This window comes from Oncorhynchus mykiss, chromosome 20 (assembly GCF_013265735.2).
Source record: "Oncorhynchus mykiss isolate Arlee chromosome 20, USDA_OmykA_1.1, whole genome shotgun sequence".
In the NCBI taxonomy this organism is placed as follows: Eukaryota; Metazoa; Chordata; class Actinopteri; order Salmoniformes; family Salmonidae; genus Oncorhynchus; species Oncorhynchus mykiss.
Window position 1 is genome coordinate 21,702,292 of NC_048584.1, and position 103,308 is coordinate 21,805,599.

At 42.7% G+C, this 103,308-nt stretch overlaps 4 protein-coding genes and 1 non-coding gene across 9 annotated transcripts; 3 read left to right on the plus strand and 2 right to left on the minus strand.

Annotated features, from left to right (window-relative positions):
• Window positions 1–7,828: 7,828 nt before the first annotated feature.
• On the minus strand, window positions 7,829–7,901 carry trnar-ccu. The gene has a single exon. It is a non-coding gene; the product is annotated as a tRNA-Arg (tRNA).
• A 318-nt stretch (window positions 7,902–8,219) lies between these two features.
• cby1 (chibby homolog 1 (Drosophila)) lies at window positions 8,220–19,265 on the plus strand. 5 transcript variants are annotated; one of them, XM_021575984.2, is made up of 5 exons: window positions 8,220–8,488; window positions 9,177–9,283; window positions 9,978–10,083; window positions 10,221–10,333; window positions 18,814–19,265. In XM_021575984.2, exons 2-5 carry the CDS (start codon window positions 9,206–9,208, stop codon window positions 18,892–18,894), a joined length of 378 nt encoding a protein of 125 aa, XP_021431659.1. In that variant the 5' UTR covers window positions 8,220–8,488; window positions 9,177–9,205; the 3' UTR covers window positions 18,895–19,265. The 5 variants fall into 5 exon arrangements, with proteins under 5 accessions (XP_021431659.1, XP_036811867.1, XP_021431660.1 ...); XM_036955974.1 differs by lacking the exon at window positions 8,220–8,488 and adding an exon at window positions 9,035–9,053; XM_036955973.1 differs by lacking the exon at window positions 8,220–8,488 and adding an exon at window positions 9,054–9,072.
• A 3,991-nt stretch (window positions 19,266–23,256) lies between these two features.
• Window positions 23,257–27,069, plus strand: LOC110499089 (28 kDa heat- and acid-stable phosphoprotein). Its single transcript, XM_021575983.2, has 6 exons — window positions 23,257–23,460; window positions 23,970–24,052; window positions 24,799–24,876; window positions 25,071–25,195; window positions 25,390–25,541; window positions 25,714–27,069. Exons 1-6 carry the CDS (start codon window positions 23,448–23,450, stop codon window positions 25,746–25,748), a joined length of 486 nt encoding a protein of 161 aa, XP_021431658.1. The 5' UTR covers window positions 23,257–23,447; the 3' UTR covers window positions 25,749–27,069.
• A 10,599-nt stretch (window positions 27,070–37,668) lies between these two features.
• sh3bp1 (SH3-domain binding protein 1) lies at window positions 37,669–53,285 on the plus strand. The gene is made up of 18 exons (XM_021575982.2): window positions 37,669–37,963; window positions 41,095–41,137; window positions 41,276–41,380; window positions 41,471–41,547; window positions 41,640–41,751; window positions 43,127–43,203; window positions 43,378–43,465; window positions 43,577–43,645; window positions 43,762–43,846; window positions 44,029–44,165; window positions 44,312–44,420; window positions 44,547–44,628; window positions 44,746–44,826; window positions 48,727–48,840; window positions 49,192–49,289; window positions 49,558–49,720; window positions 49,806–50,161; window positions 52,401–53,285. Exons 1-18 carry the CDS (start codon window positions 37,917–37,919, stop codon window positions 52,655–52,657), a joined length of 2,100 nt encoding a protein of 699 aa, XP_021431657.2. The 5' UTR covers window positions 37,669–37,916; the 3' UTR covers window positions 52,658–53,285.
• A 1,010-nt stretch (window positions 53,286–54,295) lies between these two features.
• On the minus strand, window positions 54,296–83,913 carry LOC110499087 (cdc42 effector protein 1). Its single transcript, XM_021575979.2, has 3 exons — window positions 83,706–83,913; window positions 74,637–77,440; window positions 54,296–56,460 (listed from the first exon to the last, which is right to left on the minus strand). The coding sequence occupies exons 2-3, from the start codon at window positions 75,085–75,087 to the stop codon at window positions 55,700–55,702; spliced, it is 1,212 nt and encodes a 403-aa protein (XP_021431654.2). The 5' UTR covers window positions 75,088–77,440; window positions 83,706–83,913; the 3' UTR covers window positions 54,296–55,699.
• Window positions 83,914–103,308: the final 19,395 nt, after the last annotated feature.

Below are 103,308 nucleotides of genomic sequence, written 5' to 3' on the forward strand. Positions count from 1 at the left end.
CACAGATCAGAAAACCAGTCAGTATCTGGTGCGAGCACCACTTGCCTCATGCAGTGCAACACATCTCCTTCACATAGAGTTGACCAGGCTGTTGATTTTGGCCTGTGGAATATTGTCCCACTCCTCTTCAATGGCTGTGTGAAGTTGGTGGATATTGGCAGGAGCTTGAACATGCTGTCGTACACGTCAATCCAGAACATCCCAAACATGCTCAATGGGTGACATGTCTGGTGAGTATGCAGGCCATGGAACAACTGGGATATTTTCAGCTTCCAGAAATGTTCCTTAGGTCCTTGCGATATGGGGTAATCTATTATCATGCTGAAACATGAGCTGATGGCGGTAGATGAATGGCACGACAATGGGGCCTCAGGATCTCGTCTCGGTATCTCTGTGCATTCAAATTGCCATTGATAAAAAGCAATTGTGTTTGCTGTCTGTAGCTTATACCTGCCCATACCAAAACCCCACCGCCACCATGGGGCACTGTGTTCACAACATGGGCATCAGCAAACCACTCGACCACACATCTGCCATCTGCCTTGTACAGTTGAAACCGGGATTCTTCCCGTGAAGAGCACACTTCTACAGTGTGCCAGTGGCCATCAAAGTGAGCATTTGCCAAATGAAGTCAGTTACGACGCTGAACTGCAGTCCGGTCAAGACCATGGTGAGGACAATGAGCACGCAGATGAGCTTCCCTGAGATGGTTACTGACAGTTCGTGCAGAAATTCTTCGGTTGTGCAAACCCACAGTTTCATTTATTGTCCTGGTGGCTGGTCTTAGGTTAAGAAGCCAGATGTGAAGGTCCTGGGCTGGCGTGGCTACACGGTGGTATGCGGATGTGAGGCCGGTTGGACATACTGCCAAGTTCTCTAAAACAGCGTTGGAGGTGGCTTATTGTAGAGAAATGATCATTCAATTATCTGGCAATAGCTCTGGTGGACATTCCTGCAATCAGCATGCCAATTGCACGCTGCCTCAAAACTTAATTTACAAGCTTGGCACACCTGATTTTGGGGAGTTTCTCCCATTCTTTTCTGTAGATCCTCTGAAGCTCTGTCAGGTTGAATGGGAGTGTTGGATGCACAACTATTTTCAGGTCTCTCCAGAGATTTTCAATTGGGTTCAAGTCTGGGCTCTGGCTGGGCCACTCAAGGACATTCAGAGACTAGTTCAATCTTGGTTTCATCAGACCAGAGAATCTTGTTTCTCATGGTCTGAGAGTCCTGTTACAGCTAGATGTTCCGTTAGTGGGACGTTTCGACAACATCCGGTGAAATTGCAGAGCGCGATATTCAAATTTAATTATTAGAAATATTTAACTTTCATAAACTCACAAGTGCAATACACCAAATTAAAGCTTAACTTCTTGTTAATCCAGCCACCGTGTCAGATTTCAAAAAGGCTTTACGGCGAAAGCAAACCATGCGATTATCTGAGGACAGCACGCCATCATACAAACACATGACAATCATATTTCAACCGCCCAGGCGCGACACAAAACTCAGAAATAACGATATAATGCATGCCTTACCTTTGAAGATCTTCTTCTATTGGCACTCCAAAATGTCCCATAAACATCACAAATGATCCTTTTGTTCGATAAATTCCATCATTATATCCCCAAAATGTCAATTTATTTGGCGCATTTGATTCAGAAAAACACCGGTTCCAACTCGCCCAACACGACAACAATTTATCTAAAAAGTTACTTGTAAACTTGGTCCAAACATTTCAAACAACTTTCATAACACAACTTTAGGTATTTTAAAACGTAAATAATCGATACAATTTAAGACGGAATATACTGTGTTCAATAGTGGATAAAATGAAAGTGGAGCGAGCCCCAGATCGCACGCCCCAAACAAAACAGTTCACTTGGCTCGACACCCAGAAAGGAAAGGGCTACTTCTTCATTACTCAAAAAGAAAAACATCAACCAATTTCTAAAGACTGTTGACATCTAGTGGAAGCCATAGGAACTGCAACCAGATGCCTCAGAAATCTAGATTCCCATAGAAAACCAATTGAAAACACAGTCACCTCAAAAAAAAAAATCCTGAATGGTTTGTTCTCGGGGTTTCGCCTGCCAAATAAGTTCTCTTACACTCACAGACATAATTTTAACAGTTTTAGAGTGTTTTCTATCCATATCTACCAATTATATGCATACCCTAGCTTCTGGGCCTGAGTAGCGGGCAGTTTACTTTGGGCCTGCTTTTCATCCGGACGTGAAAATAGTGCCCCCTAGCGCGAAGAGGTTTTAAGTGACTTTTGGCAAACTCCAAGTGAGCTATCATGGGCCTTTTCCTGAGGAGGGGCTTCCGTCTGGCCACTCTACCATATTGATTGGTGGGGTGCAGAGATGGTTGTCCTTCTGAATGGTTCTCCCATTTCCACAGAGGAACTCCAGAGCTCTGTCAGAGTGACCATTGGGTTCTTGGTCTCCTCCCTGAACAAAGGCCCTTTCCCTCGATTGCTCAGTTTGGCCAGGCGGCCAGCTCTAGGAAGAGTTTTGGTGGTTCCAAACTACTTCCATTTAAGAATGATGGAGGTCACTGTGATCTTGGGGACCTTCAATACTGCAAAAATGTTTTGTGACTCTTCCCCAGATCTGTGCCTCGACACAGTCCTGTCTGCTCTTGGACAATTCCTTCGATCTCATGGTTTGGTTTTTGCTCTGACATGCACTGTCAACTGTGGGACCTTATATAGACAGGTGTGTGCCTTTCCAAATCATGTCCAATCAATTGAATTTACCACAGGTGGATTCCAATCAAGTTGTTGAAATATCTCAAGGATGATCAATGGAAACAGGATGCACCTGAGCTCAATTTCGAGTCTTCATAGCAAAGGGTCTGAATACTTATGTAAATAAGGTATTTTATTTGTATTTTATTTTATTTGTGGCAAAAAAATCTAAAAACCTGTTTATGTTTTGTCATTATGGGGTATTGTGTATAGACTGATGAGGGAAATAATCTATTTTAAATAAAGCCTGTAACAAAACAAAATGTGGAAAAAAATCAAGGGGCCTGAATACTTTCCTAATGCACTGTATATGATTGCGGCAGACCCTGGGGGGCTGTGCTGTTGAAGTGGCTCCAGGAGAACGGAAGCAGGCCCCCAGGAGTGGTGAACGGAAGCAGGCTCCGCTGTTAACTGGGGGCCAGGTGGAAGTCAGTTTACCTAGGAGAGGGAAGGCGAGAGAGAGAATTAAAAGTGCCCATTTGTTTTACTTGAATGTTACTCTTGTATTGTGATGCACTGTACGACTATAAATTGTGCCATCATCTTCCCTTTGATATTCTTATTTTATGAGTGAGTGAATGAATGAATGTCTGGACTGGGCATGGTGATATTTGAACCTCAACCTTTTCAGACTCAGGTTGTTGCAACAGCAGATGGTTTTACAGGAATGGCCCTTTTCCTGTAGTCTGGAGACACAGTTCAAAAGCACTGAGTTCAGAAGTTAGAACAGCAGACATGACAATACAGTACATCCACTCAGCTAAATGATCTATCTTCCTCGTGAGGTTGAATAATTGAATCTCTATCTGAATTCTCATTCTAATTATAGGGATAGTTTGAGCAGACCGGAATGAAAGGCTAGTTTTTTCCAGAGAGATTACAGCTGCAGCAAAAGCCTACAGACACTACAGGCCTGGTGTTGCTTGCATCTGCCTAAGTCTAAATGGACTAGCGTCACCAACCCAGTCTGATAAAAAAATAATATACTGTAGCAGCACTCACTGTTGTATCTCATGATGTGCTTGAGGGAGGCAAGGTCTTTAACCCTGGCCTGGTCCCTGGGGAAGATCTTGGCTCATGGACAGAGATCGTAGGAGAGGTCCTCCCCCATGCTTCCTCCACATCACCCCAGGTTGTAGATGTCTTCATGGAAGGGCACATTGTAGGATGGTTAGTAGTCTGGTGGAGGGACCAGGGGAAAGGCAATAATAATGTAGAAATGGTGACGTAGGGACATATCAGATGCTGAAAGACAGATTGATTAATTGACAGATTTATTCATTTATAAGTGTCATACAACTATTGGTACCCAGCTGACATGGGCTTATAGGACACTATTATTTCTTGAAGTAATATGCACACAAAACAAAATGTTATTTTACAATATAAATGCATAGATAGAATCATGGCAAGTACAGCTGCCATTTAATCACATTATACAAACAATACATTTCTCCTACTCCCCAGGCTTAGAAATTAAATTGAGCAAGATATCAGTTTGCCATTCATATAATTACATTTGGGGGAAGCATATGAAGTTCATTCCAATAAGATTTTATTAATCCCAGAGGGTCAATTAGCATGGCATAAAACCCATCAGATACCACCAGTTTAGCTTTGTATGATTCAAAGGACTGACATGACTGTCTTTTACTCTGTCGCAGGGCCTGTGTCTGGTCAGAGTGTAACGTCAGCTCTGGTATCTACTCCAACACTGTCCGAGCCCCGGACCGTGTATTCCCTACCAACCACACCCTGCTCAGGTCAAACACTGGTTGTTATAGGTTCCTGAGGAGGGAGGGAGTGGGGGAGGGCAGGAGGGGAAATGTAATTGTGTTATTAGTTGTGGTAACTTGGTTTGTTGTTTATTATCTACTGGTTATTATAAGTCCTTGAAAGACAGGAGTAACTAGTCACCTCCTTAAATACAGCATGTATTGGCATGGGACTGTGGGGAACACATGCACTACACTGGAGCATGTGGATACCCATAAAAAGTCAAAAGAGGGTATTTTGAATTAGGTACTGATGAGCAGAGTTCGCACATATATGATCATGTGCACATCTCAGGTGTCTGTCAGAGTGTACTTTCTGGTTATTTTAGGTTCCAGAGACAGAGAGGCTATGGCCAGTCAGTCCCCTCAGTGAGAACCGGCTGTACTGTTCCTCCTAAGCAACACGTTATGTTGTCTCCTGCTGCAGTGGCTCTATTAACAGAGACCGATTACAGTACAGCACAGAGAACATGACAGCTCTGTCATCTGTGGTCAGGGCCTTAGGCGATACATCACAAATCTGGCCATTTATCATACTATGCAGCAATCAATTCAAGACAAACTATTTAGAGTTATTACACATAAATCATGTAATCATTAACATGTACAGTAGCACACAAATCACAAGATCTATCCCCACACCTCACCACACCACACCTAAATACAAGCTCATAGGTTATTCATGCATGTACAGGTTGTACATGAGGGGAGAAGAGGGCATGGAGGGGTAGGGGAGGGGAGAGGACATGTGGTCGTAATATAGCCTACCATCCCTTGCACCATAGTGTAGGGAGAAGAGAAGGTGGGCTAATGGCAAGGACATATGTGGGGTGTGTAACATTCCTAGCACCACATTGGAATTAAACATGTCATTACAATGTAGAAGGTTTCAGTCCCAAAGAGACTGTGGTAAGCCTGTGCACAGGCTTAGGAAAAGAGGGATTTTATTCCTAGCACCCGGAGTGTATTTTAGTCCTTTTTAATGTAGCGGGTTTCTGCACTGAGAGTGAGATAACATTCCCTGCTTAGCTCTAAAAATAGCACTTTTAAGCCACTTCAGTTTTAATGGTGGTGGGGCCTGAAATAGAATTTGTATGACAAGGAACATGGACGATGGCAAATCTTCGATAAAGTCATCACTTAACCTCCTTGACTTGAAAATGAGAAACCAGGCTACCAGTTTATGCACCTTCCGGTGCAGTTGCATATACACTTAACAAAAATATAAATGCAACATGTAAAGTGTTGGCCCCATGTTTCATGTGCTGAAATAAAAGAGCCTAGAAATGCTCCATACGCACAAAAAGCTTATTTCTCTCAAATTTTGTGCACAAATTTGTTCCCTGTTACTGAAAATGTCTCCTTTGCCAAAATAATCCATCCACCTGACAGGTGGGACATATCAAGATGCTGATTAAACAGCATGATCATTACATAGGTCCACCTTGTGCTGAGGACAATAAAAGGACACTAAAATGTGCAGTTTTGTTTCACAACACAATGCCACAGATGTCTCTAGTTTTGAGGGAGTGTGCAATTGGCATGCTGACTGCAGGAATGTCCACCAGAGCTGTTCCCAGACCATGTGTATGGTGTTGTGTGAGTGAGCGGTTTGCTGAGGTCAACGTTGTGAACAGAGTGCCCCATGATAGCGTGGGGTTATCGTATGGGTAGGCATAAGCTATGGAAAACAAACACAATTGCATTTTATCAATGGCAATTTGAATGCATCGTGACGAGATCCTGTCTGGCATTGTCGTGCCATTCATCTGCCGCCATCACCTAATGTTTCAGCATGATAATGCATCCTATCTTCAAGGATCTGTACACAATTCCTGGAAGCTGAATATGTCCCAGTTGTTCCATGGTCAGAATAGTTACCAGAAGTCACCCATTGAGCACGTTTGGGATGCTCTGGATCAACGGGTACGACAGCGTGTTCTAGTTTCTGCCAATATCTAGCAACTTCGCACTTCGTCATGCTGAAAGACCCAGCCACGTTTCATCTTCAATGCCCTTGCTGATGGTAGGCTTTGTTACGTTGGTCACAGCTCTCTGCAGGTCATTCTCTAGGTCCCCCCGTGTGGTTCTGGGATTTTTGCTCACCGTTCTTGTGATCATTTTGACCCCACGGGGTGAGATCTTGCGTGGAGCCCCAGATCGAGGGAGATTATCAGTGGTCTTGTATGTCTTCCATTTCCTAATAATTGCTCCCACAGTTGATTTGACAGCTCTTTGGTCTTGGCCATAGTGGAGTTTGGAGTGTGACTGTTTGACGTTGTGGACAGGTGTCTTTTATACTGATAACAAGTTCAAACAGGTGCCATTAATACAGGTAACGAGTGGAGGTCAGAGGAGCCTCTTAAAGAAGAAGTTACAGGTATGTGAGAGACAAATCTTGCTTGTTTGTAGGTGACCAAATACTTATTTTCCACCATAATTGGCAAATAAATTCATAAAAAATCCTACAATGTGATTTTCTGAATTTTTTTTTCTCATTTTGTCTGTCATAGTTGAAGTGTACCTATGATGAAAATTACCTCTCTCACCTTTTTAAGTGGGAGAACTTGCACAATTGGTGGCTGACTAAATACTTTTTTGCCCCACTGTAGGTGAGGTCTCTGCATGTGTGTGAGATAGGACGAAATAGCTATCTAAGGCAATTTGAGGGGGACTGAGGGCTCTACAGTGAAATAAAGCAATTAAAACTAGCCAAGACAGCAGTAGACAAGGCATATTGACATTAGAGAGAGGCATAAAGCAATAAATGGCGAATAAAGGGCAGAGTGGGTCGGTTAGATACATACAGGACCTGAGTTGGTTCAGAGTTTGTTTTGATATTTCAACCTGCATGTCCTGATCCCGTCTGGTGTGTGTGGACAAAATCAACGTGTACACGTGGATTCATGCGTGCATGTGGTCTGTTCAGCATGTTACACCGTACCCAAACCGGCTGTGCGAGATGGGAGAGGCAGGATTTACACCTCAAACTGACTTCTATTTTATCGCTTGCAAAGCAGACGCTCCTTTGCGCGCGCGAGCAGTGATTGAATAAATTGTGTACATTTATTTTGCCACGAGCGGCATGGTCAGCACTGAGGCTACATGAGATTGATCCTTTGTAGGATGACTTTGGCTACACATTTCCAACTATAATCCTTGTCAATTTGATAAGATTCATAATGTGTGTATATATATATATATATGTGTACGCTTTTAAGCTATTTGCTATGTTGATAATAAACATTGTATTTAGTTGTTGACACAGCTTTGAACAATTCAATGGACAAAAATGTTTCACCCCAGATGGGACTCGAACCCACAATCCCTGGCTTAGGAGGCCAGTGCCTTATCCATTAGGCCACTGGGGCTAGTTGTGAAATGGGCGGGGTTAGGCCTATTCGTGATAACCACGGGAAATGTAGTAGTAGTAATGTAGTAGTAATGTAGTAACGTAGTAGTAATGTAGTAATGTAATGTAGTAACAGTGATGGGAACGACTTTTTGTATCGGCTGATAAATCTGTTAAATCGAGTAATGAATGACACACAGAAAACTATCGGGGAAAACAATTAGATCGAAGCTTTCTGTAAACAACCACAAAGTGACGCTATCACCATGGTGATACATTCACATTGACAGACTATTCCACTTAAACTCAACAGCAGGGGTATTGATCAAATTTTTACATTATTACAAGGATCAAACCTAGACTTTGTCATATTATATAGAATCGAATTGTATGTAGTTAAAGTAAACAATCATTACATTGTAACATTATTTGATATCATCCAACTCAAATGCTGTGCTGCCATTTGCAGATTCTTCCATTATTACCCGGTTGGGGCAAAATGGATCTTGCGCAGTAACCTGCATGTGTGTAAAAAAACAGGTAAAAATAACCTAGCTGGGCGAAAAAGAGAAGGGAAGCCTCTGCTAACCAATGATAAGGAATAAGGTAAATATTAGCGCTGTACAGTAGCAGATTAAGCTAGCTACTTCATCAAAACAGCAAAGATAGTGGTGTAACGTTAGCTGTTGGTAGCCTTGGCTAGCTGGCAATGCTATTAGTCCTAGCTATCGCGTTGCGTAGCTAGTTAACGCTATTTGATTATTTCTAAAGCTGCAAAGTAAAAAGTTATGAATCCAACATGTTAGTGTTCAAATACTGGAGAGTTGAGACCAAATCACGGACGCTGGACAGAGTGGATTTCAGTTGTAACAAAAGACAGTTTTAATGAGTCAGAGATATCTTGTCCCGCAGTTTTACGTGCACGGACCTAGTTCACATAACTCGGCAAGGAGCCAGGTGAAAAAGAGACATACAATGGTTACATACATTTTTATACATAGAATAAAGTAGGTGGAGTCTTGTCGTTTCGGTCTTCTTGACTGGTCGGAGGGTTGGAGGCGGGCCTTGCTCTAGCCAGAGCGGGCCCCATTGGTGCACAGCAAAAGTGCTTTGCTCTTGGGACCGGCCAGTTAGAGGGAGATGAGATGTGTGTTTATATAAGGAAGAGGGGGTCAGTCTTATGGCTGGGTGTATGTGTTCTTACGACGGAATGTCTTTGTTTATATGAGCTATGTGTATAAATATTTATATAACAAACATTAAACTTCCACAAACTCTGTTTGTCTCACTTCAGAGCTATCTATAACGCCGCTGATTAAGAAGATGCCGTTTTTTGGAAACACCTTCAGTCCAAAGAAAACCCCTCCTCGCAAGTCTGTTTCTCTCTCCAATCTGCACACGGTGAGTTGATCAAATTCCCCTGTAATCAGCAAACACATTCTTGTGTACCAGAGCAGGGTTTCCCACACTTGGTCCTGGGCTGGGGCCACCCCTGGGTGCACGTTTTAGTTTTTTTGCCATAGCTTTATACAGCTGATTCAAATAATCAAAGCTGGATGATAAATTGGTTATTTGAATCAACTATTGGGGGAGGGTCTGAGTTTAGGAAACCCTGCTATAGAGTATTACACCACAGTATGTGTCATAATCCCCATAACCTAGCGATCAAATACGGAAATGGTTCCAATCGTTTTTCCACCATTCAGTTTTCCCATAGGACATTTTTAGAAAAATTTAAAATAAGAAAAAAGTGACTTAACAATATATTCGGCTGTATTTACCCCCTCAAATCTGAGAGTAAATGGACTTGAATATATTGATAAAAGTAACTTTGTCCGAGAAAGATTTACAAGGTTATCAAAACCTCATGCCAGGGTAAGCCTACATGAGAAACAGCCCTTATTTTAAGTGTTTCTAAAATCCCCTATGGGAAAAATGAAAGGTGCAAAAACGATTGGATCCATTTCCCTGTTTGATCGATAGATTGTATAAGTATTATGACACCTCCACTGTGGAGCTCTATGTGCATCTGTTGTTGGTTATCTGAAGTTAGTCTGTGTAATCACCCCTTTGTTGGGTCATTTCTTGGGTCTAGTTGGATCGGTCTACGAGGGAAATAGAGTTGGGTCTTGAATATGGAGCCCCTGTAATGAACATCGGGGGGCAGAGCTTGAAATTTGAAGAGGGACAATGGATTGCAGGTAACTGATCTTCACTTAAATGCAGTAGAAAACTGCACTAACTGCACTGTCTGCACTGCTATTGTAAGAAGTCTGATCTATCTGATCCCCACTGATCCTTTTTGTTTTTCTTCATGTGTTTTGTTTCTTGCCCCCAGAGTCTGGAGGGAATGCATCAGGGAAGGAGGTGCAGAGACTAAAAAAGAGGAACTTACAGCTTGAAGAGGAGAACAACCTACTGAGGCTGAAGATTGACCTCCTGTTGGACATGGTGAGTTATCATCAGCCATACAGTTGCAGGTTGAAAAAGGGACTCATTTGTTATCCTCAGTCACTATTCACGTCATAAACAAGTACAACAGACACGTTGGGGGTTAACAACTGCCCTTTACTGTCTGCGCCCATACACCATAGCCCAGATTTACTTAGTTATTACTTTTTTAAAACCTAATTGGTAGTAGTTACAGTCTTGTCTCATCGCTGCAACTCCCGTACGGACTTAGGAGAGGCAAAGTCGAGAGCCATGTGTCCTCCGAAACACAACCCAACCTATCCGCACTGCTTCTTGACACAATGCACATCCAACCCGGAAGCCAGCCGCACAAATGTGTCAGAGGAAACACCGTACACCTGGCGACCTGGTCAGCGTGCACTGCGCTCGGCCCACCACAGGAGTTGCTAGTGCGCGATAAGACAAGGATATTCCTGCCGGCCAAACCCTCCCTAACCCGTACGACGCTGGGCCAATTGTGCGTCGCCTCCCGGTCGCGACCGACAGAGCCAGAGCCTGGAACCAAGAATCTGGTGGCGCAGAGGCCACTTAGTTATTACTTAAACATAGTTGGCTTACATTGTTGTTTTGATTAATGCTTGAACAGTCGCTAAGATTATATTTGTTTGTGATTGTTGCGAAATACCTATTTGGATGCAACATTCTATGTTAGAATGCGAACACTCATTGAAATAGGCTGTAGCAAAGCTAGCCAAAGAGCCATTTTACTGGTTGAAGTGTTTTTTTAAGTACACTGAACAAAAATCTAAATGCAACATGTAAAGTGTTGGTCCAATGCAGGGCCTAACATTTTGGCATTGGCGGGTAAGATGTCTATTTCACCAGCCACGATTGGAGGGTGGTCAAATCAAATCACCCTGAGCCCGTCTACTTTGTTGTCCAGGGACCGAACATTGGCGAGTAATATAATCGGAAACGGTGGATGGTGTGCATGCCTCTTGAGTCGGACTAGAAGTCCAGTCCGAATACCTTTTCACCGCCGGCGACGTCTTGGAGCAGCTAAAGGGATAAGTTCAATTGGGGGGTATGAACAAAGAATCCAATTTGGGAAAGTCGTATTTCTGGTCGGAATGCTGGTGAGTTACCGCCTCTCTAATATCCAAAAGTTCTTTCCAGCTGTATTTAATAACGCAAAAAAACATTCTGGGCTAATTATGTAGGAATATATATATAATTAAAGTCTACTGAAGTGAGACTTTGTTGGCTTTTTTGGCTATTTACATTGTTTTGTTCACAAGCTAGGTTGTTTTTCCATGTTAGAGTTGGGAAGAGAAGACCATGCTTCTCCTAGGTAGATTCAATCTCACCGGCACAAAAATGAAGTCAAGTTAGCACGGTAACACCGCACCCTTAAAGGGACTGATGAACATTTTTGTCTCATCTGTGATATTTTGGTTAAAACTCACAAAACATGAAATTAAACAAAATACCACACTACTTCTTACTAGTAATACATTTGTTTTAGAAACATTACAAAGCATGCTCATCTGTTTTTTTTGTGTTGGTGTAATTTTAGCAGAACAAAAATATTTGGGCTGGTAAAAAACCTGAGTGGCAGATAGATTTGTTTTTTAATCTACTTGCCACAGTGGCTGGTGGACCAAAAATGACATTTTATGCCCTGGTCCCAAGTTTCATGTGCTGAAATAAAAGATCCCATAAATGGTCCATACACACACAAATCTTATTTCTCTCAAATTTGGTGCACAAATGTGTTTATTTGTGTTTGTGAGCATTTCTCCTTTGTCAAGATAATCATTCCACCTGACAGGTGTGATCATTGGTGTGCGAGTGTGTAGAGTCACCCACTCACATGCAAGCTTCTGCTACTCTGTTTATCTTATATCCTGATGCCTAGTCATCTTACCCCTATACATATCTACCTCCATCACACCAGCATCCCTGCACATTGTAAATATGGTATTGAAACTGACCCTGTATTTAGTATGCTTGCTTACTTGTTGTGTGTTTCATATTTTTTATTTTATTTCTAGTAATACATTGTTATTGATTATTGCATTGTTGGGTTTTGAGTTTGTAAGGAAGGCATTTCACTGTACTTGTGCATGTGATATTGAAACTTAAGACATCTGTGGCATTGTGCTGTGTGACAAAACTGCACATTTTAGAGTGGCCTTTTATTGTTCCAAGCACAAGGTGCATCTGTGTAATGATCACGTTGTTTAATTGGCTTCTTTGACAGTCTATCTACCTGACAGGTGTGGCATATCTTGGCAAAGATTCAGCGCCTCAGTACAAGTAGGCATAGTGGAGCTCCGTGGCCTGGTATGAATGGACGGCTCCTCTGACGAGTAACCAGCTATATCCTTATTTAGTTTGTGGGCAGTTAGACATTGATGGGGGCACAGTTAAGTAGCTTACAATGCGTAGACCTATATTTAAATCATACCTGGCTCGCAAATCTTTAGAAATGGTAGGAGCAATTGTAAATTGGCACTCCACGTGAAAAAGGTTACTGACCCCCTGCTATAAACTACTGTATATGAAGCCACCCTTGTGGCTTCCGGTTTGCATTATTCACCAGGGAAGAGAAACATTTAGTGAATATTGAAGCGTTGTATCAACAAGCCAGCTCAGACAATATTCATTGTAACAGTATCCAACGAGGGGGCGGCTCGCTCAGATTTTTCCACCTGCCAGCTAGTCTGATAGTGCAAATACTGCGTAGGCAACACCATATTTGGGTGCTGATTTATATATATTTTTAAACTGCCATAAATCCACACTACAGCTAAATAACTTTAGCAATGTTTAATGATTTTGCCAGCCGGATTGATCTGTAAGAATATGACATTTTCATTTAGAAAGATGGACGACCAAGATTGATGGAGTGAGCGGTGGGTAGGGATTAGGGATGTAGGATGAGGATGAAGTGGGTCAACGGCAAGAAGTAAAAAAAAAAAAGTTAGCCCAAATAAGAAATCATTAATGATTTTCATTATCACAATTAGGCCTATCATTCTGTCACTGCATGACAATGCACATTTATTATAGCAAAGCAAACTGGTTTGAAATTGGTTTCTGCTTTCTAAAAGTGAGACGAAAGGCACACAGGCAGCTGCTTTCAAATCAAATGTTATTTGTCACATACACATTAGTTAGCAGATGTTAATGCGAGTGTAGCGCAATGCTTTTCCTTCTAGTTCCGACAGTGCAGTAATACAGTGCCTTGCGAAAGTATTCGGCCCCCTTGAACTTTGCGACCTTTTGCTACATTTCAGGCTTCAAACATAAAGATATAAAACTGTATTTTTTTGTGAAGAATCAACAACAAGTTGATTGCCCAATTTTTCAGTTTTTGATTTGTTAAAAAAGTTTGAAATATCCAATAAATGTCGTTCCACTTCATGATTGTGTCCCACTTGTTGTTGATTCTTCACAAAAAAATACAGTTTTATATCTTTATGTTTGAAGCCTGAAATGTGGCAAAAGGTTGCAAAGTTCAAGGGGGCCGAATACTTTCGCAAGGCACTGTATTTATGTAGTTGGTGCTGTATATGAGCTAATATTAAGGGGTCTAAATTCGGAAAGTATTTAGACCCCTTGACTTTTTCCACATTTTGTTACATTACAGCCTTACTCTAAAATGGATGAAATAATGTTTTCCCTAATTAGTCTACACACAATACCCCATATTGACAAAGCGAAAACAAGTTTTTAGAATGTTTTGCAAATGTATACATTTTTTTTAAAACATTTAAAGTATTCAGACCCTTTGCTATGAGACTCAATTGAGCTCCGGTGCATCCTGTTTCCATAGATCATCCTTGATGTATCTACAACTTGATTGGAGTCCACCTGTGGTAAATTCAATTGATTGGACATGATTTGGAAAGGCACGCACCTGTGTATATACAGTGGGGCAAAAAAGTATTTAGTCAGCCACCAATTGTGCATGTTCTCCCACTTAAAAAGATGAGAGACCTGTAATTTTCATCATAGGTACACTTCAACTATGACAAGCAAAATGAGAAAAAAAAGTCCATAAAATCACATTGTAGGATTTTTAATGAATTTATTTGCAAATTATGGTGGAAAATAAGTATTTGGTCACCTACAAACAAGCAAGATTTCTGGCTCTCACAGACCTGTAACTTTTTATTTAAGAGGCTCCTCTGTCCTCCACTCGTTGCCTGTATTAATGGCACCTGTTTGAACTTGTTATCAGTATAAAAGACACCTGTCCACAACCTCAAACAGTCACACTCCAAACTCCACTATGGCCAATACCAAAGAGCTGTCAAAGGACACCAGAAACAAAATTGTAGACCTGCACCAAGCTGGGAAGACTGAATCTGCAATAGGTAAGCAGCTTGGTTTGAAGAAATCAACTGTGGGAGCAATTATTAGGAAATGGAAGACGTACAAGACCACTGATAATCTCCCTCGATCTGGGGCTCCACGCAAGATCTCACCCCATGGGGTCAAAATGATCACAAGAACGGTGAGCAAAAATCCCAGAACCACACGGGGGGACCTAGTGAATGAACTGCAGAGAGCTGGGACCAAAGTAACAAAGCCTACCATCAGTAACACACTACACCGCCAGGGACTCAAATCCTGCAGTGCTAGACGTGTCCCCCTGCTTAAGCCAGTACATGTCCAGGCCCGTCTGAAGTTTGCTAGAGAGCATTTGGATGATCCAGAAGAAGATTGGGAGAATGTCATATGGTCAGATGAAACCAAAATATAACTTTTTGGTAAAAACTCAACCCAAACTCTTGTTTGGAGGACAAAGAATGCTGAGTTGCATCCAAAGAACACCATACCTACTGTGACGCTTGGGGGTGGAAACATCATGCTTTGGGGCTGTTTTTCTGCAAAGGGACCAGGACGACTGATCCGTGTAAAGGAAAGAATGAATGGGGCCATGTATCGTGAGATTTTGAGTGAAAACCTCCTTCCATCAGCATGGGCATTGAAGATGAAACGTGGCTGGGTCTTTCAGCATGACAATGATCCCAAACACACCGCCCGGGCAACGAAGGAGTGGCTTCGTAAGAAGCATTTCAAGGTCCAGGTCCAGATCTCAACCCCATAGAAAATCTTTGGAGGGAGTTGAAAGTCTGTGTTGCCCAGCAACAGCCCCAAAACATCACTGCTCTAGAGGAGATCTGCTTGGAGGAATGGGCCAAAATACCAGCAACAGTGTGTGAAAACCTTGTGAAGACTTACAGAAAACGTTTGACCTCTGTCATTGCCAACAAAGGGTATATAACAAAGTATTGAGATAAACTTTTGTTATTGACCAAATACTTATTTTCCACCATAATTTGCAAATAAATTCATTAAAAATCTTACAATGTGATTTTCTGGATTTTTTTCTTCTCATTTTGTCTGTCATAGTTGAAGTGTACCTAATGATGAAAATTACAGGTCTCTCATCTTTTTAAGTGGGAGAACTTGCACAATTGGTGGCTGACTAAATACTTTTTTGCCCCACTGTATAAGGTACCACAGTTGACAGTGCATGTCAGTGCAAAAACCAAGCCATGATGTTGAAGGAATAGTCCGTAGTGCTCAGAGACAGGATTGTGTCTAGGCACAGATCTGGGGAAGGGTACCAAAACATGTCTGCCGCATTGAAGGTCCCCAAGAACACAGAAGCCTCCATTCTAAAATGGAAGAAGTTTGGAACCACCAAGACTCTTCCTAGAGCTGTCTGCCCGGCCAAACTGAGCCATCGGGGAGAAGGGCCTTGGTCAGAGAGGTGACCAAGAACCTTCCAGAGGGACAACCATGTTTGCAGCACTCCACCAATGAAGCCTTTGGTAGCCTGGCCAGACTGAAGCCACTCTTTATTAAAAGGCACATGACAGCCCACTGGCACCTAAAGGACTCTCAGAACATGAGAAACAAGTTTCTCTGGTCAGATGAAACCAAGATTGAACTCTTTTGCCTGAATGCCAAGCGTCATCTTGAGGAAACCTGTCACCATCCCTACAGTGAAGCATGGTGGTGGCAGCATCATGCTGTGGGGTTTTTCAGTTGCAGGGACTGGGAGAGTAGTCAGGATCGAGGAAAGATGTACAGCGATTCTTGATGAAATCCTGCTCCAGAGCGCTCAAGACCTCCGACGGGGACGAAGGTTCACCTTCCAACAGGACAACAACCCTAAGCACACAGCCAAGACAATGCAGGAGTGGCTTCGGGACAAGTCTCTGAATGTCCTTGAGTGGCCCAGCCAGAGCCCGGACTTGAAGCCGATCGAGCATCTCTGGAGAGACCTGAAAATAGCTGTATAGCAACGCTCCCCATCCAACCTGACAGAGCTTGAGAGGATCTGCAGAGAAGAATGGGAGAAACTCCCCAAATACAGGTGTGCCAAGCTTCTAGCGTCATACCCAAGAAGACTGGAGGCTGTAATCGCTGCCAAAGGTGCTTCAACAAAGTACTGAATAAAGGGTCTGAATACTTATGTAAATGGGATTCTTCCATTTTTATTTGTAATACACGTGCAAACATTTCTATTAACCTGTTTTCGCGTTCTCATTATGGGGTATTGTGTATAGAGTGAGGGGAAAATATTTTTCATAATTTTTTTGAATTGAAAAGTCAAGGGGTCTGAATACTTTTTGAATGCACTGTACATGGTAAGCTGTAAGTGGCACTTCACTTTTTAGTATGGAAAACTTTTCGACAATATTCACAACATATTGACTAAATTACAATCTTTATGGAATAAAAATCTAATTTCATAAATTACATGTGGAAATATGTATTTGAGCAAGCCAGCAGCAGATGAAACAGAAAATGAATTCTCTCCTCGCTCTCCCCGGTTTTAGCTTCACATCTAGCTGGCTAGGTTTAGGATATTTACTAGCCCATACCAGTGTCAAACTTAGCTGTGTTATCGACATATTGCAGTACACTAACAATCTAGCTCACTTATTTTGCTATTGGAAAACAAATGGCCACAAATTCATTCAGAAATGGAGGAAGAGGATAGCTAGCTATAGCAAACTAATGTTAGCAGCTGCCTCTCCAGCAAGAAGTAACCGTGACAACATTAATCCTAAAATAAACAAATTAAAAACTTTCACAATGAGCACAATCCACCCCTCCAGTAAAGGCATGGCTCTGGGGAATCTCCAAAATGTCATTTCGGATGAACCCACAATCGGCAGGCTTTATAGACAACTCTCCTAGAGCCACAAAATGGCCAAATTATCGCAACGTGCAGCCTCCACAATCACCAACACTACTCTTTCCCATAGTACAAGGCAATCTATAGTATGACAGCATCAGCAGTTAGCGACCAACAGCTGGCAGACGTCTACATTTGTTTCGTTTTTATCTTGGCTAAGATGGCACCGACAGAGGGCGCCTCGCCTCGAGCTCCGATAAAACATTGCAGGAGCTCGAAGCCTAAGATTTTCACTGTACCCTGCAATCACATTTACATTTTAGTCATTTAGCAGACACACTTGTCCAGAGCGACTTACAGGAGCAATGATTGTTATGTGCATTGCTCAAAGGCACGTCGACAGATTGTTCACCTAGTCGGCTTTGGGATTCAAACCAATGACCTTTCAGTTACTGGCTCAACGTTCTTAACCGCTAGGCTACTTGCAACCCTGTACATGTGACTATTAAACAATCTGAATCATTGTTATTTAGATGAAAGCTGTGAGCTAAGTGCAATATAGCAAGCAAACATTAGCATAGAGGTAGCAAGCTAACTCTTTCACTTACCAGGTTGATTTACATGCTCACTGAAGCCCATGATAATGCTTGGGTGCTGCTGGTGGTGCTGGCTGTTTGAGATGCTTTAGAAGCCACATTGATGGTAGGGACAGCATCCACTTTGAGAAGCAACTTCTTGCTGAAGCACTCCTTCCATTGTTTATAGCGGTGGAAGTTTTCAGGGATGAAATGTGCCCTGCAGAGGGACGAGTAGACGCCCAATTTGCCCGCCACATTATTATAATTGATTAAAGAGTTTAATTTGGTCATGTTTTCTTGGCGTTCTCTAAGTTAAAATTATATGTGTTTTTGGCAGTGAGAAATAAGTGCTACACTCCCTTTTAAAATCCTTAAGACTCTATTGATGTACCCGTGCGTCAATCTAATGAACATAATACAAAAATCCCCATCAAAATCTGTCAGTTTGCATTGGCTGAGTCTCAATCCACCGCATCCGCCAATGTCGCCCTTCCACAGCTGCGGTGAAAAGTGGCAGAGCTACGGCGGTGTTTGTCTTTTTTGCCATTTCTGAATGTGTTTTTTCAGTGTGTTTCTTTGGGCCAAATTCAATATTTTATCAAATTATAAAAATAAAACAAATTACCTTAAAGGGTCTTAAAATTCTAAATCCAATAGCTAAAGGATCCATGGTATGACCATTTTTAAAACAACTCCATGTGTTAACTTAGTTAAAAATATAAACAACGGCTTAGAATATTAGAGGTTAAGTAACCGATTTCCTTTCCCTTAAGTTGTCAGAAACCACTGCAGAGTCTCACCTGATGGAGAAGGAACTGGAGGAGGTGAAAAATCACAGCCGAAGGAAGAAGTGATGAATAGAAAACTGAAGACGGGTTTCCCAGTGACACTTGAAAAGGAATTAAGGGGATAGATGAGGGATGGTGATGGATGGCAGTGTTAGTGACCAACTGTGCTGTAAAATTAGACTTTTATACATTATATACGTTATAGGATTTTAAATCGTTGAAGGTATGAGAGTTTAAATGTGCTCTATCCTTTTATAAAAATGAATTTCTTTGATTCATTAATTTTGTAAGCATTATCGTATCAGTGCTGAACTATTTTAGAATACAATGATTTATATTCAACGTCCTGTGTGTGTGTGTGTATGGGTTTGGCAGCTGTGTGTATTAGAATATTTGTTTTCATATCCTTTCTACTTTATTAAAAGGTTTTAACTACATTTCATAAAGTTATGTTTTGTTTGCATACATGTCTGTATTAGTATGCAAGTGCCCATACTAATGCAAGCTTAGACCAACGTCTGATGTAAACTGGCAAGAATGTGTGGGGTGGGGGGGGGGGGCAGAAGGATGCTCTGGATTGTGGAGTTTACAAATTCAACAGGTCTCCATCTTCAGAACTGTATCACTGGATATTTCTACCATCTCTTGGATCCCTGTGGTTTTCTGTCACAGGTCAGGTGAGATTGTTATTACAATGTAACTACTAGAATGTTGTTACACCAGATGTTGAATGTGAGGAATGTCATTAGAGGTACAGTGCCTTGCGAAAGTATTCGGCCCCCTTGAATTTTGCGACCTTTTGCCACATTTCAGGCTTCAAACATAAAGATATTAAACTGTATTTCTTTGTGAAGAATCAACAACAAGTGGGACACAATCATGAAGTGGAACGACATTTATTGGATATTTCAAACTTTTTTAACAAATCAAAAACTGAAAAATTGGGTGTGCAAAATTATTCAGCCCCCTTAAGTTAATACTTTGTAGCGCCACCTTTTGCTGCGATTACAGCTGTAAGTCGCTTGGGGTATGTCTCTATCAGTTTTGCACATCGAGAGACTGACATTTTTTCCCATTCCTCCTTGCAAAACAGCTCGAGCTCAGTGAGGTTGGATGGAGAGCATTTGTGAACAGCAGTTTTCAGTTCTTTCCACAGATTCTCGATTGGATTCAGATCTGGACTTTGACTTGGCCATTCTAACACCTGGATATGTTTATTTTTGAACCATTCCATTGTAGATTTTGCTTTATGTTTTGGATCATTGTCTTGTTGGAAGACAAATCTCCGTCCCAGTCTCAGGTCTTTTGCAGACTCCATCAGGTTTTCTTCCAGAATGGTCCTGTATTTGGCTCCATCCATCTTCCCATCAATTTTAACCATCTTCCCTGTCCCTGCTGAAGAAAAGCAGGCCCAAACCATGATGCTGCCACCACCATGTTTGACAGTGGGGATGGTGTGTTCAGGGTGAGGCGCTGTGTTGCTTTTACGCCAAACATAACGTTTTGCATTGTTGCCAAAAAGTTACATTTTGGTTTCATCTGACCAGAGCACCTTCTTCCACATGTTTGGTGTGTCTCCCAGGTGGCTTGTGGCAAACTTTAAACAACACTTTTTATGGATATCTTTAAGAAATGGCTTTCTTCTTGCCACTCTTCCATTAAGGCCAGATTTGTGCAATATACGACTGACTGTTGTCCTATGGACAGAGTCTCCCACCTCAGCTGTAGATCTCTGCAGTTCATCCAGAGTGATCATGGGCCTCTTGGCTGCATCTCTGATCAGTCTTCTCCTTGTATGAGCTGAAAGTTTAGAGGGACGGCCAGGTCTTGGTAGATTTGCAGTGGTCTGATACTCCTTCCATTTCAATATTATCGCTTGCACAGTGCTCCTTGGGATGTTTAATGCTTGGGAAATCTTTTTGTATCCAAATCCGGCTTTAAACTTCTTCACAACAGTATCTCGGACCTGCCTGATGTGTTCCTTGTTCTTCATGATGCTCTCTGCACTTTTAACGGACTTCTGAGACTATCACAGTGCAGGTGCATTTATACGGAGACTTGATTACACACAGGTGGATTGTATTTATCATCATTAGTCATTTAGGTCAACATTGGATCATTCAGAGATCCTCACTGAACTTCTGGAGAGAGTTTGCTGCACTGAAAGTAAAGGGGCTGAATAATTTTGCACGCCCAATTTTTCAGTTTTTGATTTGTTAAAGTTTGAAATATCCAATAAATGTCGTTCCACTTCATGATTGTGTCCCACTTGTTGTTGATTCTTCACAAAAAAATACAGTTTTATATCTTTGTGTTTGAAGCCTGAAATGTGGCAAAAGGTTGCAAAGTTCAAGGGGGCCGAATACTTTCGCAAGGCACTGTAGGCTATTTAATTCTGTAGCTGAAAAACAAGCTGGTTTCAGTGATCTCAGCAGATTTCTCCAGCAGTTTACTTCATTATACATACTGCATCCTATTATTCAGCTAAAATTCTTTACTGTAACATTCCTGTAATGTTTTTGCCATGTGTTTAACAATGTCAAATCCAATGTTATTTGTCACGTGCTGAATACAACAGGGTTAGACCTTAGAGTGAAATGCTTACTTACAAGCCCTTAACCAAAAATGCCGTTTTAAGAAAAATACCCCCAAAAATAAAACAAATAATTTAAGCGCAGCAGTAAAATAACAATAGCGAGGCTATATTACAGGGAGTACCGATACAAAGTCAATGTGTTGGGGCACCGGTTAGTCGAGGTAATTGATGTCATTTGTACATGTAGGTAGAGTTATTAAAGTGACTATGCATAGATAATAAACAGAGAGCAGTAGCGTAAAAGAGGGTACGGGCGGCAATGCAAATAGTCTGGGTAGCCATTTGATTAGATGTTCAGGAGTCTTATGGCTTGGGGGTAGAAGCTGTTTAGGTTCAAGAGGCTTCTAGACTTGGTGCTCCGGTACCGCTTGCTGTGCGGTAGCAGAGAGAACAGTCTATGACTAGGGTGGGTGGAGTCTTTGACAATTTCGAGGGCCTTCCTCTGACACCGCCTGGTATAGAGGTCCTGGATGGCAGGAAGCTTGGCCCCAGTGATGTACTGGGCCGTACACACTACCCTCTAGTCGGAGGCCGAGCAGTTGCCATACCAGGCAGGGATGCAACCAGTCAGGATGCTCTCGATGGTGCAGCTATAGAACCTTTTGAGGATCTGAGGACCCATGCAAGAGAAGGTTTTTATACATTTTCTTAAAGAGGGATAACTGTAGACTCCATTAACTCAAAATGTACTTTTATTGGTGGGGATGCTTGAGATTGTGGTGAAATGGGTCAGTGAATGTGTCAAGATCAGACACCAGCAACTAAGCAGATATTTAATTCAAGGCCTAAACAAACAAGCCCATCCATCAAGTAAATAGAGTTACATCATACTTCTGTGTGGCAAGAGACAATTCTATAGTAACAAGCTGTTATTAACAGCAATCTCAGACACCATATCAGACAAATTCAATCTGATTAGCTTTCTCAAACAGGCCAAGTCACTGTAAACAAATGCAGTAAATACAATCATAATCCAAAGGCTTAGTCAGTCGTTCATTGAGTAAGCATTGCACCAGTGTGTGGGGGAAAACAAAAAGAAAGTGACATTTTCACTGTTTGGTTATGAATTGACCAATTATTACTCAGTGTGAGCCACAGTACCTCCTTCCACAATATACATTCCACATTTGAGACATGGATTGTGTAACACCCCACTCCTGCCTCCTAGCGAGGAACACCCTCTTGATGGACAATGGGAGTCAGTACAACCAAGAGGATGGAGGCTTCATCCCCTGATGATGGCTGGGGGCAGCATAATGCTGCTCAGCTGTTTCGTTGTTACTGGGTTCTCCTACACCTTCCCCAAAGCCATCAGTGTCTACTTCAAAGAGCTGATGAAGGATTTTTTCGTGGGTCACGGCGACACAGCCTGGATATCCTCCATCATACTGGCCATGCTCTATGGCTCAGGTCTGAAGACGATCAAAGAGATGCTTTAGGGGCCTCTGAGGTTGAATCCTATACGAAAAACAAAGCTGTCCGATGTCAACAAAAAGGACTGCAATTTTGAATGGGAGGATTCAAATAGAAAATGTGACCATCTTGGACATGTATTTTGTCTGGAGATGCAAGTTCTCTCGTAGTTCTGAATCATTTCAATAACAAATACACATGCCTTGTCTGTGAACTGTACTGAACAAAAATATAAACGCAACATTTGCTAGTGAAAAAATGACCGCCACAAAAGTTATTATGGCGGTGCTTAGTTAAAGCAACGCACCTATAGATCTGTGTTTATCATTGGCTATTTTTACCTTTCGTACATTGTGCATGTGTTTTCCTGGTGTGAATGGTCTGTTGACAAGTCTGTCAAAATCCCTGTGTAGCGATTGGCTGAATATTGCGTCATTGTACTTTTAACGCCTTCCACTCTTGTTGCTCTCAGGAAGCGGGTAAAAGATAGTCTAGCTGGAAGAGGACTGTGTCGCGAAGGCCTTTTCTTTAGAAAATAAACTCTATGTTTAACTGGAAACAGTGAACTTATTTATTTGCGGTCTTAGTCGTTCAAGTTCCTATACCAAATATGCCAAGAGGCGGTGAGTATCCAGCGCCGTTATTTTCGCTAACGTTCCAAGTGTAACTGTTAGCTAAGTTAGCCAGCCAACGTAATATCAACTCAAGAAATATAGCTTGCTAGCTAACTAATTGGTGGATCTGGTCAAATGTATCTTCTACTTGAGTATCAACGTTTCGTGAGAACTGGCGTAACGTTAGTTAACTAGCAAGCTAACTAGTTACAGCTGTTAGCTAACTAATTAGCTAGCTAGTTAGCTTGCAAGCTAGGCTACTGTCACTACAGTAGTTGATCGCTAAACTTGGTCTGGCGAACACCGTTTGTACCCAGTTGATTTCAACCAGTTAATTTCATCCCCAGTAGTAATGATATGTAACTAAGTTACATTATGCCACAATATAGTAAGGCATCGAAGAAGCTCAATCACTTTCTGACATCTGTAACCATCCTGCAGAGTGGACGTCATGTCTGACTCGTCTCTGATCTCCTACAACATGCCTTGCTCTCATTTGTCGTTTGTTTGTTTTTTAGGTAAAAAAGGTCACAAGGGCCGGGGAAAGCAGTTCAGCAACCCTGAAGAGATTGATAGACAGATGAAAGCACAGAGAGAGCTGGTGAGTAAAGGACCCATGGCTCTGAGGGGATATCTAGTTTTTGCCCCTTGTGGTTAACAGTTCTAAACAGATCCCTGTATTATAGACCACATGCAAGGTTCCAGCTTTGCAAGTGCAATGCGTGGGAAATATATTTTCAACCTGCATTTACTTGCTGATATTTCATAAATTCTTGATTTGGAACTCACCAGTGACTTAAAATCCCATTTCAAATTGCAGGTGTAACTCCAATGAATAAATATACCGAAATATTTTTAATCCAGATTGAGAAATACCTTTAGAATATACTGTGTGATAAATGCCTTTCGAATATGTGTAGGTCTTTTTTTGGGTGAAGCTGTGTAAAGTGCTCATGTTCTTCCACGTGTGGCTGCGTCACTTAGAAAGCTAAGGAACGCTACATGAAGCTTCACCTAGAGGGGAAGACAGACATCTTCTAGTTCCAGCAATGATGTTGGGAAGATAGCGATGTCCTTCAACTAAATTACGAGGGAGCTCCTTACTCTGCAAAAAGTGGATTTAATATTTTTCTCTATTCTGCTTTTTGGTGTTCCACCTGCCCTCGATTGGAGTTATTGTCAAGGATGGTTAAAAATGTGTTTACCTTGCAGTCTATAGCCTGGCTGCTCGACCTCCTGCACCAGTTAATTTAGCTAGTAACATATATCTATATATTCAGAGGTGTGAAATACATTTCAAACAGACATGACGTCTTGAACATGATCTAACCTGTGAATGTGTGATAGGAGGCGAACGGTGGAGTAGAGAAGGAGGAGGAGAAGTCATCAGGATCTGATGACAGCAGCAGTGAAGAGGAGGACGTTGTGAGTGCGGGATCTCCTTTTAATGTCTAGTCTGTCCGCTAAGGAATTAGAAGTGTTGTGGTTTTACTGAAAGGCTTGTCAAGATGCACCTACTCACTTTCAAAGTGTCACCTACCATTTACTTGCCAGCACTACCTCAGTCAGAGCTGCAGTGTTGGCTCTCTGTTCAATGTCTTGATGTTCTGTTACTGCAGAATAAGAAGAAGAGTGGAGTGGAAGGATTGATTGAGATTGAGAATCCCAACCGTATATCCCAGAAAAGTAAGAAGGTGACCGAGCTTGATGTCAACGCACCCAAAGAGCTGTCACGCCGAGAGAGGTGAGGATCTCTCTTTTCCTTCAAGTCTCAGGCCTAATGCCAATGTCTAAAATGAAAGGATTGAAGTCAGTGGATTTAGGAAGAGCCCGTTTTGACTTGTTGGTGAAAGTCTTGGAAGTAGGTGTAGGCAAGGATATGTTATTCTAAAGTCTTGAAAGCAGGACCCTGTTTGACCATCTTGCTTTTTGTCTCAGGGAGGAGATAGAGAAGCAGAAAGCTAAGGAACGCTACATGAAGCTTCACCTAGAGGGGAAGACAGACCAGGCACGGGCCGACCTCGCCAGGCTGGCCATCATCAAGAAGCAGAGAGAGGACGCACAAAAGAAGAGGGACGGCCTCAAAAAAGGTGAGGGATAAGGAATCTCTCATACTGTGCTTGTCCTTTGTGCTATACTGTCTGACAGGAACACAGGGCTTAAATGGTTAGTCAAAGTCATACGGGCACTGTTTATTCAGACAGACTGTGGTTGCTCCTTTTGAATTCAGTGGCTGACTGTCTTTATCTGATGATTTCCTAGAAAAAGAAGCTGAAGACTCCAAGTCCAAGCGTTAGGCCTGTCTCCCGAGGACTTGGCCTGGAAAACGATCTGGGGAGGATGGAGAGACAAGAAGACTGTAGGAGGGGATCGATATGAGGGTTGTCAGCTCAGGGGTAACATGTGCTTGGGCTCCTGCCCTTCATCTCCGATGAGGGAAGGGTGTGAGCCGGGCGTTATGGAGGAGACGGAAAAGGAGCACTTCAGGTTTGCCTGTTTAGTTCCTCCGTATTCTGTGAGGTCACAGCGGCAGGCGTTCTAGTGTCTTCACTCCTCCCCTGTGTTCTAATTCTAAAGCTGCTGGAGATCATTCTTTGATTATATTTTTTGCATTTTAACACTGTTTACTTATGAATGGGAAGTGTTGTGGGAGGATGAGTAGGGGTTTGTATACTTTCATCTGACCTGTTATTAAGGTGAATCAGGTGGTGGTGGTTGGGACAGAGGAACATGTTATACAGGAAATCTTTATGTATTCTTTATTATGTTCTGTTTCATCTCTACCAGTTGTCTTCATTCACAACCTGACAGTTCAAAGTCATTTGCCTCCAAAGGAAAGAAGAGGTCCCATAGGCAGAAGTGTCTCAGACAGAACATGTATAAAGGAATGTCAGCCTTTATGCAACTTCTATTTAGGTGTTGGAGTTTTTACCCTTTATTCTGTTGGTGTTTCTGCCCAGACATGTTTAGCTCGTTTCAGCTGCCAGCTGGCTCTAATTTCTGATTGAACCACCTTGCAGCGTAAAGTCTTGTAGTCAAAAAGGAGCTCTGTTGGCATAAAAATTCATTGTTAATATTTCATAATTACCTTGAAAAAAGCGTTGCTGGGGCCTCATACTGTAAGTCTCTTTTTCAGTGCTATGGTTTTCTCTTCTATAATTTTTTTGCCTTTTGACAGTTCACACAGGGCAATGTCAATGGTCGCGTTCCCCTGCTCAGAAGTTGGATGCATCAACAATGGTTGCGTGCATCCTCATCGACTGGTCAGGCACCAGATTGCTATAACATAATGTGGTTAGCTGATGGGTAAAATACCTTTCTGGGCATTGTAAGATTTGGCATGCATAAGCAACGGCTGGGCAGAGGAACGCGCCCACTCTATTAGTCATAAGGATGCTATGCTATAGTGTGATGGTTGGAACCTGAGATGCCTTTTAACAGGAAAGCAATATTCTATGAATGGAGGTGGCTGAAACTCATTTCTCTCTTGAAAACATACAGTATATACAAAGTGTTTTAATGTTTATAATAATGACTCTCCAGGATTGGTCAACTGTTTGATTTTTGTCTTTGAGTTCATTTGTTGTATAGAAATAAATACATTAATAGATAAATTAATAACTATTGTTTTGGGTATCATTTATCTTTTATTGAATGGACTCGTAATACATTCTTAGCCTACGCTGCACCATACACATCACACAGTGCATTTTGAAAGTATTTAGACCCCTTCCCCTTTTACACATTTTGTTTTGCTCCAGCCTTGTTCTAAATGTATTAAATTAAAAACATTTTCCTCATCAATCTACACACAATACCCAATAATAAAGCAAAAACAGGTTTTTAGAAATGTTTGCAAATGTATTTTTAAACAAGTTATTTACGTAACTATTCAGACCTTTGCTATGACACTCGGCAATGAGCTCAGGTGCATCGTGTTTCCTTTGAACATTGTTTCTACAACTTGATTGGAGTGCAATTGTCATAAATTCAATTGATTGGTCATGATTTGAAAAGGCACACAGCTGTCTATATAAGGTCCCACAGTTGACAGTGCATGTTAGCGCAAAAAGCAAGCCATGTGGTCGACGGAATTGTCCGTAGAGCTCAGACAGGATTGTGTCGGCACAGATCTGAAGGGTACCAAAACATTTCTGCAGTATTGAAGGTCCCTAAGAACACTGTGGCCTTCCATCATTATTAAATGGAAGAAGTTTGGAACCACCAAGACTCATCCTAGAGTCTGCCAAACTGAGCAATCGGGGGAGAAGAGCCTTGGTCAGGGAGGTGACCAAGAACCCGATGGCCACTCTGACAGAGCTCCAGAGTTCCTCTATGGAGATCGTAGAACCTTCCAGAAGGACAAACATCTCTGCAGCACTCCACCAATCAGGCCTTTAGGGCAGAGGGGCAGACAGAAGCCACTCCTCAGTAAAAGGCACATGACAGCCCGCTTGAAGTTTGACAATAGGCAACTTAAGGAATCTCAGACCATGACAAGCAAGATTCTCTGGTCTGATGAAACCAAGATTTAACTCTTTGGCCTAAATGCCAAGTGTCACGTCTGGAAGAAACCTGGCACCATCCTTACAGTGAAGCATGGTGGTGGTAGCATCATGCTGTGGGGATGTTTTTCAGCATTAAGGGACTGAATGGAGCTCAGAGAGATCCTTAATAAAAACCCGCTCCAGAGCACTCAGGACCTCAGACTGGGGTGAAGGTTCACCTTCCAACAGGACAACAACCCTAAGCATACAGCCAAGACAATGCAGGAGTGGCTTCGGGACAAGTCTTTGAATGTCCTTGAGTGGCCCAGCAAGAGCCCAGACTTCAACTTGATCGAACATCTCTGGAGAAAGCTGAAAATTTGCTGTGCAGCGATGCTCCGCAGCTATTCTGACAGCATGAGAGAAACTCCCCAAATACAGGTGTGCTAAGCTTGTAGCGTCATACCCAAGAAGGCTCGAGGCTGTAATCGCTGCTAAAGGTGCTTGAACAAAGTACAGAGTAAAAGGTTTGAATACTTACATAAATGTGAGATGTCTTTTTTAAAATTTATTTTATCTCAATTTTGTGATATCCAATTGGTAGTTAGTCTTGTCCCATGCAGTAAATCCTGTACGGACTAGGGAAAGGAAACACTGTACAACTGGTGACCGTGTCAGCGTGCATGCGCCCGGCATAGGAGTGGCTAGACCGCGATGGGACAAGGACATCCCAGCCGGCCAAACCCTCCCCTAACCCGGACAACACTGGGCCAATTGTGTGCCGCCTCATGGGTCTCAAGGTCACAGCCGGCTGCGAGTCAGCCTGGGATGGAACCCAGATCTATAGTGATGCCTCAAGCGCTGTGATGCAGTACCTTAGACCTCTGCGCCACTCAGGAGGTCAGGTTTTTTTTACATACTTTTGCAAACATTAAAAACCTGTTTTTGTGTTGCCATTAAGGGTTATTGTGTGTAGATTGATAAGGGGGGAAACAATTTAATCAATTTTAGAATAAGGCTCTGACGTAACAATGTGGAAAAAGTGAAGGGGTCTGAATACTTTCTGAATGCTCTGTATGACATTGCAGAAGCTGTAGGCCTAATTATACGGACTCTTTAATGCCTCATATAGAACATTTTGTTCTTGCACACCCCAAGCTTTTCAGAGCTGGACAAAAGATCTGCTTTGGCTTCAGTAGCTGATGTGAATGCTCTGACAGACGGTGTGTAATACGTTGAGTCACTGCTTGGCTTCCAGGGTGTCGTTGAACAGAGTGATAACACACAAGATTATGATACTGTAGTGGATTTGGGGGACCGCACTGATGGTCGCTACAATGCATATAGGTGAAACCATTTTTTCCCCCCGAGATGGTAGCTGAAGACTATAAGCTTTGGCTATTGCTTATTGCTCATTTTCCACACCGTTCACCAATCTACCCATCACCCCATACCTAGTGACTATCTCTTTGCAATTTCACTGTGACCACCAGGCTGCAGTATTTGATAAGGCCACAGCAGCCAATCTGCCCATGGGCCTACATGCAACTGTATTGATGTTGTAGATAAACTGGACATTTTCAGAAATGTCAACTATAGTATAAGCCTATCAGAAAGCATAGCTAGGATAGATTGCTATTGTGTCACCACTCACATACCATAGTTATTAGACTCAATATGAGAAGTGACGCCCAGACTTCAATAGATTGTGTTTCCCCTTTTCTCTCTCTCTCACATCCTGCTCCTATGAGTGCTGTGGACAGACCGCTTCCATTTACAGAAGCAGAGACTGAACAGAAGCCATGAATGTCAGATCGTCCAGTATTATTCGCCCATAATAGCACCATAGACGTTGTATTTAGATTCTCATGTAAAGTAAAAGTATTGTGCATATCCTCAAGTCATCGGGGGACTGATGTAGACACAGACAGGCCTGTATTCAGTGATGTGTTTTGAAAATAAATGGATAGGTGTGTGTGTGTGTCTTGGTAAATCCTTGTTAGTAGCTACTACAAGATTTACCAAGGTCCCTTGCACAATCTACTATGCATGGTCCATCCTCAACCAGCACACCCGAAATTAAAGTTGCAGAATACTACATCTAGGCAGACATACAGTATACAGCAGGGATCATCAACTAGATTCAGCCATGGGTAGATATTTTCTGGACCAAGGCCCTTCTCCTCCGATTGCTCAGTTTGGGGGGCGGGAACATAATTACAAATAATTTATAGATTTCAAATTAACCACAAGAAGCCAAAACAGATATAATATTTGACTAAAACATAATAATTTCAAACCTTGCTTACATTTGTATACAATCACGTCTCTCTATTATGTTTTGGAATACTTGGGAATATAACTTGGGGCTGATTTCCTGGAGTTTTTACAGTCTATTATGTCCAACAATTAAAATATTTTATTTATGCTCCTAAAACACATAAAACCACCCGTGGGTCACCAGTTAGGGAAACCTGGTATACAGTATACTATGAGTGTACAAAACAGTAGAAACAACCTTCTAATATTGAGTTGCACACACTTTTGCTCTCAGAACAGCCTCAATTCATCAGGGCGTGGACTCTACAAGGTGTTAAAAGCGTTCCACAGGGATGCTGGCCCATGTTGACTCCAATGCTTCCCACAGTTGTGTCAAGTTGGCCGGATGTCCTTTGGGTGGTGGACCATTCTTGATACACACGGAAAACTGTCGAGCAGGAAAAACACAGCAGGGTTGCAGTTCTTGACACAAACCGGTCTGCCTGGCACCTACTACAATACCCCTGGGGCGGCAGGGTAGCCTAGTGGTTAGAGCGTTGGACTAGTAACCGGAAGGTTGTGAGTTCAAACCCCCGAGCTGACAAGGTACAAATCTGTCGTTCTGCCCCTGAACAGGCAGTTAACCCACTGTTCCCAGGCCGTCATTGAAAATAAGAATTTGTTCTTAACTGACTTGCCTGGTTAAATAAAGGTAAAAAAAAAAAAAAAAAAAAAAAAAAAAGGCACTTAAACATTTTGTCTTGCCCACTCACCCTCTGAATGGGACACATACATAATCCATGTCTCAGTTGTCTCAAGGCTTAAAAATCGTTCTCTAACCTGTCTCTTCCCCTTCATCTCTACACTGCTTGAAGTGGATTTATTAGGTTACATCAATAAGAGATCATAGCTTTCACCTGGATTCACCTGGTCAGTCTATGTCATGGAAAGAGCAGGTGTTGCTAATGTTTTGTATAATCAGTGTATATGACTCAGACCATTCATTAGTTTATATCATCAATCATACATATGGAAGTTTACATCCTATAACTGTATAGTACAGTAATATATTCTATCAAACTGATCATCCTCAATTAAAGGTGAAGATTACGACATCTAGGCAGGTATACAAAGAATTTGGAAAGTATTCAGACCCCTTAACTTTTTCTACATTTTATGATGTTACAGCCTTATTCTAAAATGGATTAAATAAATGTTTTTCCTCATTAATCTACACACAATGAGACATAATGACAAAGAGACAATAGGTTTTTAGACATTTTTGCAAATGCATTAAAAAAATACCCAGAAATACTTTATTGACATAAGTATTCAGACCCTTTGATATGCGACTCAGAACACTTTCCGAATGCACTGTAAGGTTATCTATGACTCAGATACTGTATGTACAGTGCATTCAGAAAGTATTCAGACCCCTTGACTTTTTCCACGTTTTGTTACGTTACAGCCTTATTCTAAAGTGGATGAAATAGTTTCCCCCCCTATTAATCTACACACAATACCCCATAATGACAAAACAAAAACAGTTTTTTGTTTTTTATTTTGCAAATTAAAAACTGAAATTTCACATTTATATAAGTACTCAGACCCTTTATTCAGTACTTTGTTGAAGCACCTTTGGCAGCAATTATAACCTCAAGTCTTCGTGGGTATGACGCTACAAGCTTGGTACACCTGTATTTGGGGATTTTCTCCCATTCTTCTCTGCAGATCCTCTCAAACTCTGTGAGGTTGTATGGGGAGCGTTGCTGCACAGCTATTTGCCGGACTCTCCATAGATGTTTTATCGGGTTCAAGTCTGGGCTCTGGCTGGGCCACTCAATGACATTCAAAGAATTGTCCCGAAGCCACTCCTGCGTTGTCTTGGCTGTGTGCTTAGGGTCGTTGTCCTTTTGGAAGGTGAACCTTCGCCCCAGTCTAAGGTCCTGAGCGCTCTGGAGCAGGTTTTCATCAAGGATCTCTCTGTACTTTGCTCCGTTCATCTTTCCCTCAAACCTGACTAGTCTCCCAGTCCCTGGTCTGAAAAACATCCCCACAGCATGATGCTTCCATCACCGTGCTTCACCGTAGGGATGGTGCCAGGTTTCCTCCAGACGTGACGCTTGGCATTCAGGCCAAAGAGTTCAATCTTGGTTTCATTAGATCAGAGAATCTTGTTCTTTAGGTGCCTTTTGGCAAACTCCAAGCAGGCTATCGTGCCTTTTACTGAGGAGTGGCTTCCGTTTGGCAACTCTACCCTAAAGGCCTGATTGGTGAAGTGCTGCAGAGATTATTGGGTTTCTGGAAGGTTCTTCCATCTCCACAGAGGAACTCTGGAGCTCTGTCAGAGTGACCATCAGGTTCTTGGTCACATCCCTGACCAAGGCCCTTCTCCTCCGATTGTTCAGTTTGGCCAGGTGGCCAGCTCTTGGAAGAGTCTTGGTAGTTCTAAACTTCTTCCATTTAAGAATGTCCGAGGCTACTGTGTTCTTGGGGACCTTCAATGCTATATACAGGTGTGTCTCTTTTCAAATCATGTCCAATAACTTGAATTTACCACAGGTGAACTCCAATCATGTTTTAGAAACATCTCAAGGATGATCAGTGTAAACAAGGATGCACCTGAGCTTAAATTCGAGTCCCATAGCAAAGGGTCTGAATACTTACAGTACCAGTCAAAAGTCTGGACACACCGTCTCATTCAAGGGTTTTTCTACATTGTAGAATAATAGCTAATACATCAAAACTATGAAATAACACATGGAATCAGGTAGTAAGCAGTGTTAGACAAATCAAAATACATTTTATTTTTGAGATTCTTTAAAGTAGTCACCCTTTGCCTTGATGACAGCTTTGCACACTCTTGGCATTCTCTCAACCAGCTTCATGAGGAATGCTTTTCCAACAGTCTTGAAGGAGTTCCCACATATGCTGAGCACTTGTTTGCTGCTTTTCCTCCACTCTGCGGTCCAACTTGTCCCAAACCATCTTAATTGGGCTGAGGTCGGGTGATTGTGGAGGCCAGGTCATCTGATGCAGCACTCCATCACTCTCCTTCTTGGTCAAATAGCCCTTACACAGCCTGGAGATGTGTTTTGGGTCATTGTCCTGTTGAAAAACAAACGATAGTCCCACTTTCATTTGGTACTGTCCATACGTAGCTCGTTTTGGTCACAGGTCAAGGAATGGCTGAAGAATTTAATAATTTACCTGGAGCTAACACTGTAGATAGCAATACTGGGTGATTTGAAAAGTCATAGTCATACGAACAATAATATAAAACTACTTTTAGCAAAAATGTTTATCTTTAATTTACAATCTGTAGAAGCTATGAGAATACGAAGGTTCAGAACGTTTGTGAAGCATCACAGCACAGTTGAAAAATATATGGCAAATGGAAATTCACTTTGGATGGTGTTAAGAGATAGTGGGAGGGGTTGAATGGAGCTAAAGGGTGGGACTAATAACAACAAGAAAATAAATGTAAAATATACTGTGTCTGTAAAATGTATATATAGGTTCAGAACTTTTGTGAAATAGCACAGTTAAAAATATATAGCAAATAGAAATCCAAATGAATGGACATCAGAAATAGAGGAAGGCCAGGACTAAAAACAAACTAAATATAACTATTGTAAAATAGATTGTGTCTGTGTCTGTAAAATATATATAGTATGTATAAGCTGGAAGTAGAAGCCTAAGTGTTGTTATCTAGTAGGTTTACTCCAATTAGGGGAGTAAGGTTTCAGGGAAATAATAGTAAAATGCATTTTAAAAAGATATGTATGTGTATTTGTATGTATATTTATATATATGTGGGTATGTGTATGTATGTATATAAATATATATACAGTATTTACCCTCAAATGTATGGGGGATGGGAAATTATGCAGACAATTACATTGATGTGGGTTGAGTCACTGACGTGATATTCCTGTCCAGGTTGGCGCCCCCTTGGAGTGATGCCGTGGCAGAGATCTTTGTGGGCTATACTCGGCCTTGTCTCAGGATGGTAAGTCGGTGGTTGAAGATATCCCTGTAATGGTGTGGGGGCTGTGCTTTGGCAAAGTGGGTGGGGTTATTCTTGCCTGTTTGGCCCTGTCCGGGGTTATCGTCGGACGGGGCCACAGTGTCTCCCGACCCCTCCTGTTTCAGCCTCCAGTATTTATGCAGTTTATGTGTCGGGGGGCTAGGGTCAGTCTGTTATATCTAGAGTATTTCTTCTGTCTTATCTGGTGTCCTATGTGAATTTAAGTATGCTCTCTCTAATTCTCTTTCTTTCTTTTTCTCTCTCTTTCTCTCTTTCTTTCTTTCTTTCTTTCTTTCTTTCTTTCTTTCTTTCTTTCTTTCTTTCTTTCTTTCTTTCTTTCTTTCTTTCTCTCTCTGAGGACCTGAGCCCTAGGACCATGCCTCAGGAATACCTGGCCTGATGACTCCTTGCTGTCCCCAGTCCACCTGGCAGTGCTGCTGCTGCTCCAGTTTCAGCTGTTCTGCCTGCGGCTATGGAACCCTGATCTTTTCACCGGATGTGCTACCTGTCCCAGACCTGCTGTTTTCAACTCTCTAGAGACAGCAGGAGCGGTAGAGATACTCTGAATGATCGGCTATAAAAAGTCAACTAACATTTACTCCTGAGGTGCTGACCTGTTGCACCCTCGACAACCACTGTGATTATTATTATTTGACCCTGCTGGTCATCTATGAACATTTGAAAATCTTGGCCATGTTCTGTTATAATCTCCACCTGGCACAGCCAGAAGAGGACTGGCCACCCCTCATAGCCTGGTTCCTCTCTAGGTTTCTTCCTAGGTTCTGGCCTTTCTAGGGAGTTTTTCCTAGCCACTGTGCTTCTACAACTGCATTGCTTGCTGTTTGGGGTTTTAGGCTGGGTTTCTGTACAGCTCTTTGTGACATCAGCTGATGTAAGAAGGGCTTTATCAATAAATTTGACAAATTTATTGATTGATTGATGAAAGCTACAAGCAGACCACCATAGTCCCTGTGCCCAGGAACAATAAGGTAACCTGCCTAATTGACTACAGACCCGTAGCACTCACGTCCGTAGCCATGAAGTGCTTTGAAAGGCTGGTAGTGGCTCACATTAACAGCATGATCCCAGAAACCCAAGACCCACTCCAATTTGCATACCGCTCAAACAGATCCACAGATGATTCAATCTCTATTGTACTCCACACTGCCCTTTCACACCTGGACAAAAGGAACACCTACGTGAGAATGATATTCATGGACTACAGCTCAGCGTTCAACACAATAGGGAGGAGGTCAGAGACCTGGCCGGGTGGTGCCAGAATAATAACCTATCCCTCAACGTAATCAAGATAGAGGAGAGGATTGTGACTACAGGAAAAGGAGGACCGAGCACGCCCCCATTCTCATCGACAGGGCTGTAGTCGAGCAGGTTGAGAGCTTCAAGTTCCTTGGTCTCCACATCACCAACAAACTAGAAGGGTCCAAAAATACCAAGACAGTCGTGAAGAGAGAACGACATAACCTATTCCCCCTCAGGAGACTGAAAAGATTTGGCATGGGTCCTCAGATCCTCAAAAGGTTCTACAGCTGCAAAATCGAGAGTCTGGTTGCATCACTGCCTGGTGCGGCAACTGCTCGGCCTCCGACCGCAAGGAACTGCAGAGTGTAGTGTGTATGGCCCAGTACATCACTGGGGCCAAGCTGCCTGTCATCCAGGACCTCTACACCAGGCGAAGTCAGAGAAAGGCCCTAAAAATTGTCAAAGACCCCAGCCACCCCAGTCATAGACTGTTCTCTCTGCTACTGCACGGCAAGCAGTACCGGAGCGCCAAGTCTAAGACAAAAAGGCTTCTCAACAGCTTTTACACTCAAGCCATAAGACATTTATTTTACGCTGCTGCTACTCTCTGTTTATCATCTATGCTAAGTCCCTTTAACTCTACCTACATGTACATATTACCTCAATTAGCCCAACTAAGCGGGTGCCCCATTGAGTCTGTACTGGTACCACATGTATATAGCCTCGCTACTGTTATTTTCACTGTCATTTTACAGTTTTTTTAATTTCTTTACTTATCTATTGTTTACCTAATACCTACTTTTTACTTAAAAAGTGCACTGTGGGTTAGGGCTTGTAAGTAAGTATTTCACTGTAAGGTCTACACTTGTACTCAGCGCAAGAGACAAATAAACTTTAATTTGGTTTGATATGCCCTCTTACAAAAAAAAGCAAAGCAGATGGGATGGCGTATCACCGTAGAATGCTGTGGTAGCCATGCTGGTTAAGTGTGCCTTGAATTCTAAATAAATCACTGACAGTGTCACCAGCAAAGCACCGTCCCACCTGCTCCTCCGTACTTCACAGTGGGAACCACACATGCGAAGATTATCAGTTCACCCACTCTGTGTCTCACAAAGGCGCGGTTGGAACAAAAAATCTCAAATTTTGACTCCTCAGACCAAAGGACAGATTTTCACCGGTCTAATGTCCATTGATTGTGTTTTATGGCCCAAGCAAGTCTCTTCTTCTTATTGGTGTCCTTTAGTCGTATTTTATTTGCAGCAATTCGACCATGAAGGCCTGATTCACGCAGTCTCCTCTGAACAGTTGATGTTGAGATATGTCTGTTACTTGAACTCTGTGAAGCGTTTCTTTGGGCTGCAAACTCTAATGAACTTATCCTCTACAGCAGAGGTAACTCTGGGTTTTCCTTTCCTGTGGCGGTCCTCATGAGAGCCAGTTTCATCATAGCGCTTGATGATTTTTGCGACTGCACTTGAAGAAACTTTCAAAGTTCTTGAAATTTTCCGTATTGACTGACCTTCATGTAATGATGGACTGTCATTTCTCTTTACTTACTTATGCTGTTCTTGCCATAATATTGACTTGGTCTTTTTACCAAATAGGCTGTCTTCTGTATACCGCCCTGACCTTGTCACAACAGAACTGATTGGCTCAAACCCATTAAGAAGGAAAGTAATTCAACAAATTAACTTTTAGGAAGGCACACCTGTTAATGTAAATGCATTCCAGGTGACTACCTCATGAAGCTGGTTGAGAGAATACCAAGAGTGGGCAAAGCTGTCATCAAGGCAAAGCGTGGGTACTTTGAAGAATTTCAAATATAAAATATAATTTGATTTGTTTAACACTTTTTTGGTTACTACATGATTCCATATGTGTTATTTCATAGTTTTGATGTCTTCACTATTATTCTACAATGTAGGAAATAGTAAAAATAAAGAAAACATTCACAAAAATGTCTACAAACCTGCTTTCGCTTTGTTATTATGAGTATTGTGTGTAGATTTATGAGGAAATGTTTTTTATTTAATCCACTTTAGAATAAGGCTGTAACATAACAAAATGTGGAAAAAGTCAAGGGTCTGAATGCTTTCCGAATTCACTGTATATATTATTTCACATTGATATTGAAAAACCCCTCTTCCTCTGCTGCTGTTTCATTTGAGGCAACTTCCTCTTCTCTTCGAGCTCTGTGTGACTGAGTGGCGGTTGAACACAGTCACAGAGCACATTTTCAAAACAAGAACGAATACTGCTGGATGACAGAACATCACACCAACAACACACACTGAAGAAAACCACTTGCAGTGGTGTCTGCTCAACGAAATAATACAGACACTGACTTGGCAACACATGACTGAGGACCTGGCTGGAGTCAAGACAGAGGGATAATTTGTAAGAGGCGGGCTGACTCCTATGCAACCATGCTGAAATCTTTCAACCTCTTGAAGCAGCTTGGCTCTGTGGGGAAGTAAGTACTTTCATGTGCCATTTTGGACTTTTTGTTTTTTTGGAGGGGGATATATTTGTAAAAATACAATAGCTTATTTATTTTCAGTTCTAATACAATAGTTATTTTCAAAGAACTTGGAACTAACTGCATAGAATGGAGAATAAATGGTGAGATACTGTACTTCTAACCAATGCTATCAAGTTTTGTGACAATCTAAACTCTAAAGTCTGATTCTACGTTCTAATCTTAGTCATTTTCATCATGAGCATCTGTGGGTGAAAGAAGAACCTTTAGACAAGGTTTTGGTGAGTGGGGAGCCTGTTTGGTAGAGTCCACAGGAGGTTGGTGGCACCTTAATTGGGGAGGATGAGCTCATGGTAATGGCTGGAGCAGAATCAGGGGAATGCTGTCAAATACATCAAACACATGGATGCCATTCCATTTGCTCCGTTCCGGCCATTATTATGAGCCGTCCTCCCCTCAGCAGCTTCCTGTGGTAAAGTCATCTGACTTCTGCAAAGGACAGAGTATCTTTGGTGTCTGAGGACAACCGCAGAGTTCATGATCATCATGCCACCGTTGGTATGAAAGTAGGAGGAAGAGTGAAGCAGACAGGGTTCCATGGTGTAGTGCGAATAGTGGATGACTGTAATGTTTCATCATCTTCAGTGAGAGAACAGTCATAACAATGAATAATTATTTTGAATGGCGTCACGGCAAGATTACGCGCATCATGTCTTACTTTGAGTGTGGCCTGTGACACAATGACACAGCAGAGCCATATATTTAAGAGAGTTAGGCCAACTTTTAGAATTTAGAATATTCGTCTAATTCTAGACATTTAGTTACATAGCATTGTTTAAATATTTGCCATGTCATGTTAATGGTGAGCTAACATGGCTACCATAGAATGTTGAAATGTCATGTACAATAAATACATTAGCCAGAAAACGACTGGCCACACCTCAGAGCCGGGTCCTCTAGGTTTCTTCCTAGGTTCCTGCCTTTCTAAGGAGTTGTTCCTAGCCAACGTGCCTCTAGATCTGCACTGCTTGCTCTCTGGAGTTTTAGGCTCGGTTTCTGTATATGCACTTTGTGACAACTGCTGTTGTAAAAAGGGCTCTATAAATACATTTGATTGATAATGCAGTAACTACATTGGCAAAACTCTCTAAATATATGACTCTGGGGGGGTTCAATTGTTAACTTGAGGGCACATCCCCGCCCACAAGATTCATATCTACCTCAATTACATCGTACCCCTGCACATGGACTCGGTACTGGTACCCTGTGTATATAGCCAAGTTATCGTTAATCATTGTGTATTTATTCCTCATGTTATTCTTTTTCTCTCTTGTTGGGAAGGGCCTGTAAGTAAGCATTTCACTGTTACTCTACACCTGTTGTTTATGAAACTTGTGACAAATACAATTTTATTTGAGATTCCCCTGTACCTTAAAGAGTAAACTGTGCCCCTGAATGTCCTTTGCTCCAGTAATGTCCCATGTACAAAAGCCAATCTGTACATGTGTATGTACGTGTATTATGCTTCAGATCAGAGAAAATATGTAATTGGATGCCCACGTCGGGTTGTTGATACCCACGTCGGGTTGTTGATGCCCACGCTACCCTGGCTGATAGCTGAGCGTTTCTGCAGCAGGTTGCAACAGACCATGGAAGTGGTGTGTTTGCAGGCCTCCATGCCACTGACGTGTTTCAGGCTATTAATAATCCCTGGTAATTAACAGTGCGGCTGCACCAGAACAGAGCTCTAACCACAGTAAAGGAGCCCCTACCTACACTATTCTCACTTTGTTCAGAATAACTGAATGTGACCTTAACTATAAAAAAAACACACACAGATAGAAAGACGCCTATGGGCTTTTGTTTAGTTGAAGAAGAAAAAAACTGTTAGAAAATGCTTGGGCTTCACGGCTACACTGCAGCTGTTTCACTGATGTAACACTGCTCTCTATCAGATGCTGCTGAAACTTCATTGCCATTCTTTCATTCTCTCTGTCTCTCTTTCACTTTCTCGCTGTCTCTTTCTCTCTCTCCCTCTGTTTCTCTCACTCTTTCTCTCTCTCTCTCTGCCTGTCACTCACTCACTCTCTCTCTCTCTCTCTCTCTCTCTCTCTCTCTCTCTCTCTCTCTCATCCCACTTGTAAGTCCCCTAAAACAGCCCCTTCCCCATCTCTGGCCTGGTTTCAGCCCACAGCAGTAGCCTCCACTCTCTAACTTTAAAGGATAACTCTCAACCCCAATGTCAGCATTTGCCCAACCGCTATCCAATTTTTATAAAACGCATTCAAGTGAGAAGTTGTGGGTTGGAGGGAATTACTCATAAATATTGATTTGGGGGACGGGTAAACATAGTTGCAATTGATCCCAACATTTTCTCACTAAAGCATACTTACCAGTCCACTGGCACGCTTTTATCATAAAATGATGTGCATTGTGAACAAATACAGCTCTGGACAGAAAATATAATCTTTCTAATGTAGTATTGTGTTGGTAGGAACAGTGTAATCATCACCTTGAAAATGAATCCAACCTGCTTTGCAGTATTTACGCAGTAGCTCTTTTTCCAATGGTCAAATTAACTCACAGATTGCTCTTGGATACTGTATAAAAACATAGTTACTACCAGGGCAACCTCTCTCACAGGTATACTTTCACTTATCAGAATTAGAAGTATGTGGGCAAGATATGAATATTGTGAATAAAGGATTTGAAAACAAAAAATACCTGCCCCGTGTGGGATTAGAACTCACAACCTTAGCAGACTGCACCACCATAGGAGTTGGGGGAAAAATACACGGAGTCGACATTGACCACTATTGTCATCTACTTGTTTTTACGATGGATGTGGCTATGAATATAAATGTCCTCGTAGCCTAAATGTTTTCTTTCTTCGTAAAAGCACATAGATGTATGAATGAAACGTTAAGCAAAAGTGTTGCATTTGATCATATGCGGAAATGTGCCTTACTGTTTATTTTATTTTGTGTAATGTCAGTATTCTAGTCAAAGAAGCATAGTGCAAAATATACTGTATTGGCACACTCCACTTACCAAGAACATTGCCAAGTAAGACTGCAACTGTAACACAAATATTGCCTGAAAGCCTTTTTTAACATTATTAATAGGTCACAGGATGCCACAGATCTTCTCACAGAAGATCTGGTTATGGTGAGTTAAGGCTGATGATAAAGGGTGACAGTGGTGGCTCATTTCACTACGTGAAAATATTTCTCAGTGAATACATTTGTACCTAGCTCAGTGTGAACATAAGATACGCTCTATATCTGTCATTTTCATTGGTCTAAGGTGGAGCAGCGGGTGGAGCCAGCCAAGAAGGCAGCACAGGTTATTCACAAGAAGCTGCTGGGTTGTCTGCAGAGTCAACTAGGGCTGGACACAGAGAGAAGAATGGTAAAGTCTACTCTTTCACCTTTCACCCCTGACCCTTGACTTGAAATGATTCTATTATGATTATCAATATAAAATTATCTCTCTCTCCAGAAAAAACTCCCTCTCATGCTGCTCTCTGTTAGCATGGCTGAGAGCTTTAAAGACTTTGATCCAGACTCTTCTATCAGGTACTTTAAGTAACCAAACCATGTATTCAATCATCCAAATGATCAGTTGAAAATTCATCAATGAATCAATTAGTCTATTTCCTCTCTGATAGGAAAGTATTGGAGATGTGTTGCTTCATGGAGAGTCATCTGGCCGCAACACTGTCTGACTTTGAGCTGAAGCTGGAGAAGGAGGTTTTGGAGCCTCTCAATAAACTCAGTGAGGTAAGGGCTGCATTAGCAAGAGTTATTCAGACACTTTTGGATAACAATTTAAGTTTGTGATTATGTAGTATTACATATGAAAACTTTAAAAATATATATATATATATTATTATTTAAAAAATGTTATTGCCCCCCCCTCTTCTGAGGACAACAGTAACTTTGTTTTATATTTTAGTTTTTTACACTTTTTTGTTACATATACATTTTACACACATTTGACATACATGGTACTTTTACACACAGTAATTACACAACAAAGATATTGTTTTTTGATTATACACATTACATTTTGGGCTACTCTCAGCCCGTCCCACCTATCTCTGTAGACATCCTCTTTTGATATCCACGTGCCATGTATTTCTCAACTGTGATGTGATGTTTTACATTCATTTTGAACCTTTCTAATCGCACAGTATCCACAGATTGTGAGTTAAAGAGGAACATTTTTCCTAAGATTATTATTATATTGTTGACTGATTGACTATGGCTTTCCAAATTGCCCAACACTGCTATTTGTAGGGATCATTTTAAAAGAATGTTGTGATTTTTCAGCCAGAAACAAGCTAGATGGGGACAATACCAGAATAAATGATCTAAGGATTATGTTTCTTCACAGCAAAATATGCAGAGCTGAGATTGTTGTATGTCCCATATATATAACATTCTGTTGGTGGCAAGAATTTTGTTTAATATTTCAATTGAAAACTCAATGTTGAATGAAGCGCTGTTTTGTATATCAATTCATACACCATGTGCATGGAATCGGTACATCGAAAATCTCTTCCCAGATATTTTTGCAACGTGTATGGCGCAGCTGTCAATGTTTTTGTCCTCAAATGAAACTGGCATATTTTTCGATATATATGCCAACCTTTTTCAGCCACTTTTGGTCTTTAATATACAGTATGGCAGACAGACAATTCCTTACCTTCTCCACCTTCCACTTAACTCATCCATTTTTGAGGTAATGCTGCAATCAGTAAAACTTTGGATTGAGAAAACATTTCCATATATTTTCGATATCTGCATATGTGACATTACTACACCATTCCTATTCATAACATTTGTAATAAATATAATACAATTTTACAAAATCCATAATGTTTTTTTTTATCAATCAGTATATTTGAGTTAAACCATAATATTGGCTATAATATTTTTTCTGTATTTTCTGGTAGATAATATTGGAATTGTAACCAGCTTTGCAGGACTTTTTTAAGGAAGAGTGATATTTTGAACAAGGTTTCATTTTCAATTGAGAAGTTGTAATCTGTATAAAGGCCAAAAGGCCATTTTTAAACAAAGGATGATCCTTTCTTAGTAATCTACTGGAGCTTTAGTGAGAGATGTAATGACATATGTACACTATCTGTAGGAAGACCTTCCAGAGATTCTCAAAAACAAGAAGCAGTTTGCCAAACTCACAATGGACTGGCACAATGCACGCAACAAGTGGGTCACACATTCTGTGTGTTTGTATTTGACAGATCCTATATGCTCCAGACAGTACACAGTTCATTTATACACATATATATATATATAATAACTACCTTTAGTCAGTATCTCCATTGAGTTCTTTCTTTTACTTTTTATGGCTTCTGATCATGAATGACTTTGCCCCTTCAGGTCCCAGGCTAGTACGGGACCTCAGGCAAAGCAGGATGGGCTGAAAGAGGAGGTGGAGGAGGCCTGGAGGAAACTGGAGAGCATCAAGGTGTTGTATGGTGTTGGATGTTACTGTTTCAGACACTTTGTTGTTTAATGCAGTAGTTTCAGCCTCTAACATACAGTATTAACTTTTTGTGTGGCTGTACATTCCCCGCAGGACCAATACTCTGCAGATCTGTATCACTTTGCCACTAAAGAAGATGACTATGCCAACTACTTCATTCGTGTGAGTGTGGCCTACTAATTGTCCTCCCTTTCAAGCTGTACTTCCGTTAATTATCATGTGCTATTAGCTATTAGGAATTATAATTGATAAGTGTCTGGGTTGTGCTCTCTCCTTAGCTGCTGGAACTACAAGCAGAACATCATAAGAATTCCCATGACTTCCTCGAACGAAACATCAGTGAGCTGAAAGACAGTCAAACAGGTGAATAGGGTGTGTGTATGTATGTACTGTGTGTATGTATGTACTGTGTGTGTGTGTATTTGCAATTACAATACCCAGGCCATACTTAGTGTACATGGGTACCCCCCCCCCCCCTATCCAATGTGTAGCACCCACTTGCTTAGGATTTGTCCAGTGTGTCACCAGTATGTGTGTTAACACAGACTCCCAGGAGAATAACTATAAGGGGAAGGTTTACGGGGAGCCCCTGCTGACTCATCTGTACAACAGCGGTAGGGAGATCGCTGTTCCCATCCAGGAGTGTGTTCACATGCTGCTGCACACCGGCATGAGAGAGGAGGTGAGGACTGGGATTATTAATCTACTACATGGTATACATGTGAATGGGATATTATTAATTAACTGAGCAGGTGAAAGGACTGTAGCCAGTCTACGATAATGTTTGCCCTCTTGGATAAAATCTATCTCCCTTCATCTCTCTCCCAGGGTCTGTTTCGTCTGGCAGCAGCAGCCTCGGTAGTGAAGAGACTGAAGAGCAGTCTGGATGGAGGGGTCGTGAACCACAGTGAATTCACTGACCCTCATGCAGTTGCAGGTCAGAGAGACCGTCCCTGTTGACAGTACCCCTTTTCAAGTTTCAGGTTTTCAAGTTTCAAATATCTTTACTTGACAGTTAACAACACATAGGCACTAAGCAGCATTTTCTCTTTTATCCATGTAGGGGCTTTGAAAAGCTACCTGAGAGAGCTGCCTGAACCACTCATGACCTTTGAACTCTACAATGATTGGTTTCAAGCAGCAGGGTAAGGTCCTTGATTGGTCTACATCTTAAAAGCATACAGTACATAGTGTCTTTACATGATTTCGCTCCCCTCTAATTTCTGCTCTTCAAATGTCTGTCTGTTCCCCTCTTTATTTAGGGAGAAAGAATTGACAGACAAACTTGAGCAGTTTAAAATTGTGCTGAAGAAGTTACCATCAGAAAACTACAACAACCTCCGGTATGTCCATATCTCTGTAACCCATAGCTCTCTCGGATCTTGACTGATTCCTGTGTGAAGTTGTAAAAACTCAAGAATGATGCAGGGTGTATGATTGTGAATATCTCCCTAGCCATATTACAACTATGTGTTGTGATAATTGCGTTGCTATGACCTGCTAGTTCATATGCCTTGGCACCGTGATATATAGGCCTAAGGTCAAGACAATAAGAAGACAGAACTAATTCAACCACACATTTGTTTCATTACAAAACCCGGAGAGCAACATCTGTCCGGTGAAGTCCACAAAACATCAGTTACATGACCTAGAGCATGGTCAAGCAAGGTAATGTTTCTGACATTTTCGAACTACTAAACAACTATTGATTTAGAACCACTGAGAGTTGTCGCAAAGAAAACAGGAGCTGTTTTCACTATTCCAGCGTCATTTCAACTTCAACATTTCAGCATCATCTAATAATCTATTCCAAAAATGCCAAAAACTATTTAGTCCAATCAATGTAAGCTAAATATGATGTGGCTGTCCTTAGTACTGATTTCTGTGCTTGCTTGTGTGTGTGCAAGTAGAAAATATGTTGACTCACCCTACTTGTAGAGAAACGCCAATGCAGTCCTCCTCATGTTGTCTAAACGGTCTATGACTCTGTCAATGTCAAGAGAATTTTCAATCCCAATGATAATAACTATCAATCAATAAGCTTTGACCAATCCCCAAGGTTTGTAAGACCCTGGATTTAATAATAATTAGGCAAAGACTCAGCTTATGCAAAAGGTTCGTACAGTTTATTCACGACAGCGCTCTGAAGTCCATAATACAAAGACATCCATTTTATAACTCACTCCCTATTTACGCATATACATACACACGAACAGTAGGTGAGTTGTGTCCACTGTTTATCACTACCAAGCCGACAATTTCATTCCCCCGAGATTAGAGGAACCTTGAAAGGATTCCCTGTCCTATCATACGTTTCTCAGAGTTCTAGCCAGGTCGGGTCAAACACAGTTGAATTGTTCTTGGTATTTTCTTGGACACACACACACACACATTTCTCTCCCTCACATGTCTCTACCAAACCTTATTGGACTTACATTTAGTACTTTAATCATTCATTATACATGCTACATAAACAAATAATCACTAATAGTTACGTTTCAGGGTGGAAATCTTTAATCATTACCTTTAAGCATACTTCCCTTATCAGTCAATTAGTACACACTTTTAGTTTTTGTTGTCCTAGGCTACCTGGCAAAAAAATTTGCTCGCTAGCCTAACTTCCTTTCATGGGCAATGATGCGCCAGGCCAGCTAGTTAACATTAGCCTACTACATCTAGCTACATGTTGAACTTCCATCCTCTCAGGCCAGGGGCACAATGTATGAATTTATGGTTGGATCCGAATCGCCGTTATAATCATTGACCAGTACGGAGAATTAAGTAAAACCACAAGTCCAAAACCCTATCTCCATCCATGGCTAATTTAGGAAAGGGACCATTTTAGCTTGCTAGCCACCAGAGGGCAATGACACAGAGAGATGCAACAATTAACGTTTTTCTTTGTCAATGACGTTTGCCTTCTGATGCAATGTGGTTGGTCTGAAGCCAAATCCAAACGGGCTTCCCGTGACACTTTTTTTGGTGTGCCAGGACCATTCACAACTGAGTTCACTCAGTTTAGCTCAACGCTGGTTGGCCATTATCATATATTTTTTTATCAAGGTATGCCAAATGCTCTTTGGCTTCCCTTGCATTCAATGCTCTGGGCAGCAACTATGTCATACTATTTTTGACCAGACAGAATCAGAATTGAAGGAAATGTATTTAACACAGAGAGACAAACGATACATTTTCTTTTTTTCTTTTTTTCTTAGTACATCTTTTTGGGAAGCCTGGCTTGGCATCCATGATAATAATGGCGCCGGAGCGGCTGGCTGCCGTTTTACGGGCTGCTAACCAACTGTGCTATTTTGTTTGTTTTTTCATATTGTTTGTAAATTATTTTCTACATAATGTTGCTACTACCGTCTCTTATGACTTAAAAGAGCTTCTGGACATCAGAACAGCGATTTCTTTCTGTAATGAGTAGGTAAACCACCACTACCCTCCATATTATTGGCCAACGTGCAATCATTGGAAAACATACGATCTACGATTAAGACTATCCGGCCAACGGGATATTAAAAACTGTAATATCTTATGTTTCACCAAGACGTGGCTGAACAATGACAAGGATAACATAGAGCTGGCTGGCTTTTCCGTGCATCGGCAGGACAGAGCAACTACGTCTGGTAAGACGAGGGGTGGGGGTGTGTGTCCTTTTGTCAATAACTGCTGGTGCGCGATGTCTAATATTTAAAAAGTTTTGAGATATTGCTCGCCTGAGGTAGAATACCTCATGATAAGCTGTAGACCACACTATCTACCAAGAGAGTTCTCATTTATATTATTCATAGCCATCTATTTACCACCACAAACCTTTGCTGGCATTAAGACCGCACTCAACCAGCTGTATAAGGCCATATGCAAACAAGAAAATGCTCATCCAGAAGTGGCGCTCCTAGTGGCCGGGGATTTTAATGCAGGCAAAATCCATTTTACCTAATTTCTACATGCATGAGAGCACCAGCTGTTCCGGATGCTTGTGTGATCACGCTCTCGTAGCCAATGTGAGCAAGACCTTCAGACAGGTCAACATTCACAAAGCCGCAGGGTCAGACGGATTACCAGGACGTGTTCTCATAGCATGCGCTAACCAATTGGCAAGTGTCTTTACTGACATTTTCAACTCTCTGACTGAGTCTGTAATACCTACATGTTTCAAACAGACCACCATAGTCCCTGTGCCCAAGAAAGCGAAGGTAACCTGTCTAAATGATTACGTCAGTAGCCGTAAAGTGCTTTGAAAAGATTTTGAAAGGCTGGTCATGGCTCAAATCAACACCATCATGCCAGAAGTGGAGCGGGTCGAGAGTTTCAAGTTCCTTGGTGTCCACATCACCAACAAACTATCATGGTCCAAACACGCCAAGGCAGTTGTGAAGAGGGCACGACAACACATTTTCCCCCTCAGGAGACTGAAAAGACTTGGCATGGGTCCCCAGAGCCTCAAAAAGTAATACAGCTGCACCATCGAGAGCATCCTGACCGGTTGCATCAACGTCTGGTATGGCAACTGCTCGGCATCTGACCGTAAGTCGCAACAGAGGGTAGTGCATACGGCCCAGTACATCAATGGGGCCAAGCTTCCTGACATCCAGGACCTATATACTATGCAGTGTCAGAGGAAGGCCCAAAAAATGGTCAAAGACTCCAGTCACCCAAGTCATAGACTGTTCTCTCTGCTACCACGCGGCAAGCGGTACTGGAGCACCAAGTCTAGGACCTAAAGGCTCCTTAACAGCTTCTACCCCCAAGCCATAACACTGCTGAACAATTAATCAACTGGCCACCCCGGACTATTTACATTGACACCCCCCCTCTGTTTTTACACTGCTGCTACTCACTGTTTATTATCTATGCATAGTCACTTTACAAATGACCTCAATTTACCTGTACCCCCACACACCGACTCGGTACCGGTGCCTCCTGTATATGACCATATTATTGTTATGTCATTTTGTGTTACTTTTTCATTTTGATAAAATGTTTTTACTTTAGTTTATTTAGTCAATAGTTTCTTAACTCTATTTCTTGAACTGCATTGTTGGTTAAGGGATTGTAAGTAAGCACTTCACGGTAAGGTCTACATGTTGTGTTCGGCGCATGTGACAAATAAAATTTTATTTTATTTGATGAATACACGCCACTGTATGTGCTTCTCCCTCCCTCCCTCCCTCCCTCTCTCTCTCTCTCTCTCTCGCTCTCTGTCTCCCCCCCCCCCCCCCCCCCCCCCCTATTAGGTACCTGGTACAGTTCCTGTCGTGCCTGTCAGAGCAGCAGTCGGTTAACAGGATGAGTCCCAGTAACATTGCCATAGTACTGGGTCCCAACCTGCTGTGGCCTCGCATTGAGGGGTGGGTACTACTGACATACTGACAGAGAGATGAAACTGAACCACTCTATTAGTCTGTCATAATCGCCCTGTCTCAATGTTGTTCCTGGTGTCACTTTCTATTGTTACATGATTGTTATTAATCTGATTATGTCTGTTTAGCTATGTCTCTGTGCTTTTTAGTACTTGACTTGAACCTATGTGTGTTTCTTTCTTTCTCTCTCTCCCTCTCTTTCTGTCTCACTTTCTCATCTCTCACCCCTCATCCCGCTTCTCTTTCTTCCTTTCAATCTCCCTCTCCCCCGTCCAATTCTGTACCATCATACATTTTTCTCTTCACATCTCTCCATCAACCTCTCTCCCTCTCTTTCAGGGAGGCAGCGCTGTTGGACATGGCATCTGCCTCCTCCGTCCAGGTGGTGGCGGTGGTTGAGCCTCTCATACAACACTCCAGCAGCCTGTTTCATGAAGGTACAGTACCACATTCAATGTGATGTTTGTGTGTTCGAGGGAGGAGCAGTGGGAGTTTTTTTAGGGATGAGTTGATTTGCATGAAATGTGTGGAAGTTAGCTACTAGATAACTGAGAGGGCTGCTTGAACCCCTTATGACCTTTGGATAGTATTTTTATTCATTCACTTATTTTTGTCTCACTATGTTGAACTGTATGTTAGGTAGGTCTATGTATTTTGTATGGAACACGGTTTCTCAAAGTAGGCCTGTGTTGTGTTCCTTTCCAGAGGTGGACTTTGAGATTCCTGAGTTTCCTGGGGTCCCAGATTTGAAAATGTTAGAACCTCAAACTTCAGAGTCGGGGAAAGAGAACCTTGCCAGAATGACCTCCTCCTCTTCATCATGCGCTTCCTCTTCCTCTTCTCATGCTTCTCTCTGTAAAACAATCAGGTACCACAGGCACAGACTGAACAGGATGTATGTTCACTTTCTATTATAACAGTGTGTTATCTAACACCGACCGTCTCCTCCACAGCTCAGCATCTCAGGACAGTGGAGGTTTTTTCATCATTAAGTCAGGCTCCATTGGTCGTAGAACCACCACCTGGGGGAACCCTGCCTCAGACCCACCATGCTCAACCCCACTTAACCGTACCCCAGTCCATACCCAGAGCCCGTCCCCTGTCCCAAGCCCGACACTGGTCCACAACCCATCCCCACTACCCAGCCCCAAACTGGCACCTGGCCCAACCCTGGTTCCCTCCCCACCACCAGTGTCTGTCTGCAGTCCGACCCAGAAGCAGAGCCCTGAATCGGGCTCACTAGAACCCATCCTAGAGGCCCCACCGGACTCCCCCAGAGCTACACTGAAGATCACCTCACCATACAAACGTAGGTGGCTGTCCACGACGGAGTTGTGTTTTCTATTCCCACGGAGGACTAGTATGAAAAAGTATTCAAATGTATGCACTCACTACTGTAAGTCCCTCTGAATAAGAGCATCTGCTAAATTACTCAAATGTAAAGCACATAACTCGGGCTAGCTAGCTAACGACATCTAATGCTTAGACAGTAGTGAAGACAATACTTACTCAGACAGTACTAAAGTCCTTCAGAGCACTCACGTTGTGTTATAGACCACCCAGCAGAAGTGACAAACCACTGCCCCATTTTAGTACAAGGAAGCCACGATCCCCGGCAGCAGTGGCTAAAATAACCAACATCTTCTAATGACAAAACTGTCCTGATAAAAAACTGTTGCACTACCACAACTCACACTTCTAGTTTCAAGTAGATATACAGTGCCTTTGGAAAGTAATCAGACCCCTTGACCTTTTCCACATTTTGTTTGGGTACAGTCCCATTATAAAATTGACAATAACCCATAATGACAAAGCAAAAACAGGTTTTTAGACATTTTGCAAATGTATAAAAAAAATAATGACCTGAAATATCACATTTACATAAGTATTCAGACGCATTAATCAGTACTTTGTTGAAGCACCTTTGGCAGCGATTACAGCCTCAAGTCTTGTTGGGTATGATGCTACAAGCTTGGCACACCTGTATTTGGGGAGTTAATCCCATTCTTCTCTGCAGATCCTCTCAAGCTCTGTCTTTTGGATGGGGAGAGTTACTGCACAGCTATTTTCTGGTCTCTCCAGAGATGTTAGATCGGGTTCAAGCCCAGACTCTGGCTGGGCCACTCAAGGACATTGAGAGACTTGTCCCGAAGCCAATCCTGCATTTCTTGGCTGTGTGCTTAGAGTCGTTGTCCTGTTGGAAGGTGAACCTATGCCCCAGTCTGAAATCCTGAGCACTCTGGAACAGGTTCTTATCAAGGATCTCTCTGTACTTCGCTCTGTTCATCTTTGCCTCGATCCTGACTAGTCTCCCAGTCCTGCTGCTAATAAACATCCCCACAGCATGATGCCACCACCATGCTTCACCATAGGGATGGTGCCAGCTTTCCTATAGACGTAACGCTTGGCATTCAGGCCAAAGAGTTCAATCTTGGTTTCCAGAGAATCTTGTTTCTCATGGTCTGAGAACCCTTTAGGTGCCAGCAGGTTGTCATGTGCCTGGAGGGGCTCCCGAGTGGCACAGCGGTCTAAGGTACTTCATCTCAGTGTAAGCGGTGTCACTGCAGTCTCTGGTTCAAATCCAGCCTGCATCACATCTGGCCGTGACTGGGAGTCCAATAGGGCGGTGCACAATTGGCCCAGCGTTGGCTGGGGTAGGCCGTCATTGTAAATAAGAATTTGTTCTTAACTGACTTGCCTAGTAAAATAAAGGTTAACAAAAAATTTTTTTGCATTTTACTGAGGAGTGGCTTCTGTCTGCCCACTCTACCATAAAGCCCTGATTGGGGGAGTGCTGCAGAGATGGTTGTCCTTTTGGAAGGTTCTCCCATCTCCACAGAGGAACTCTGGAGCTCTGTCAGAGTGACCATCAGGTTCTTGGTCACCTCCCTGACCAAGTCCCTTCTCCTCCGATTCCTCAGTTTGGACAAGCGGCCAGCTCTAAAAAGAGTCTTGGTGTATCCAAACTTCTTCTTCCATTTAAGAATGATGGAATGTTTTGGTACCATTCACCAGATCTGTGCCTCGACACAATCTTGTCTCTGAGCTCTATGGACAATTCCTTTGACCTCATGGCTTGGTTTTTGCTCTGACATGCACTGTCAAGTGTGAGACCTTATATAGACAGGTGTGTGCCTTTCCAAATCATGTCCAATCAATTGAATTTACCACAGGTGGACTCCAATCAAGTTGAACAAAAATCACCCGAGCTCAATTTCGAGTCTCATAACAAAGAGTCTGAATACTTATGCAAATAAGGTATTTGAGTTTTTTGTTTGTAATACATTTGCAAAAATGTCTACAAACCTGTTTTGTTATTATGTGGTATTGTGTGTAGATTTATGAGGAAATGTTTTTATTTAATCCATTTTAGAATAAGGCTGTAACATAACAAAATGTGCAAAATGTCAAGGGGTCTAAATACTTTCCAAAGGCACTGTAAATACATACCCCAAATACTCTAATATAATAATACACATCTATAGTCCCAAAAATACGTATTCTAAATGTATCCTCAACACCACTTTCTCCTTTTTCTCTTTTCACAGCGAGAAAATCCTTCCTTCAACACATGCCGCCCATCCAGAGTAAAGAGCAGGTGGCCGTTACATACTCCAAACCCAGGGCCCCAGCACCTCTAGCACCAGCAGAGACACCCAAAACCCAGCTACAACCTGCACCCAAGCCCCTTGCTCCAGTCCTGAAGAAGACCCTAAGCAAAAAGGGTGCAATTAGGCCACCCCAAATCCCACCTCCCAAGCCCCCAGTACTGGAAAGCAAACAGGTGACCTCTATAGCGCAGTGAGGGGGTAGAGATACACTATATACTGTATACAAAAGTATGTGAACCCCTTCAAATTAGTGGATTTGGATATTTCAGCCACACCCATTTGTTTATGTGTAACTCTGTGTTGTTTTTGTTGCACTGCTTTGCTTTATCTTGGCCAGGTCGCAGTTGTAAATGAGAACTTGTTCTCAACTGGCCTACCTGGTTAAATAAAGGTGAAATCAAATAAAAATACTGACAGGGTGTATACAATCAGGCACACAGCCATGCAATCTCCATTGTCAAACATTGTCAGTAAAATGGCCTTACTGAAGAGCTCAGTGACTTTCAACATGGCCTCGGATTCCACCTTTTCAACAAGCCAGTTCATCAAATTTCTGCCCTGCTAGAGCTGCCCGGTCAACTGTAAGTGATGTTATTGCGAAGTGGAAACGTCTAGGAGCAACAACGGCTCAGCCACGAATTGGTAGGCCACACAAGCTCACAGAATGTGACCGCTGAGTGCGGAAGCACGTAAGGCGTCAAAATCGTCTGTCCTTGGTTGCAACACTCACTACAGAGTTACAAACTGCCTCTGGAAGCAACGTCAGCACAATAACTGATTGTCGGGAGCTTCATGAAATGGGTTTCAATGGCCGAGCAGCCACACACAAGTCTAAGACTACCATGTGCAATGCCAAGTGTCGACTAGAGTGATGTAAGGCTCGCCGCCATTGGACTCTGGAGCAGTGGAAACGCTTTCTCTGGAGTGATGAATCACTCTTCACCATTTGTTAGTCCAACAGACAAATCTGGGTTTGGCGGATGCCAGGAGAATGCTACCTGCCCCAATGCATAGTGCCAACTGTAAAGTTTGGTGGAGGAGGAATAATAGTCTTGGGCTGTTTTTCATGGTTCGGGCTATGCCCCTTAGTTCCAGTGAAGGGAATTCTTAATGCTGCTGCATACAATGACATTCTAGACGATTCTGTGCTTCCAACTTTGTGGCAACAGTTTGGGGAATGTTCTTTCCTGTTTCAGCATGACAATTTCCCCGTGCACAAAGCGAGGACCATACAGAAATGGTATGTCGAGATCGGTGTGGAAGACCTTGACTGGCCGACACAGAGTCCTGACCTCATCCCCATCGAACACCTTTGGGATGAATTGGAACGCCGACTGCAAGCCAGGCCTAATCACCCAACATCGGTGCCTGACCTCACTAACGCTCTTGTGGCTGAGTGGAAGCAAGTCCCTGCAGCAATGTTCCAACATCTAGTGGAAAGCCTTCCCAGAAGAGTGGAGGTTGTTATAGCAGCAAAGGGGGACCAACTCCATATTAATGCCCTTGATTTTGGAATGAGATGTTTGACGAGCAGGTGTCCACATACTTTTGGTCATGTAGTGTATAGTGTATTATCTAAAGAAGTGTTCTTACGTTTTATGTACAAATGTTGACTGTAACCTGACATTTGGAGTAACCTGCTTTGGGTTGCATATCAAGGCCAGAGATGTATTGTGCTTTTGCAGCCAGTTCAACTCTTAGAGAAAAAGTGCTTTGTAGTTTGAGAGCTACCATACATGCATTATATGTTGTGATTTCTTTAGTGCATGTTTTGTATCACAGTTGTATGAATGTTTTCAGACATGTAAATAAAATATTAATGCCCATGCTTATTAAAAACATTTTATTTCATTTATCATTATAGAAATATCATTGGTATCAATAGCAGCACATTGATGCGGATGGGGGACACTGTTTTTCTTAATATAGTCTAAAAATAGGATTCAACCATTGGTTGACAGAATAGCAGACAAGCAGGTGACTATCCTATCGAAAAGCAAGATGAGAGTTAGCTAGACCCATAATGAATTTGGGAAACATGTCTAAATGGTGTATGATGTAAATATGTGAATTAACAAACATACTGTAACAACATTATACTTGTGATTATTACATTGTACAAAATTATCTTCAATTTCATTTCTGAGTGAATTTCTCATGGTTTGTGCTTCATACTGTATCGGTAGAATAAGCAAAAATGAAGTGTTTGTCTTGGGTGTAATCTTCAGGCAAAAGAGTATTGTTTTCCTGAAGTTAACATCACGTGCTAAGAGTTAAGATCTCTCTCGGCATAGTTAATTTCCATGGGACTGGTTGGTGGTGAGGGAAAGATGAAGTTGGGTTGAAACCGCTACTACTTTGTCTTCGTGTCCTGCCTTTTGCCTTGAATAGTTATATGAAGTCACACTGAGCATTTTTCTCAGGAAGTCCACATATATTTAACCAGCTGTTAACAGACTTACACACTGTTGAGCAATGTCTTTAGTGTTTACATCACAGGAGGCTGCTGAGGGGAGAACAGCTAATAATAATGGCCGGGAACGGCACAAATGGATGGCATGGATGGCAAATAAATGTGTTTAATGTATTTGATACTATTCCACTTCAGTCATTACCACGAGCCCGTTCTCCCCAATTAATGTGCCACCAACCTCCTATGGTTTCCATGGTAACTCCTCTGTGTCCAACCACTTTCTCTGGTACATTCTCACACTTTCTACCCCATCTCTTTATTTCTTTGTTCTCCACTGGTTCCAGTGACCTCTTTTAAAAGGACATGTAGTTTGCTATTATTAGCCTGTTCTAGCGCCTTCCATACAGCATGTTTGCTTGGGGAACTTTCAGCATCCATAATCTTTCAATGAGTCTTTCAACAAACATACTTTCCATTACATTTGGGTGAATTTGGGAACAATTTGGGAACAATCCAAGTCTTTAAGTGAGTCTCCTGACCACATAACATTACATTTCTGAAAGGAATATTTGAAAATTATGAAGAAGGGTTCAAAGCTGAGTCAGGTCAATAGAGCCAGTTTCTTAAAACAAGACTTTACAAGGAATTAACCAAGAATCACAACCCACTGGGCACAGACGTCAATTCAACGTCTATTTCATGTTGGTTCAACGTAATTTAATTGAAATGACATGGAAACAACGTTGATTCAACCAGTGTGTGCCCAGTGGGACATCTGTTGTAGGTAATTCTAGTTAAACACAATTGAGGCTGTCATTGTAGTTCAGACTTTGATTTCCTCCTCCTCCTCCTCATCAGGTGTAATGCAGATGTAAGGGGTTTTCTTCATGGTCTGGCACATGGTCACCTTTCCCTCCAGATCCATCCTCTGCTGCCCCTTCAGGAGCCCTCCAACCCCATAGAGCACCCCCAGCACATCAGTGGAACCCTGGAACCTCTCACTCTCCATAGCAGGCCTCTGTCTAGAGGGGGAGCCCATAACTAAATCAGGCACTGCCCCTTTAAGATGCTGCTCACCTCCATTCACCTCCATTCTCCTAGCCTCCTCTTCCTCCTCTTCCCACTCCATCCCATATGGACTCTTCCTGCTGCTACTACAGTCCTCTCGAAGCAGAGAATCCACCAATGAGGCAGTGGTGGCATCCATCTCAGAGTCCATCTCCGAGCCTTCATTGGTCGCAAACCCAATCGCAGAGCCGCTTGGCTCTTCTGCCTCTTCTGCCTCCCAGGCGTGGCTGGGCTCTGGGTGGGCATTAGGGCTGTCAATCAAACCGAACACCTCGCTCATGAGGGAGGGACCCAGGTCGAATGTGAAGGATGCCATGGAGGACAAGGAGTCGAACCGGGTCATGTGACTGGGGCCAGAGGTCAGGGTCGGGTCAGCGGAGGAGGGCAGGAGGGCAGAGACGTCGGTGAGCGAGCCACAGTGGGTGTTGGGGGTACAGGAGTTAGAGCCTCCCTGCTGCGACTGACGCTCCGCTGAGCGGGAGAGGCGGGGCAGAGTGACGAAACCTGACTCCAGACCTGAGGTGGAGTAGAGAGAGGGAGATTAGGCATAACATTCTGTATTGTGATTTACATTTCGACAGAAACTTAAAAATGTAAAATAATAAATGGAATTTCAGTTGGCACCATAGTTTTAACATTAAATAAACATGTGTCATATAATAATTTCCATGGACTCACTGTGTTCAATAATAGTTAACATGATTTTTTTATCTTTGTACCCCACTCATCTGTAAGGTCCCTCAGTCGAGCAGTGAATTTCAAACAAAGATTCAACCACAAAGTTTTCAATGCTTTGCAAAGAAGGCCACCTATTGGTAGATTTAATTACACATTGGATTGTGTATCAATACAACCAGTCACTACAAAGTTACAGGTGTCCTTCTTAACTCAGTTCCCGGAGAGGAAGGAAACCGCTCAGGTATTTCACCATAAGGCCAATGGTGACTTTAAAACTGTTACAGAGTTGAATGGCTACGATAGGAGAAAAATGAGGATGGATCAACAACCTTGTAGTTACTCCACAATACTAACCTAATTGATAGAGTGAAAAGTAGGAAGCCTGTACAGAACACAAATATTCCAAAACCTGTTTGCAACAAGGCACTAAATACAGCAGAAAATGTATCAAAGCAATTAACTATTTATCCTGAATACAAAGTGTTATGTTTGGGGCAACTCCAATAAAACACATTACTGAGTACCACACTCCATATGTTCAAGCACATCATTTTATGGGTGTGCTTGTAATTGTTAAGGACTGGGGAGTTTTTCAGGATAAAAAAGAAATGGAATGTAGCTAAGCACAGGATCCTATAGAAAGAAAAGTTATAGAAAGAGAGTTGGCGAGTTACATTTTTGACTTAAATCTGCTTGAAAATCTATGGCAAGACCTGAAAATGGTTGTCTGACAATGATCAACAACCAATTTGACAGAGTGTGAAAAAATACATTGAGAATAATGGGAAAATGTTGCACAATCCAGGTTTGGAAAGCTCTTAGAGGCTTACCCAGAAAGACTCACAGCTGTAATCACTGCCAAAGGTGATTGTAACATGTATTGACTCAGGAGGTTGAATACTTATTATAATCAAGATATTAGTGTTTGTTTAAAAAAAAAAGTTTTTTTTAAATGTTAGCACTTTTTTCCACTTTGACATTGCAGAGTATTTTGTGTAGACCGTTGACCAAAAATTACAATTACATCAATTTTAATCCCACTTTGTTACACAACAAAATGTGGGGAAAGTCAAAGGGTGTGAATACTTTCTGAATGCACTGTAGATGCTCTCCCATCACCAACAGAGGGCAGTGAAAACTATGTCATAAAATAGTGAGTCCTGCCAGTTTCAAAATGCTGAAAAATTCCAACTCTTTCTCTATCTCTGAGTTAGACATCACCTCTCAGGCACGTTGTTCCCAGGACAGATGACTCACAATACATGTCACACACCAGTGCCCTCATGACTTACTGCTTCCATAGCTGAAACAAGACCTGGGATAACTATAGTTTTAACTATGCTTTGTGGAAAGTAAAATATTATTCCGGGGGAACAAATAGTTACTTTGGAGGTGACAACAACTATTTGAATCCCCTAAAAAAACTAGTAGAATACAGATTTCAGAAAGTGACTACTTTTAAAAACTACACTGAAAAAATATAAATGTAACATGCAACAATTTCAAAGATTTTACTGAGTCACAGTTCAAATAAGGAAATCAGTCAATTGAAATAAATAAATTAGGTCCTAATCTATGGATTTCACATGACTGAGAATATAGATATGCATCTGTTGGTCACAGATACCTTAAAAAAGGGATAGGGACATGGATCAGAAAACCAGTCAGTATCTGGTGTGACCACAATTTTCCTCATGCAGTGCTGAGGAATAGAATGCTCCTTTGCATAGAGTTGATCAGGCTGTTGATTGTGGACTGTGGAATGTTGTCTCACTCCTCTTTAATGGCTGTGCGAAGTTGCTGGATATTGACAGGAACTGGAACAGGTGGTCGTACACGTCGATCCAGAGCATCCCTAACATGCTCAATGGTTGACCTGTCTGGTGGGTATGCAGGCCATGGGAGAACTGGGACATTTTCAGCTTCCAGGAATTGTGTACAGATCCTTGTGACATGGGGCAATGCATTATCGTGCTGAAACATGAGGGGAGGGCGCCGGGATGAATGGCAAGACAATGGGCCTCAGGATCTCGGATGTGGAGGTCCTGGGCTGATGTAGTTACCCGTGGTCTGCGGTTGTGAGGCCGGTTGGACGTACTGCCAAATTCTCTGAAAAAACATTGGAGACGGCTTAGGGTAAAGAAATTTACATTAAATTCTCTGGCAACAGCTCTGGTGGACATTCTTGCAGTTAGCATGCCAATTGCACACTCCCTCAAAACTAGAGACATCTGTGGCATTGACAAAACTGCACATTTTAGAGTGGCCTTTTATTGTCTCCAGCACAAGGTGCACGTGTGCAATGGTCATGCTGTTTAATCAGCTTCTTGATATGCCACACCTGTCAGGTGGATGGATTTTCTTGGCAAAGAGAAATGCTCACTAACAGGGATGTAAACTAAATTCTGCACAACATTTGAAAGAAATAAGCTTTTTGTGTGTATGGGAAATTTCTGGGATCTTTTATTTCAGATCATGAAACATGGGACCAACACATTATATGTTGCATTTATATTTTTTTCAGTATATTTGAATAAAGTTCACAGAAAGTAACTACTTTTGTAAAATACTTGAATACAGATCTCAGGAAGTGACTACTTTTCTGAAACTATCAGATTGGCTGCGTTCAACTAATAGCAGGGCTGCATCTGGAACTGCATGTTGAAGATCGAATGAATAGAGCAATCACAATCTCCTATACTATTGCAATCAATCTGACAGTCATATTTTAACCGTTTTGTTCCAAAACACTATATACATTATCCATTTAAAATGATATGTTTATAAAAACATGTATCCATAGGCTGCCACAAGTACATACAGAGTTTAAGTGATGAATTCAATACAAGCAGAAAAAAAAGAAAAAAATAAGTGTGCCTCCAGCCCCAACCTCCCCCACTCCTGGAAACCATGTTTCCCACCCCTTCCCACTCCACCTAGCAACTAGGGTTGCTAATCAGTCTCCCGTCTCCTGTGCATTTCACGCACAACAGTTTCTAGGGTTTATCAAGAATGGTGTGACAAGCACAAAACATCTTGTCAGCGGCAGTCCTGTGGGCGAAAACAGCTCGTGGATGAGAGGTCGAGGGAGAATGGCAATAATCGTGCAAGATAACCATCATGCCACTAACAGCCAAATAACGACGCAGTACAACGGCATCTGTGAATGAACCACTCGTCGGTGCTTGTCATGGATGTGCTATTGCAGCAGATGACCACTCCAATCAACCAAACGCAAGAAGAAGCAGCTTCTGTGGGTACGCGATCACCAACACTGGACAATTAAGGAGTGGATAATAATAGGAGTGCACAATTGTGAGCAATAATAGTACCAAAGCCTAGTTACATTGTTTAATGGATAAATCAGTTCACCAGGGTGCACTATAGCTTACCTTGCCATATGCAGTAGGCCTACCAGTCAAAAGTTTGGACAAACCTGCTCATTCAAGGGTTTATCTTTATTTGTAATATTTTCTACATTGTAGAATAATAGTGAAGACATCAAAACTATGAAATAACACATATGGAATCATGTAGTAACCAAGGGTGTTATACAAAATAGATTTTATATTTGAGATTCTTCAAAGTAGCCACCCTTTGCCTTGATGACAGCTTTGCACGATCTTGGCATTCTCTCAACCAGCTTCATGAGGTAGTCAACTGGAATGCATTTCAATTAACAGGTGTCCCTTGTTAAAAGTTAGTTTGTGGAATTCCTTTCCTTCTTAATGCGTTTGAGCCAATCAGTTGTGTTGTGACAAAGTAGGGATGGTATACAGAATATAGCCCTATTTTGTGAAAGACCAAGTCCGTATTATGGCAATAGCAGCAAAAATAAGCCAAGAGAAACGGCAGTCCATCATTACTTTAAAACATGAAGGTCAGTCAATCTGTAAAATTTCAAGAACTTTGAAAGTTTCTTCAAGTGCAGTTGCAAAAACCATCAAGAGCTATGATTAAACTGGCTCTCAGGAGGACCGCCACAGGAAAGGAAGACCCAGAGTTACTTCTGCTGCAGAGGATAAGTTCATTAGAGTTACCAGCCTCAGAAATTGCAGCCCAAATAAATGCAGTAGGTGAACCGATGATCTGTGATTTATTTCAAATTCAAGGCACACTTAACCAGCATGGCTACCACAGCATTCTGCAGCGATACACCATCTCATTTGCTTTGCACTTAGTGGAACTATAATTTGTTTTTCAACAGGACAATAACCCAACACACCTCCAGACTGTGTAAGGGCTATATGACCAAGAAGGATGGAGTGCTGCATCAGATGACCTGGCCTCCACAATCACCCGACCTCAACCAAATTGAGATGGTTTGGGATGAGTTGGACCGCAGCGTGAAGAAAAAGCAGCCAAGAGTGAAGCTGGTTGAGGTGAAGCTGGTTGAGAGAATGCCAAGAGTGTGCAAAGCTGTCATCAAATCAAATCAAATCAAATTTATTTATATAGCCCTTCGTACATCAGCTGATATCTCAAAGTGCTGTACAGAAACCCTGCCTAAAACCCCAAACAGCAAGCAATGCAGGTGTAGAAGCACGGTGGCTAGGAAAAACTCCCTAGAAAGGCCAAAACCTAGGAAGAAACCTAGAGAGGAACCAGGCTATGTGAGGTGGCCAGTCCTCTTCTGGCTGTGCCGGGTGGAGATTATAACAAAACATGGTCAAGATGTTCAAATATTCATAAATGACCAGCATGGTCGAATAATAATAAGGCAGAATAGTTGAAACTGGAGCAGCAGCACAGTCAGGTGGACTGGGGACAGCAAGGAGTCATCAAGGCAAAGGGTGGCTACTTTGAAGAATCTCAAATATAAAATATATTTTGATTTGATTAACACTTTTTTGGTTACAACATGATTCCATGTGTTATTTCATAGTTTTGATGTCTTCACTATTATTCTACAATGTAGAAAATAGTGAAAATAAAGAAAAACCCTTGAATGAGTAGGTGTGTACAAACTTTTGACTGGTACTGTATGTTTTGAAACCACACTATGGATTTTATCCCAAAAGCCAGAAGAGGAAGACAAGAGAAGCATTGAACTACACACATTAATTAAGCTGTGGAAATATATTCATTTTGACAATAGATATTCTGCAGGTTAAAGCAACTGGGATATTAGTCCATCTACTGAGGTTGGATTGAATTGATTTGAGCGTTCTGTTAAAGTTTTTGGCAATGGTTTTATCTAAGGATGGAAATATATCTATTCCCAAATATTCAAACAGGTTCGGGATCTTGATAGGCAGTAGAGCAGATTTTGTTCAATTTATTTTATAACTTGAATTTTATAACTTTATTTTATGGACCTGAATTTGTCTATGAAGCTTTTAGGAGGGATTGTCTCAATAAACGTAATATATCGTTGTCATATAATGAGATCACATGATCTGTAGGATTGAGAGATATTTGTGTAATTGTTGAATTGCCTGAGCCAGGGGCTCCATAGACAATAAAAATAGCAGAGGTGAGATGGGATCACCTTGCCTGCCACTTCTAGTTATTCTGAACAGAACAGAGCAGTTATTGTCTGTTATTAATATGGCTGAAGGATTGGCATATAGTATCTTAAACATATTAATGAAATTGGAGCCAAGTCCCATATGTTCCAAAACCGACCAAAGATATAACCATTCTAGTCAATCAAAAGCGTTTTCTGCATCGAGGGATAGAACTGCGCAAGGAGCTTTGGTTCTGATGAAGCATGTAAGATATGTAATAGGCAACGGAGGATAATAGTTTTTTAACAAACCCGCTTTGCTCCAGATACCAATTTGGGTAAGTAAGTTTAGAGATTGGGCGACAGAAGTTTTGAATATAGTTTAATATCTGTGTTTATCAAAGCTAGAGGGCGATAATGAGAGCACTAGATGGCGTCCTTAACTTTTTTATAAAAGCTAAATTAGTGCTGTATTTACATCTCTTCCAAATGAACCTTCGTGAAGAGCTGTATTAATCATTCTAAGCAACACCAGACCTAACTGGTTCCAACATTTTAAATATCCCTCAGGAGGAATACTATCACAACCACATGATTTGCCTTTAATCATGTTATCCAATGCCCTTTTGTAGGTCATGGAGAGAGATTTGGGCTCCCAGCAAGCCCTCTTCCTCAGTTGAGAGAAGAGGAGTTTTTATATATTTTAAAAAGGACTCAATCTGGCTTGGTGTGGATTTACAATCAGAGGTGTACAATTCTTTATAGAAACGGGATAATCTTTGGTCGATTAATATGGGTTATGATAGTAATTCACCTGATTCAGATTCAGATTCGATTCTTCATGCAAAAGGCGTGGATCTGGGCCTGTTCCAGCGAAAGCAGGATTTCCTTCTCGTCAGACTCGTTAAAGGAAAAAGTTTCTTCCAGTCCGTGGTAAGTAATTGCTTTTCTGATGTCCAGAAGTAATTTTTGGTCATAAGAGACGGTAGCAGCAACATTATGTACGCAATAAGTTAAAAAATAAGTTACACAAAACTTTAAAAAATTAATAAAAATTGCACAATTGTTTGGGAGATTGTAAAACGTCAGCCATTTTCTTCTGCGCCATCTTAATCATCTTATCCTACCAACGGGATATTAAAAACTGTAACATCCTATGTTTCACCGAGACGTGGCTGAACAAAGAAACTGACAATATAGAGCTGGCTGGATTTTCCATGCACCGGCAGAACAGAGAAGCTACCTCTGGTAAGACGAGGGGCGTGGGTGTGTGTCTTTTTGTCAATAACAGCTGGTGTGCAATGTCTAATGATAAAGAAGTCTCGAGGTATTGCTCGCCTGAGGTAGAGTACCTTATGATAAGTTGTCGACGACACTATCTACCAAGAGAGTTCTCATCTGTATTATTCGTAGCCGTCTATTTACCACCAGAAAGCGAAGCTGGCACTAAGACCACTCTCAACCAACTCTATAAGGCCATAAGCAAAGAAGAAAATGCTCACCCAGAAGCGGTGCTCCTAGTGGCCGGGGACTTTAATGCAGGCAACGGTTTTACCAAATTTTTACCAGCATGTCACATGTGCAACCAGGGGGAAAAAATCCTACACCACCTTTACTCCACACAGAGATGCATGCAAAGCTCTCCCCATTTGGCAAATATGACCACAATTCTATCCTCCTGATTCCTGTTTACAAGCAAAAACTAAAGCAGGAAGTACCAGTGACTCTCTCAATCCGGAACTGGTCAGATGACTCGAATGCTACACTATAGGACTGTTTTGCTAGCACAGACTGGAATATGTTCTGGGATTCATACAACAGCATTGAGGAACACACCACCTCAGTCATTGGCTTCATCAATAAGTGCAACGATGACGTCGTCCCCACAGTGACTGTACGTACATATCCCAACCAGAAGCCATGGATTACAGGCAACATACGCATCAAGCTAAAGGCTAGAGCTTCCACTTTCAAGGAGCGGGAGACTAATCCGGAACCTAGTAAGAAATTCCCCTATGCCCTCAGACGAACCATCAAACAAGTAAAGCGTCAATATGGGATTAAGTTTGAATCCTACTACACCGACTCTGATGCTCGTCGGATGTGGCAGGGCTTGAAAACTATTACGGACTACAAAGGAAAACCCAGACGCGAGCTGCCCAGTGACACGAGCCTACCAGACAAGCTAATTGCCTTTTATGCTCGCTTCGAGGCAAGCAACACTGAAGCATGCACGAGAGCAGCAGCTATTCTGGATGATTATGTGATAAAGCTCTCGGTAGCCAATGTGAACAAAACCTTTAACATGTTGAGTGTAGGAGGCAGTATTTTGATGTTTGGATGAAAAACGTACCCAAATGAAACTGCCTATTTCTAAGGCACAGAATCTAGAATATGCATATAATTGTCAGATTAGGATAGAAAACACTCTAAAGTTTCCAAAACGGTCAAAATATTGTCTGTGAGTAGAACAGAACTGATATTGCAGGCAAAAACCTGAGGAAAATCCAACCCGGAAGTGCTGTTTTTCCCGAAAGCTCTCTGTTCCATTGCCTGCCTTCGCTCCATTTAAAGGGATATCAACCAGATTCATTTTCCTATGGCTTCCACATGTTGTGAACAGTCTTTAGACATAGTTTCAGGCTTTTATTTTGAAAAATGAGCGAGAAAGATTTGGAATTTTCATCTGCCCGGTTGTGACCGCTCGAGCCTGTGGAATTCTGAACATAACGCACCAACCAAACTGAGGTATTTTGGATATAAAAATAATCTTTATGGAACAAAAGGAACATTTATTGTATAACTGGGAGTCTTGTGAGTGCAATCATCCGAAGATTATCAAAGTTAAGCGATTCATTTTATTGCGTTTCTGACTTTCGTGACCAATCTACTTGGCTGCTAGCTGTTTGTAATGTTTTGTCTGCTGAGAGAGATGTCCTTACATAAACGCTTGGTATGCTTTCTCCTAAAAGCTTTTTGAAATCTGACACGCCAGGTGGATTAACAACAAGCTAAGCTGTGTTTTGCTATATTGCACTTATATTTTTAGTAATTTAATTTAAATTTGGTGCTCTGCAATTCAGCGGATGTTGACGAAAATGATCCCGCTAACGGGATGGGTGCATCAAGAAGTTAAACAGGTCCACATTCACAAAGCAGCTGGACCAGACGGATTATCAGGACGTGTACTCAAAGCATGTGTGGACCAACTGTCAAGTGTCTTCACTGACATTTTCAACCTATCCCTAGCCGGGTCTGTAATACCTACATGTTTCAAGAAGACCACCATAATCCCTGTGCCCAAGGAAGCAAAGGTAACCTGCCTAAATGATTACCGCCCCATGTCACTCACGTCGGTAGCCATGAAGTGCTTTGAAAGGCTGGTCATGGATCACATCTACAGCATCCTCCCGGACACCCTAGACCCACTCCAATTCGCAAAACGCCCCAACAGATCCACAGATGACACAATCGCAATCGCACTCCACACTCGCCCTTTCTAACCTGGACAGAAGGAACACCTATGTGAGAATGCTGTTCATCAACTACAGCTCAGAAATCAACACCATAGTCCCCACGTATCTAATCAGTAAGCTAAGGATTCTGGAACTAAACACCTCTCTCTGCAACTGGATCCTGGACATCCTGACTGGCCGCCCCCAGGTGATAAGAGAAGACAACAATACGTCTGCCACGCTGATCCTTAACTTCATATGGCTGCAGGGGCAGTATTGAGGAGCTTGGATGAAAAGGTGCCCATTGTAAACGGCCAGCTCCTCAGTCTCAGTTGCTAATATATGCATATTATTATTAGTATTGGATAGAAAACACTCTAAAGTTTCCAAAACTGTCAAAATATTGTCTGTGAGTATAACAGAACTGATATTGCAGGCGAAACCCTGAGGAAAATCAAAACAGGAAGTGGCTTCTATTTTGAAAACTCCATGTTCCATAGCCTCCCTTTGCTGGATTTAAAGGGATATGAACCAGATTCCTTTTCCTATCGCTTCCTCAAGGTGTCAACAGTCTTCAGACATAGTTTCAGGCTTTTATTTTGAAAAATGAGCCAGAACGATAACATCGCGTCAGGTGGTCACATGAGATTTGCTTGCGCAACAGAATTTGGACAGCCATTGTTTTCCCCTCTCCTACTGTGAAAGACATTTGCGGTTGATATATTATCGATTATATATCGATTTAAAAACAACCTGAGGATTGATTATAAAAAACGTTTGACATGTTTCTGTGGACATTATGGAAACTATTTGGAATTTTCGTCTGCGTTGTCGTGACCGCTCTTTCCTGTGGATTTCTGAACATAACGCGACAAACAAACTGAGGTATTTTGGATATAAAAATCTTATGGAACAAACGGAACATTTGTTGTGTAACTGGGAGTCTCGTGAGTGAAAACAGCCGAAGATCATCAAAGGTAAATTATTAATTTGATTGCTTTTCTGATTTTTGTGACCGAGCTACCTGATGCTAAGTGTACTTAATGTTTTATCGTATAAATATTTATAGTAATATTTATTGTATGTAGCGCTATGCTATTCAGCGGTTGTTGATGACACTTATCCCGATAAGGGGACTGCAGCCATAACAAGTTAACACTGGGGTCCCTCAGGGGTGTGTACTTAGTCCCCTCCTGTATCCCCTGTTCACCCACGACTGCGTGGCCAAACACGACTCCAACACCATCATTAAGTTTGATGACGACACAACAGTGGTAGACCTGATCACCGACAACAATGAGACGGCCTACAAGGAGGAGGTCAGAGAACTGGCAGTGTGGTGTCAGGACAACAACCTCTCCCTCAATGTGAGCAAGACAAAGGAGCTGATCGTGGACTTCATGAAAAGGTGAGCCGAACAGGCACCCATTAACATCGACGGGGCTGTAGTGGAGCGGGTCGAGAGATTCAAGTTCCTTGGTGTCCACAACACCAACGAACTATCATGGTCCAAACATACCAAAACAGTCTTGAAGAGGGCACGACAAAACCTTTTCCCCCTCAGGAGACTGAAAAGATTTGGCATGGGCCCCCAGATCCTCAAAAAGTTCTACAGCTGCACCATCGAGAGCATCCTTACCGGTTGCATCACCGGTATGGCAACTGCTCTGCATCTGACCTTAAGATGCTACAGAGGGTAGTGCGAATGGCCCAGTACAAGCTTTCTGCCATCCAGGACCTGTAAATAGACAGTGTAGGAAAGCCCTTAAAATTGTAAAAGACTCCAGTCACCCTTTTGTCTGTTTTCTCTGCTACCACATGGAAGCGGTACCGGAGCTCCAAGACTAGGGCCAAAAGGCTCCTCAACAGCTTCTACCCCCAAGCCATTAGACTGCCACCGGACAAATTACATTGACACCCCCCCCCCCCCCCCCCTACCCCTCCCGACAGTTGAAGTCGGAAGTTTACATACACTTATGTTGGAGTCATTAAAACTTGTTTTTCAACCACTCCACAAATGTCTTCTTAACAAACTATAGTTTTGGCAAGTCGGTTAGGACATCTACCTTGTGCATGACACAAGTCAGTTTTCCAACAATTGTTTACAGCCAGATAATTTCACTTATAATTCACTGTATCACAATTCTAGTGGGTCAGAAGTTTACATACACTAAGTTGACTGTGCCTTTAAACAACTTGGAAAATGCCAGAAAATTGTCATGGCTTTAGAAGCTTCTGATAGGCTAATTGACATAATTTGAGTCAATTGGAGGTGTACCTATGGGTGTATTTCAAGGCCTACCTTCAAACTCACTGCCTCTTTGCTTGACATCATGGGAAAATCAAAAGAAATCAGCCAAGACCTCAGAAAAAAAATTGTAGACCCCCACATGTCTGGTTCATCCTTGGGAGCAATTTCCAAATGCCTGAAGGTACCACGTTCATCTGTACAAACAATAGTATGCAAGTATAAACACCATGGGACCACGCAGCCGTCATACCTCCCAGGAAGGAGACACATTATGTCTCCTAGAGATGAACGTACTTTGGTGCGAAAAGTGCAAATCAATCCCAGAACAACAGCAAAAGGACCTTGTGAAGATAATGGAGGAAATAGGTACAAAGATACCTATATCCACAGTAAGACGAATCCTATATCGACATAACCTGAAAGGCCGCTCAGCAAGGAAGAAGCAATTGCTCCAAAACCACCATAAAAAAGCCAGACTACGGTTTGCAACTGCACTTGGGGACAAAGATTGTACTTTTTGGAGAAATGTCCTCTGATGAAACAAAAATAGAACTGTTTGGCCATAATGACCATTGTTATGTTTGGAGGAAAAAGGGGGATGCTTGCAAGCCGAAGAACACCATCCCAACAGCAGCATGGGGGTGCTTTGCTGCAGGATGGACTGGTGCACTTCACAAAATAGATGGCATGATGAGGTAGGAAAAGTATGTGGATATATTGAAGCATCATCTCAAGACATCAGTCAGGAAGTTAATGCTTGGTCTTCCAAATGGACAATGACCCCAAGCATACTCCCAACGTTGTGGCAAAATGGCTTAAGGACAACAAAGTCAAGGTTTTGGAGTGTCCATCACAAAGCCCTGACCTTAATCCTATAGAAACATTTAACCCAAGTTAAACAATTTAAAGGCAGTGCTACAAAATACTAATTGAGTGTATGTAAACTTCTGACCCACTGGGAATGTGATGAAAGAAATCAAATCTGAAATAAATCATTCTCTACCATTATTCTGACATTTTACATTCTTAAAATAAAATGGTGATCCTAACTGACCTAAAACAGGGATTTTTACTTGGATTAATTGTTGGAATTGTGAAGTTGAAATGTATTTGCTATGGTGTATGTAAACTTCCGACTTCAACTGTAGCCTCATTATTGTTATTCTGTTACATTTTTTTTGCCTACTTGGTAAATGTTTTCCTCTTATTGAACTGCACTGTTCGTTAAGTAAGTAAGTAAGCATTACATGGTAAGGGTCTACACTTGTATTCGGCGCATGTGGCAAATAAAGTTTGATTTGATATAGGGCAGGTAATCAAGGAGGTGATGAGTCCAGGTGAGTCTGATGACGGGCAGGTGCGCGTAACGAGGGTGACAGGTGTGCACTATAATGAGCAGCCTAGGTACCCCCTCCCGACAAGCGGTTCCAGCCGCAGGACTCCGACCAAAATGACGATCCCGGGGTTCAGGAGTGGACCGGTCACCTCCACTGAGGCGCAGAAACCTGATGAACCTGCTGAGGCGTGAGAGTCTGATGAGCCAGCTGAGACCTCCCCAGTTGCCTTGTCGAGGCACGGGAACCTGTTGAGGCATTGGATCCTGTCGAGCCAGCTGAGGTTTGGGAGTCTATCGATCCCGCTGAGGTATGGAAACCCGTCGATCCAGCTGAGGCAGGGGAACCCGACAAACCGGCTGAGGCCTCCCAGGTAGCTCCGGTTCGGACACCCGGACCAGACATCACCTCCAACACAAAACAAATATTACCCCCTGGTGCTTCCCTTTGGTGAGGCGTCGTTCTGTAACGTGTGCGCTGAGAGTCGGGAAGCAAGTTCAGGGAGTGAGTGTTTTAATAAATAAAACGCAACTAAATACAAAACAAGAAACACAAACATGACACTGGAACAGAAACAATGATGCCTGGGGAACGAACCAAAGGGAGTTATATATATATATATATATATATATATATATATATATATATATGGCAGGTAATCAAGGAGGTGATTGAGTCCGGATGAGTCTGATGACGCGCAGATGCGCTTAACGATGGTGACAGGTGTGTGCCATAACGAGCAACCTGGTGACCTAGAGGCCAGAGAGAGAGCAAACATGACAAGTATTGATAATCCCATAGATCTAAAATAAAAAGCAGGACCCACAGGAAAACCCACCCACTGGTCACTACCCACCCAGAAGACACTCTATAAATCGTTCCCACTTCCCTGCCCCCTTTTCCCCAGCCCTCCCTCCCCGGTTCCCAGACCTGCACTATAATTACAGAGTTTTGGCATAATGGCAGCCTTACATATTAAATAAATTAAGCCGCATATTTCTGGTCTAATGATAATTAAATAATAACAATGTCAAACAAAATAAGTAACCAATTCAGACCTTTACAATTAGGTTAGCAGATTTTACGAGTAAGGGTGGGTATTGAAGAAGCAAGAACGAGAATGAAAACAAAAAGATGATAACAGATATGCAACCCTTAATGCATAAACAGTAAAAAAAATGGGATAGCTATGTCGTGTCTTTGGCTATGCCGGATTAAGTGATATGACATGCTATTCTATAAAATAATTTATCCGTAATTAATATTACCTGATTGAGCTAATCATGTAAATGTAATTAACTAGAGAGTCGGGCACCACAAAATAATATTTATAGAGCTGTTATCTTCCGAATAAACTCTTAAAGACCTAGTAATATTTTACATCCAATAGCAGTCAATATTAATGGTCATCTTACTTCAGTCTCATCTGAAAGTTGTAAATTCTTGGTTATCTGCATGAACCCTGGCTAACAATTTGAATCAGCAATACAAAATTGGGTTTAATCATTTATTTACTAAATACCTAACTAATCACACAGAATTACACATACACATAATTAAATCATAACTTGATTACAAATTACGTCATAAAGGAAAACGTCCCTAGCGGGCGGAACAGATATGACAGTTGGTTACACAAAAGAAAAGGGGCTGGGTTTGAGTGAAGGAGCGGGAAGACTGAGGAAGAAAGGCCGAAGCTGTGCTATCGTAAATACAGTATCTTATGCATTCTAATTACCACCCATTTGGAAAAGGAAAATGCAATAAATATTTACTCTGAGCTGCGCTTCGGTAGGTTGGTGGTAGATAGAAGGCCGTGTTGCCCAACCGAGTCCTTTGAAGAATGTCTCTGGTTGTCAATTGGATACGTTGTAGTAACGTCGTAGTGTGATAGACGGGCTACTCTGTCTGTTCCTTCCCAACCCTCGTTTGCATCTGCTGTTGCTAACTAAACGGCTAGGAGGTATCACTTCTGTAGTGAATAAGAGTTCAAAGTTCATACCATTCGCAACCAAAGCTCACGCTGATGTTGGCTTCGTTCTGTAGTTATTATCTGAACCATTCTGACATCGGACCGTCGTCCTACATCCTCGGAACAGGAGGTTATATTGTCGTCAAGGGCTTATATAGGAAGGGAGAGGAGGGCGTGTTTGAAAAGTTTTATAGCCCATGTCCCTTCACAGGGGCGGGCCACTGATTGAGCGCAGCCCTATCTTATGAAAACCCAAATCTCACATTTTAGAAGCTAAAATCACATTTCATCACATCACGAATAATTTCATATTCAAACATTTAAATTGAACAACAATTCCATGTGAATCCGATAACTCTGATGTATAGACTTTCCACTGTAGAGTTTATGTCATTTTATCATTGATGAGAATGTCTCAGATGACAACCGAACTGACATCATATTCATTAAGTACCACCGCATATGTTCAATGGGTCAGATTAACAGAATATAGTTAATTTCCCCCCACCTTCTGATGTTCCCAGAATCTCTATGTTAACCAAGGGGTTTGCAAATGTAACCTCAGTAGGGTAGAGAGAGGAAAAAGGGGGGAAGAGGTATTTATGACTGTCATAAACCTATCCCCCAGGCCAATGTCATGACAGCTGTATGATCCATATATTGTCCATTGTTCATTAATTGACATGGTGTCATCACTATGTAAATGTCCTGGATGAAAGGCAATATAAAAATTATAACAAGTTCAATGCTTAGCAATACTAGTAATATCGTTCCTTGAACCCAAACATGAGGGGTATCCTCATAATTTTCTTATGCTGAAATAACCGGATGTTCGTGCCTGACATGGTCCGCTCCACGGTCCTGGACTGGCCTGCCACCCGGGTTCCCGCCGGACCCTGGCTTTTTGCGACAATGCTTTTGGTGGCCTACCATGGTCCCTGACGTCTCCGCATTTGTCGTCGCTTGCACAGTGTGTGCACAAAACAAGACTCCTCAACAAGCTCCAGCTGGTCTCCTCCAACTTCTGCCTGTCACTCACCATCCTGGTCCCACATCTCCCTGGACTTTGTCACCGGTCTTCCCCCATCTGATGGCAACACCGCCATCCTGACTGTGGTGGATTGGGTTTCCAAAGCCGCCCACATCATTCCTCTCCCCAAACTACCCTCAGCCAAGGAGACGGCCAGCTCATGGTGCAGCACGTCTTCCGGATCCATGGACTGCCGGTCGACATGGTCTCTGACCGGGGCCCTTAGTTCTCATCTCGGTTCTGGAAGGCGTTCTGCACCCTCATTAGGTCATCGACCAGCCTGTCCTACGGATTCCACCCCCAGTCCAACGGCCAGTCGGAGCAAGCCAACCAGGATCTGGTGACTACTCTGCACTGCATGGTCTCCGCCAACCCCACCTCCTGGAGCCAGCAGCTAGTGTGGGTTGAATATGCCCGCAACACCCTTCCCTGCTCTGCCACGGGCCTATCTCCTTTTGAGTGTTACCTGGGGTATCAGCCCCCGCTCTTCCCCAAGCAGGAGGAAGAGTGCGTCATGCCTTCTGCCCAGATGTTTGTCTGCCGCTGTCATCATACCTGAAGGAGAGCCCGGTCGGCTCCATCGGACCCCGGCTCCCCGGCATCATCTTGGGCAGAAGGTATGGCTATCCACCAGGGAACTGCCCTTCCGGGTAGAATCCCACAAGGTTTATTGGCCCATTTCCCATCGCCAAAATGATTAGCCCCTCAGCTTTTTGTCTTCTGTTGCCACATACCCTTCGTATACATCCCACCTTTCATGTGTCCAGAGATAAACCCATGTCTTTGCGATTGTCTCCACCTCCTCCAGATGTCACCCATCTTCCCCATTATCCCCTGTGTATTTATACCTGTGTTCTCTGTTTGTCTGTTGCCAGTTCGTCTTGTTTGTCAAGTCAACCAGCGTTTTTCATCTCAGCTCCTGCTTCTCCCCAGTCTCTCTTTTTCTCACCCTCCTGGTTTTGACCCTTGACAGTCTTGTCCAATTGCTGAAATTCCCGTACGGACTCGGGAGAGGCAAAGGTCGAGAGCCATGCGTCCTCCGAAACACGACCCCGCCAAGCCGCTCTGCTTCTTGACACACTGCTCGTTTAACCCGGAAGCCGGCCGCACCAATGTGTCAGAGGAAACACCGTACAGCTAGTGACCAAAGTCAGCGTGCATGTGACCGGCCCGCCACAAGGAGTCGCTAGAGTGCAATGGGACAAGGACATCCCAGCCGGCCTAACCCTCCCCTAACCCAGACGACGCTGGGACAATTGTGCACCGCGGTTGACTGCGACACAGCCCGGGATCGAACCCGGATCTGTAGTGACGCCTCTAGTGCTGCGATGCAGTGCCGCTGTGCCACTGTGGAGGCAATTTGGGGTTTTAACCCTATCCCGAACCTTAACCCTTACCTTACCATTCAGAAAGAGTGCCTAAACTTACACCTTAACTTCAAAATTTGACATTTGGAGAAATGGAACGATAAAGAGCAGCAGGAGTCAGCCCAGGGTGTGAAAAACACTTTGAAATTTTACATTTTGAGCAATATTGAAATTTAATGTTTGGAGAATGTGGATGAAGTTAGACTGTGAGAGTTTGTTGGTATTACCTTATGACTCAGACATTATGAAAAGATATTTGTTAGTAATTTTGAAGCTGCAAAAGTGGTCTAATCTAATGTTGAGGTGATTCCATGTCCCTTGTGTATTTAATTATAGGCTATAGGCTACATTAAGATTCATATCTAAGAGCCCTCAAAACCATGTGCTTATGATCATATATTTCAAATAATTTGCATGTATTCAAATACATTCAAATATTGTTTAGTTTTCTGGTACTGTATTTAAATATCAAAGAAAATAGTTGCCTTTTAGTTTAAACTCTATATAAACTACAGTATATTCGACTACCATAAGTATTTGAAAAGTTGGTATTTTCAAATAAACTACAAAATGCTAAGAAAATGTGCCCAGGTCTGCTGGAAACAAACACGATGCAAGGTAAATTAGTACCACTACATAGTTTGAATGGGAAGTGCCCTCTGCCAGGTCTCTTACACCAATAACATGCTTGCACGCACATAGACAAAAACATGCTTCCAAACACACACACCAAAATAGAGCTGAGAGGTCAGACAGTGAAACATGAGGGTATTAATGTGGGGCAGTCAGTCACATAGGGCCTCAGACCAGACACACAGCAGCACAGTAATTTCTGATGCGCCTCTCTCTTATCATCACATAACAAGCTAAAGAGAGTGTGAGGGTTGTTGTGTGTCAGCCAAGGTGATTCATCATGACAGCTGTGGAAAATTTGTCTGAATTACTGTGGAAATGAGAGTATGTTTTCACAGCATGTCCAACAGCAGCTATTGCGTCTATGCATGCCACAGACAGTGTTAGCTTTCTGAGCTTAAGCTTAGACTTTAGGTCCAGGATATACCGCAAGTTTTCACAGGTATGGTTGCATGTTCATTTATTGTGTGGATGCGTGCATATGTTTGTTTTTGTGTGTGTGTGGGTGTACAGTAAGACTCACCATAACCATAAGTGGTCTCATCCAGGGAGGTAGGAGAGGTGTGGAAGAGGTTTTTAATAGGGCAGCCGTCCACATCCAGCCGGGGGAGGGACACTGCATTCTTGATGATGGGGGAGATGGGAGGGGGTGGCGGGGACAGGTCCTTCGACCCCCCCCTGGGATGCTCTGGTGTCTTCCGAACATGCCGGAGGGTCCGGGAGAAGAAAGCCCCGATCTTGTTATCAGGACTTGTGACGGAATCATCATCTTCATTTCCGTTGGCGGCCCCGCCGTGATTGCTAAGGAACGAAGTGTCACCGAACACGTCCCCTCCGCGGCCCACATGCATGGTGTGACGGAAGTCTCCCAGCGGAGGGCTGATCATGTCCAAGGTGAGGTCACCCTTGAAATGACGTTTACCCTGAGAGCCGGCCACCAGGCCCTTCAGCCCAGGGATCTTCCCCAGGTTCATGGTGATGGCCAAGGGTAAGGTTCTCTAACAAAAGTACAAAAATCCCTTTAAATCCACTGAAAGTAGGGATGGAAAAGGAATTTAAATATCTTTGGTGAAAGATTTGCTTCAAAATTCTCCCAGGGGGAAAGTGTGGCTCAAAAGTAATGATCATGTAAGTTTAGGTTTTGAATAGAATTCCACCACCAGGTCTTGTAGGGTCAAACTCGGTAATGGAGACGTCTATTGTATTCTCTTGTTATCATGTGCTGTTTGCAATTTCAGTCCCATTTTCTGCTGTTTGTTGTCATCCATAAGTCGAGAGAAATGGAGGGAAAAAGTATGCAGCTCAGTTCCTGGAATTCACTGCCAGTTTCAGTGTGGTCAGAGACGCTATGCTCTACAGTTGTTTTAGGCTTTGGGTTTTTAAAACATCAGCTCAGGAATAACCCCAGTTCTAGCTGCAAATATCCCTCCTGTGGTTGTACACTGGAACCATTTATTAAAAGAAAGCACAAAAAATGTATTCAATTCTCCGCCTAGAAGAGGCTCAAATGCAGCTATAACAGTCCAGTAATCCTGAGGGGAATTTTTTTGCTAGAGACTGATTTAGTGTATAGATGTAGAACCAGGTAGGATATCTGGCAGAACACATCACAATCTGGAACATTCAGTCATAAAGTAACTGGATCAGGTTTTTCTACAGACCCTTGCCTGCTGTTAGTCGTCAAAGTTCCGGGTTTCAAAGTCCACTGTTCTAGAACCTTCTAAATGTAGACCACAGTGACTCTCCTGTCACTGCCCTCGAGAACAAATTAAATGTAAGAGTGAGAGTTTCAGGGTATTTTGTCTCTCTCTCGTCCTGTGTTTTGTTACAACATGAGTGCGTGCTACTTAATCAGATCACATATTTCCCCAAAATACTTTTGCAAAATATCTATAAAAGCAGAGCAGAGACCCTCATTCAACACTTACAACTGATCTGACCAGAAGCCCCAAATCTTGTTTTCAAACATGCAAAGTATGTTCCACTAGAAAAAAAACATACGGTTCTATTTGTAGCCCAAAATTCATAAAATACTGACAAATGTACTGATAAGAAAATCACTTAGCTGACTTTTATTGCACAAAATACCCCAGTAAGTCAACACTGGCAGGAGGTATGCAAATAATGGACTTTTCCTTTGTTATCTTTAGCCAGCAAAGTAATGGATATTGCTTTCTGTAATAATTTGATAGTGTAACGTACACTGACAAGGTGTTCTTGTTCTTTTAAGAGCTTTCCATTGCCGAGGCCCTCCCACGAGCGATAGCCTGTCTTTATTAATGACTTGGAGCAGACGTCTGAATGGGATTGCGTCAGGGTTAAAGCAGCCTTTTAATTTGCTCCTGACCACAGTCCCAGGCCCTCTCCTTTAGGTCTCCACTGGCTGGCGTTTTAAGAGGGGCAGCTGGGAGCAGCACAGAGGGAGGAAGCACACCTCATACCACAGACTGGAAAGAGAGAGAGCGAGGGAGAGGAGTCGAGAGAGAGAGAGAGAGCAGTACCAGGGGTCTACTTACCAGACCAACAGACTTATATTAGGTGTGATGTTGAATTTGAGATAGTCTTAACCTCTCGAGAGCATGAACCAGACACTCATAACCAGACTTCATATACTTACAGTTCAAGTCACCACCTCAACATCTCTGACTAACTCTCCTATGTGACTGTGAGCTGCAGAGGCAAAAGCAATCATGCACTGCTCAGCTTGTGTGTGAATGTGAAGCAAAGCAGATTCTCTCTCATGGTTGAAAGAAAGAGAAAGAGAGAGAGAGAGACTTGTTGACCTCTCGTCTGACTCCCGCAGACACAGCTGGAGCCCGAAGGTTTATCCCCACACGTCTTTAAGGAACGCTCCTAGATGTCTCCTACACGTTCCAGCATCCCCCCATGCCCTGCTCTGTCCTCCTCCTCTCCTTCTGATCCTTTGTTTTCAGAGTTACACAAATCCAGCCGCCCACAGTCCAGGCATCTGATAGAGCAGGGCTGAAACTGAGCACCAGTTGGTTTCAGAAAAAATAACAAAAACAGAAGTCTCTAATAAAAGGTAATAAGTTTAATACAGTAATCCGGGCGGCTGTCTGAGTTTTCAGAAGGAAAAAGGGGGGTCTCCTCAGGGGATTGGTCGTAGCCTGGATGAGCCCCTAATCCCTGGATCTCTTCTTCCCCTCAATACTTTTTGGGGGCTCTCTCCTCCCTCTTTCTGGGCTCTGTCCTGGCACTGTCGTTCCTCTCTCTGGGTCTGTGCTGGTTCTCTCCACCAGGCCTGCTGGTTATCTGCTGGTTATCTGGGTCTGAGAAGCTACCTTGGCCTCACTCTGAACATGCTGTCTGTTGTGGGAGATAGAGAGGGGGGAGACAGGGAGTTAGAAATGGTGGGTCATGGTTCCGGTACATACAGTTGAAAGTCGGAAGTTTACATACACTTATGGTGGAGTCATTAAAACTTGTTTTTTAAACACTCCACAAATTTCTTGTTAACAAGCTATAGTTTTGGCAAGTCGGTTAGGACATCTACTTTGTGCATGACACAAGTCATTTTTCCAACAATTGTTTACAGACAGAATATTTCACTTATAATTCACTGTGTCACAATTCCAGTGGGTCAGAGGTTTACATACACTAAGTTGACTGTGCCTTTTAACAGATTGTGGAATTGCTTTAGAAGCAACTGATAGGCTAATTGACATAATTTGAGTCAATTGGAGGTGTACCTGTATTTCAAGGCCTACCTTCAAACTCAGTGCCTCTTTGCTTGACATCATGGGAAAATCAAAAGAAATCAGTCAAGACCTCAGAAAAAAAATTGTAGACCCCCACAAGTCTGGTTCATCCTTGGGAGCAATTTCCAAATGCCTGAAGGTACCATGTTCATCTGTACAAACAATAGTACGCAAGTATAAACACCATGGGACCATGCAGCCATCATACTGCTCAGGAAGGAGACGCGTTCTGTCTCCTAGAGATGAATGTACTTTGGTGCGAAAAGTGCAAATCAATCCCAGAACAACAGCAAAGGACCCTGTGAAGATGCTGGAGGAAACAGGTACAAAAGTATCTATATCTTCAGTAAAAACGAGTCCTATATCAACATAACCTGAAAGGCCCTCAGCAAGGAAGAAGCCAGTGCTCCAAAACCACCATAAAAAAAAGCCAGACTACGGTTTGCAACTGCACATGGGGACAAAGATCGTACTTTTTGGAGAAATGCCCTTTGAACTGTTTGGCCATAATGGGCATCGTTATGTTTGGAGGAAAAAGGGGGAGGCTTGCAAGCCGAAGAACACCATCCCAACCATGAAGCACGGGGGTGGCAGCATCATCTTGTGGGGGTGCTTTGCTTCAGGAGGGACTGGTGCACTTCACAAAATAGATGGCATCATGAGGGAAGAAAATTATGTGGATATATTGAAGAAACATCTCAAGACATCAGTCAGGAAGTTAAAGCTTGGTCGCAAATGGGTCTTCCAAATGAACAATGACCCCAAGCACACTTCCAAAGTGGTGGCAAAATGGCTTAAGGACTCAAAGTCAAGGTATTGGAGTGGCCATCACAAAGCCCTGACCTCAATCCTATAGAAAGTTTGTGGGCAGAACTGAAAAAGCGTGTGCGAGCAAAGAGGCCTACAAACCTGACTCAGTTACACCAGCTCTGTCAGGAGGAATGGGCCAAAATTCACCCAACCTATTGTGAGAAGTTTGTGGAAGGCTAACCAGAAACATTTAACCCAAGTTAAACAATTTAAAGGCAATGCTACAAAATACTAATTGAGTGTATGTAAACTTCTGACCCACTGGAAATGTGATGAAAGAAATAAAAGCTTAAATAAATTATTCTCTCTACTATTATTCTTACATTTCACATTCTTAAAATAAAGTGGTGATCCTAACTGAACTAAGACAGGGAATGTTTACTAGGATTAAATGACAGGAATTGTGAAAAACTGAGTTTAAATGTATTTGGCTATGGTGTATGTAAACATCCGACTTCAACTGTAGGTAAGACACACAGAAATATAATGAAAGGTAAATCATCTGGCATTCGGAGTGCAGCTAGTACTGACAGTTGTTTTCATAGTGCAGCTGGTACTGACAGTTGTTTTCAAAGTGCAGCTGGTACTGACAGTTGTTTTCATAGTGCAGCTGGTACTGACAGTTGTTTTCAATGTGCAGCTGGTACTGACAGTTGTTTTCATAGTGCAGCTGGTACTGACAGTTGTTTTCAATGTGCAGCTAGTACTGACAGTTGTTTTCATAGTGCAGCTGGTACTGACAGTTGTTTTCAATGTGCAGCTGGTACTGACAGTTGTTTTCAAAGTGCAGCTGGTACTGACAGTTGTTTTCAAAGTGCAGCTAGTACTGACAGTTGTTTTCATAGTGCAGCTGGTACTGACAGTTGTTTTCAAAGTGCAGCTGGTACTGACAGTTGTTTTCATTGTGCAGCTGGTACTGACAGTTGTTTTCATTGTGCAGCTGGTACTGACAGTTATTTTCAAAGTACAGCTGGTACTGACAGTTGTTTTCATTGTGCAGCTGGTACTGACAGTTGTTTTCAAAGTGCAGCTGGTACTGACAGTTGTTTTCATTGTGCAGCTGGTACTGACAGTTGTTTTCAAAGTGCAGCTGGTACTGACAGTTGTTTTCAATGTGCAGCTGGTACTGACAGTTGTTTTCATAGTGCAGCTGGTACTGACAGTTGTTTTCATAGTGCAGCTGGTACTGACAGTTGTTTTCAATGTGCAGCTGGTACTGACAGTTGTTTTCATAGTGCAGCTGGTACTGACAGTTGTTTTCAAAGTGCAGCTGGTACTGACAGTTGTTTTCATAGTGCAGCTGGTACTGACAGTTGTTTTCAATGTGCAGCTGGTACTGACAGTTGTTTTCATAGTGCAGCTTGTACTGACAGTTGTTTTCATAGTGCAGCTGGTACTGACAGTTGTTTTCATAGTGCAGCTGGTACTGACAGTTGTTTTCAATGTGCAGCTGGTACTGACAGTTGTTTTCAATGTGCAGCTGGTACTGACAGTTGTTTTCATAGTGCAGCTGGTACTGACAGTTGTTTTCAAAGTGCAGCTGGTACTGACAGTTGTTTTCATTGTGCAGCTGGTACTGACAGTTGTTTTCATAGTGCAGCTGGTACTGACAGTTGTTTTCATAGTGCAGCTGGTACTGCCAGTTGTTTTCAAAGTGCAGCTGGTACTGACAGTTGTTTTCATTGTGCAGCTGGTACTGACAGTTGTTTTCATAGTGCAGCTGGTACTGACAGTTGTTTTCATAGTGCAGCTGGTACTGACAGTTGTTTTCAAAGTGCAGCTGGTACTGACAGTTGTTTTCATTGTGCAGCTGGTACTGACAGTTGTTTTCATAGTGCAGCTGGTACTGACAGTTGTTTTCATAGTGCAGCTGGTACTGACAGTTGTTTTCAATGTGCAGCTGGTACTGACAGTTGTTTTCAATGTGCAGCTGGTACTGACAGTTGTTTTCAACGTGCAGCTGGTACTGACCGTTGTTTTCATTGTGCAGCTGGTACTGACAGTTGTTTTCATAGTGCAGCTGGTACTGACAGTTGTTTTCAAAGTGCAGCTGGTACTGACAGTTGTTTTCATAGTGCAGCTGGTACTGACAGTTGTTTTCAAAGTGCAGCTGGTACTGACAGTTGTTTTCATTGTGCAGCTGGTACTGACAGTTGTTTTCAATGTGCAGCTGGTACTGACAGTTGTTTTCAATGTGCAGCTGGTACTGACAGTTGTTTTCAACGTGCAGCTGGTACTGACAGTTGTTTTCAAAGTGCAGCTGGTACTGACAGTTGTTTTCATTGTGCAGCTGGTACTGACAGTTGTTTTCAATGTGCAGCTGGTACTGACAGTTGTTTTCATAGTGCAGCTTGTACTGACAGTTGTTTTCAAAGTGCAGCTGGTACTGACAGTTGTTTTCATTGTGCAGCTGGTACTGACAGTTGTTTTTGTTTGTATTCCACATTTTTTCCACTCCTTTTCCTGCCACTACCCAAGTAGTAACTATATAATAGTTTCTGTTTGACTGTAATTCAACTGGCTAAACATAACACAAAACTCCAAAATTACACAAGCTGAGTATTAAAGGGGTTTCCCGAATATCCCTCTGGTAGGCTACATCCCAGAACCATCCATCCAATCCACCCCCTCCACCATGTAGCTGCCATACCTGTGAGCCAAGGTGAGGGATGGTGGATGTTCACTGACTGGTCTGTGAGGTATGGTATGGTAACATTCCAAATGGCACCATATTACTTATATAGGTCATTACTTTTGACAGGGTCAAAAGTAGTGCACTATGTAGTGAATAGGGTTCCATTTGGGACGCACTGTAGATGGAGAAGCCATCTACACTGTAAACCGGAGAAGCCAGGCTCTAATAGGAGCCGTGTGTGTGTGAACACATTCCTGGGAGCAATATCACTGGACTCTCTCTCTGCATTACAACCATCACATCAGAGAGCGAAGAAAAGAACCCAACCACATCCCTGATTAGAAACACCTTAAGGTCTGATCCCGCTTTCCTTCTCTGAGTCTGGCTGTGTTACAGTACTGTATGAAGATCTCATGGTTTGGAGAGATACAGCTGGCACACACACACATGCAAAAAAAACACATGGCTAGATCAATGGACTGGAGAGATCCTGTACTGTACTCTCAATCATATTTTATTGAATCGAATGAGTCAGGAGTTTATACAGAATTATGTTTTGTTGGGTATACCAACCAGCATTTGACCCCTCTCCTCCTTTCCAAACTCCGGTCCTATTGTAAGTCCCTTACTCACTAACTAAGTTAACCAGGTGAACAAACATACAAGATAAGGCTGCGTTTTTTCACTCCCCCGCCACATCCAAATAATTTATCTTCCCCTTAGCTGTGCTCTATTTGAATCCAAGGAAAATAGAGCAACACTTCCCCTAAGCCAATCATTTGTTTATGCTTTTTCAACAAACATCCATAGGCTCTTGAAGCATCTATCCTTCCTTCATCCTTTGTCTTCCTTTTCCCTCCTTTCAGCGTTCTCTCCAGTCCCCCTCATTCTCTCTCTACCCCTCTTTCTCTCCATTTGTCATTTGCCATGCTGTTGTCGACAGACTTTGAGGGGGTCAGGAAAGGAATGAGTCAGGCCCATTTGGTGACGTGACAGGTCATGTATCCTCTACTCTTTATGTGTGGCAACCAAGACACCAACAACAAGTAGCCTCAGGTGTTAAAACAGACAGTTCCTCCATACTGGGAGTTCACACCTTCTAAACTAAACTCTTTCCTGGTTGCGTCAATCAAAGATGGTGGATAAATGAAGATAGTTCACTCAGGCCGTTTACCATTGAATTATTTTCTGCCCACTTAACGGGATGGCTCTCCCATAGACACCAATGCGATAGCATCTGGGTCTGGTCTGATTAGGTCATTGACTTCAATGTAACCAGAACAAAACCTGAGAGTGGGGTGTCTCGCTTCCTCTTCAGACTCTGGCGTCAATGGCACGGGTCACATGGAGGAATGTGGGGCACAGGTACAAATGTCTAGAGTTCAAATGAAGGAATCTCATTGGATGAGGCCAACAGGGAAGGAATGCCCCAACTCTACATTCCAATACCTCATCATCAGGTTCTGATTCTAGGTGTTTGCTTGGTTATTCTGGTACAATATGCATGAGTAAGGCCGGTGGCAGGCCAAAATTGAAAAATAAAAATCAATAGAGGCATGCGATGGTCAAACAGGTCTACTGCAGCCATGCGTGAACAAGAGTAGATCCATCAGACCTGCCTGGTGTTGCAGGCAGAGCGCCAGGAAAACATTGCTATTATCACAGAGCCTGCTCTCTCCATTGATCTGCCTTGTGTGTGAAGCTAACAAGCTCTCCAATCAATTGTATTGGCTGATCTCCCTAATGAGGTCAGAGTAATGAGAGCTCTGTTATGTGGTGTTGCTACCCTTGACATGTGGAGCAGGGGCTGCGTCATTAACTTGTCAATATGTGAGTCAGGGGTTCCCCTACGGTGTTCTGTTAAACAAGTCATTTTATTGAATAGTTGAATCCTCAATGGTAAATGTTCTGATTCCCCCCATAAAACATCCGATGAGCGTAAGCAAGAACGAAGAATACAGGAGAGGATAGATTCATATAATTTGTGGACAATATTTTTGATCTGCTAAGACCTAAGCATAGACCAGTGATATATTGCAACACAAGCAACCCTAAATATAATGCAGGACAGATTATGTTTCATGCCAAATGATCTATGGACAGTCACCCTCAAAACTTTTACCACAATAACAAATGTGCATGTTAGGATACAGCTAGGCTACAGAGCCATAGAACCGTATACATCGGCAGCCTATGGCTCATAATTTCAGTTATCAAATATGATGACTTGATTGTGAATAGACAGCAAGACAACATTAAACAAAAAAGTTTTCCTCCATACTTTACTTTCAGTTGACAGAGTCTATTGATATTTGAGAGATTGCATTTATAGAAGAATAATTAATAGCCTTAATATTTATTCAAATAGCCTAATGAAAGGAGAGGCTAGGAGAGGAAAATAAAAAGTTGAGTGTAAAGAAAAATTTACCTGGGCAAGTAGATTTAGAGCCGTTCACGCGATTAAAAGAGCGTACTTTTTATGATAATCCCAAAAATCCGTAATTATAATGAAGTATCATGATGTATTGTGAGTTCTAGTAGCCGGTCTTGTAACCGGACAGTACGTTTAGCGCGTTCTGCTTCAGCAGAATGAGTTTGAGTAGGCGGTGAAGAATGGTGCGGGCTACTCATAAACTGATGACGAGGCCATCATCGAATCAGCAGAGGCGAAGCTGGCAAGGGGAATTTACTGTATGAAGTAGCTAGTGATACGCGGGTTGACTCATAACCTGCAGTCCCGCAGTTATATGCAGGTTATAGGGTCAAACCGTCTATAATTTCGTTAATTTGGGGTATAATTTATGTTTTCTTTTATGTATTCACAAAAAATCCATTATGTTATTACTTTTCACTTTGTTTTGCTTTAGGCTTATTTAATCATGCTTTAAATTAATTTAATCTAGAAAATGCTCCAATGTGTACACAAATTGAAAACTTAAGTAGTATTTTTCTTTGCTTTTAAAAGATGCCACATAAAAACATACAGACAGAAACAACATTTAAATAATATCCTATACCATACCTGGAACATCTGCAAATAGACAGGGAGAGATACTGGAAGAAAAAAGAGATGGGAGAAGTTAAATCTATCTCTGAGCTTACAAAGCAAGAACGGAGAAGCAAGAGATGACAATGGAAATGTAACCAATGGAATAGAAGACAGACTTTAAAGAGAACAGTTGCAATGGAAACCTACCTCTCAGGCGACACACCACCTCAGTCACCAGATGACTTGCAGCCAGAACATGAGGCCAACATACCTGCCCCTAACTTACCTGCCCTTGATGCACGCCCTGATACCCCTTCCTCATCATCTGCAACAGGAATGAGAAGTCAAATACTTGCTGGAAGGAAAAAGGTTGGAAGAGGTCACTTAAAACATACAGATTTCATTGCATGACAAATGTCAAACTTGATCAAACTTACAGAAAGCTGAGAAAAAAAGGTATGATCAACTGATGAAGAAAATGGAGAGACAAGATTCTCCCAAGACAAAGTCAAAACAGCAAATGAAGGGAACGCCAAAGAACTTGAGAAGGATTTTAATTGTTTCAAAATGCCACCATTGCAGAGCTAAAGCAAAAGTATCAAAAAATGCAGAGTGCAAACAAGTGGCTTCAAAAATGCTCACAGGCAACATCCTGAGAAAGTATGGCATGATCAAAGAGCAAATGAAAATAGGCCAACAAGTCTTCAATACTCCAGGGAAAATCAGTGTAACATAATTAGCATAGCCACATAAGAGAAAATCACTAGATTCTATGAACATGATGTCAACAGTAGAGCAACAACAGGGAAAAAGCACATACTAACGAGCAACAAGAAGAATAAGTAGAAGCGCTTCTTGAATGGCACAATCGGAGTGCCAAGTCTGGGACCAAAAGGCAACTTCTACCCTCAAGCCATAAGACTGCTGAACAGTTAATCAAAGGGCTACCCAGACAATTTACATTGATCCCTTTAATTATTTATTTACTTATCTTTATCACTCATCACTGTCAATTTATCACTCATCACTGTCAAACGCTCCCTAAAACACTTCAACGAGCAGGCCTTTCTAATCGACCTGGCCCGGCTATCCTGGAAGAATATTGACCTCATCCCGTCAGTAGAGGATTCCTGGTTATTCTTTTAAAGTGCTTTCCTCACCATCTTAAATAAGCATGACCCATTCAAAAAATGTAGAACTAAGAACAGATATAACCCTTGGTTCACTCCAGACTCGACTGCCCTTGACCAGCACAAAAACATCCTGTGGCATACTGCATTAGCATTGAATAGTCCCCGCGATATGCAACTTTTCAGGGAAGTTAGGAACCAATATACACAGGCAGTTAAGAAAGCAAAGGCTAGCTTTTTCAAACAGAAATTTGCATCCTGTAGCACAAACTCCAAAAAGTTCTGGGACACCGTAAAGTCCATGGAGACAAAGAGCACCTCCTCCCAGCTGCCCACTGCACTGAGGCTAGAAAACACTGTCACCAAGATACATCTACGATAATCAAGAATTTCAATAAGCATTTTTCCACGGCTGGCTATGCTTTCCACCTGGCTACCCCTACACCGGTCAACAGCTCTGCACCCCCCACAGCAACTTGCCCCAGCCTCCCCTATTTCTCATTCACCCAAATCCAGATAGCTGATGTTTTGAAAGAGCTACAAAAAATCTGGACTTACAAATCAGCTGGGCTAGACAATCTGGAACCTCTCTATCTAAAATTATCAGCTGCAATTGTTGCAACCCCTATCACTAGCCTGTTCAACCTCACTTTCGTATTGTCTGAGATCCCTAAAGATTGGAAAGCTGCCGTGGTCATCCCCCTCTTCAAAGGGGGTGACACTCTAGACCCAAACTGTTACAGACATACAGTGGGGCAAAAAAGTATTTGGTCAGCCACCAATTGTGCAAGTTCCCCCACTTAAAAAGACTAGAGAGTCCTGTAATTTTCATCATAGGTACACTTCAACTATGAGAGACAAAATTAGAAGAAAAAAATCCAGAAAATCACATTGTAGGATTTGTTTTGAATTTATTTGCAAATTATGGTGGAAAATAAGTATTTGGTCAATAACAAAAGTTTATCTCAATACTTTGTTATATACCCTTTGTTGGCAATGACATAGGTCAAACGTTTTCTGTAAGTCTTCACAAGGTTTTCACACACTGTTGCTGGTATTTTGGCCCATTCCTCCATGCAGATCTCCTCTAGAGCAGTGATGTTTTGGGGCTGTTGCTGGGCAACACAGACTTTCAACTCCCTCCAAAGATTTTCTATGGGGTTGAGATCTGGAGACTGGCTAGGCCACTCCAGGACCTTGAAATGCTTCTTACGAAGCCACTCCTTCGTTGCCCGGGCGGTTTGTTTGGGATCATTGTCATGCTGAAAGACCACGTTTCATCTTCAATGCCCTTGCTGATGGAAGGAGGTTTTCACTCAAAATCTCACGATACATGGCCCCATTCATTCTTTCCTTTACACGGATCAGTCGTCCTGGTCCCTTTGCAGAAAAACAGCCCCAAAGCATGATGTTTCCACCCCCATGCTTCACAGTAGGTATGGTGTTCTTTGGGTGCAACTCAGCATTCTTCGTCCTCCAAACACGACGAGTTGAGTTTTTGCCAAAAAGTTATATTTTGGTTTCATCTGACCATATAACATTCTCCCAATCTGGATCATCCAAATGCTCTCTAGCAAACTTCAGACGGGCCTGGACATGTACTGGCTTAAGCAGGGGGACACGTCTGGCACTGCAGGATTTGAGACCCTGGCGGCGTAGTGTGTTACTGATGGTAGGCTTTGTTACTTTGGTCCCAGCTCTCTGCAGGTCATTCACTAGGTCTCCCCGTGTGGTTGTGATAATTTTGACCCCACGGGGTGAGATCTTGCGTGGAGCCCCAGATCGAGGGAGATTATCAGTGATTTCCTAATAATTGCTCCCACAGTTGATTTCTTCAAACCAAGCTGCTTACCTATTGCAGATTCAGTCTTCCCAGCCTGGTGCAGGTCTACAATTTTGTTTCTGGTGTCCTTTGAGAGCTCTTTGGTCTTGGCCATAGTGGAGTTTGGAGTGTGACTGTTTGAGGTTGTGGACAGGTGTCTTTTATACTGATAACAAGTTCAAACAGGTGCCATTAATACAGGTAACGAGTGGAGGACAGAGGAGCCTCTTAAAGAATAAGTTACAGGTCTGTGAGAGCCAGAAATCTTGATTGTTTGTAGGTGACCAAATACTTATTTTCCACCATAATTTGCAAATAAATTCATTAAAAATCCTACAATGTGATTTTCTTGCTTTTTCTTCTCATTTTTTAAGTGGGAGAACTTGCACAATTGGTGGCTGACTAAATACTTTTTTGCCCCACTGTATAAACAGTAATGAAACCAATTTCCAGTTTCCAATGCTGACATGTTCAACAGGATACTACGTTCTTATCAACAAGAACACAGAAGTATCCTGAAGACGGTCTTCAAAGTATTTTATGTGTCGGCCGCTAAGTAGCAACAACTCCCAGGTGGCCTGAGCTTCTGGCAAGGCTGATCGAGTTTTGATGACACCCACTCTTCATGTTTTACCACTTCCCCAACACACACACACACCTACACGCACACGCACACGCGCACACACACACACACACACACACACACACACACACACACACACACATACATACAAACACAAACACACCACCTCCGTAGAACTGTAAAAAAACAAGTAAACACCCTTCCTCATCTCATCACTTAAATGTAGGACAAAGTTTCCCCTCAGTGCTGATCTATGGTCAGTTTTGCTTTTCACCTCCACATGTTTATGGCTGTAGACCTGTGGAACAATAAGCTGATCCAAATCTGTGCCTAGCAACAATGTCTACCTCAAGCCTTCGCTGAGGTGTCTGCCTGGCCATTTTGGATCACACACTTGTATCAGTATAAACAAGTAGAGTAGGGCATGTGAGGATGGCAGGGCTGTTTATGGTCTGTCCTGTGTCCAGCTGCCACCTCTACCCACGCTTCTCTGATTCAAATGGTGTGGCATGAGACGTTGACAAGGCTGGTACTTATACAAACCACTTGCCGTGCACAGCTCTAGGTGTCTTGAACCAAATTTGACTTTTTTTCACCCACAAACTAGGTTCAATGCCTGATCGATATTGTGATCTATCTTGTGACAAGGAGCATTGTGACATCAGCAATTTGAAGCAAATCGATCCGGCTTTCCAATCTGGTTTAAACCGGGATGGATGAAGGAATAGTATCAGGCTTAGGCCTACTTCTTTTTCTATCTCTCTCATCTTTCTCATCTCTCCCTCTCTGGCTTTCTTTCTTCTGTTGCCTTTGCATAAGCTCATACTCTATCTTCCAATCCATCTATTTGGGTCTGTTTTCTCCTTCTTTTCTCACAGGCTATCCCTGAATCCCTCCGTACTACCTCCCCTCTCCGTCCCAAGATAAACAACCCAGTGCTGAAGCATGCCAGCTATTTGTCCAAAAAAGCCCACAGATTTTGGACACTGTTCAGATATATGGGTCCCCACAGGGAGGCAAGATTACAAATGTAAACCTTTTTATTTTTCTCTCTGTCTCCCTTTGTCTGAGTAGCTCTTTCGTTCCCTCACTCTCTCAGATGAGGTTTAAGTCAATCATTCAAAGGGCCCTGTGGACTCACAATTATCACACCCAGTACCGTAATACTGGCACCCTTACATTTGACCTGCACACCCTCTCCATAGCCCAGCAGTTGTACTGTATCAAGTCCCCTCTCCCTCATTGTTTAACAATCACTGACATGTTTCTATGACTGGCCAGGGGTTTCAACACTCTCCCTAAATGATCATAAGGGGAAAACCTCTGGTTCTCAGGCTTCAAAGCTATGGCTAAACTTCAGTATAGTCCCACAGGAGCTCACACACATAAGCACGCACAGACACACACAGTCACCCACACACACTTTAACGACACAGTTGGCGGTAACACACTACATTCTCTTTTAGGTTTGGATAATTGTCTTGATTGTTGTTGTTTTTTTGGTGGTCTTTGGTAGTTGTCTTGACATTAAACACTCTCTGTCTGTCTGCATCTCTTTACCCTCTGTCTGCCTCTCTATCCTCTCTCCCTCCTTGTGTTACGGCCCATCAGCACTGTGTATCAGCTGTGCGACAGTGTGCGATGACAGCAACCTCCGTCACCCATGCACAGTAACCAGCCGGCGAGGCGAACTACTGTCAGACCACAGCATCCTACACACATGCACAACACACACGCACACAATCACACACACAAACATGGTATCCCGTGTTTAGACTGGGCCACCATTCCTATATAGAGATACAGATAACAGTTTGGCTTCCTGAGCATGTTGAGGGTGTAATTACACAATAACCAGAGCAACAACAACCGAGAGAGAGAGAAGGGAGATAAAGAGCGAGAGAGAGGTTGAGGTCAAGAACCAAAGAGAGACAAACGTGCCTCACAGGTTTTCATTTTTAGTGGACTGACTGTGTGTTTTGTTTTTGGGTTGTTTGGTAGGGGGAGGTGTGTACATGGCTGTGTGTATGTCTGGTTCATTAGTATAAGCCCATGTTGCCTCCTGTTGTCTCCTGAGTTTTGTGTTTGGAAGTGTAAATGTGCCAATCTTTTCCAAACCTTTGCTTGTGATTTGTGTCATTGTAATTGGATAGAAGAACAGTTTGGATATTCTTACATTCTTCAAGGGGCCAGTAAAATGTGATGAGTATATCACAGACAGAACAGGGACGTCTTTCCAGGAAATGACTTTCACACAGTATAGAAGGTCTGCCAGCTATGTTGAAACCCTTTTACCAAATGCCTCCTCACATACTTTCCAGGTCTATACCCAAACAGTTTGAACTTCTAATTTTAAAAATGAACCTCTCCAGAAATAAGTCTCTCTCTGTTGCCGCCTGCTATCGACCCCCCTCCGCTCCCAGCAGTGCCCTGGACACCATTTGTGAATTGATCGCCCCCCATCTAGCTTCAGAGTTCGTTCTGTTAGGTGACCTAAACTGGGATATGCTTAACACCCCGGCAGTCCTACAATCTAAGCTAGATGCCCTTAATCTCACACAAATCATCAAGGAACCCACCAGGTACAACCCTAAATCCGTAAACATGGGCACCCTCATAGACATTATCCTGACCAACTTGCCCTCCAAATACACCTCCGCTGTTCTCAATCAGGATCTCAGCGATCACTGCCTCATTGCCTGTATCCGCTATGGGTCCGCGGTCAAACGACCACCCCTCATCACTGTCAAACGCTCCCTAAAAAAATTCTGCGAGCAGGCCTTTCTAATCGTCCTGGCCCGGGTATCCTGGAAGGATATTGACCTCATCCCGTCAGTCGAGGATGCTTGGTCATTCTTTTAAAGTAATTTCCTCACCATCTTAGATAAGCATGCCCCGTTCAAAAAATGCAGAACTAAGAACAGATATAGCCCTTGGTTCACTCCAGACCTGACTGCCCTTGACCAGCACAAAAACATCCTGTGGCGGACTGCCATAGCATTGAATAGTCCCCACAATATGCAACTGTTCAGGGAAGTCAGGAACCAATACACGCAGTCAGTCAGGAAAGCAAAGGCTAGCTTTTTCAAGCAGAAATTTGCATCCTGAAGCTCTAACTCCAAAAAGTTTTGGGACACTGTAAAGTCCATGGAGAACAAGAGCACCTCCTCCCAGCTACCCACTGCACTGAGGCTAGGTAACACGGGCACCACTGGTAAACCAATGATAATTGAAAATTTCAATAAGCATTTCTCAACGGCTGGCCATGCCTTCCTCCTGGCTATTCCAACCCCGGCCAACAGCTTCTGACGACTGCATCGCCTTGTTCACCAACTACTTTGCAGACAGAGTTCAGTGTGTCAAATCGGAGGGCATGTTGTCCGGACCTCTGGCGGTCTCTATGGGGGTACCACAGGGTTCAATTCTCGGGCCGACTCTTTTCTTTGTATATATCAATGATGTAGCTCTTGCTGCGGGCGATTCCCTGATCCACCTCTACGCAGACGACACCATTCTGTATACTTCTGGCCCTTCCTTGGACACTGTGCTAACTAACCTCCAAACGAGCTTCAATGCCATACAACACTCCTTCCGTGGCCTCCAACTGCTCTTAAACGCTAGTAAAACCAAATGCATGCTTTTCAACCATTTGCTGCCCGCACACGCCCGCCCGACTAGCATTACCACCCTGGACAGTTCCGAACTAGAATATGTGGACAACTATAAATACCTAGGTGTCTGGCTAGACTGTAAACTCTCCTTCCAGACTCATATTAAACATCTCCAATCCAAAATGAAATCTAGAATCGGCTTTCTATTTCACAATAAAGCCTCCTTCACTCACGCCGCCAAACTTACCCTAGTAAAACTGACTATCCTACTGATCCTCGACTTCGGCGATGTCATCTACAAAATAGCTTCCAACACTCTACTCAGCAAATTGGATGCAGTCTATCACAGTGCCATCCGTTTTGTTACCAAATCAATATTAGATGTTATTACGAACATTTTCATTATTTTTTAAACTTTGAGAAAGACATTTTAAACTTTTAGCCGACTATGCGCTAGTCGGCTGGCCCTCGCTACGTATTCGTCGCCAGACCCACTGGCTCCAGGTCATCTATAAGTCTATGCTAGGTAAAGCTACGCCTTATCTCAGTTCACTGGTCACGATTGCAACACCCACCCGTAGCACACGTTCCAGCAGGTATATCTCACTGATCATCCCCAAAGCCAATACCTCATTTGGCCACCTTTCCTTCCAGTTCTCTGCTGCCAGTGACTGGAACGAATTGCAAAAATCGCTAAAGTTGGAGACTTTTATTTCCCTCACCAACTTTAAACATCAACTATCTGAGCAGCTGTACATAACCCATTTGTAAATTACCCACCCAATCTACCTACCTCATCCCCATACTGTTTTTATTTTATTTACTTTTCTGCTCTTTTGCACACCAGTATCTCTACTTGCACATCATCATCTGCTCATTTATCACTCCAGTGTTAATCTGCTAAATTGTAATTATTCGCTCCTATGGCCTATTTATTGCCTACCTCCTCAAGCCTTTTGCACACACTGTATATATTCTTTCTTTATTTCTACTGTGTCATTGACTTATTGTGTTATTGGCTTGTTTATTGTTTACTCCATGTGTAACTCTGTGTTGTTGTCTGTGTCACACTGCTTTGCTTTATCTTGGCCAGGTCTCCAGTTGCAAATGAGAACTTGTTCTCAACTAGCCCACCTGGTTAAAAAAAGGTGAAATAAAATAAAAACAATTAAAACTGTATAATTTAAAATGTTCAGGTAATAAGCAACCTCACAAATGTATATGTAATGGTTTGAAAAAAAGTGGCGTTGCAAATGGTCCAGCAACAGTTTGCTAATAACATAGACACACCGTTTGTGGGAGATCTTGGACTGGGTCTACTACAAATAAGTTCCATGATGAGACTATCTTTTAAATTGCAATTTACACCACAAATGTAACTTAACTTAGTTAAATTCAAATTATACCGCTAACCAATATCTTCCTAGCTTTATTGCAGTGAATGCTTAATTGTGGGCAACTGTTTTCAATTACTCATCTAGAGCTGCAATGAGGTTCCATGTTGAGGTCCAAACTAATTTGACAACTAAAATAACAGCAACTACTGTGTTTTTCAGCCATCTGAGGGAGGGAGAGGTCTGGAGGGACCACAGGTATAGTACATCTTCTCCAGGAGTATGGCACAGGGTTTGATATGTTCTGGAGTGACTTACTGCATTCGCAGTGAAATCTTAGTGGCCAGATGAAAAATCCCCAAACTCTTGTTTTCATGAAGTCTGTTTCCTGACCTACTCTTTCCTTTCCTATACTGCCATGGGCTTAGCGGAGGAAAGGTTTGTGTGTACTTGCGTGTGTGTGCAAGTGTGTGCGTATTTATACGTTTACATTCACATCATGAAAGAAACTTCTCTATATCAACTTTCTGTTTTTCTAGTCTCTGAACAGCAGGGACATCAACAGTTAACATGTTGGGTAATTTTCTCCTTCTTTTGTTTTCCCAGAAAGCAAATATTTATGTAATGGAGCAGTCAGAGCAGCCAAAGCATAGACCCAGAGACCCTTGGCCATGCAGCCGCGGTATTTGAGCTCTATTAGGAGCTGAGAGCAGAGCTGGATTTGGTTATTATAAATCCCAGATGTTGCCTTCAGAAGGGAAGGTGGGAAGTGGAGGGGATGTACAGGAGAGGCCTGTATCCCTGGTACCCAGTCTATATCCCCGAGTCCAATGATCTGCTGTGGAACCTCTCTGGGTGGATGGTGCCTGTACGCACAGATCTAGGATCAGTTTACCTTCCTCAAATCCTTACCTTGGATTAGGACCAAACAAGCTACATGGGCTACTATTGAATATCACAGTCTTGGTTTCATTTTAAAACCCTCATCCGCCCATTTATCTCTATGTACCCAAGCCCAAGGACAATCGCATGTGGCTTTTTCTCAGGTCAGGGTGCGACGTTGATTAGCTTTCTCTGGGGAACAAGACCCCTGTAGGCACACGGTTCCTCTAGCAACGCAGTAGTGAGGTAGGGATGGAGGTGTAGCTGTTGGTATTTGTTTGGACTGTGTCCCTATTTCCGTGAATTCTGACCTGGAAGGAAATGTGGCGGGGACCAGAGACAATGGGCTATTATAAGGTCCAGCTACATGCTCATGCAAGACTAAAACAGGAAAACGGACTGAGACACACACACACTCACACTCTCTCTCTCTCAAAAGACCCACACACTCACAAACAGAAATCGTCTGACACATACCTCACAGTCTCCAAATAGCTTTGGATCTCTCCCACAATAGATCTTTCATCCTTTCGTACCCATCCTAAACAAATGGATCATCCCAGCCCCAACCCTCCTCTATTTGTTGTAAAGGTGACGTGTCTGAGTTCACAGGACTATGCTGAGACTTTAGGTCCCAGTTATCAGGGATCTTGTGGAAAAAGCCAGTGTTGTCCTCTAAGCCTGTATCTGTCTATGTGATAACAGAGAGAAGGGGAGCTTTGCTACATAAACTGTATGTGTTTATTTAGTTTGAGCCGTATATCCGAGGAGCAGGGGACAGGAGGGGTCAAGTGTGTGTGTCTGTGTCTGGAGTGGAGCGGAGCAGTGTGTGTGTAGCAGACACATAAAGGTTCAGCCTCTCAGGCCAGTGGTCCACTGAATTTTTTATTTTTTATTTAACTTAGGCAAGTTAGTTAAGAACAAGCTCTTATTTACAATGACGGCCTACCTCAGACAACACTGGACCAATTGTGCACCGCCCTATGGGACTCCCAATCACAACCAAATGTGATTCTGCCTGGATTCAAACCAGGGAATGTAGTGTTGCCTCTTGCACTGAGATGCAGTGGCTTAGACCGCCTCGCCACTCAGTAGCCCAAAAGTCGTGATCACAGACATTCCTTATAGCATGCACAGTGGCGCACGCACACACGCACACACACACACACCAGGCACACTCTTGACTCCTCCTGCGTGTAAAGGACATGCAACATACTGAAATGTAATGTGTGTGTTTGTACGTCAGTCAACATTAGGATAACACTCTCTCCCATTCTGTTTTGGAGACAGTGTCTGTGTGTGTTTGTATTCACCGCAGGGTAATTAGTACTCAACATGTGGTGAAGAGTGGCATCTTAACAGTAGAGTGTGTGTTTGTGACAGTGGGCATTGAAGTGGAAAAAGAGGCATGTGGTCACCCATTCTGTGGTGGGGGTAGAGATTGGCCATTTTTCTATAAAAAAATTAGGGCACTGAAAGGTTCTTGCTCTCCAGAATTCTGTTTTGTTGCCATGAGAAACAAACAGCTGGACTTGTTATCTTCTTCCAATGGGTCCTTGTGGTCTGAGCTTTTCTGTGCTGGTTGGTATGTGTTGCTGTTCACTTTTCTATGCTAGTCTCTGAAGTGGACCGTTCTGGTCTTTGCATCTGGTCTGTCAATTGTGTGAAGATCCATGCTGGTCTTTGCTATTCTAACTAGTCCTCTCTGGTATCTGTACTGGTCTGTGCTGGTATCTCTTCTACTCTGTACTGGTCTTTGTATTGGTGTATTCTCAGAAAGACAGATGGTGGTGTAGAGATGATGCCAGGCCAGGGACGCAGACAGAGACAGAGACAGGGCCTGATGTGGACTAACCTTGAGAGGAGACTGTGGTAGTCCTACTACTGTGCTGTGACAGCCGGTCTCTGCATGGCTCTCTGCCCAGACCTTCTACCCAGGCCTAGCCACCACTGGGTAGCATTCCTTACTTACCCTGAGGCCAGGTCCAGAGAGAGAATCTGCATCTCAAATGGTACCCTGTTCCCTATATAGTGCACTACTTTTGACCAGGGCCTTATATAGGGAATAGGGTGCCATTTGGGACAGAAACAGAGTGAGGCACAGGAGGACTCCTTATATAGAGACCCAACTCTCTCCACTCTCCACAGAGACACTGGTTTAACTGCATGTAAAATCCACATTGACCCTGCTGAGAGGTTTAAACACATTTTTTTAATGTCTTAAGTAATTTTAAATGTCTTGATAGTGCTTACTTACCATAAATGTTCCTTTCAACAGCTGTTTATAGCTCGTATCTACTCTCCTAAAACAGCCACTCAAAGCACTGCTTGTTACTGTATACACAGATATGCCACATGACCACACAAATGAATGGCAAAAATGCTATGAAAACACACGCAGGGAGGAAAGCACGCATGCATGCACACACAGACAGACACGGAAGGAAGGAATGTTACATCTTAGGTTTGATTTATGATGCACAGGGCAGTTTGGAACTAATTCAATGTAATGCTGAGATTGCAGGAGGGACTCCAACCTGTTATACACTTACCATTCCTTGAGGAACTTTAGTTTGAGTGTGTATGTGCAAGTGTGTGAGATTTTGTGTTTGTGTATGTGTGTATGGTATCTTCATTGGGAGCTGCTGGCATGGGGACAGTCAGACTGTGGATATGGAACTTGGCTTGGTGCTAAAGCCTGACTATAACTGAGGAGCCACGTATGCAGGGCCTTTACTGCCCAGCTAAAGACGATTCTGCCCCTGCCCTCCTCCCCTCTCTCACATACAAACACACACGCACGCACACACACACGCACGCACACACACACGTACACACACAAAAGAAGACAATGGCGCCGCAGTGGATAGCTGCCGCCTTCGGACTCCTGACCAATTCTGCTATTTTGTGGGGGTTTTTACGTTGAGCTTCAGCTTCACAAAAATAATAATATCGCCTATGACCGAAAACAGCTTCTGGACATCAGAACAGTGATCACGAACCTCGATTTGGATGAAGATTTATACAACGATTCGGCAGCTGTGGATGTACTGCTCATTGGGTAACCTTGAGCCACAGGACTGTTTTGGTTGCACAAACTGGAATATGTTCTGGTATTCATCCGATAACATTGAGGAGTTTACCACATCAGTCACCAGCTTTATTGATAAGTGCATCGATGAAGTCGTCCCCACAGTGACCGTATGTACAGTACTTATCGCAACCAGAAAACATGGATTACAAGCAACATCCGCACTGAGCTAAAGGCTAGAGCTGCCACTTTCAAGGAGCGGGACACTAATTCGGACGCTTATAAGAAATCGCGCCACGACCCCATCAAACAGTCAAAACGTCAATACAGGACTATGGCAGGGATGTGGCAGGAATTGCAAACTATCGAGGGTTAGAAAGGGAAAACCCAGCTGCGAGCTACCCAGTGACAGAGGCCTACCAGACGAGATAAATTCCTTCTATGCTTGCTTTGAGGCAAGCAAAACTGAACCATTAATTAGAGCACCAGCTGTTCCGGACTACTGTATAATGTCCCTTTAAATAGCCAATGTGAGTAAGACCTTTAAACAGGTTAACATTCACAAGGTCGTGGGGCCAGATGGATTAGCAGGACGCGTACTCAGAGCATACGCTGACCATCAGGCAAGTGTCTTCACTGACATTTTCAACCTCTTACTGACCCAGTCTGTAATACCTACATGTTTCAAGCAGACCACCATAATACCTGTGCCCAAGAATATGTCTAAATAACTGTTGCCCCGTAGCACTCACATCTGTATCCATGAAATGCCTTGAAAGACTGGTCATGGCTCAGATCAACACCATCATCTTCGACATCCTGGACCCACTCCAATTTGCATACCGCCCCAAAGATCCACAGATGATGCAGTATCTATTGCACTCCACACTGTCCTCTCCCACCTGGACAAGAGAAACACCTATGTTAGAATGCTGTTCATTGACCACAGCTCAGTGTTCCACACTATAGTGCCATCCAAGCTCATCACTAAGTTCAGGACCCTGGGCTTGAACACATCCCTCTGCAACTGGATCCTGGACTTTCTGACGGGCCGCCCCCAGGTGGTGAGGGTAGGCAACAACACATCCACCAAGCTCAACACGGGGGCCCCCCAGGGGTGCATGCTTAGTCCCCTCATGTACTCCCTGTTCACCCACAACTACGTGGCAGCGCATGACTCCAACAACATCATTAAGTTTGCTGACGGGGCTTCCCAAGTGGTCGCAGTGGTCTAAGGCACTAGTACTAGATGTGCCACTAGAGATTCTGGGTTCAAATCCAGGCTCTGTCACAGCCGGAGTTTGCTGATTTATTTATCATTATTTATTTATTTGACCTCTTTATCTCCCCAATTTCGTGGTATCCAATTGGTAGTTACAGCCTGATCACCCACGACGACGAGACAGCCTAGATTGTGCAAAGCTGTCAAAGGCAAAGAGTGGCTACTTTGAAGAATCTCAGATATAAAATACTGTATATTTTGATTTGTCTAATACTTCTTTGGTTACTATATGATTCCATATGTGTTATTTCATAGTTTTGATGTCGTCGCTATTATTTGACAATGTAGAAAATAGTACAAATAAAGAAAAACCCTGGAATGGGTAAGTGTGTCCAAACTTTTGACTGGTACTGTATGTATAGTTGAAGTCGGAAGTTTACATACACTTAGGAGTCATTAAAACTTGTTTTTCAACCACTCCACAAATGTCTTGTTAACAAACTATAGTTTTGGCAAGTCGGTTAAGACATCTACTTTGTGCATGACACAAGTCATTTTTCCAACAATTGTTTATAGACAGATTGTTTCACTTATAATTCACTGTATCACAATTCCAGTGGGTCAGAAGTTTACATACACTAAGTTGACTGTGCCTTTAAACAACTTGGAAAAATCCAGAAAATGAGGTCATGGCTTTCGAAACTTCTGATAGGCTAATTGACATAATTTGAGTCAATTGGAGGTGTACCTGTGGATGTATTTCAAGGCCAACCTTCAAACTCAGTGCCTCTTTGCTTGACATCATGGAAAGATCTAAAGAAGCAGACTTGTAGACCTCCACAAGTCTGGTTCATCCAAGGGAGAAATTTCCAAACGCCTGAAGGTACCATGTTTATCTGTACAAACAATAGTACGCAAGTATAAACACCATGGGACCACGCAGCCATCATACCGCTCAGGAAGGAGACGCGTTCTGTCTCCTAGAGATAAACGTACTTTGGTGCGAAAAGTGCAAATCAATCCCAGAACAACAGCAAAGGACCTTGTGAAGATGCTGGAGGAAACGGGTACAAAAGTATCTATATCCACAGTAAAACAAGTCCTATATCGACATAACCTGAAGGGCCGCTCAGAAAGGAAGAAGCCACTGCTCCAAAACCGTCATAAAAAAGCCAGACTATGGTTTGCAACTGCACATGGGGACAAAGATCATACTTTTTGGAGAAATGTCCTCTGGTCTGATGAAACAAAAATAGAACTGTTTGGTCATAATGACCATTGTTATGCTTGGAGGGAAAAGAGGGAAGCTTGCAAGCCAAAGAACACCATCTCAACGCAAGGAGGCCTACAAACCTGACTCAGTTACACCAGCTCTGTCAGGAGGAATGGGCCAAAATGTACCCAACTTATTGTGGGAAGCTTGTGGAAGGCTACCTGAAACGTTTGACCCAAGTTAAATAATTTAAAGGCAATGCTACCAAATACTAATTGAGTGTATGTAAACTTCTGACCCACTGGGAATGTGATGAAAGAAATAAAAGCTGAAATAAATCATTCTCTCTACTATTATTCTGACATTTCACATTCTTAAAATAAAGTGGTGATCCTAACTGACCTAAGACAGGGAATTTTTACAAGGACTAAATATCAGGAATTATGAAAAACTGAGCTTAAATGTATTTGGCTAAGGTGTTTGTAAACTTTCGACTTCAACTGTACATACACTATATATTTAGGTATGTGGACACCCCTTCAAATTAGTTGATTCCGCTATTTCAGCCACACCTGTTGCTGACAGGTGATAAAATCGAGCACACCGCCATGCAATCTCCATAGACAAACATTGGCAGTAGAATGGCCTTACAGAAGAGCTCACTGACTTTCAACATGGCACCGTCATAGTATGCCACCTTTCCAACAAGTCAGTTTATCAAATCTCTGCCCTGCTAGAGCTGCCCCGGTCAACTGTAAGTGCTACTTTTGTGAAGTGGAAACGTCTAGGATCAACAACAGCTCAGCCGTTTGGGGAAGGCCCTTTCCTGTTTCAGCATGACAATGCCCCAGTACACAAAGTGAGGTACATACAAAAATTGTTTGTCGAGATTGGTGTAGAATAACGTAAATGTTGAAGTAATAATACTTCATTCTCTGAATTTGAATGATACTTACATTTTAATTGGAGTGTTTCGTCAATGAGATGCAGATGGAAACTGAGTCAAATGACTGATCATCCAATGGTTGGTTAGTCAGAATCCTTTTATTTATTGTCTCAAGTGGTCTTCCACCATGACATTGCATGGTCTAACCAAGAATATCTGGAAGTATTTACAATGTCTTATAATTAGATTGGTGGCTTTAGGCTGCTATGGAAAATACTCTCATCAAAATGTAATGACAGAGAGGGAGGACTACTCACTGAGCTGAACTTGAGCTTCCAAGTATCAGAGGGCACATTCAGCTCAAATACCTCCATGTTTCCAGAGGAAGAAAAGGAGGAATAGGATTTATGAAAGTAGGACAACGTCATGTAGTATCTCTTATGAATTCCTTCACATTTGGACATACACCCTAAACCACCAAGTGGGTCACAATAGAAGAGGATGTGTACCGATATGTGGTTGCGTGTGTATTACTACTGTTCCCCTACCCCCCTCTCCCGGAACATCACACCCAAACTATAAGAATGTAACCCAGCCTAATCTGCCCCCTCACTGGGTCGTACCCGTTGCCCTGCCCTTTCTCACTCCAGCGTTAGTCCTAAATGGTAACCTATTCCTTTTATAGTGCAGTACTTCTGACCAGGGCCCAAACGGATCTGGTCAAAAATACTGCTCTATATAGAGGATAGGGTGTTATTTGTGATGCACTCCAGTCCCCTGTCTAAGGACCTCCAGAAGCCTGTTGATCCAGACGCGCAGCGGAATTGGCATTTCCTGTGGGCGGGGCCAGAGAGGCAGAGACATTCCTGGGCCAGGCACCTCCACTTCCTGTCTCTGTTCACACCCCGCAGAAAGACGCGTTTCCTGCCTCTCCCTCAACGCTCAATGACGCTCTGCAGAATCAGTATAGAAGACAGCTCAGACTGGCTGTAGGTGTAAAGCCTGCTCTAATCAACTGTATTAGGGTGAAAGGAAGTATTCATGATGGAGTGTTTCTAAAGTATCAGGGAGATATTAGATATCCACCCCATACAGCACTGTAATTGTAAAGCCTGCTTCAGAGTTACAGGGCAAGAGGCACTTATATGTTAGCCATTGCCTTCACTGCTCAGGACTTCATTGGTCTTGCCTTTCTCTGACTCAATCATTGCTATCCAGTAGCCTAGATACTACTCTTTGTGGAAATGGTTTCACACTGTACATGATAGAGAAATGATGTCCATGGCATATCTCCCATGATGTATAGATGTACATCAAAACATACCTCCCATGCCAGTATGGTGTGTGATGGTGTGTCTCATGGGGGAGGTGTTATGTAATCTGGTGTGACTGTGCTGGACCTCCTGCTATGGGCAGCTGTCTGCACCAAAGGGTGGGTATGTATTCAACAGCTGGCCAGGGGGGGGGGGGGGGGGGGGGGGGGGGGACAGAAGAGTACAGTAAGCCAGGGTCTCCCATTTCACATTTTATAATGATGAGAATGGAGAGAGGAAGGGTAGTGGGTGGGAGAGAAAGAAATTGTTAGATGAGGGTAGAATGACTATATCAAACATTAGGCACAGGATCCTATAACAGGTTTTAAAATATTTTTGCCCTGCTAGAGACTGACTGGATCCAAAAGGTCCCACATGTAAAAGTTCCTATGCCTAAATAACGAGTATTTACCGCCTTAACCAGCACTCATGTTACAGTAAACAGAATGGTTCAATGGCTTATTGGTCTGGCATAGAGTGTATTTCTGTGTCCATAGCACCCTCTGCTGGTAAAGTTAGCTGTGAAGGAACAACTGACTATTTGAATGATGTAGCGTTAAGATTTCCCTTCACTGGAACTAAGGGGCCTCTTTACAGTTGGCACTATGCATTGGGGCAGGTAGCGTTCTCCTGGCATCTGCCAAACCCAGATTTGTCCCTCTGACTGCCAGATGGTGAAACGTGATTCACTGTTTACACTGTTCCAGAGTCCAATGGTGGCGAGCTCCAGCCGATGCTTGGCATTGCACATGGTGATCTTAGGCTTGTGTATGGCTGCTCGGCTCGCAACAAACAGTTATTGTGCTGACAGTGCTTCCAGAAGCAGTTTGGAACTCAGTAGTGAGTGTTGCAAACTAGGATAGGCACATTTTTACGTGCTATGCGCTTCAGCACTCGGCAGTCCAGTTCTGTGAGCTTGTGTGGTCTACCACTTTGCGGCTGAGCAGTTGTTGCTCCTAGACTTTCCACTTCATAATAACAGCACTTACAGTTGAACAGGGCAGCTCTAGCAGGACAGAGTCTTGACGAACTGAATTGTTGGAAAGGTGGCATCCAATGACAGTGCTTTGTTGAAAGTCACTAAGCTTTTCACTAAGGGCCATTCTACTGCCAATGTCTGTCCTTGATGTTATCGTCACAAATAATCCGGATAGGTATCAGTCTGGTGTTTTCTGTAATTACCTTAGTGATCACTGTTTTACAGCTTGTGTTCGTAATGGCTGCTCAGTGAAACAACCTGTCCTGATTTGTCATAGACGCTTGCTAAAAAACTTGAATGAGCAAGCCTTCCTTCATGACCTGGCCTCTGTAAATTGGTATAGAATCAGCTTGATCCCCTCTGTCGAAGAAGCTTGGACCATCTTTTTAAAATATTTTCAGTGGTATAATATACCCCATAAAGATGAGGAAAAAAACAGGTTCAGCCCGTTTCGACAGTCATCTTGCAGAGTTACTCCAACTCAAGAATTCCATTTGGCGAAAGGCTCGGCACACACATACTCAGGCTGACTGGCTCTCGTTCAGGCAAATGAGAAATAAGTGCACTCAGGCTATCTGGAAGGCCAAAGTTAGTTACTTTAAGGAACAGTTCTCTCTCTGTGGGTCTAACCCCAAAAAGTTCTGGAAAATGGTTAAAGACCTGGAGAATCAACCCTCTTCCTCACAGCTACCCATGTCCCATGATGTGGTTGTTACTGAGAAGGAGCTGAGCTCCTGGCTGAGCTCTATAATCACCATTTCATTAAGTCAGGATTCCTATTTGACTCAGCCATGCCTCATTGCCCATCCAACATTTCCTTATCTCCCACCCCTTCTAATGCAACTAGCCCTGGTGCTTCTCCCTCTTTTTCCCCTGCCCTGCTACAAAATTTCACAGAGTCTGAGGTGCTAAAGGAGCTCCTTAAATTTGACCCCCCAAAAACATCTGGGTCAGATGGTTTAGATCCTTTAAGGTTGCAGGCCCTATCATTGCTAAGCCTGTCTGGGGTGGTTCCCATTGCTTGGAAGGCAGACAC

What these genes read in the sequence shown, in the direction of transcription:
- LOC110499089 (XM_021575983.2), top strand. An exon ending in GAGCTGTCACGCCGAGAGAG is followed by an intron (nt 25,196 to 25,389) that starts GTGAGGATCTCT and finishes TTTTTGTCTCAG; the next exon opens with GGAGGAGATAGAGAAGCAGA. An exon ending in GAGGGACGGCCTCAAAAAAG is followed by an intron (nt 25,542 to 25,713) that starts GTGAGGGATAAG and finishes ATGATTTCCTAG; the next exon opens with AAAAAGAAGCTGAAGACTCC.
- cby1 (XM_021575984.2), top strand. Translation starts at nt 9,206, where the DNA reads ATGCCGTTTTTTGGAAACACCTTCAGTCCAAAGAAAACCCCTCCTCGC. An exon ending in CTCTCTCCAATCTGCACACG is followed by an intron (nt 9,284 to 9,977) that starts GTGAGTTGATCA and finishes TCTTGGGTCTAG; the next exon opens with TTGGATCGGTCTACGAGGGA. An exon ending in AGAGGGACAATGGATTGCAG is followed by an intron (nt 10,084 to 10,220) that starts GTAACTGATCTT and finishes TCTTGCCCCCAG; the next exon opens with AGTCTGGAGGGAATGCATCA.
- LOC110499087 (XM_021575979.2), bottom strand. Translation starts at nt 75,087, where the DNA reads ATGAACCTGGGGAAGATCCCTGGGCTGAAGGGCCTGGTGGCCGGCTCT. An exon ending in TGAGACCACTTATGGTTATG is followed by an intron (nt 56,461 to 74,636) that starts GTGAGTCTTACT and finishes ACTCCACCTCAG; the next exon opens with GTCTGGAGTCAGGTTTCGTC.
- sh3bp1 (XM_021575982.2), top strand. Translation starts at nt 37,917, where the DNA reads ATGCTGAAATCTTTCAACCTCTTGAAGCAGCTTGGCTCTGTGGGGAA. An exon ending in TGACCCTCATGCAGTTGCAG is followed by an intron (nt 44,421 to 44,546) that starts GTCAGAGAGACC and finishes TTATCCATGTAG; the next exon opens with GGGCTTTGAAAAGCTACCTG. An exon ending in GATTGGTTTCAAGCAGCAGG is followed by an intron (nt 44,629 to 44,745) that starts GTAAGGTCCTTG and finishes CTCTTTATTTAG; the next exon opens with GGAGAAAGAATTGACAGACA.